The 134,854-nt window shown below is 42.2% G+C and overlaps 24 protein-coding genes and 2 long non-coding RNA genes across 37 annotated transcripts; 19 read left to right on the forward strand and 7 right to left on the reverse strand.

Annotated features, from left to right (window-relative positions):
- Positions 1–2,132: 2,132 nt before the first annotated feature.
- Positions 2,133–2,961, forward strand: LOC113564341. 3 transcript variants are annotated; one of them, XR_003407929.1, is made up of 3 exons: positions 2,150–2,214; positions 2,292–2,803; positions 2,879–2,958. It is a non-coding gene; the product is annotated as an uncharacterized LOC113564341 (long non-coding RNA). The 3 variants fall into 3 exon arrangements; XR_003407928.1 differs by having other exon boundaries at positions 2,151–2,214; positions 2,890–2,961; XR_003407927.1 differs by having other exon boundaries at positions 2,133–2,214; positions 2,292–2,958.
- Positions 2,962–5,866: 2,905 nt separating this feature from the next.
- On the forward strand, positions 5,867–6,449 carry LOC113564342. Of its 2 annotated transcripts, XR_003407931.1 has the most exons (3): positions 5,867–6,105; positions 6,183–6,272; positions 6,336–6,449. It is a non-coding gene; the product is annotated as an uncharacterized LOC113564342 (long non-coding RNA). The 2 variants fall into 2 exon arrangements; XR_003407930.1 differs by having other exon boundaries at positions 5,867–6,272.
- A 794-nt stretch (positions 6,450–7,243) lies between these two features.
- On the forward strand, positions 7,244–10,940 carry LOC6548487 (integrator complex subunit 8). The gene is made up of 7 exons (XM_001975265.3): positions 7,244–7,471; positions 7,540–7,959; positions 8,018–8,135; positions 8,191–9,113; positions 9,177–10,041; positions 10,103–10,565; positions 10,642–10,940. Exons 1-7 carry the CDS (start codon positions 7,357–7,359, stop codon positions 10,759–10,761), a joined length of 3,024 nt encoding a protein of 1,007 aa, XP_001975301.1. The 5' UTR covers positions 7,244–7,356; the 3' UTR covers positions 10,762–10,940.
- On the reverse strand, positions 10,860–12,337 carry LOC6548486 (flap endonuclease 1). Its single transcript, XM_001975264.3, has 2 exons — positions 12,099–12,337; positions 10,860–12,037 (listed from the first exon to the last, which is right to left on the reverse strand). The coding sequence occupies exons 1-2, from the start codon at positions 12,178–12,180 to the stop codon at positions 10,956–10,958; spliced, it is 1,164 nt and encodes a 387-aa protein (XP_001975300.1). The 5' UTR covers positions 12,181–12,337; the 3' UTR covers positions 10,860–10,955.
- A 451-nt stretch (positions 12,338–12,788) lies between these two features.
- LOC6548485 (protein DEK) lies at positions 12,789–16,453 on the forward strand. Its single transcript, XM_026980219.1, has 11 exons — positions 12,789–12,902; positions 13,391–13,634; positions 14,231–14,703; positions 14,766–15,186; positions 15,249–15,349; positions 15,413–15,586; positions 15,646–15,834; positions 15,901–15,985; positions 16,045–16,166; positions 16,225–16,377; positions 16,439–16,453. The coding sequence occupies exons 1-11, from the start codon at positions 12,900–12,902 to the stop codon at positions 16,451–16,453; spliced, it is 1,980 nt and encodes a 659-aa protein (XP_026836020.1). The 5' UTR covers positions 12,789–12,899.
- Positions 16,454–19,245: 2,792 nt separating this feature from the next.
- LOC6548484 (far upstream element-binding protein 3) lies at positions 19,246–24,690 on the reverse strand. The gene is made up of 7 exons (XM_026980952.1): positions 23,878–24,690; positions 22,713–23,801; positions 22,502–22,654; positions 21,949–22,439; positions 21,646–21,886; positions 21,113–21,583; positions 19,246–20,692 (listed from the first exon to the last, which is right to left on the reverse strand). Exons 1-6 carry the CDS (start codon positions 23,950–23,952, stop codon positions 21,227–21,229), a joined length of 2,406 nt encoding a protein of 801 aa, XP_026836753.1. The 5' UTR covers positions 23,953–24,690; the 3' UTR covers positions 19,246–20,692; positions 21,113–21,226.
- Positions 24,691–24,768: 78 nt separating this feature from the next.
- On the forward strand, positions 24,769–25,700 carry LOC6548341 (probable elongation factor 1-beta). Its single transcript, XM_001975261.3, has 2 exons — positions 24,769–24,971; positions 25,059–25,700. Exons 1-2 carry the CDS (start codon positions 24,892–24,894, stop codon positions 25,645–25,647), a joined length of 669 nt encoding a protein of 222 aa, XP_001975297.1. The 5' UTR covers positions 24,769–24,891; the 3' UTR covers positions 25,648–25,700.
- Positions 25,701–25,881: 181 nt separating this feature from the next.
- LOC6548340 (lysozyme) lies at positions 25,882–28,464 on the forward strand. The gene is made up of 3 exons (XM_001975260.3): positions 25,882–26,091; positions 27,877–28,047; positions 28,120–28,464. The coding sequence occupies exons 1-3, from the start codon at positions 26,010–26,012 to the stop codon at positions 28,350–28,352; spliced, it is 486 nt and encodes a 161-aa protein (XP_001975296.1). The 5' UTR covers positions 25,882–26,009; the 3' UTR covers positions 28,353–28,464.
- Positions 28,465–29,019: 555 nt separating this feature from the next.
- On the forward strand, positions 29,020–29,657 carry LOC6548339 (lysozyme 2). Its single transcript, XM_001975259.3, has 2 exons — positions 29,020–29,165; positions 29,220–29,657. The coding sequence occupies exons 1-2, from the start codon at positions 29,096–29,098 to the stop codon at positions 29,633–29,635; spliced, it is 486 nt and encodes a 161-aa protein (XP_001975295.1). The 5' UTR covers positions 29,020–29,095; the 3' UTR covers positions 29,636–29,657.
- Positions 29,658–29,815: 158 nt separating this feature from the next.
- Positions 29,816–30,554, forward strand: LOC6548338 (lysozyme 2). The gene is made up of 2 exons (XM_001975258.3): positions 29,816–30,123; positions 30,189–30,554. Exons 1-2 carry the CDS (start codon positions 29,880–29,882, stop codon positions 30,422–30,424), a joined length of 480 nt encoding a protein of 159 aa, XP_001975294.1. The 5' UTR covers positions 29,816–29,879; the 3' UTR covers positions 30,425–30,554.
- A 21-nt stretch (positions 30,555–30,575) lies between these two features.
- LOC6548337 (lysozyme) lies at positions 30,576–36,304 on the forward strand. Its single transcript, XM_001975257.3, has 3 exons — positions 30,576–30,697; positions 35,486–35,662; positions 35,720–36,304. Exons 1-3 carry the CDS (start codon positions 30,640–30,642, stop codon positions 35,974–35,976), a joined length of 492 nt encoding a protein of 163 aa, XP_001975293.1. The 5' UTR covers positions 30,576–30,639; the 3' UTR covers positions 35,977–36,304.
- Positions 32,371–32,634, forward strand: LOC113564274. The gene has a single exon (XM_026980378.1). It carries the CDS (start codon positions 32,444–32,446, stop codon positions 32,591–32,593), a length of 150 nt encoding a protein of 49 aa, XP_026836179.1. The 5' UTR covers positions 32,371–32,443; the 3' UTR covers positions 32,594–32,634.
- Positions 36,305–36,841: 537 nt separating the features above from the next.
- LOC6548335 (mucin-5AC) lies at positions 36,842–56,595 on the reverse strand. 2 transcript variants are annotated; one of them, XM_001975255.3, is made up of 6 exons: positions 56,497–56,595; positions 55,061–55,546; positions 38,268–39,301; positions 37,773–38,194; positions 37,539–37,630; positions 36,842–37,198 (listed from the first exon to the last, which is right to left on the reverse strand). In XM_001975255.3, exons 2-6 carry the CDS (start codon positions 55,208–55,210, stop codon positions 37,073–37,075), a joined length of 1,824 nt encoding a protein of 607 aa, XP_001975291.1. In that variant the 5' UTR covers positions 55,211–55,546; positions 56,497–56,595; the 3' UTR covers positions 36,842–37,072. The 2 variants fall into 2 exon arrangements, with proteins under 2 accessions (XP_001975291.1, XP_026836178.1); XM_026980377.1 differs by having other exon boundaries at positions 55,061–55,661.
- LOC6548336 (pancreatic lipase-related protein 2) lies at positions 42,022–45,912 on the forward strand. Its single transcript, XM_015156254.2, has 6 exons — positions 42,022–42,305; positions 44,223–44,322; positions 44,404–44,558; positions 44,640–45,110; positions 45,262–45,418; positions 45,476–45,912. Exons 1-6 carry the CDS (start codon positions 42,254–42,256, stop codon positions 45,708–45,710), a joined length of 1,170 nt encoding a protein of 389 aa, XP_015011740.1. The 5' UTR covers positions 42,022–42,253; the 3' UTR covers positions 45,711–45,912.
- Positions 56,596–59,303: 2,708 nt separating the features above from the next.
- LOC6547962 (protein kinase C, eye isozyme) lies at positions 59,304–62,452 on the forward strand. The gene is made up of 11 exons (XM_001975254.3): positions 59,304–59,674; positions 59,836–59,867; positions 59,941–60,135; positions 60,196–60,324; positions 60,386–60,542; positions 60,613–60,841; positions 60,909–61,306; positions 61,359–61,560; positions 61,617–61,805; positions 61,863–62,003; positions 62,065–62,452. Exons 1-11 carry the CDS (start codon positions 59,397–59,399, stop codon positions 62,215–62,217), a joined length of 2,103 nt encoding a protein of 700 aa, XP_001975290.1. The 5' UTR covers positions 59,304–59,396; the 3' UTR covers positions 62,218–62,452.
- A 26,099-nt stretch (positions 62,453–88,551) lies between these two features.
- Positions 88,552–113,132, forward strand: LOC6547961 (protein kinase C, brain isozyme). Of its 7 annotated transcripts, none has more exons than XM_015156256.2 (15): positions 91,757–91,920; positions 92,576–92,653; positions 93,219–93,675; positions 97,663–97,694; positions 97,750–97,829; positions 98,942–99,056; positions 108,128–108,256; positions 108,899–109,055; positions 109,171–109,519; positions 109,584–109,757; positions 109,819–109,910; positions 109,970–110,171; positions 110,238–110,426; positions 110,489–110,629; positions 110,688–113,132. In XM_015156256.2, exons 3-15 carry the CDS (start codon positions 93,476–93,478, stop codon positions 110,838–110,840), a joined length of 2,013 nt encoding a protein of 670 aa, XP_015011742.1. In that variant the 5' UTR covers positions 91,757–91,920; positions 92,576–92,653; positions 93,219–93,475; the 3' UTR covers positions 110,841–113,132. The 7 variants fall into 7 exon arrangements, with proteins under 7 accessions (XP_026835938.1, XP_026835939.1, XP_026835937.1 ...); XM_026980139.1 differs by lacking the exon at positions 98,942–99,056 and adding an exon at positions 103,301–103,412 and having other exon boundaries at positions 91,759–91,979; XM_026980137.1 differs by lacking the exons at positions 91,757–91,920; positions 92,576–92,653 and adding an exon at positions 88,552–88,733.
- On the forward strand, positions 105,169–106,121 carry LOC26526049. Its single transcript, XM_015157241.2, has 2 exons — positions 105,169–105,896; positions 105,958–106,121. The coding sequence occupies exons 1-2, from the start codon at positions 105,812–105,814 to the stop codon at positions 106,059–106,061; spliced, it is 189 nt and encodes a 62-aa protein (XP_015012727.1). The 5' UTR covers positions 105,169–105,811; the 3' UTR covers positions 106,062–106,121.
- Positions 106,683–107,067, forward strand: LOC113564255. The gene is made up of 2 exons (XM_026980141.1): positions 106,683–106,793; positions 106,856–107,067. Exons 1-2 carry the CDS (start codon positions 106,718–106,720, stop codon positions 106,957–106,959), a joined length of 180 nt encoding a protein of 59 aa, XP_026835942.1. The 5' UTR covers positions 106,683–106,717; the 3' UTR covers positions 106,960–107,067.
- A 437-nt stretch (positions 113,133–113,569) lies between the features above and the next one.
- LOC6547960 lies at positions 113,570–115,299 on the forward strand. The gene is made up of 3 exons (XM_001975252.2): positions 113,570–114,200; positions 114,268–114,445; positions 114,583–115,299. Exons 1-3 carry the CDS (start codon positions 113,578–113,580, stop codon positions 115,222–115,224), a joined length of 1,443 nt encoding a protein of 480 aa, XP_001975288.1. The 5' UTR covers positions 113,570–113,577; the 3' UTR covers positions 115,225–115,299.
- Positions 115,188–115,647, reverse strand: LOC6547959. The gene has a single exon (XM_001975251.3). It carries the CDS (start codon positions 115,579–115,581, stop codon positions 115,273–115,275), a length of 309 nt encoding a protein of 102 aa, XP_001975287.1. The 5' UTR covers positions 115,582–115,647; the 3' UTR covers positions 115,188–115,272.
- A 90-nt stretch (positions 115,648–115,737) lies between these two features.
- Positions 115,738–116,338, reverse strand: LOC6547958 (V-type proton ATPase 16 kDa proteolipid subunit). The gene has a single exon (XM_001975250.3). The coding sequence runs from the start codon at positions 116,266–116,268 to the stop codon at positions 115,792–115,794; it is 477 nt and encodes a 158-aa protein (XP_001975286.1). The 5' UTR covers positions 116,269–116,338; the 3' UTR covers positions 115,738–115,791.
- Positions 116,339–116,382: 44 nt separating this feature from the next.
- On the reverse strand, positions 116,383–123,367 carry LOC6547956. The gene is made up of 8 exons (XM_001975248.3): positions 122,746–123,367; positions 122,360–122,690; positions 121,222–122,305; positions 120,690–121,161; positions 118,818–119,826; positions 118,624–118,757; positions 118,233–118,561; positions 116,383–118,170 (listed from the first exon to the last, which is right to left on the reverse strand). The coding sequence occupies exons 1-8, from the start codon at positions 123,244–123,246 to the stop codon at positions 116,787–116,789; spliced, it is 5,244 nt and encodes a 1,747-aa protein (XP_001975284.2). The 5' UTR covers positions 123,247–123,367; the 3' UTR covers positions 116,383–116,786.
- Positions 120,059–120,672, forward strand: LOC26526783 (ubiquitin-fold modifier 1). The gene is made up of 2 exons (XM_015157367.2): positions 120,059–120,145; positions 120,239–120,672. The coding sequence occupies exons 1-2, from the start codon at positions 120,079–120,081 to the stop codon at positions 120,586–120,588; spliced, it is 417 nt and encodes a 138-aa protein (XP_015012853.2). The 5' UTR covers positions 120,059–120,078; the 3' UTR covers positions 120,589–120,672.
- Positions 123,368–123,555: 188 nt separating the features above from the next.
- On the forward strand, positions 123,556–125,410 carry LOC6547955 (GPI mannosyltransferase 2). The gene is made up of 2 exons (XM_015156258.2): positions 123,556–123,772; positions 123,832–125,410. The coding sequence occupies exon 2, from the start codon at positions 123,847–123,849 to the stop codon at positions 125,191–125,193; it is 1,347 nt and encodes a 448-aa protein (XP_015011744.1). The 5' UTR covers positions 123,556–123,772; positions 123,832–123,846; the 3' UTR covers positions 125,194–125,410.
- Positions 125,411–125,552: 142 nt separating this feature from the next.
- Positions 125,553–126,986, forward strand: LOC6547954 (uncharacterized protein C1orf43 homolog). 2 transcript variants are annotated; one of them, XM_026980748.1, is made up of 3 exons: positions 125,553–126,284; positions 126,353–126,729; positions 126,830–126,986. In XM_026980748.1, exons 1-3 carry the CDS (start codon positions 125,659–125,661, stop codon positions 126,862–126,864), a joined length of 1,038 nt encoding a protein of 345 aa, XP_026836549.1. In that variant the 5' UTR covers positions 125,553–125,658; the 3' UTR covers positions 126,865–126,986. The 2 variants fall into 2 exon arrangements, with proteins under 2 accessions (XP_026836549.1, XP_001975282.1); XM_001975246.3 differs by lacking the exon at positions 126,830–126,986 and having other exon boundaries at positions 126,353–126,782.
- Positions 126,987–126,995: 9 nt separating this feature from the next.
- Positions 126,996–128,249, reverse strand: LOC6548002 (glyceraldehyde-3-phosphate dehydrogenase). The gene has a single exon (XM_001975245.3). The coding sequence runs from the start codon at positions 128,113–128,115 to the stop codon at positions 127,060–127,062; it is 1,056 nt and encodes a 351-aa protein (XP_001975281.1). The 5' UTR covers positions 128,116–128,249; the 3' UTR covers positions 126,996–127,059.
- Between the last annotated feature and the right edge of the window lie 6,605 nt (positions 128,250–134,854).

The following is a 134,854-nucleotide window of genomic DNA, read 5'->3' on the forward strand; positions in this document are numbered from 1 at the left end:
TTGGAGAATCGGATGAAAGAAGAGCATTGGCCCGCAACGAAGTCGATATACTATCATCGATGATCGGGGGACTGGTCCTGTGGCATTACTTATTTACGAGTCGCTTGGTAAGTCCCAACATTCTACTTCTGGCTATTTGAATATATAATTCCGTGACACTCGTGCGGGCCTCCTTCAAGCCAACAACATAGAGAATGCTATTACTCGACTAACAGATACCCGTGTTTCAGCGGGGGAACAGACTTAACATGTCTAGGATCGGCACGGCTAGTAAATAGAATCAAGAATAAATTTGCGCTATAAAGTCGGACACTCATTTTTCTACCTGTTACATACTTTTGTAGGAATCTAGTATACCCTTTAGTCTACGAGTAACGCGCATAAATACCCCCAACTCCTGCTAAGATATTCGTTTTTGGCTGCTCCGGGCATAATTAAAATTTATGGCCACTGCGCTTCGAGTCAATTCATTAGTTGCCCTCTAGACGGAGCCTAATTAAAAAGTTTCATAAATTCGAAAAACTCCAACCACCTGTCGATCGTCTATTAAGCGTTAGTGTGTGTGACCAATTCTTTGAACTATAAAGTGTTTTGAGTAGGGTCAAAGTTGATCAAGCCGGCCAAATTGCAGGTCGAATGGGGTTAATGGTTTATAGATACACAGAGATTAGCGTTAGTGTAAGCTAAGTGAAAACTCTAGCAGCGAGTGATTAGGGTGGATGGATCAAGTTTCATGCTAGATTACAATTAAATTGAACGATGATTTTCGTTTTTACCAGGGTAAACTTATTATATCACTAATAAGATTCAATATTTTGATGTATTTCAGATAATAACAAAACAAAACAAAAAAAAAACACTTCTTAGAAACAGGATCAAAGAGAGAACTGGTTATTTATTAGCCATCCTCAAAATCCTGTTTCCCCTCACCCAAACACGATGCCCATTCGTTATTGGATTTTAATGAGGAATATACAAATTATGATGGGATAGCCGGCGAAAGAAGCCAAGAAAAGAAGCGGAGACAGGGCGAGGAATGTCAAGTGGCAAGTGCAACATGCCCCCCAAACATACCCCTCCACGATGCCGTGGTCATTAGCATGCGAAAGGCAACCACGAAAGGCAGCCAGATCCACCGAGGAGACACCACTAACCACCAGCCACCAGCCACCACCAACCAGTTGACAGTTGTCAAATCCACTTACGCTCTTCATGGTAAACAGTTTCTGACGAGCCTGCTGAAGGATTTATTTAAGTGCAGACAGACTAACAGACTAATAAGTGCGGCACGGCGGCTCCCCCTGCAAACATATTCATATAGTATACATATGTGTAGTACATATGACGACAGTCACGGAGGGGGAGGGGCTGCTTTTACTACCTGTTTTTACCTGCTCTTTTCTCAGCCCGAGCTTTATTTCAATTTTTAACGGACAGCGCCTGACTGGGAAAGTCTCCGTTTGATTTCTATTTAATGCCACGAACGGGAAATTAAACTTCGGCTTTAACAGCTTTGCTGGACTGCCGAAACATAATTTGGCATTTTAACTAAATTCAAAAGGAAATTACTTTTGAGCAGCCCAGCAAAGCGGGCGCGCGAAATGATAGAAAAACTATTGGGCTTTCCTGGGAATTCCAGTTTTTATTTCGTTACTTCATTTTCCATTTCAGATTTGAGGTAGTTAGTACTGTATGCATAGTCTAAAACATTTACATTTGGCTCATCCTTTCACTAGATATTGTTAACACGTAATATAGCTATACTTGACAATCAATCACTCATTTTTCGAGTAGTTGATGTCTGCAATCTGCATTTCGTGTACATTTTTAAGGGTACTCATGTTTATTATTTCTTTTTTCAGCAGATCAGCCTTTGTTGGAAGATGCCACTGCGAGAAGCCATAAAACTGATCCGACATTTAATATATTCTTATTAACTATTCAGAATAACATTAATTCATTACACTGAACACTAGTTTGCAAAGAAGAACACTCAGGTTACCTCTGAATTAGAATTATTGATTTTTAATCCAGATTGGGTGCCTAACTAAGAACTTTACTGACATTTTAATAAAATTATAGTTTTCTTAGACAGCATATGCAAAAATGGTTAAATTGCAAGCTAGTGTATTATTGTAAAGATGAGCAAAAGAATATCAGTTAGCCGAACAGCATATACTCTGGCTTAAAACATTCGAATTTAACAATTCGTAGGTAATTAAGATAAACTCTGCACTTGGCCCTTATGAATGAGTGCATTTCTCTCCAATGTGTTTTATATTCAAAAATAGGTGCTTTGCCGTGAATAGGAAGTCAAGTCAGCTCTGCATGATGGAGGAAACACGCTCGACAAATAGAGATAACTTCATGAAGTTGGGGAAGAAAGCTGGAAGAGCAGGTTGATCGAACAGGTTCATTCGCAGTGGAGTTGAGTCTATGAAACAGTGGAGGACAGGTCCCAAACCAACTGTTTCAATAGCGATTAAACAAATGAGTTGGCTCCTTCGTTTGTTCGGTTCCAGATGTTTTCGGGTGGCTTGTCGATCGGCAGCGGGTTAAATGGATTGTAGTTGGTACCCTGTCTCAGGGTCTAGCGTAATATTTGCTAGCAAACAAAAAGGCGAACAGAACAATCGAAATACTTGAAGGCTCCCCAAAAAAAAAGAAAGAAAACCTAAACTCGTGACTTAACAAGGCCAAGAAGCTAAAATGGAGGGGAATGACGATGGATTTGTATGGATGATGAATGGCGAGAGCAGCAATTGTGCAACCATTTCCACACCATCAGCGGGAAATCCATCAGGTTGGATTAGAATAGTATTTCTACCATGACAAAAATTTGCCACCCTTTTACAGCGCAAAAAGGAATAAATAACAGTTCTTTTACAGATAATGAACATGAGGACTAAGTTTGAAGGATATTTTAAATGAAATAAAGATTACAACTTGTTATGAGAATATTTGGTTTACATGGTATTTTGAAAAAGATATATTCAAAATTTTCTAGTAATATATTATGCCAAGCTTATCAATGTTTTGGAAATTTTGAAATTTTTTCTGTGTGTACTCAGAAATGTTCAATACGATCACCTCCTGTTTGCCATTTGACAATTGATGGGCCGCACATTTGTCTTTCACTTGTCGCCTTGCCGTCTTGTCTTGCACCTTCACCAGCCATCTCTTTCATTGTGCGACTACCCATCTCTCTCTGCAGCTCGATTTCTTTCCCTTTCTCGCGGGATCTTTTGAAGTGAACCCGTTTTGACAAATGTGTGTCATTGCTGGGCCATCAAAAGACACGATCGTTGGAGTCTTTTGCTCTCCGAATTCGATTTTGTTTGGCAAGGTAAGGTGTATTTTTGGGCTATTAATGCTGCCGCAAACGGTAAAACCGAATCAAGTGACTGGCAATCTGAAGATGATCGTCATCATCGTCGAGATCAACAAAAAGCATTCGATGCCGCAGAAACTTTCAATGAATGGAAATTCATTGAGTGTGAGTGGTTTTCAGTACAAAAGGTCTTTGCAATCCACTTCGATTTATTTTAAAGTTTTTTTTTTCTAAATTAGTGCATACGGGAATTTGTAAAAATGGCTTTGATCTGCTTTATCCAAGACTCGCTGACAGTTTCTCTTTTGGTCAATTGATCCACATTTCCGCGTAAATTCCTAAGAATTCTTTGGGACACTTCTTGGTGACACATTTGTCATTTCGTCTATTGAAGCCATTACATGGTAAATGATTCCAATAAACAGACCAGGACAATCCGGTGCATCACACTTTGGACACCAAAAAGCGACAGCCAAGAAGCTCCGAATGTGTGCGTGGGGATATTTAACAGCTCCCATTGTGGCGACAGCGATGAAATTCGAAAATAATGCCATCACATTTTGAAATTCTTTTCCAAAAAACATCCACGAAGGAACCATGGCGGCGACAAAGATATCTTATTTATACTCAATGGCCAGTGGGGCGATGTTACTTTAGCAAAGCACTTGCAATGAAATCAATCAATCAGATCAAATATGATTGCTGTATAGATGAATTTATGAATGCAAAAATATAGTATTATTTATAAAGCAAGTTAGCACTCGTTCTGTAAGGCAGGGTATTGCTCATTCGACTGGATGGCTAATGGCTCGAAATTAGGAGGAGAATTGCCCAACATTCGGTTTTGCATTATTTCAGAAGCCATCAGCGGCGACACGGCGGCCGAAAAGCTCGCCACAATTTTCATTTAATTTTCTCCTTCAGCCGGGGAGCCATTCTCCGGACCACAGCCCCCCGTAGAACATCAGCCCCACCCCATCCCCGACTTTCCGAAGAAGTTGCGTAGGTGTCCGGGGTGCTCGTCCGGGTGTGTCAACTGCTGCTGAAAGATTTTCGTGTCGTCGTTTCCATTCCGCCTGCCCACAGACGACAGACACGAATTCTTTCGACAAGAAAACACATTTCAAAACTTTTCCCCGTGCCTCAAACATTTCTTTTTTTCGTTTTTTTTCATTTATTTCTTTTTTTTCATTTTTTTCGTTGATGTTTTCTTGACGGTGTCGCAGTGCGTAAGTAAAAAAGATTTAGCAATAGCAATGAATTTAGTTAATTTATGGCATTATTAATAACATCAAGAAGAAAAGGAATATAAAGCGAAGAACTCACAAAAATATTTTAGAAAATATACAGAACTCTCACAAATTACGAATGGTACATACGCTAAGTTATAACAATTTAAATGTTAATCCGAAAACAATCCTGTAACTGAAAACTAATATGTATGGAAATATAGGTGAAATAAATAGATTTAAGAAATATTTAGCTCGCATACCCTTTAGAAAGTGTATTACTGGCAAACCATGCACTGGTCATATGACCATTTAACAAATGGTAACCTATGATACATTTTCGTTTGTGTGACAATTTGGCTTAGCAGAGGGATCTAATTAGACTACATTCATTTCAGAGTCATCACGCAATTTCAAAGATCTCGTCCGAACAATGGAGAAATTCAGTGGGTCAGCTTAGTTATGCGGAGATTATTGAATGATAGCTAGGCCAAAGCCATAAATACTCGGGCCAGTGTGGTATCGATGTTTGTGAATGGCACGAGCTCAACATCAACCTGCATAAAATGCAAATAAGCCCGACAAAAGACGCGCCAGAAACCCCCAAAACCAAACAAATTTACGACCTAATCAATAGACTTCGAAAAGCTGTTTTCGGCCTTTGTTTCCCCTTTTTTCGGTTTGTTTGAGCCTCACTAACTTAACTTTGAGAGGTTTCTGGTTTTCTACGACCAAAGGTGTTCCACTTGCCCCAAACGAAATTTACATTAATTTGTGAGCAAAGTATGGCATATTATGCAAATATTTAACAGGCTCCAGCCTCTGGCATTTCCCTTAGCAACTGAATGAGAACTGTTTTCGGAGATACTTTCAAACATTCGTAAACTTGTTTCATTAAATTCCTTCTAATACCCTGTACTTGCTTTAGTGTTAAACGCCAAACGCCACTAGTCCGCATCTGTCCGAATGATTTTTCAACGAAACGATAACCTGGCTGACTCGCTTTCGAAATCAGGCACCTAATCAGTGTTATTTAGCAATGACTTAGCAGACATTCAAATTTAAATAGTCCCAAGTCGAATCGTCAAAACAGGCGCATTCCTTGAGTGCTACTTTGAACCCGAAGGAGATAAGTAATTTCGCTGATTCGGAACTATTGAAAGTGCTAAATAGATCAGATCATTCCCTAGGAATTTGGGTTGCGTCAAAAAAGCATGAATGAATAGCTAATGCCATGCATATACAGAAAATTCCCCAAAGACTTCAAGGCGAAATCTAATTTTAGCCAAAGGTTTATTCTTTTTCGATGTCAATTTATTATTAAAATTTATGACGATATTAACACGAATTTCGGCATAATACTTTTACGCATTTGACGTTTTTATAGGCCACCCCCTTAACACCTTTCCCGACCTAAATTTTCACCCGAGAGAAGACAACTAAAAAAGATTTGTACCAATTCTTATGCGAAGAAGCGTTTGAAAATTAAGTCTCTTTGCCGCGTTATTTATTGCATAATTATAGGAAAACTGGCGACACAACAAAGTAAAAAGATTATCGCACATTTTGACCCCAGAAATAAAATATATTTCTTCTTGAAATTGTATTTTGTTGGCTTCTAGAAAAGAAGCCTTGACGAGCCCAGCATCCCGTCCAACAAAAACCAGTGCTCATAAGCAGATGAAAAATGCCATAAACATAGATATCCATATGTATTAAGTGGAAACGTGTAATTTGCATAAAATCGCCTGATTGAACGTTAAATATTTTTTAAGATTCAGATTATGGAGTCGAGAAATGCTCATAAAGATCACCATTCAACGGCTCTAAGAAAAAAGGGGCACAATAAAATTGGAGGCACACACCGTGGAAAAAAAAACGAGGAACATTCCCAAATCATCAACTATAAACTAAACCATTTTGTAATATATTTCTTTAAGTGTCACCAACGACATCAAACTGAAGAAGAGAGATAACCCAACTTTAGAGCACCTTACTCGTAGATATACAACAAACAGAATATTTGCATAAATTACCCAAAAAGTTTTTTGAAGCTGTTTTACATTTTTAATGAACAACAATAAAATAGTCTTAGGCATATTGAAATGATTAGTTTGATGATATTTGTTTTTTTTTCGAGGAATGTCCTAAGTTGTTGGAGCTAAAAAATTTTATGACAAACTTAAATGAAGGAAGGTAACAACTTTTTAATAAATTAAAACACCTGTTGAATTGCATTGAATTTGGGATTCAATTTAAAAGTTATATTGGCATTTCATTTCAATTGTGCGATTTTTTAATTTATTATTCTAAAAGTTTAGTTAAATAGAAGGTTAATCATTATAAAAAGTTGAGCCCTAATTATAAAGGATATAACATTTGTGTATAAACAATAAAATATAATTATTCATTTTTAATGTAAGCCATTTTCTTTTTGGGATTGAAAAAATGGGAACTTTAGTTCTGTGAAAAGGAAACGATGAATGCTGCCACCAAGAAGCGCCCGAAGATAGCCGCCATCTCATTAGACCCTCTACTTCTAGTTTATTTTAAACAGGGTTTGATTGCTTATTGTTAACAGCAAATGTACGCAAATTGAAAAAGCAACGGCCATCTTCCAATTGCGAAATCGAGTTGGCAGGGCAGTCGATAACATGGCGATTGACTGGCAAATATCGGCATCAGAAGCTGACGAAACATATCGCCAATCGATTCATCGATTGCAAAGCCACAGCCAGCTGGTCTCCCTTCGCCTCTAATTTTTGTTTTGATTGGTGAATTTTGGCAGGGATTAGCATGGACGATCCTCTCAAGCCCAAGCCAGTTCCACTGGCTGCCGAGACGGTTCTGTGGTTCGAATTCCTGCTCGATCCGCACAAGATTACGCAGCATCTGCAGCGCCCGCATCCCGGTATGTTTGATTCACTTGTGGAATCCGGCCGACAATTTGAGATTACAATGCATACCCACCATTTACAGAGCCCAGCGCCATGGAGCTGATCATGCAGTTCATCAGCATGACGCCGGACACGGCGATGGCATCGGTAGTGACTCCTGGCAGTGATTTGCAGAACCTTAACCAGACGCCCCCAAACTCGGGACCCATACCCGGCGTGGTTGGTGGTGCTGCTGCGCCGACAACACCCACTGCATCCGGCGGAGTGGGCATGCCCCATAGTCCACAGAGGCCCGCAGAGATGGGCCTGCAATTGACCCGCAAGCAGTTGGCACTTAAAATCCTCGAGCTGAAGGTGGCCACTTGGCTGAAGTGGGACCTGGATGCATTGGAAAAGAACCTGCCTGTGATTATGCAGCTGGCCCTGCTGCGCGATCTGTGCACCATAAGCTATGGCTGCCCGCTGGGTATTCCCCTGCCGAATGATTTTGACCTCAAGATTTGTAGGTTGATCCTTAGCTCCCACTTATACTCCGCTATAACCTATATGAATCCTTTCAGCCACTGCTGGAAACGAAAGAGCAGCAAGATTTGCCTTGACCATATACCACCGCCTGCTGCTGCGAATGCAACTCATCAAGGAGCAGGCGTTAAAGACGCCACGTCCTCAAAATACAATGTAAGATGTGGCTAACCTATCCATACTAACATACTCAAATGAGGCTGAATTATAGGTACCAAACTGTGGACCAGCTTCAGCAGTTTCTGGACGCACCCACTCAACCATCCATCGAGTATTTGCAACAGCTCTGCGCCTCGACAAAACCTTTCTACGTATTCCACTACGACAGCTTTGTCACCCTGCAGTGCGATGATCTGGGCACTGGCCAAAACTATGATCTTATGCACCTAATTACACCCCAGGAACTGAGAGCTCAACTGCACTACGAGCTCGCCCAATATTACCTGTACACCAAGCAATATGTTCTGGCCCGGGAAGCGGCCGCCGCGTGTAATACTAATCTGCAGGCTATCCCGCCACAAACAACTCTATATTTCTGCCACATACGACCGGTAGAACTGGAAGGCCTACTGCAGGCCTGTGGAATCAGCGCCCAGGAGCAAACACTCTTGGAAAAGTTCCAGCAATCGCTACTTAACAACTACACAGACATTGTGTCCATCCTGCGGTTAGACAACACAGCGCGAGAAATCCCTCTAATAAGCCGGCGGCAACTGGAACTGGACATTGAGGGTTCCATCTCCACGGGTATACTCAAGGAAACAGTTCAGCTGCAAATGCAAGTGGCTGCCTTGAATGTGGTGCGCAACATCTTCGAGTGGGGCAGCATCTTTGGCAGCGTGGAGTACTTTGAGAAGTACAGGGAACTGGACTGCCTACCACCGCTGGTGGAGGCTTTGCAGGAAATGCTGCCCCACTGTACATTCAAGGAACAGGCGGCTCTTAAGCATTTCCTTATCGACTGTTTACTTCATCAGGGCGGGCAGTCGCGACAGTTGCTACAAACGGTGCGAGGATTTGGACTGTTCTCGCCAGATGAACTGCAGGATATTGACGAACAGATGCTGCAGGCGACGCCGCCGGTGCCCACCAACTCGTTGGCCTCGCTTTCCGACTGGATGTGTCACTCCAAGAGTAAGAGACTCTTTAATTTATGTACCTACATTCATAAATAATATTTTAATATACCCCTTGTAGTGAGCAGAGTAGACGTGGGAGCTCTGGAGCGACAACTGATTAGCTGCACCAACGCCAACACAGTGAGAATCCTTCTAGTAAAATTATGCGCAACTGCTCCTGGAAAACCTCTGTGGGCCATTAATCCCAGTTGGGACGTTCCGCAGCCCCTGAAAACTCTTATAATGGCCATGCCTGTAAGCTTTTTGCAAGACTTCAGCTATGTCCTTCTCGGTAAGGCGCGAGAATTGGCCACAAGAGGTAACTACATCGATGCCGTTGCTATGCTGAGTGTACTGAAGTCGGAAAATCAGCGCCAAGAGATGGCGGCCAATGTCCAGTTGATGTGTAAGCTGCTCACCTGGGAAATCCTGCACATCCAGATAACACAGTGCCTGGAGGAGTGGCACCAGAAGCCACTAGATCTGCAATCACTGGGAGCAAGATGCAAGCAATGCCTGGGAGCCCTGCAGGCGGGAGATTCAATTATCCCACGGCCGGATATCCTAGAGAGCTGCGCCATCATGCTGCTTAACCTCACCGAGTTTCCGCCTCTCCTTTACCTGGATAAACGAGCGGGTCCCCTGGAACTCCCACTTGCCTTCGCCGCCACCTTTATCGAGATGGAGAAGATGAAGGGTCCCAAGAAGGTCTGCCGCGATGCCTGGGAACTGATGCTGAGCATGTTCCTCAACGTTCCGAAGCGTGGGTCCTCAGGAGTCGGCGGTATTAGTTCCCTGCAGGCCTTCCTACAGCGAGTCCGGCACCAAAGCGTTTTTGGACTCGCCATCTCCATGATAGGCAAAGTCCACAACATTCTTAAGGACGACCCCAACCATGATTTAAGCTGCGAGTACATGCAGCTGTGGCCCACCAGCATTAACAAGTGAGTAGATGGCAGTTTTCTAGTTTGCTTTCAAAATAATATTTTTTAATGCGCATTACAGCCCTATCAGCTACAGTTTGAGAAGCGTATGCGAGACCCTGCAATGGCTTCTGTCCGAGTCTCTGTCGTACTATCCGCAAACCATTTCTTGGCTGAAGATGAAAGGAGATCTAGATCTAGCCATCGGCAATAATGAGTCCGCAATGCGCTGCTATGTGAATGCCCTGGTAACTGGCACGGACTACTGCACCATGCCGCTGCAGAGAAATGTGGCCGACGACTATGTAATCCGCAAGATGATTCGATGTGCCGCCAATTTGGGCTGTCACATGCAGGCCACCGTTCTGTGTCAGTTCCTTGATGAGATCGACTACGGCATTGTGTTCAAGAATCTCAGCGAGAAATCATCTAATTTTACCGATGCAATGGATGCATATTACAGCTGCATTTGGGATACCACTCTACTGGAGTTTATCGTCAATCTGCATGCTAAGCGAGGCGAACACAGTCGGAAACTTGAAGCGGTAGGAATACTTTAGTCTGTGTTAATTCGCGGGTAATCAATAACTCCATATCTCCATATCTCCCTTTTCAAAACAGATTTCTATGATGGGCACTCTGGAGCTGAATGCAAACAACAATGAGGAGATCAAACGAGAATGCGCCATGGTTCGGAAATCAAGATTTCTGCGTGCCCTGGCCAAGCAGTATTTGCTGTAGTCGCAGCCCCCACAGTCCAAACTCTAATTCAAAATCCAATATTCATAATCCAACACCCCAACCTCACCCGCACCCACAAGCAGACCAACTAGCATTAAGCTCAAAGAAGTAGTTTTTATTGTAGGCATAGACTTTAAATACGGTTAGGTTAAAATTAAAGAATTGTACGTTTTTCCAGATGAGACCCGAATCAACTACTTGGGTCGTCTGCCTCGTCCACCGACGCCGCCGCTGGTCTTGGCCTTTTTGTTGTTGGCACTCTTCTTTGCTTCCTCGGCCTTCCGTTTGGCAGCGTTTGTGGCATTCGGAGTGCTGGGCAGGGTCTTAAAGAAGCTATCGAGTCTCACCTGAGTCTGGGCCTGTTTGGATTTCATTAGTTTTTTTGCACCGTTGCGAACGCGCTCTTCGCTGAACTGCCGGTCGCCGCAGAGAAACTTGACAAGACCCTCCTCATCCGGCTCGACCCACTTGAGGTCTATGGATTCGGCATTGGCTACCTCTGGTTCGATAAAGAGTTCCCGCGCCACTTTGTAGTTCCAGTTCTCGGGCACAGTGTACTTGCTGGAGTCCAGGTTATCCAGAATGGTCTCTATATCCCGGTAGTTGTTGATCAGTTCGATAGCTCTCTTGGGTCCAATACCCTTGATGCTCTCACAGTAATCGCAGCCCAGCAGAATGCAGAGGTCAATGAACTCCCGGCTGTTAATGGACAGACCTTCCAACAGCTTGTCGTAGCTAAACTCCTTGACGGGCATCTTCCGCGCCTCGCTGTAGGTAAGATATCTCAACAGTTTTGTAGATCCGAATGTGAGGGCGTCCATATCCTCTGTGGCGGTGGCATAGACCTTTCCTGCTTTAACCAGAGCGGCACACTGGGCCTCCGCTTCACAGGGTGCATCAACATAGGGCACACCCATTAGCGTGAGCAGCTCCTTGGCCTCTTTAGCGTGCTCCTTGGTCACCCGAACCAAACGGCGATTGAACTTTTCAATACCGGCGTCATCTCCCGCATCGGTGGCTGCTTTCAGTGCCTTTTCCGCTTCCTCCCGCCGTTCGGCACGCTTCGCCAACTCACCCGATTTTAGATCTGGGGGCTTTCCGTCGAAGACATATACCGGCTTGATTCCGTTGTCCAGCAATCGGATGGTGCGGTAGAACATGCCCATCAAGTGGGACGTGGGATCGCCATTTACGGTGGCCAACTGGGCACCTTCGGAGCGCACGGCGATGAGAAACTGGTACAGGCACATACTGGCATCGATTGCCACCTTGCGTCCTTTAAAATGAAAGCGTTCAACTTCAGCTGTGTTTATATATAACCATAGCACAGGACTCACCGAAAAAGTGCTTCATCTCACTTTCGCGAATCGCCTGTGGCGCCAGATCCGCAATGAGCTTAGACAAGCCAAGAATTCCCATGGCGGTTGTATGATGCCTTAACACTTGTATTTAATTAAATATGTAGTTATAGTAAAGTAAGGCCACGGGTTTATCAAATTGTTTTGTTTGTGAAAACACGCCGCGCGCTTTTTTTGGCAACAAGTGTGACCGCCTTATCTAATTTTCAAAATACCAGAACAGCATCACAATTTGTATGGTCCTAATTATTATTCGTTTTTTTGTTAGTTTTTTTAAGTTGTTTCAAATATTTTATTAAATTTATTACCCGCAAAATAATTGGTTTTCAGTTCTTAAAAACAAAACATTTTTAATATGAAAGTGTTTCTTTTGAATATTTTCAGTTTCGTTTACAAATATTTGTGGTCAGACCAGTGGGACTAGAATATGATTGCCGGTGAGCAAAATATACTTAAATTAGATGGCTTAGGTTAATAGCGCTGAATTTGTTTGGACACTATCTAGAACGAGTTTTGAATACAATTAGAACGAGTTTTGAATACAATTTAGAATATATAAATATTTTAAAATCATAAAATGGTAGTGGCAACTGAACATTTCTACCAATTTGATTCCGTTGTAAAAAGCCCGCCAAAACTGAGTAATGAAAAGAACACCCATTATATCGCTGGGTATTTTTTAGTGCTTGTCCACCGCGATACTATCGATTGTGACACCTCTTCTAGTGACCAGATTGAATGTGTGTCGGCTGACGGAAAAACAGAAAAGCCATTAGAAATATGGTATGTAAACAGGTGAAAATTGTGGGAAAAAGCGCCGGATAGTGTGTGCCAGCGAAGTGAAATGAAAACGGCTGAATTGCTAACGTATTTTGTGTGTAAATAGAGCGCAACAAATTATCCGCGAGGCGAAGTGCCCGACTATCGGTTCTCTCCCGCCGTTCGGTTGTGTGTATAAACATGGCGTCGTTGTGGCTCGAGATGCCGAACAGAGTGGGTGCGAGCGGGACGACCAGTGTGTGTGTGTGCGCCTCATAGATTTGCAATGTTGTTTTTTCTATCGCCTCTCTCGTTTCTCTCACTCGCTCGCTCGGCGAAGAAGACACGCATACACAAACTCGCAACTGCCGAAGACCTAACTCACACTCAAACTGCGATTCGATTAAAAAAGAAATAGGCGCACCGAAATCCATCGTATTGGCCGCCAAAAAATTAGCAAGTGTAATCCAATTGTGACTTTGTATCTTTCCATGCCATCGTCGCACGAAAAGGATGCTAACAAAGCGGCAGAAACGGCAGCCAAAGAAAATGCCGCCGATAAGGTAAGCGATGTGGAAAATGCATCGGTCGCCGCGGGGGTGGCGAAAGCCGAGGGGGCCCAGCCGGAACGGGGGCCCAAAGATGCAGCCGAATCCCCCGCCGCTGCCGACGCCTCTGCCGCCGCCGCTGATGACGTCGCTGATAAAAAAGCCAAAGGAGACTCAACGGCAGTTTCAAATCCCGAATCGGATGCAGGTAAATAAAAAAGCAAAAGCCACGCGCACACAATCATAATTGTGGCTAACTGTGTGTGTGTGTGTGAAGAACGAGAGAGAAAAACAAAAGTCACAAAGTGAATTTACCGCGCATTTCAAAAAACGCGCCGAACTTTTTAGCTCTCTTTTCGGGAAAGTTCTTTTCCTCTCTCGTTCTTTACGTTGGGCTACTTATTGGGAGAGTTCCGATGTGGCGCTGCGGTCTAAAGCGTCGTTCCTGTTTGTCTCTCTTGTTTACCGCGCTATGCTGATGCTGGCATGTGGTTCGATCCCGCTCCGTGGCGATGTTTACAAAAATATTATTTGAATTTTGATGTTGATGACGGTGGGCTTCTTTCTGCTCTCTTATACTTTACTTCCTTCCTAGGCTTTTGTTCATGCTAAATCCTTTAAATGGGTTCTGCGTAGTTAATGCCGAGGTACAGCAAAACTTCAATATTCATGTTCCCTTGCGCTCCCAAAACAAATTAGCATTGGACTTCCCAAGGTTGAAGATATTCTTTTTTATTTCATTATACTTATGTGTAAGCACTTAAGCTTTTACAAGTCATAACTAAATTTAACAATTATCTGCAGCGGACAAAAAGGAGAAATCCCCCTCGCCGGCATTAAAGAAGTCCAACAATAAGGATGCTAAAAAGGAGGACAACTCCGAGAAGGACGAGGAGAACACGGAAGACGGCGATGATCCAGAGGAGGAGGATGAAAAGGCTAGCGATGAAGAGATTGAGAAAAAGAAATCCAAATCAGATGCAGAGGACAAGAAAAAGGAAACCACTGATGAGTCCAAGCCAAAGTCCGGAGCCAATAAGCCCAAGAAACCCGAGCCCAAGGCCAAGAATGGTAAGGTGGCCAAGGAAGAGGACGATGACGAAGAGGACGAGGATGATGAGGATGCCGAAGATGATGATGGAGAGGAGAACGATGGCCTGGACAAGAACAACGAGGTGGCCGAGGATGATGAGAATGTCGTGGCTCTCGCCGAGATTGATCGGATCAATGAGAATATAAACAAGACTCGTGTAGATGGCCTGCAAACATTGCATGCAGTAAGTCAGCGGAAAAATATATTTCCCGAAAACTTGTTCATCATTTCACTCCTCATTTACAGATCTGCTTTGGTGCACATGGCAAGAACAATGTGGTCAAGAAGAACTTACGCTCCTTTGCCGGTTTCGAGTTTGCCAAGGATTCAGCGGAGTACAACAAAAAGCTAGATGCCATCAAAAAGGTGGATAATAAGGGGCTGCGCAGCATCTGCGAGATCCTTACCCTCGATCGCAAGGGCAGCAAGAACGAGACTGTCCTGCGCGTGCTCAAATTCCTAATGGAACCCGACGAGTCGCTTTGCTTGGAGCAGGGCGATGAGGAGGAGGAGGAAGATCCCGAGGACGAGGATCTGGATGAAGATGAGGAGGACCCGCCCAGTGAAGAGGACAAGAAGCGCAAGAGCGGAAAGTCTAGCGGCGGCGCTGGAAGAGGCTCTGCACGCAACTCCACCGGACGTCCGCGTCGTTCGACGGCAGGAAAGAGTATGCTCATCTAAATTAAAAGTAAATTATATATCTAAACATGTTTACGTTATAACTTTCAGAAATGTCCGCCTATGTAGATTTCTCAAGCTCTGAGGAGAGCGAGCAGAAAGTGGCACTTCCCAAAAGAAGACGAAATGATGACTCTGAATCAGGCTCAGATGTAAGTATCCTTCAACCAGAAACCATACACACAAATTTGGCTAATGTGCCGTTTTGCTTACAGTACAATCCTTCTGCCAATTCCGACTCCGATGGTGGTCGTGGTGGTGGTGCTGGTGCAGCGGGTCGCAAAGTCCCAAGCCGCGGCGGTCGCGGTCGTCCTGCGCGCAAAAGCCGCAGAAGAAACTCTGATTCCGAGGAGGAAGAGGAATCGGAAGTTTCCGATGCCGATAGTGATGTATGTATTACTATAAATGTATGACCAAGTGACCTGTATTGAAATATCCACATCACCAGGTCCCAAAACGCAAACGTGGTTCCGTGGGGAAACGTGGGCGACCGGCAGCTCCTGCGTCAGCTGGACGAAGGGGTAGAGGGCGAGGTGCAGCTTCCCGAAAGCGCAAAGATTCAGATAGCGAAGATGAGGAGGTATCTGAGGATGAAGAGGAGGAGGACGTCTCTGATTTTGCCAGCGACCAAAGCGAAGTATGTAAATTAATTTCCTTTTTATATACTTTCCCTTTATACTTTATACATTTGTCATCTTTATAGGAGGAACGTCCCAAAAAGAGTAAGAAGCCCATTACGCCTGCGAAAAATAGCAAAGCTAACAACAAGTCAAAACCAGCTGGAAAGGGTATGTTTCAAATAACGTGATAAATAATAATATGAAATAATAATTATTGTAATCCGTAGCCGATAGTCGATCGAAAAAATCAAAGAAGGAATCGTCCGAGGAAGATGATGATGTGGATGACAAAGATGAATCCGACGAGGATGAGCCACTAACCAAAAAGGGCAAACAGGCATTCCCAACGGTTGGTAGCACCTCATCGAAATCGTAATGTGTAATCCTCATCGAACATCTCATTGCAGGATGAACAAATACGCGGATATGTCAAAGAGATTCTGGATAAAGCAAATCTGGAGGAGATTACCATGAAAACTGTGTGCAAACAAGTGTATGCAAAATATCCAGACTTTGATCTAACAGACAAGAAAGACTTCATCAAGGCAACAGTGAAAGCGGTAAGTTACTACATATTTATAATTTGCGTTCCTTTAACTCAATTACTTTCCCTATTCTTAGTTAATTGCGACATAAAACGACGTGTACACAAAGCCACTTAGAAGTCGGAGAATGGTCCAGGCTCTGTAGACACACAAAACAAAACAAAACAGGCGTCAGCAAAGTCACGACGTTGTACGCCGATACAGAATGAAGTGGGGCATGGTTCGCGAAATGTAACTCCTAGTAGTTGTCCTATAAGTATATGATTTGTACTCCTATCCTAAAAGCTATCTGCAGTTCACCTTAATCCTAACGTCAGCGGCAGTAAACTATCCATTCTTATATATATTCATCTGTATATATAACTTTTTATTTGTCCAACCGTGCGCACGCATACACATTATTTTCTATTTTCTTGAAAGTATGTGCTCTCGACAGCTCTGCAATGTGTGTAAATTAAGCAAAGAGAAACTTGTAAAAATCCGATGAAAAAAAACACCTAAACTGTAGTGCATTTTGATTTGACGTTCAACAAAAAATGATGTATTTAACATTAAGGCACAAGAAATAATAAACAAAAAGCAAAATTAAAAATTTACAAAGGCGTGAAATATCTGAATTTCACACACTGTCAGCAGTACAAAAACAAACGAAAGTGGAAAAACTTTTTAAATTTACACGATTACAAAACTTTTTTGGCCAATGTAAAAAAAGAAATGTATCCTTTTGGGCGAGTAATTTTAAGGCACACTTGAGCGGAGCTCCTGATCCAAATGTTTAACTGCTGTTCCCATTTTCGTGTCTCCGTCGCATCCCAACTCCTGTTCAACCCAAATGCTTGGGCCCCAGTGTGATTGAAGATAGGAAGGTTTCTCGGCTAATTAACTAGAGACAAGCTCACAACAAATTGTGAGTAAAATAAAAAAACAAGATTGAAAATGGAATGAGGAAAAGAATAAAGTTAAATATTATAAATATTAGATATTTACAAGGTAATAATAGATGTATGTTAATTTTAAAAGAACAAACGAATAGAAAAACCGAATATTTAACGTTTAATTGCCTGCAAGACAAAAGTAAAAGAACAAAATCCGTTTGAATATTATCAAAGTCGTCGCCTCTCAATGGAAGTTTTCTTGTAGTAAACTCGTAAATCAATATATCAAAGACAACACTAATTAAACCCCACTAAATTAGTTTAGCCCCAGACATTGGCAACTAAGCTATATAATCTTGTGCATTCTGTTCTGTTTCAATTTTAAATGTTCGCTGAAAAATGCTAAAAGGAATGCAGTGTATCAGTAATAAAGTGCTACAAATTAAGAGAAACATCAATTTTCTGAATGGGTTGGAAAAATGGATACAAGTCCCAGTGGCGGATCTAATCTGGTTTTTCTGAAAACATCCTTTTTAAATAGTCCATATATTAAACCTAACTTAATTTGAAGGAAAAAATAGGCTTTATTTGGGTGTCAAATGGGAAGTTTATTTGGAATTTTTAATTGTTCAATTAGGACATTTTCTACAATTATCTACACGATTTAAGAAAAGAATTAAACTAATTTCTGTCGGGGATTTACCGGGTGGTAAGTGAAAGCTGTCGAGTGGACAAAACGCTGAAACATACAGATAGTCAGTTATGATTCAGATATAATATATTGTCAAAAATAGTTATTACATGTTAAAAAAAAAATGTAAATATCAATTTCGGGGCAAAAATACATATATCAATGAGAAGTGTGGATAATACAGGAGAAGGAATCAACTTTTCTCTCATAGTTCCTGCAAATAGATCAAAGCACGTAATTTAAATGAAACGAATGGAAATGTATGCACAAATGTAAATTTCAAAAATATCATTTGATTGCAAAATAAACGGCTTGACATTGGACCCAAATGAAATGCTCAACGAAATGGGTTATTGAACGTTCTACTTTTAATATGTGGTTGGGTCATACTTACCTTAGTCGAGTACTCAGGATACGCAGGATGTCCTTTAAAACTTTCGCTAGAATGAAAAGAAGAAAAACGACTTCCCACAACCGTTGAAAATTGGGATCTCTTTTTTCAAACTGCCATAGTAAAACCATTGAAAAGTTATTCGGATAGTTTCCTAATTCTAGACCTGAATCACTCTTATTATACGAAATATATTTTTATATATAGTACACAATATGGAATAGCATAAATTAAGCATTGGTTTGAGGGCCAATGTAAACCGCTTATAGAGCAAGCAAATGATACCTTCAAACGATATTTTACAAATATGTATACAGCACAGTATAGTAGGGAGCACTGTTCGGGAAATCAAATATCGTTCCTTTTGCTAGGCAATTATCGAGAAATACGTATATAAATATATGTATATAGGAATAGTATGTATTATAAAGAATATTCAGGATAATCAGTTATGGGTATAATATATGTGCAGTTTGATATTAAAATTGTACTCCAATGTGGTTCCAAGCATACCTAATGTGGCAATCAATCGACCATCATTGGGAAAAGTCAAAAGCCCGTCCCGATCCCCAAGATTTCTTCCACGAGCAAGTCCCAGAACCTCTGAAAATACGCTCAATAAACGATTTTCATATGTGGCATAAACAATCAGCTGGATATATAAATCAAGAGCGATACAGTCGAGTCCCGACTATTTGATACCCGTTACTATATACGAATTATTAAAGTTTTCATTTAAGTTGAGGGAACTAGAAACATGTATGCATAATCCTTAGGCTCAGCGGAAAATCAAGACAACCAGACCAACCTTAAAAAATAAATAGAACTGCCAAGACAAGTAACGGGTATAAATATAATTAATAGAAACGCAATAGGACACACAGCACCGAAGTGCTCTGTGCTGGCAATATGTATGTGGATATATATTATACGGTATATTAAATGTTTATTCAATGCTTTGCCGGCCGCAGGACGGAGATCAGGATTTGGATGGTACTGATCCCGAACTGATCCTGCGTGGCCGAACAACGGTTACAATATGGTTCATCTGCTGTTGCAACAATCAGATATTTGGGGACACGTAAAACTTAGATTATATGTCGATATTAAGACTAAATTATGGTAGACCTACATTCATTGGGTAAGTTTCATTGTTTGAATTGCAATATGTTTAATAGACAGTAATAACAACACACAATCTTACCAAGTTTGACACTTTTACAATATATGGTTCGTATTTCATCGTTTTTTTTTGTTCTTTTGTTATAGTGTGAAAAAGTTTTGGGGTTTGATTTCGTATTTCTGCTATTAACTGGTCTGAAGAGCGGCCTCTGAAAATAACATACTTTATGTTTGCATTTGGTGAAATAAATATTAAGATACAAGCATGATTATCTTGCGCGTTCTTTGAATGGTAGATATTGCAAGTGTATTGAAACCAGGTTTATAATTAAAAAAAATACAAATATAGAACAGGAAATAATTTAGAAGTCACCTTAGTGGTACAAAAATGATTTCATGGGTTCTCCAGAACTGAAAGATGAAAATATTGTTATGCAAAATGTTATATCAATTAAAGAAGAAAACCATTTTAACAGGCTTGGTACCTCACTTGAATCAAATTTAATAAAAGGTTCGATCAAATCTTTTTAAATCTTACCAGATCAGCAGACATATATGATAATTCGTAAATGTCGATCATATCTAGTTCAAATCGATTTTAGTACAACTAAGCTAAGCTAAGTACGTGAAAATGAGTTCATGTATATAAAACGTTCGATCTTTATTGCTGTAAATATATGCGTACGCTGCTATCTGTATAGTATAATTCAGTTATTGCAATTGAGAATTTTCACAAAGGGTGCCTTTCAATACTTAAACACCCACTGCAGATTAGTTGCCTGAATTGACGGTGAAAAATGTATATATATATGCAGATGTGTATAAAAAATGAACAAAACACCCAAAACGGATTCAATTAGCGTCTCTTTGTATGTGCAAGTGGTGATCATGAACAGCAAGAGCATTATGTTTCATTCGGTCGGAATTATGTATAATTATTAGGTAAAAGTAGACTTAGGATCTCGGGGGAATCTCTTACAAACTAGTAGGGAAATTGTAGGCAATATCCAAATAATAGACAATATTAATAATATTAATTTACATTTCTGCAAAATCAGAAATACGGGTCCTCGTCTGATGTCCGCCGCCTTCATTCCGCCGTGTGTTGTCTGTGTGGTGATGCTTCTGCTTCTGTTTCTGCTTTTGCTGTTGTTATTGCAATTAAAAATCATTTGCTTTTGCTCTTTATTTCTGATTTGCTAGTTTTGTGGGGGGATTAAAAGACATAGGACATAGTAGAACAATAGATCACTGCAAAGAGTTTTACGCATGGTAAACAAGATTTGGTTAGGCTATTATATGTCATTATGCAGGCAATGGATCACACCATCTTCCAATTTGGAGGTCAATGATTATCATCTGCAACATATAACTTATCCGATAAGGGCTACTACTATTGCAGATGATTATCATTGGCTAAACCCTTTGATCTCAGCCAAAATAGCAATTTGTACTGACTTAATTGGAAAATGTCGACCCAAAATTTTATTGTGTAAAAATATATGTAATGCAGACAGGGAGAGTACTGATTTTATAAAATAAAGCGATCATTTAAGGCAGATGGGCAAAGCAAAAATACGTAATGCACAATTTATGGGCGGCAATTTAAATAGATATACATAAACACACTCCTCTGACAACTAGTGGAAATGTTTCGGCATTAAAACTCACCCCATTCAAGGCACCTGCATCGTCCTCAGACCGCAGCATCTTCCACTTCGGCGTTCGCTTCCACTCCCACATACGCCTCCTCTCCGCCCCTGATTCCGATCCCACCGAACGTCCTCAGTGTTTGTCGTTTTTGTGCGATTTCTGTTGCTGCTGTTGTTGCCCCGGCGCACCGGGATAGCCGCCGTAGCCAGCGCCCGGATAATTGCCAGGATAGTTGGCCGGCGGACCGCCCTGCCCTCCGCCAGGCTGAGGCGCTCCCTGAGGCTGACCACCAGCTGCAGCCGCAGCTGCATAATACTGCGAATACTGTGCATACTGACTGGGCGTCATGCTCTGGCCATAACCGCCGGCCGCCGCTGCAGCAGCAGCAGCTGCAGCCGCCGCAGCGGGATTGGGCTGCTGCTGGCCGGGGTTAGGACCGCCCTGGTTGGGATTCGGCGCATTGCTCTGACCACCGGCTCCATTCTGTTGCTAATGTAATTGATTTTCATTATATAGGTTATTTTATATCGAAGGGAATGCATTCCACCCACCTTATTCTTTAATGTCTTTTCGATGGCCTCCGCTTCATCGATCTTGCCCACGCTGCGATAGTACTCCGCCCACTGAGCACTGTAGTCGGCTCCTCCGGGACCGGCGCCTCCTGGTTGCTGTTGGGACTGTTGGGCTTGTTGTTGCTGCTGTTGTGGCTGGACAGGACCTGAGGAGCCGCCCGATTGCTTGGCCTTCATTTGCTGCTCAATCATTTCAGCCTCACGATGGCATCCCATTTGTCTAAATAGGAAAGATAAAGATTTATATTAACATAGTTATATGTATTTTTTGTAAATGCTTACTTGTAGTACTCTATCCACTGCGCCGAGTAGTCTTGGCCACCGGTAGCTCCACCCGCAGCAGCGGCTCCTTGATTAGCCATGGCCATTTGCTGCTGGTGTTGACCGGAAGGGTCCCAACCCTGCTGACCGTATGGTCCACCCCAGGGCTGTTGTTGATAGCCAGCTCCCGAATTGGGATCTCCGCCCTGCATTTGATTCTGGCCGCCATAGCCGCCTTGCTGTTGATTGTGGTGGGAGTTGTTCTGGCCACCGCCCGAATTTCCGCCACCACCGCCGGGACCTGCACCGATGGGTTTGCGAGAAATGACATTGAGCTCGATATTGATCTTCTCGGAAATCATTTGGCGGGCTGCCTCCACCTGGTCGGTGGTGCCCTTCGATTTGAAGAGTTTCTCATTGGGGGGATTGCTGGCATTGCGATCCATTTCGGTGTGGGCTCCAGATTGCTGGTTGATCAGCTTGATGGTCTCACCGCCACGACCAATAACAATCTGCATGGGAAATTGTAGCATTTAGACATTTTGATACCATAGGGTCTTATTTCTGAACCTACTCCGCATTTGGAAGCGGGAACTAGGAATGTAATTTCCTCCCGTCCACCTTGGGCGTGATTAACGCCGTATCCATAGCCGTAGTTGGAGTTTCCGGAGTCTCCTCCTGGGCCACCGCCTCCTCCATTGCCATTTCGATTCATGCCGTTTCGTTGCTATAAAATCAGATATAAGTAATGTATTTGTATCTTTAAGAAAATAATTTCGACTCACCATCACGTTCTCGATTAGCCCATCAATGGTGCGTTTAGCATCCTCGACCTGCTGGCGAGTACCCTGGATGACGCACCTGCGGTCGCCCATTTCGTCGTTCTTTCCCTGGATGAACTGCAGTTTGCAGCCGCACTCGGTTTGTATTTTACGGATCATATCGCCGCCCTTGCCGATGACCACGCCAACTGCAATTTTAGGCACAAAGACTTCGACGCTTTCGCCGCCGTTGCCGTTGTTGAAGTTATTGAATCCCATGCCTGGACCGCCGCCACCTCCACCGCCGCCCCGACCGCCCTGCTGTTGAGCCTGGGCATCCTTCTGGGCAATCAGGTCGAGCACCATCTGCTTGGCGTGCTCTATCTTTTGCGCCTCGCCGGAAATGCGAAGTGGCTTGATTAGCTCTTGGTTTGGTCCGTCTTGGATGATGATCATTTTGGCTCCGGTCTTCTCCTGCAGCTGCTTAATGGTGTCGCCGCCCTTGCCAATGACCAAACCCACCTTGGCGCCCGGAATCATGATCTCCTGGTAAGGCGGATAACCGCTGGGGCCCGGTGGCGGCATGTTGATTGTCAACAGCACCTCCACCTGTCCACCGCCAGCCCGATTGGCCATGTTCTGAATCATTTCGCGGCCCTTGGTGACCGTATCCCTTTGCCCACGAAGCATAATTACGCGATCTTGATCTTGCATAACCTGCACTTTCGCACCGGACTCCGCCTGGATGTGGGTGATGGTGTCATTGCTGGCGCGGCCCATAAAAGCGCCGGCCACCGATTCGGGCAAGCGAATCTGCTCCTCACAGCTTGTTCCCGCCGAGGCGGCCAAACGAGCCGCTACCGCAGCTGCCTGGGCGATTGCCTGGGTAATGCTGGCACCGCCCTGGCCACCACCTCCGCCACCACCCCCGCTGCCGCTGCTCATGTTGGAGCTATTGTTGCCGTACTCTGGGCTGCCTAAGGAGCGTTTGCACTCCGGACCGCTGTCGCCGTCGTCGTTCATTCGCTTAAAAGCGGACGCTCCACCGCAAGACGGTGGCGATGGACCCGCTGTGGCTCCGCCCTGCTGGCTCGGCTGGATCTTGGCTGCGATCTGGAGGGGATTGGGGCAAGAGAAGCCGAATCAATACCCACTTCCGATTCTTCCTCTTTCCCGGGTGGGAACTCACCTGCTTGGCACGCTGGATTGCCTGGGCGAGTGCCTGTGATTGATTAATACCGCCTTGCTGCTGGAACTCGCTCATCGTTGTTCTATAAAATGCGATTCTTTGATTTACACACTTTTTTTTTTTTTTTTTAACCGCGTTGAAAATTCAATAGCCGAAAGGTACGTTTATTTTCACACTTGCCGAGACGTTATTATAAGCGATGAATTCGACTTTCTTTGACATTTATTTATGTGGTTTTCAAAGACCTTCTCTGCCTTATTGCTTAGCTCCGTTTTTCTCGTGTGTTACTTCGTTTTTTTTTAGTTTTCTTTCAGCTTGTCGGTGAAAATTATGCGTTTGCAAAAAAATTGTGTAGCATTATAGCTTGATTTTCACCCTCCGGATTTTCACGGCATTGGGTGAGCGGTAACACTGCGCACTAGTGATTCACGGCTTGTGTCTGCACTTCTGGTATATTTCTGTTTTATTCGAGTACATGTTAAAATTCAATTACTTATAGATATCGCACCTATACAAGTTGCACTGCAATTTATTTTACACTGAAGGGCCTATTTTACTGTGAAACATCCAAACTCTTTTCCTATTAAGCCTAATTTGTGTTATTTTGCTTACTGAAAAGCTGGAATACTGTAGGAAGCTAAATATTATAGGGTATTCAATTGCTATAGCATTTATTCCTTTTCAGACCACCAAATGAAAGTATTTGGCCTGACATTTACGTAGCCGTTAGGTAGCTCAATTATTAGGTATTTAATTATATAAATGTTTGTTTTATTCGTTCCTAAGCGGTTATTACGTCTGGTATATTTAATCCGTGTTTACTTACATTCCCGGGTCACCCTGTACTGGGTTTACTAGAAATCTGGAATTTCTTGTATTTCTCGGTATTTTTATCCCATCCCCGAAAACCTCTTCTCGCGAAGGTCACTCTGTTCTTCTTTCGTCGGCAACGTTGCGCAGAGCACGGCTCCAGATTTGTTAAACGCGAATTTACCCCACAAAAACGCATTTAAAATGGCTTTCGGTGATGTGACCACCCCGCAGGGACTGAAGGAATTGAACGCCTTCCTGGCCGACAACAGCTACATCAGCGGGTAAGCACGCGTCATAAAATGTGAGGTTATGAACGACCTCACCACGTCGGCAGACGAATTAATGGCATTTATTACCGATTTCTGTAGATATACTCCCAGCAAGGCCGATCTGTCCGTGTTCGATGCTCTGGGCAAGGCCCCCTCCGCCGACAATGTGAATGTGGCCCGTTGGTACCGTCACATTGCCTCCTTCGAGGCCGCTGAGCGCGCTGCCTGGTCGGGCACTCCTCTGCCCCAGTTGGCCGGTGGAAAGCCCACCGTGGCTGCTCCCGCCAAGCCCGCCGCCGACGATGACGACGATGTGGATCTATTCGGATCCGACGATGAGGAGGACGAGGAGGCCGAGCGCATCAAGCAGGAGCGCGTGGCCGCTTACGCCGCCAAGAAGTCCAAGAAGCCCGCCCTCATCGCCAAGTCATCGGTGCTCCTCGATGTCAAGCCCTGGGATGACGAGACCGACATGAAGGAGATGGAGAACAATGTCCGCACCATCGAGATGGACGGTCTGCTGTGGGGCGCCTCCAAACTGGTCCCAGTCGGCTATGGCATCAACAAGCTTCAGATCATGTGCGTCATCGAGGATGACAAGGTGTCCATCGATCTGCTGCAGGAGAAGATCGAGGAGTTCGAGGACTTTGTTCAGTCCGTCGACATTGCTGCCTTCAACAAAATCTAAACATCTGAGATTCTTATATTTTCAATAAACTTGAGCAAAGCGAACTAAGAAAATATAATTGTTTTCAGTTTTGAGAGAAATATGTTTTTGTATGTTCAGATACTTAAAGTTTACGCCTGAAAGTATACTTTTAAATTCAAGGAATCTTTTAATCTCTTAATCTCAAGTTCTCAGCTTAAGTCATCCGTTTTGGGCTTTCGGTGAGCTTTTGTCAACAAAAGAGCGAAACTCATAGCACTTCAGCTCAGTTGAACGGACAGCTCGATAGAGTTCGCTTCTATAGAGAAAGTGGAGATACTGTTGAGCGACTTTGAAAATTGCATTTGCAAACAAATCTTTTTCGTATAAAAGTATTGCTTATAATGGCTGCCAACAAATTGAGCTGCACTTTGGCTATTGGCGCTCTTTTGTGCCTGGGATTCGCGGCCCTCATTCAAGCTCAGGGTGAGTTAAATAAATTGAAAACCATATATTTACAATATATAGACGAACCGCAATGTCGGTTCTTGTTTTTGTTTGCGAGACGTTTTTGTTACGCATTTGCTGAGATGTGCTTTTAACACGAAAAATACAAATACCTGATCGTCTGCATTCATTAACATTAATTAGCAATTGTATAGATATTTGTGTCTTTTGTTCTGCGCCAAGACATGTTTCGTTCTTGAGCGTATTTCCCAGATATATTTATCCATCCATCGTGTTTGTCGCCATTTGCATACGACAAGTATCTGAAAGCTACAAACGTTCATTAAAACTCGGGGATTTCTGATCGGTTTCAGATTCCAAATTCGACCATCTATCATCTAAGACGCGGGCCGTTGACTGCGTTAGTTTTCAATAACTCATCATTGCCATTGAAATTACTTCCGATTCGTATACATTCATTACATTTGCGGAAATTAATTGGTATTAAGTTCGAAAAGTATCTATTAATCGTTGGCAGTAATTTGAAGTGAGCTCTTTGATTTCTGTTTAATAAACTAATTGTGTACACGGGTAATTAGCACAAATCAAGTTGTTATCTTGCATTATTCGTGAAAAGGATGTAGTTTTACTGGAGATTTCCCCGAATCCGGAATGGCATTTTGCAGTGCACTTCGGTGCTCCATTGTTTAGAGCTCAAAAATCCCACTTTCGTGACAATTTGCGTTGATGACGACTGCGTGTGTTTTATCTCTGGGTCAGGAAAAACCCGTAAAAGTTTATATAAATTAGATTATGATAGTGAACAAATTTAATTTGTATAGGAGAAAGGAGGGAATAGATAAAACGTTTTTAGTCTTGACCCAATTCATACACCTTTAAAGATTACTTTGCATAGGTCACTGAACTCAGAAGCCTCCGAGTTATGCTCGAGTGTGGGTGAGCCGTAAGGCTAGATGACATGGTGTGCTTCACGCTTCTTTCAATCGTTTCCCATTTGCAAAATGCCGATATTCGTTAAAAATACAAAATATAATTACAAGCACAAGGTCTTGATAACGCCGATTAATTGACTCATCCTCGCCTACGGCCTGCCGGATTTTATTCTACGGAGATGCTTCAATGTTTCCATTGAAACTTGCAAAACTAGTTCGGTATAAAATGAGATGGAACGTGAGGCCGACGCGTTTCAGGTTCATGGGCGTGCAGCCAACGGAATTGCTTTTCGTTTCTTGGATATATTTTATAATTTTGTTGAATTTTCAAAATTTAATGAAACTGCGCGCAGCGGGAAAACACAGATTAGATTTTAGGATTAGTTTTAGTGCCTGTAATAACAACTAAAAATGTTGTTTCATTAAAATCTTTATCGCGTTGGTTAACTAAAAATTTTTTTTTAGTTTGAAAATATTGATAATAGGGTTGTAAGGAAATCTCTTCGGTTGGAATTTGATTTACTGAACGTCAGAATTTTAAACGAATATCGTTGTTACGCCTTTACAATATACAAGTTCAAGATAAGACACCTGAACCAATTTGTTAACTGGAATTTTTTTGTAATTAGTTTCCTACAACCTTTTCTATGTGAGCTGCTTAAATTCCAAAGTCTTCAACTTAACTCTACATAACTCTCAAAAATTCAAAACATTACCAAACGCTCTGAATAAAGCGATGACATGATCTGGGAAAAAATGTGTGACACAATTCGAGTTTTGCTCTCGCATTGCTTACGTTCTGCTGAGGCTAATCTGAAAAATATAATGAACTGATTTGATTTGATTTGAATGATCTTTAAACCCGAAACAGATAAGCCGGTGACTGATGTGTGCCTGGGGTGCATCTGCGAGGCCATCAGTGGATGCAATCAGACTCGTTACTGTGGCGGCGGTGTCTGCGGCCTGTTTCGCATCACCTGGGCCTATTGGGCCGACGGCGGGAAGCTGACCTTGGGCAACGAGAGTCCCCAGTCGGAGGACGGTGAGTACACCCCATCCATTTCCTTTTCAATAAACATTATCTTACATCTGAGGCACATTAATCTCGCTACAGCCTATGCCAACTGCGTGAACGATCCCTACTGCGCGGCCAACACGATCCAGAATTACATGACCAAGTTTGGCCAGGACTGCAATGGGGATAACGCCATCGATTGCTACGACTTTGCCGCCATCCACAAGCTGGGCGGCTATGGGTGCAAGGGCGAGCTGAGCTACCAGTACCAGACGCAGCTGACCAACTGCCTCAATTCGTTCCAGCAGATCGATGTGCGCTCTAGCAAATAATCCCATTAAATTGCTACATTTATGTTCTAATTAAATTTAAATAATGTAATAACTAACTATTTATGGCAATGCATTTGAATTCGATACAGAATAAATGACAAGACAAGGAAATTTGTTTGGGTTTTTGAGAGCCCCACACTTTCTTCATATATTTAGTAAATCATTTAAAGTGGACAACAAATATGAACTTTTAATCTTTTGGTACGATAATTCGTGTAAAAATATTTAACATTTCGAGCTTACTTTCCTACATATTAAATATTTTCTACATCTTAGCTTGAGAGATAACAAAATTATACTAGCCTTCAACACACGCTTTAAAATATTATAAATTCACAATGTAGCATACTTTTTGTTAGAAGTTTTAAAATATTTAACACTTTAATTGTAAGTTAACAACACTAAAAACGATATTGTGTATCGAAGAACATGCAAATATAAATATTTTCTAAGTGCTTTATTCATCTCTTTGTTTTCAACTTACTAACTTAAAAACTAAATTCAATGCATAGATAAAAATATTGAATAATCGGCTTTGATTCTCATACTTATAACCAGAATGCAGGGAGTGAGGTATACGGAGAAGCTATTCCTAACACTTTGTGGGGATGCGCCCTATAAACCGGTATTACCGGCTGTATTGGCGTTTTTCCGGGTGCGTACTCAGCCCATCGGATTCGCCAGTACCAATCGCAGTTTCAGGGGCAGAGGTATTAGATGTTATTATATTAACCTGCCGGAAAATGCGATTTTTTCTGCGCTATTTTGTATATCTGCAGCTGGTGCTGTCGCCTTCATTGGTACAAGGCCAAGGTAAGTTCTTGGTAAAAATATGTTTGCTATATATTTAAAAATTTGCATAAATAGGTCATGTGCTGGATAAACCCGTAACGGAGCTGTGTCTCACCTGCATTTGTGAGGCCATCAGTGGCTGTAATGCCACGGCGATTTGCACTAGTCCGGAAAAGGGAACCTGCGGCATATTCCGCATCACCTGGGGATATTGGGTGGATGCTGGAAAACTGACAGTGAATGGAGAGAACCCCGATTCGGATAACGCCTTTATCAACTGCGCCAATGATCCGCATTGTGCCGCCGACTTGGTGCAAAACTACATGAAGAAGTTCAATCAGGACTGCAATGATGATGGCCAGATGGATTGCCATGATTATGCCCGAATCCATAAATTGGGCGCTTATGGCTGTCAAGCGGACATGCCCTACAAATTCCAAAGTGTGTTTGAGGAGTGCATCGAGAAGTACGAGGATAAGGGATTTCAGTAAATAAAAAACAAGAAAACATAAATTTAATACATTTTTAAACATATCTCATTAAACTTGTCATTTTTATTTCTTCGCGAATCAACCCTGATTGGAAACTAGATCGTTTCATTTCCCATTACTGAAGTGAGTAATTTCGATGGCGCTCATTGTCGATAATAAAAACCAGCAGTCACTGCGGAAATCGTTTCAGTGACTGAATAATCGCGAAACGAATCGAATCGCAGGTGAATACAGACCTCCAGCTATGCATAGTACACATATAGTATATTTTGTACTGGGCCTCACAGTTGGTGGCCTTTGGGTGCAAGCTGAGATCCAAAAACCCATCACAGAACAATGTCTGATCTGTATGTGTGAGGCTCTGAGTGGCTGCAACGCAACGGCTGTGTGCGTGAATGGGGCATGTGGCATTTTCAGGATCACCTGGGATCAGTGGGTGGATTCAGGCAGATTGACCATACCAGGCGACTCGCCTTTGACGGATAGTTGTAAGAACCGGGTGTATCTTTTGATAAAGTGCATTTATTTGTCATTGAATATTCAATATCTACAGCTTTTACCAACTGTGCCAACGATCCGTATTGTGCGGCCGACACTTTGCAGAGTTATATGGTGAAGTACGGACAGGATTGCAACGATGACGCGAAGGAGGACTGCTACGATTATGGAGCAATTCACTATATGGGTCCCTTCAACTGCAAGGCGGATATGCCCTATACCTACGAGAGCATTTTCAGACGATGTTTGAGGAACGCCATGCGAGATGACAAGCGTCAGAAATCCAGCTAGGCATAGAAAGGTTTCCTAGTATTTAGCTACTAACTGGTGAGAAAGAGTCCGTGTGATTTTTGTGCGAATTATTCATAGTTAATATAGGCGTTATGTTCGATTAATAAACTAGTGGCTTGGAGTCAACTGAGATCAGTTGTTTGATCAACACGGCACTTGCAGGTCTGGTTCTCGATTCTCGATTCTCGATTCTCCATCGGATTCAAAGCTCAGTTATGCTTCGATTGCTCGTTTGTTTGTGGCTACTGGTGCACAGGGGTTCCAGCTATGAGGGTAAGTGTTCCCCACCTATTTATAAGCAATATGTAGCTCTATTATTATGGTAATCAACCTCGGTTCGCTGTAAGCAAAGCCAGCTTATAGTAAACGCTTTATACTATAAAGGCGGCTGTTACATCCGCCCATTTCCACTTTTCTCGTACACTGAATATATAATATATTCAATAATATAAAACAAGGGAGAATGCTATAGTCGAGTTCCCCAACTATCAGATACCCGTTACTTATCTGGAATATATATATGGGATTTATACTAAAATCTGTCTGGTTCTAGACGATTCTTTGTACAAGGGCTTTCACTTTTCGTAATTAAAATCTAGCAGACTGCCGTCTATACTATCTGTTTCCATTCACAAGCCTCTTTTGAGTTCAACTTTACACCACCAAGGGCATTCGCCATGCACAGGAACAGGTGGTAATCACTTGGCGCTCTGTCCGGGCTATATGGTGGATGCGATAAAACCTCCCATCCGAGCTACCGTAGCTTCTGACGAGTCATCAACGAAGTGCGTGTTCTGCCGTTGTCAAGCGGTCCAGTTGTTCGCAGTAGATGGTAGAATTAAGCGTCTGGCCATATGGGAGCAGCTCATAGTGGATGATTCCCTTCCAATCCTACTAAACACACAGCAAAACCTTCCTGGCCATCAATCCCGGCTTGGCCACTGTTTGGGACCATTCACCGGCCTTCGACCACGACCGTTTTCGCTTGATATTGTCGTATGTGATCCATTTTTCGTCGCCAGTCACCATCCGCTTCAAGAATGGGTCGAGTTCGTTCCGTTTCAGCAGCATATCGCAGGCGTTGATTCGGTCCAGAAGGTTTTTTTGCGTCAAATCATGCGGCACCCAAACATCAAGCTTTTTTTTGTATCCAGCCTTCTGCAGATGGTTTAAAATGGCTTGGTGAATAACTCCCATCTCCTGGACGATGTCACGAGATGCCACATGCCGGTCTAACTCGATGTATTCCATGATTTGATCGGTATTTGTCGGCTAACTTCGGAAAACTTTAAAATAGCGCGAATTTCGGCGTTAGTGAACTCCATGTTTACACGTCTATAACTGTTGAACGCAATATCCAAACTAATCATGCATCGTTTTGTAGGTTTTTTCAAGACCTTTCAAATTATGTATAGTATTGCCAGATACGAGTTTTGCCAGATTGTACATAGCCGCGAAATTCAAAAGACAAAAAGGCGGAAGGGAGATAATTGCCAAGCTAATATATTCAATAATATAAAACAAGGGAGAATGCTATAGTCGAGTTACTTACTTATCTGGAATATATATATGGGATTTATACTAAAATCTTAATAATCTTGATAATCGTAAGCTGTTAAATATATTCCCTACTGTCTGGTTCCAGACGATTCTTTGTACATAGGCTTTCACTTTTCGTAATTAAAATCTAGCAGACTGCCGTCTATATTAGCAATGGAATTAAATTGATATAACTTATGCATAGAAGGATTTTGACAATAAGAACAAATTTTTTTCTAAATATAACTAGACACGACAAAGACATTAATTAAGATATGTTATTAAGATAAAAAACAGCTAAAAAAGACTTAAGTAATATTTAATAGCTTGTGCGACGGGAGGAATATATTTGTGTTTAATAATTGCGCCAAGCTCACTGTTTCAAATTTAGAAACTGCTATAAATTGTAAAAAATGAGACTCGGCGATTTAGTGCTTAGTACTTCAGCTTCCTTTCAACACTATCAAATCAAACTTTACAATGCTGATCAACCCACAATCCTTGTTGACGGTAATATTTGCGGTGATGTTCCTGGGTATGGCATCCTCGTATGAAATTGTCAGAAAATGTCCTTATCATTATGAATGGAAAGACAACTATTGCCAATACTATGATCATTACCCAGGGTAATTACACCAAATAAATAATTTCTGAACATTCCAAAAACTTGATTTTTTTAACAAAAGCATGATTCTTTATTGGGTTTCTTCGTTCCCCACTTTTCGGGGATTTATCTTTGTCTGTTTTTAAAACAATCCTTGGTAACACATATACACGTACATACATCGAAACATTGCTTATGTTTGTGTTTGAACAGTTTCCAATATAGGTATGGATTCTATAGATTTATATATATTTATACAGATATATACTGTATAATATATATAGAGGGGTATATGAAAACTACTTTAATATGCTCTCTCTTTTTGTAATTTGTTAGTCAACATGTTAACATACTGGTAGTACATAGTTATTAATATATTCAGATTCTGGCTTACGTTTGCTAAAGCTAGGCTCTAACATTGGTTTGCCTTTCAGTGGTCATGGTTCTATATCTCGAGATGAGGTTCTCTCTATTAAGGGGTATTCGGTTTAGTATTTAGTATTTAGTATTCGGGAACTTGAAAGTAAAAAGAACTATTTTGGACATTTTCATCAAAATCTGTTCAAATTGAAATTGTTTCAACAACCTTTTAGTTGGTAATGATTCATATGAGCTGATACTGGAGGCAATGTCAAACGAAAGGCAGCCATATCATCCTATTCTTATCATAATATGTTGTCAAATATCTCCCTTCCGCTTTCTTGCTCTTTATTCAATGCTTTATAAAAAGTGTTACTGTGATCGGATTTAGTTCAAATATGCGCCGTTTTGTTCGATAATCTGTTTCCATTCACAAGCCTCTTTTGAGTTCAACTTTACACCACCAAGGGCATTCGCCATGCACAGGAACAGGTGGTAATCACTTGGCGCTCTGTCCGGGCTATATGGTGGATGCGATAAAACCTCCCATCCGAGCTACCGTAGCTTCTGACGAGTCATCAACGAAGTGCGTGTTCTGCCGTTGTCAAGCGGTCCAGTTGTTCGCAGTAGATGGTAGAATTAAGCGTCTGGCCATATGGGAGCAGCTCATAGTGGATGATTCCCTTCCAATCCTACTAAACACACAGCAAAACCTTCCTGGCCATCAATCCCGGCTTGGCCACTGTTTGGGACCATTCACCGGCCTTCGACCACGACCGTTTTCGCTTGATATTGTCGTATGTGATCCATTTTTCGTCGCCAGTCACCATCCGCTTCAAGAATGGGTCGAGTTCGTTCCGTTTCAGCAGCATATCGCAGGCGTTGATTCGGTCCAGAAGGTTTTTTTGCGTCAAATCATGCGGCACCCAAACATCAAGCTTTTTTTTGTATCCAGCCTTCTGCAGATGGTTTAAAATGGCTTGGTGAATAACTCCCATCTCCTGGACGATGTCACGAGATGCCACATGCCGGTCTAACTCGATGTATTCCATGATTTGATCGGTATTTGTCGGCTAACTTCGGAAAACTTTAAAATAGCGCGAATTTCGGCGTTAGTGAACTCCATGTTTACACGTCTATAACTGTTGAACGCAATATCCAAACTAATCATGCATCGTTTTGTAGGTTTTTTCAAGACCTTTCAAATTATGTATAGTATTGCCAGATACGAGTTTTGCCAGATTGTACATAGCCGCGAAATTCAAAAGACAAAAAGGCGGAAGGGAGATAATTGCCAAGCTAATATATTCAATAATATAAAACAAGGGAGAATGCTATAGTCGAGTTACTTACTTATCTGGAATATATATATGGGATTTATACTAAAATCTTAATAATCTTGATAATCGTAAGCTGTTAAATATATTCCCTACTGTCTGGTTCCAGACGATTCTTTGTACATAGGCTTTCACATTTCGTAATTAAAATCTAGCAGACTGCCGTCTATATTAGCAATGGAATTAAATTATATTGATATTGATTATTATGATATTACTTATGCATAGAAGGATTTTGACAATAAGAACAAATTTTTTTCTAAATATAACTAGACACGACAAAGACATTAATTAAGATATGTTATGTAGATAAAAAACAGCTAAAAAAAGACTTAAGTAATATTTAATAGCTTGTGCGACGGGAGGAATATATTTGTGTTTAATAATTGCGCCAAGCTCACTGTTTCAAATTTAGAAACTGCTATAAATTGTAAAAATTGAGACTCGGCGATTTAGTGCTTAGCTTCCTTTCAACACTATCAAATCAAACTTTACAATGCTGATCAACCCACAATCCTTGTTGATGGTAATAGTTGCGGTGCTGTTCCTGGGTATGGCACCCTCGCCTACAAATGCCAGACAATGTCCTCCTAATTATATTTTCAAAGGCAAATGGTGCTATAAGAAAATAGGTATTTAAGGTTAATTACACCAAATAAATAATTTCTGAACATTCCATAAACTTGATTTTTTTAACAAAAGGATGGAAACTAAGAAAACTATTTCTCGAAAAAGTTTTTCAAATCAGTTTGTATGGGAGATAACATTCGAGTATGAACTTAGAGTATAATTGTACAGTCATGATAACTGGAATGCGTTGCGGTTATTCGACCGATTCGCTGACTATTTACTTAATTATGTAAGCGGCTTCCAATTGGGTGCAAATATACTCGCCCATTTGCCAGCAGGTTGTGGACCTGCTCTCTCGATGCCCCTCGAAGTGGATCTGAAACTGAAACTTCACGTCTCTGGAATCTGCATGCTTAATCTCAACTTTCTAGCTTGTATAGTTCCTGAGATCTCGACGTTCATACGGACGGACAGACGGACATGGCCAGATCGACTCGGCTATTGATCCTGATCAAGAATATATATACTATATATGCTTCCTTCTGCCTGTTACATAGTATTTAACGAATCTAGTATCCCGAATTAATTTATCTTTCGCGTTATTTTTTGAAATAAGTAAGAATTGTTTCTTATTTCTTTCTGTGTATTTAGTGCAAAATAAACCCGTCACCGAAGATTGCCTAGACTGTCTGTGCGAAACAATGAGTGGCTGCAATGCATCCGCAATTTGCGTAAATGGGGCCTGCGGTATATTCCGGATCACTTGGGGCTACTGGGTGGAGGCGGGCAAACTAACTTTGCCCACAGATACAGCTCTTTCCGAAGACGGTAGGTTGACGATATCCGATGTATATATCCATTCGAAAGCCAATGTCCATTGTTTAGCCTTTACGAACTGCGTGAATCAGCCCCACTGTGCAGCCAACACGGTTCAGAATTATATGTTCAAGCATGGTCAGGATTGCAACCGAGATGACCACATCGATTGCCTGGATTTTGGAGCACTCCACAAACTGGGCAATTTGAAGTGCCAGGAAGAGTTGCCCTACATCTACGCCAAGGTCTTCAATCGATGTCTGAAATCCAAGGACCGATTGGTCGAGGAAAATATCATCAAAGAGCAGGAAAGGGTTTCAACATAATTGATTCTTTATTGGGTTTCTTCGTTCCCCACTTTTCGGGGATTTATCTTTGTCTGTTTTTAAAACAATCCTTGGTAACACATATACACGTACATACATCGAAACATTGCTTATGTTTGCGTCTGAACAGTTTCCAATATAGGTATGGATTCTATAGATTTAGTTACAGATACAGATATATATAATATATATAGAGGGGTATATGAAAACTACTTTAATATGCTCTCGCTTTTTGTAATTTGTTAGTCAACATGTTAACATACTGGTAGTACATAGTTATTAATATATTCAGATTCTGGCTTACGTTTGCTAAAGCTTGGCTCTAACATTGGTTTGCCTTTCAGTGGTCATGGTTCTATATCTCGAGATGAGGTTCTCTCTATTAAGGGGTATTCGGTTTAGTAGTATAGTATTCGGGAACTTGAAAGTAAAAAGAACTATTATGGATATTTTCATCAAAATCTGTTCAAATTGAAATTGTTTCAACAACCTTTTAGTTGGTAATGATTCATATGAGCTGATACTGGAGGCAATGTCAAACGAAAGGCAGCCATATCATCCTATTCTTATCATATCTCTAGACGGTGAAGAGTTATGAAAGTGGGCAGTGAACATAATGAAAACTATGTGGAAGTTTCTGCTTAAAAGAACGAAATGAATGCAAAATATTAGTGGAAAAATCAGTGCTTGCCAAAGGTTTATCATTCATACAAATGTTTGGCATAGTTTTTCTTCTGAACTAAAAGCATTAAATGCCAAAAACGCCCACACAAAAGTAAATATGCAGACACAAGTACAATAAACGTGTTTTTAATTGTAGGCTTCTACAGTGTATTTAGTTTTGAAGAAACTATTTTGAAATATTTGGCTTTTCTATGTTCTATTTAGAGTACAAAATGATGGAAAATGTTGGGGTGTGGAGGTGTTGATGGGGGTGTTGAGGTGTGTGAGATGAGGTGTTGAGGTCTGATTCCATCCGATCCTATCTGGTTTGATATACTTGTAGTACGGTTACACGGGTACTTGGTGATGGTCTTATATGGCTAGAATTGCAACTGGAAATATGCGTTTTTGCTGGCTAATTGGGTGCCCTCCCTCACTTCTTGCTGTTCCCATCATTGGCCAACAGCAGCTCCTTGGCCTCCTTCTTGCCCCGTTTCTTCTCCTCCTTGGCGTGCAGCTTGGCCAGACGCTCCTCCTCCTTGGCCAGTCGCTTTTCCTCCTGCAAAATTGAGAGTGAATGACTTTGCTTGCATTTGCATGCAGTGGAAATCATAAACAAGAAAATCGAAATTGCTGGCGTTTTATGAGCCAGCCGTTCTCATAACTTTGGAAGTTTATGCTTCGCCGGTACAAAAGATTCAGCACTACCCCGCCAATTTCCCTAAGCCCTTTCGCCCGCGATTAATGAAAAACTTTTCCAAAACAGTTGGTAAAAAGAAAAAGGGGAACGAGGACAATTACAAACAATGCAAGTATGAACAGCCTGGTTCTCAAACTCTAAGTGGGGGTAAAACAATGCATCCTGCCAACAAAAAAGGATTCTCTGCAATTTCACCCACCTTTCTGGCTTCCTTCTCAGCCTTCAGCTTGAGCTTTTCCTCCTTTTTCTTGCGCTCAACGGACTCGTTCTTCTTATTGTCAGCCTTCTCTCCTGGAATTTAATAAATTTTGATGATATGATAACGAATAACGAACATAAAAGAGTATTTTCATAAAATCGTAATCAATAAGATATAAAAACCTCCTTTTTAAAGGTGTTTTTCTACTCTACATGTAATCCAAATAAAACTCACTCTGATTGCTGGCGGCGGAGAAAAGCGGAAAACTGCGACTGGAAGAGCTTGACGAGGGCTTGGGATTACTAGCCGATCCAGCTCCAGTTGATCCTGAATTGGTGGCAGAGCATCCGGCTGAGGCCCTCGAGCAGCCTGCTCCTTGTGGAGTCGACTTGGAGGCAGTACCAGTGGTTTTTCCCTGCGGAACAGAAGCTGGCGGCTTCTTGTCCTTGGGCATCACGTAAGCGTTTTTCGGCAGCGAGTTCTTTGAGGTCAGTGGGCAGATCTTTGCCCCGCCCGCCTTTAAAGGGGGCGGGGCCAGTGCGGAGCAGCTCAGCTGAATGTTCATTGGACTGGGGCGACGTGGTGGAGGCGACGATCCGGATTCACGCAGCAATGGAGCCAGTTCATGGGCACTGGACTTTGTATAAGTGGAGTAACTGCAAAAATACATGGGCATCCATTTATATCATAGGAGTATACTTTCATATTTGATCTTGGTGTTTCACTCACCGAAATCTTGGATTGCTAACGTGCACGGGCGAAGGATGCGGCACTTTGGCCGGACTGCGGAACTCCTTGATCGGCGGCAGGCGGTTCTGGATGTCCATCAGTCGGTTCTTCACATGCCTTCGACCAGGATACGTGTGCGTAGGCGTCATCATTCCACTGGCTACACTTCCGTTTCCGACCACTCGTCCTCCCCCACTTCCGCTCGAGGATGAACCGGAGATGGGCGTGGAGGAGCTGTTGGTGAGCGTGTGAAGCGGTTTCCTGGGCACGGCACCGGAGCAACCAATGGGACAACCACCATGATGCGAATGCGAAGCTCCGTTTTCCCGCGGTGAGAGGGAACTGCCCGAGGATCCCGATGGAGTGGGTGAGGCCAGGCTGTGTGTGTGATGGTGGGTGGTGGGCGATGGCGGAGCCAGGTGATTGGAACTGGAAGCCACGGCTGGCGAGGCCGGTGAGCACGGACCGTTGCTCGATATGGAAGACGTCTTGGAGTAGTGCGAATAGCCGGAGGCCGATGAAGCCGCCGATCCCGTCGAGCTCATCGAGTACAGGCTGTCCGACTGGGAGACTCGGGCATGTGCTGATCCTCGGGCGGCGTAATGATGCGGGTGATGCCGCCCCACCGCCGACTTGTGCAGCGTGGGCTGGTGGAACGAGTGGTGCCCGCTATGCGCATCGTTCATCGAGTAGGAGCTGGCCGAGGGTACCACCCCGCCGGCGGCCACTCCGGCGGAGGCCCAACTCTTGGCGCCCATCGAGTAGCTGCTGGCCGACTCCTGGATCCGCCAAGTGCCAGAGGACGAGGTCAGACGATTAACCCGGGCTCGGCAAATGACGCAGCGCAGGGGCAACAGGCGCTGGGCCACCGCACTCTGGATGGTCTTCACAAAGCAGCGGCGGCAGACGACGCGGTGGCCACATGGAGAGGTCTGCATGGTGGCCCGGGCATTGATGCAGATCACACATTCGTCCTCTTGAGAGGTTGGAGGATCCGGTTCGCTCTCCTCCTCCAGTTTGCTCAGTAGTTTGTCCTGGAAGAGAAAATTATATTGGTAAGTAGTAAATTATATTCACTAAGCCCTTAAGTAGTCATTTAAATAGCATCTCACTATTGGTTATATTTTTAGCCAAAAAGTATGCAAGTTATTCCATTACAAGCAGTACAGACATATTGCAAGTGCTGACTTCTGATGTCCCCATTTTGAATACCAAGTATTAAAAAGTATTATAAAGTTTGTCAATAAAGTATGTAGTCCAAAGAAATACCGTAGATTTGAAATGTTACGTTTTTATGTACTTAAAGCTTCAAAAAGAATATTTTGTTATATATTGGTCTTTGGTTTAGAGTAGTGAAAGAAGCCACTAGCAGCGGGTAGTTAAGTTAGTGATCATAGCAAATTTCTTAAACTTAATGACGCTGCAATATTAAAGGAACATTCAATTTTTGTTTTAATTGTCTGTTCTAAGTCGTCCCAAACGTCATGAATTTTAATAATAAAAACTGCTCAAATTCGGCATTCTTTTAAGTTGACTGAAGTAAAATTGTGACCAGAACATATTGCATGCATAAGCCTCATAAACACTTAACTCTAAATTCATTTGGACTTTAAAGTTTGGCAGTAACCGTAATATTTTACGATATCATAAAAAGCAATCAAGAAACTTTCAATAACTCAAAAATTTGTATTTAAAAAATCATCTTTTTTTCCAAATTAGTTGGCATTAGTGATTAGTTGATTAGGTGTAAATTATGGCAGCTTATTCTCAAGAATTTTTTCCAGAAGCCGTTTTACAAATCCATAAACATTAACCAAAGTATTACCTATCGAACAAGATCTTTTCATAGCCTTACGATCTGATTTCAAATTACTAAGTGATTATGCAAATTAATGATGAGCTTAGATCGCTGAGTTTGTATCTCCATATCATTATATCTGCATAGACGCCATCTGAGGTCAGTTTGGGTGCTCGACCTCAGATTGACAGGTCGTTAAACATATGATACTTGCTATTGATTTCGAATCTTTCCATTTATAAGAACTGTGCATTGTTGACCATCCTCTCGGGTAATTAATTTTGTGACTCAGCAGGTTTTTAAGCCCTGATTGAATGAACTGGTTGACGATCGCATTAAGCTATTAATAGTAACTGTAGCTATTTTGGGTACTGCTCCTTTTGTTCCAATCGAATTTATTATTTGCGAGCTTATGGCTCGGCAAGGCTTTAGGAAGTTGTAAAGTTATTCTCGTAGTTATATTTTTTGCACAACTTCGGGTGTAAGTACGACTAATGAGTTTGCTCTTGATGTAGAACCTAGAATACATGGCTAAGTGTATTTCCTTGAATGTGTGGCTTTGAGGCTTTGAGCCCTTGCACTTGATGGCTTTTCAATGTCACACCGAAAGCCGTGCAAATTGTTCGCCATCGAAGGTATCTGCGGTTTAATTGCATATATGCGAGGTATACACTTAATTGGAATTTTGTGGCTTCGCAAGCAATGGCAAATCAATCAAGTGTTCGATTGGCAACCACGAATGTCCAAAGAATCTTTTTGCAATTATCTCCTGCCATCTGTATCAACAGCTGAGGGATCTCTGGTTGACTGGTCATCGATTTTGCTACCATGACAAACTGCCATGCCAAAGATTTCAAGAGATTTTCACCTTTCGGATTTATGTTTAATATTCACGCTGTATGTAATGGAATAATATTTTAAAACATATTGCTAACATATTTTCATTATTTTAATTAGCATTGAATGCATAATTATATTTTAATTTTGTGATTTTGTTATGATATACCCCTTAAGGCACCAATGAATTCGAAGTATTTATCGACAGCTGAGACGTTGGCAAAAAAAGCCGTGAAATCGCACGCCTACAAATGATGTGGTCGAAGTTTGAATGCCCTGACTATATTAAGATAATCAAAATCTTCCGTTTTCTTTAAAACCTTGTATATATTTTGAGTGATTAATGAAGCCATACTAATTGACCTGCACAAACTACAGGGTTCCGTTTCACAAAGAATGGGTCAGATAAAATTGTATTAACTTAAAGGAGTGGCTTTCCTTCGTTAATGTTCATAATTTTTTTTTGAGACCTTACCTTAGCCCAAGCTGGAAATAAAAAAAGGGGTCACAGTAGGGAAAAAAAGAGGTGGTAAGTTTGAAAATTGTTGCAATGTTAGCACAAAAATGTAATGGCATGTTCTTGACTGCTTACACTAACAACTGAAACGATTTGTCTTAATTCAAGATGTATCTGCCCCTTTATGGCTGTCGGCTGTCGGACGTCGGATGTCGGAGGTTGGATCCGATCGAGAGGCGATAAGTGAATTGAAACGGAAAGTCTTATCTGGTCAAGGTGAGCTGCCTGTCAGATGGATCCGGCTGAACTTTTGGATTGCCTTTTTCCCGGCAAAAATCACTTGGGTGGGCTGCTCATTCCGAATGCCCGGCATGAAATGGGTGGCGGTGGGTGGCTGTTGGACGCACGACGATCAGGAAACCGAAAACTATTTTACGATCTCGGCCGGCTTTCGCATGCCTGATTAACTCATTTAAATACGGAACGCATTATTGCTTACAGGCGTGCTAAAGTTTGTTGCCTGAGTCTTTCGTTTTAGGGCCTCGCAAATTGTGTTTATCAGATCGACGGCGAAGGAAGCAGCGACGTCAGCAGTGAAGTCGACAGAGACAGTGAGTCTCGACAGAGAGTCTAGCTCGACAGATCGGGAGTTCCGATCGTTCAGTCAGTATTGGCAGCTCGTTGAGAACAGAGCGTTTTCCTTATCGATCGTAGTCGTGATTTGCTTTAGCTAAGCCAAGCTAAGAAATACATAAACAAATGCGGAAACCGATTTGAATGTTAATTTTCGCGTTCGAAAGTGAATTGGAATTGCACGCCCAAATTCGGCGGTTCATTGAACGCAAATCGCCGCAGAACTTGAGCCAATATTTAAACTAATTTATTGTATTTGCCATGGTGTTACCAGCTGCCTCGACATTATGCAATGTATTTACATTTCTGCTGGGTAAGCTGAGACATCTCGAGTGGAAACTTAGGCTGAAACCGAAAGTGGCATCTATTAGCATTGATTCTGCCTCAATGTCAGCTGGAAAATCGTGCCCCAAGTGGGCGGTTGGGGCGTAACTATGCACATAAGTTCAAGGCGGAACGGCTTGTAAGCCAAACAAGTAAACGTCTTTGTTGATACGCGCATTCAAAAGATTCAATTGTTGACCATCGTTCATATTTGACTTGGGGTAGGTCAGCTTGGATGGCCACTGAGCTGTGAAAGAAGGTTGTCCCAAAAATGAAGGGGTGGGAACGAAAGAGATAGTTACTATCCAAACAAATCATCAATATATCGCATATCACTGGTGTAGTCTTTAGATCATTAAAGTCTTGTACAGTTCTTTATGCCATTCTTAATGGCGTGAACCACACCAATTTCAATGTCAGCCGGGGAATCACTTGGCTAGAATCATAAAGCCGGTACCCGTAAAGTTCTTAGTGCAACCATAACGAACACCACGGCTTAAAGCTGCGAGCTGCGTATGAAGTGCCAGCCACACGTACATTTAAATTAAAGCCAGCAGTGCGATAATTAAAAAAAAGAAATACAAATTAAATGCACGGCATGACGTCGCGAAACAACGTGGAAACAAAGCCAATCCAAGCAAAACAAAGAAGACGAAAAGTATTTTTAAGTGGCTATATCAGCAACAACTATGAAACATTCCTCATAAATAAGCGCGACGAACTCTTCCGCTCCGTACAAAAAAATATTAATGTGAATGCAGACCCCATATTTACATATATAAAAGATATTTAAGCTACATTCATAATATTTGGAGTACGATTAAAGTCACTAAAGGAACTACAAACGCGAATTGGAAACACTCTAACTTGTAATTAATTATTAACTGCTGGCGCTAATTTTTTCTGATGTTGAAATCATTATTGAAATAACCATACATGTTTAGATTGCAGAAAATTTTAGTTAATCGGTATTTTTCTAACAATTTATCATGTTTAGAAATATTGTCAACTACTTGATATCCCCCAAAGAGAAGACCATTCCAAAGTTGATATAGTATTTTATTGAGCAAAACGGAAGGTGATAAGTGGACGGAATCGCAAATGAGTCCGGCAGTGGCTAAGGTCAACGTCATTGTTAGTTGGCATCTAATCAAGTCTATGAGCCGTATGCATTCGCAGCTCACGATAAAAATGTGTAGCAAAACATGGAGTGCGAAAAAATCCGTCATTGACATCCCAATGTGGTTGACCCACTGACGGTGGTGCTGCCCGTTTAAGAACCCACCCACTCAGCAATCGATCTGATTAAGCACTTGGCCGTGTGAACATCGAGAACCTGATGGAAATGAAAACTTGTTTTCATTTTGCCCACGGTGCTACGTAACACGCGGCGTATGCGTCACGTGCTGCCTTGTGGCTACTGCTACTGCTACTTGTATTTTTGTTGGCCCCACAAAACATGCCATTCCACTCGATTTCATTTACTCCCCCCAAGTTCACGGCCAAGTTGGTCTTCGTTAGGCCAGTTTCGATTTCTTTGCTACTGTTTTTGTTTGGCTTTTGGTTTTCATCTTTGTTATTACTGTTTTTGGTTGTTATGTTATGGTTTTGGCTACCTGGCACTTGGACGCGTTGCCAGTTGGTTAATGAAGCTAATGAATCAATTAGTTTTGTATTCCAAGCTCTAAGCAAATTGGCTCGTGCTTGCCACTTGACAAATTCGATTGCCGCCTTCATTTTGTGGCAATGTTGTAGGAAGTTACAAAACAATTTGTGTACAAACCTTTTGTTAATAGGTTTCCGCTGAGACTCTTATAAAAATGAAATGAAATATGAATTGGCTATATTATCCGTACGAAATAACTTCTTATTTCTTATTTTGATTGTATATTCTGGTATATCCCAGCCGGTTCGCCAATTTTCTACAGCGCCGCTCCGCGTGGATCCTGCTCCACTTGCTGTGCCATTAAGGAGCGCGAGGACATAAAGTTCATGCTGTACACCAGGTAAGCAATCGGCCACCCATCTTCATTTCATCCCAGCTCATGCATATTGAGGGGCCATCAAAAATGGGTCCACCTTTGCAGCCGGAACCGCAATTCCGCACAACTGCTCCACCTGAGCGACGATGCCCGGCTGGCACAGAGCAATTTCAATTTCAATTACCCGCTGGCCATCTATCTGCACGGCTTCTCGGAATCGGCCACCGGCGAACGGCAAAGCAGCCAGGAGCTAAAGGACGGTGAGTGGGGACGGGGACTTCCTGCCACCTTGCCCAAAAAAATATACCCTGTCCAACCCTGATTTCGATTTCCCCCGGCAGCGTTTCTCCGGAGGGGCAACTACAATGTCATCCTCATCGACTGGAGCGCGATGACAGCGGTGCCCTGGTACTCGAATGCCGTGGAGAATCTGCCGGTGTCGGGACGCTATTTGGCCAGGTTCCTGCGATTCCTGGTGGACAAGGGTTACCCAGCGAAGTACATCCACTTGATTGGCTTTAGTCTGGGCGCCGAGGTGGCCGGTTTCGCCGGCAAGCAGTTGCAGGAGTGGGGCATCAAACTGACCAGGATAACGGCCCTCGATCCAGCTCTACCTCTTTTCGAGGGCAACAGCTCCAATCGCCGCTTGAGTCCCCGCGACGCTAGGTTCGTGGATGTCATCCACACCGACGGGGGCCTTCTGGGCAACCCAGCGCCCATGGGTCACGCGGACTTCTATCCGAATGGGGGACGACCCTTGCAGCCGGGTTGCGCCAAACAGAATATTGCCAATAACTGGCTGGGAATCATTGGTAAGCATAAGAGGTCCTTGCCTACATACTTGTTTCCGGTACAAGCATATTCAGTAGTTCAATTAATATTCAAGTAGCAGTATATGCATATTTTCTTTGTTACACCGTTTTAAATGCGCCCAACAGCTAAATGCTCCATTTTCCTTTGCAGTCGGCTGCAGTCACCAGCGTGCCTGGGAATACTTCGTGGAGAGTATAGCCCAGCCCCGAGGTTTTCCCGCCCAGCGTTGTGAGCCCTCCGAAATGTTCGGCATCTGCCGGGAACCAGGAGGCGGTCCCGCCTTTATGGGCTTGGGGGCGGATCCCAGGTGAGTAGTTGAAAGTCGCTCAATCTCTGCAAATCCATCTGATAACGCTGCTTACAGAATTCGTGGCAAATTCTATCTGGATACGAACGATGCCAAGCCGTTTGGTAGGAGCAGCCGGCCGAGGGCAATTGTCTCGCTGGCTCCTCGGCTGCCTATTGCCTACAAATTGCCACCTAATGCCGCCAGACAGCCATCTGTCAGTCGGTGGGCCAGTGGCCAGAAGGAGCAGGACGTCGAGGACGAGGACAACAACGCGCTGAGCAACAACATTGACAGGCTCTCACTGACGTGATGGAATTTGCACGGAATTTCCTTCTCTCGAAGGATACGGGGCAGGGTGATTTCCCACACCCAAGAGTGTCCTTCAGCATCGGATGAGATTTATGTGGGCGGCTATGTTGCATTCGTGGGCAACAGTTCTTGTGATCTTTCTTTTAAGTATTTGTAGCACGTAATCAGGGCATTTGTAAGCCGTTTAAATAAATATCCTTAAGTATAAATAGTTGAAACGCGGGAGGTTTTGTGATAAAAAGGAAATTGGAAAAGATACTCAACGGGGCTTTTCATCATGACTTTGCTATACGACAAAATTGAACTAAGAGTTGCTATAAAAAGTGGTTAACAAACGATTCGAAAAGTCCCGAGTATTGCTGATATAAAAAAAGTTCAAAGACGATGATTGAGCACATTAATTGCCTTTTTCTATTGAGTTTTTTAAGCTACATCTCAGTAATTTGAACAGCTCCACACTCCTCCCTCTTAATACATCTTTCAAAATTCAGGTAGCAACACGGCAGTCCTCAGAGCCTTCGTCATTCTGAAAAAAAAATCTAAAAAAAGGCAAAGGTGGCTCAATTTGCACACTTTCGGCCGTGACTCATCATGACAATCGCTCTAAAAGGCAAGTAATTTAATTTAGTTGGCCCAGACCCACAGTAAAATACCCCCCTGCCGAGCCGAGGGACATGCAAAGTGGATACGCCTATGACGCAAGGGGAAACCTTAGAAAGAAACACCCGAAATACAAGTATACCAAGCCATATATCAAATATACGCACCGAGGACCGAGGACCGAGGACCGAGCGAAAAAGAAGCGAAACAAAATTGGGCTCGAAGTTGAGCTATTGCCCGTGCAATTAAAAAGTAATTAATGAATAATGCGCGGCCATGGAGTGAAAATTGTTTATTAACTTGCCTTGCAGCCGCCGCCTGTAATTATGCAAGAGCCTGGTACAAAAAACAACAAGCCAATATAAAACAGGACTGAAAAGGAGCAACAGAAGCCATACAGGACGTGGGCCATAATGTGCAATGAATGTCGGAGCTCATTTCACGAACCATCGCCTAACGAGCAGCGGAAGTCGCGGTTGTTGTTGAAGTTCGGGAAGTGGAAGTTGGTGTGGCCAGCCGGAAGGGTAAATGGGGCTCCACTTGGTTCGTTCGGGAAAATGCAGCCCCATATGGCCGGCTGCATTAATAATGAGCCAGACTTTGGGCCAACTGAATGCAGATGCAATTTCCCCATCACTCATCGCCGATACCGGCTGCATGCCCCGCTCAATGATTTGTGAGTTTTAGGTTTTGGACCCCTGGCTCAGGTCCCCAGTCGACTGGGTTTTTGGGTCAACTGCAGATGGCCGAGTGCCTGTCGAATTTATATTTAATGGCCAGCAGGCCTTGATGAGCGGACACATCTAAATGGTTTTGCTCGAATCGATAAAGAGTTGCACAATCCCTGGGGCACGGTAGCGGAAAACGCCCCGTTGAAAGTCCTTGTTATTCTGATGTTTAGGTTTGAGTAATTGCCTGTAAAACTTAATCTTTTTTTATGACCCTATTACTGCCATTCAATTGAAATTTCTAGTTTGGATTAGTGCTTCCAATGGGCCGTGAAAATATTCCAAATTAATTGGCTTAACGGATAGCATTTACAGCGGATTCATTTCTGATTTTACTGTCCAGAGCTAAAATGACATAAAATGGATTTAATTGATATAATCGTACACCGAACCTATTCAGAAAATAATCTTCAAGAAGAGTATGACATAAAGGTCTGGAAAATTTATATAAATACCATTCAATTTGCCTATTGAGCAATCAAATAAATTCACTGTGATTGTGCATTCACTTATTTCCCATCGTAATTTCCAGCGTATTCCTCTCGGACTGTCAATTATGGACATTTTCGCGGCGGGTGGCCAGGTAAAGTAGGTAAAGTAGGCCAATAATAAAAACACTCCTTAGCCCGGCTTAACCCCCGGCTGCCCCTGTCCTGCAATTCGCCCCTCTATATGGCGGCTAGGCATGCCATGGAAAACCAGGCGACAACTGCGCGAGACACGTGCGAACAACTCGCTGCTGACTCACAAAAATGTGGTGGCTAATGAGGTTCAGCAAGGAGCAAATAGGAGGCACAAGGATAAGGGGATTACTTTGGGGTCGAGGGGAAATTCCTGGAGCTGTCAATGAGCGTTTGCTGATTGATTGAGGTTGGAATTGATTATAAATACCGTGACTGGTCTCTATTCTTGTTTACCTTAACTTGAACACACGTGTGGATATGAGTGAGTAAAAGTGGCTTTCTTTTTCGGTCAACTAAGCCAGGTGGGGTCAGGATAAGGGTCTAGTTTCTAATCTTACACTGATCTAAAATAGCTATAAACATGCCACTTATAAAGGAGACAGCAATGGGTGAAATAAAAGAATGGCGCAGTTTAAACATATCAGAATTTTGAAATGCTTTATAGACAATGTTGTCTACCTCCATACGACACCAACATTCGATGTTGGGAAATACTTTCCCCCTCTTACTATTACTAGCAATATTAATTCTCTACTACTTGTATTTTATAGGGATTGAACCCGAGCGGGCCCACACTTGTTTTAACCACTTCAGGCGTTTTGACACCTGAAAGTAGGTGACCTCATGCACCATAGCTGCCTACAAAAACTTCGATAGCAACAACAATCAGGCAGTCAAGCAGTCATTCTTGCAGTTTTCGGCACCTGCAGGTTTTTAAGTAAAGGAAAATAAATTAAATCGATACAGGACTTTCCCACTCTCGCCCACTTTTCACAGCGATTCTGTGGGAAAGTGCTGGCGTATGACTTTCCTGATGTCGATGTTTCTGTTGTTCTTCATTACTGCCCCGCTGCACTCCCCTTTCCATGCATCGATAATTGCGAAGTGGAGGAGGCACAACAGTTCCATTAGGGCCTGCACACGACCTACCCCACTTTCCACTTCTCACTTTTCACTTTCCACACCCCCAACCAGCCATTTTCATCCCATTCCGCAGCTCTTGACTGCTTTATTTGAAGCACGCTCGCTGGGAAAACATTGTCATGAGGAGAAATTGCATTTGTATCGGGCGTCGTTTAAGTGTCAGTGAGTTTTTCCGAGTGTATGTCTGTGTTTCTTTTCATTTGCCCGTGCCGCCCGCTAAGTGAATTTATTGCATTTAATATGTTTTTCGTGTCACTCCTCAATGGCGGAGCATAAATCAAGCGCTTTTTATGGGAAAAACTTTATGGCTGCCACCTAAGAATGCTGTATGGGAGACAGGAATCTCTAAGATGTCCCACTTCTCGCCGCTGGCTGCTAATTTCCGGCCACATTAAAAACCAATTATAAACCATAAAAGTCAAATCAAACAATATGTGTGTGCGTGTGGGAGGGGGAATGGCTTGTCGACAACTAATTGAGGACAGGCAATCTGCGTCGGGGCTTCTATGGGTTTCCAGGGAGCAGCATGGTGCTCATCCTCCGAATGCCATCAATTGTCAGGCTCTGGGCTAATTGCGAAACTCTGGCCAACACAAACAGGCAAAACACAGCCATGATTGCAGCTTCTGTGTCCGGGCCGCAATAGCAACAAAAGCCACAGGAGGACAGGACTCACACAGCAGAGGTACACCGAAAAAAAGGGAAGCAATGCAGATAACTTTTGTTGAATACAAGCTTACAGGATCGACAGGAAAGTATATATTTATTCAATTTAATATACCCAAAGATGAATATTAAGTGCTGAAAAATGAAAGGCACACAAAGCTATCAGTTTTTGTTCCTGTGCATCATAGTTGTGTGCCAGCCATACTGAATTATGAGAAAAGTGTCAAATTGGCCAACTAGACTCATGTGCGCCAGGATTTGTGGGTGGTGAGGTGGCCAGCTGCTGAGAGTGTAATTAGGGCTTTTAACACAAAAGTGCAAAGTGAAACCGAAGCGATGCCATTTTCGGATGAAAACTCATTGAAATCAGAATGACGGCAACCAGGAGGGGAGCCATGCAGTTGGAGACAGGTGTGGCTGTGTGGGGGCCAGGCCTTTGAAAGTTTCCCTTTGGTTATTTATATTTCCAGGCGGCTTTCAGGGCAGCTCATGTGTGGAACAAGTTGTTTTCGTTTTTCCTCCTGGTGTTCGTTGTTTTTTGTAAGTGTTCATTGGCCGTGTTTGGATGCCCCTTCACTCTGTGCACGTTATTGAGAAGAGTTCCCAGATGAAGTGTTGGCCTGTAAAGCGATTTTTCCCACGATTGTGTGTGTGCTCATATATCGCAAGGGATCCATTGAGTGGCGAGTATTTAGTAACTGTTGAAAGACCATTCTTTCTGAGGAGGACGGCGCCCACTGAAGCTAATGCGCTGGGCGCCATTTAAAAATAAATCTCGCATTTCAATTTATTATTTTTCAATTTATTTCGCTTTCCTTTTGGCACAAACAATAAATTTTAATTGAAATCTGGCCTTCAGCCGAAACCAAAACGCATTGCCAGGGGCTGGAGTTTTCTGTGTGTGTGTTGGTGGGTGGGTGTGGTCGGTTGTGCGAGTGTGTGTGCGTGTAGTGGCAACTGTGTTGGTGCTGTTGGGCCCAGTTCCAATTTCGCATCCGCCTTCTGTGTTCCCCTTTTTGCAATATATTGTACTTTTTTGTTCAGCCACATTTTTTCGCTGTGCCTGCCATTTTTTATTATCTTCTCTGAATTTTTATTTATTCTTTGTAGCACAGAACCCACACGGCCACTCGGCAGGGGATAAAACTTTTTGCGGGCTTATCTCGACTGCCGCGTAATGAAATGTGACAATGGTCAGAGCAAAGAGTTGGCTAAATCTATGAAAGTGGGCTTGTGTAAGCTGCATGGAATATTGAATAAAGTGCCCTGGCCTTAACCCATTTAGTTTGTCTAAGCTTAGCATTTTGATGTGCAAAGTAGCTGTACGCAGTACTTATATACTCTTTATGAAATTGATTATCATTTTTATGACATTTTCTATTTTTCGCTCCGTGAGTAATTACAATCCTAATGTGTGACTTGAAAAGCCTTCGGAAATAATTGCATATACTCGTACATATCGCGTTCCACATCGACTGGCCACTCTAAATGCTCCAATCAATGCAATTAAGGTAAACGTCTGCGTTGGAAAATAACCCCCTTATAAATATACCATATACCCTGATTCCAGCTCGTCTCTTATGCACGTGTGTGTGTGTGTGTGTGTGTGTACAGACTATATAGTATAGTGGTGCAGACATCGCGTGACCTGCGCTAATGCATGGCCGCGCCCCAAGAGACCGAGGATGGTTGGAAAATATTGTGGGGGGTTAGGAGACTTGGCACAACCCTTTTTCGGTGCAGCACGTGATGGCCCAAGAAAATCTGGCAGCAACAAAGGAAAGAACAGCGCAACCCATGCGTAAACACTAAAGTTTAATGCACTCTAATTGAGAGCGGGGAAACGGAAGTGGAAAGGCGGAAGTTCGCAGACGACAAAGGAGCACACGCTGACATTTTCGCATGTAAAGTTAAATATGGCGGGGAGACGACTGCGTCGTTTGCCATTATCCTGCAGAAAGTTGCGTGTCTGCTGCGACACAAGAGTTCAATTACTTCTTGGAAAGTGGGAGTTGAATAAACACCCAGCGGATATCCGGCTTCTGCATTGCGTGCCCAATTCAGGGACCTCAACGGACCTCTTTAATGACCATTTCCCGCTAAATGGCAGTGGCTCAGCGACCATCAAATTGACTAATGCCCGATCTTAATGATTTATTTCAAAGGTCCAGCCATGGCGACCGCCGGCTTGCAGCGGGCCAACTGGCCAGGTGGCACAAACTGGCCCCGGTGCAAGGTAAACCGATCCGAAACGACACCCAAGGCGCTATGTCGAGCACACCGAAAGCGGGCACTCAAAATGGAATTACTTTCAAATGCTTTTTGTGTCTGATTTATGGTCAAGCGATGCCGCTTCCGATTCCGATTCCGATTCCGGTCGGGTGGTAAAATGCAATGGCAAATATTTGCGCTGACCACAAAAGAACGGCTACGGGGTGGAATAAAAGGATTATATGTGATACTCGGCAACACTCTTCTAGTTGCTTGGCTATCACAGCTAAGTATGGTGCCATTTGAAATTATTTTGCAATATCTCAAGCAGCGCGTAAGAATTATTTACGAGGTTTGTGTACTTAACGTTTATGCAATAATTTTGATATCAAATACATGAGCAAAGTATCCTTCAATTGCATTTTACATAGCACTTATTAAATTCTGTAAACTCTTTTCGCTTTTACTGTTTGATTTAAAGAATTAGGGCAATATTATTTTTGTCACTCCTTACACTGTGCACTGCAAGCTATCATATCCATTCAAAAGCTACAGGCAATGCCAAGGCAACTTGAAAGGATCTCAAAGGAAAGCCGTAGACCAAAGACCAGGCCAAAACCAGTGTTGGCCAAACCAACTGTTTTGGCATTTGGATGACTAAGCTGGATTCTTTTTTACCAATTCTTTTTTGTGTGCACGTTGCAAGTGCCAAGTCAAATTGTGCGGTCATTTATTGCTAAAGACCCACAAAGGGGCGTAGAAAGAGACGGCTGCCGGGAGGTCAAGCGGCAGCTGGGCAAGAGACAGACAGAGAGAGGGAGAGAAAGGGAGGGCGGCAAATGCAAAGGACATTCGACTGCAGGAACTGCAGCAGCTAATAATCATGTATCAGCATGCCTACATTTCAATTTAGTTTCAAACACAGAAATGGGGGAAAATAGAAAATATAGCAGGCAAAGGGCAGAGTTTGACCTTTGCGGCAGACTGAGGATTCATTAATTTGCACCTATTTCCAATGCCACGCCAGGTGACAACTTCCGCCCCCTTACCTTTCTGCAAAGTAAATTATAAATTTCACTTCCCATTGCCTGACCGAAAATGTCCAGTTGGAGGTCCTGCCTGGAGGTCTCGTTTTGGGTTCACCAGTTTCTGTGTTTTTCGCCCTGATGTTGGATAGTCACGCGACTTCCTTCTGCGGGACGGGGCTAGTTTTGACAGCATTTCCCTTTTAACCGCAAAAAGGATTGTCTGCCTGGGCCCAAACCCATTACTCTATGGCTCTATTCCCCTTGCGCTCAGCTAATCAACTTGTTATATATTATGCGTATTTGCATTAATAACATATCGCGAAAGACCCGCTTCTGCGCCGCGTTTTTAGGCCCGCTTCTTGCCGGTCCTCTCAGCACGGAGTAAATGACAATTTTGTCGCTGCATACTTTTGGGGATTACGAAACGACACCGTGTACATGTGTGCGTGTCTCGCCCGTTTGTGTGTGTGAGTTTGCATGGGTGTGTGAGTGCGGGAACCTCTCCTCTGCGGGATTACATCGGCTTAGCCTGGCTCAGCTGGAATTCTGGCGTGGTGTGCGTGAGGTTCTTTTGAGACATATTTATGGCCAGGATCTGTAGCTTATTTGGCATAACCCGTCGAGTTTCGATACAGATTCATTCACTTTGTAATACATATTTGGTTTTTTTGGATTCACTACCTAACTGCTTATCTGTCATGGCATTCTTTATCATTAGGTGTGTATTAGCATACTTTTATTTATTATAAACAAGTTATACCATTAGTTTAATGGGACTTTTAGTATAATTAGCCCTAATTCGCTATGCAACCTGAAGTAGAATTTTCCAGCCAAGGGCCATTTAATTGTGAAAGCATTTTTCGAAGGCAGTCTGGTCAGGCTTTTGTGAATTTTAATGTGGCATAAAAGCATTTTTTGTGTATTTGCCCATTTTTGCTAATGTATCGGGGTGCTGGTGTGCGTGTGTGTTCTGGTGTGTGCTATGGTGTGTGAGCTGCTTTTCAAGGTCGGCGCAGAGAAATTACAGTCACGCGTCAGATTTTATGCAAAACAGTTGAGCCTAGCTTAGTGCTGCCAGGACTTTTTCCTGTTTGTGCACTTGGCAATTGTTGTTGCTGCTGCTCTCCTTATATAAGTGCCCAAGTGCGAACAAGAGAGTGCTGATGTGTCTGTGTGTGTGTGTAAGAGACTGAGTGTGCTTGCAAGTGGTGTGTGCAAGTGGGCGTGGCAGTCTATGGCTTTGAAAGTCATAAATTTCAAAAGCAAGTCTACTAAAATCCCAAGTGAACTTAGCCTTTTGCAGTTGGCCGCGTTGCACATTTGGTCCTGTGGCAAATGCAAATGAGTTGTGCTTTATAACTTAATGTTTTCATGCGACGGGTATATATTTAATGATGCTAACTAGTTTGCGTAAATTGGGTTATTAATGCCATTATTGGCTATTTATGGCTTCCCCAATTAATGAGGTTCAATTATTTTATACAATGAACAAGCCATAGTAGACATACATATTTACTTTTTCATGGCCAAGATCAAAGCATGTATTCCATAAAAAAGCCAAATGTTACGTCAAATGGCCAGAGAAATCTGGTATCTAAAACTTTTCTTGGACTCCGCCTGCTTTCTTGCTTGTACATTTTTTATTGACCCTTAAAATGCAAATAAGTTTAGGAGGACACACACATGTGAACTATCGCACAAGTTATGGCGTTTTTTATTGCCTACTTTTGCGGGCCATGACAAACCGAGCTTAGTCGAGCCGAGCCAAGCCTCACCTTGTTTTGATGTGTTTGATGCGTTGTGTGTGCCTTTTATTTTTATAACTATTTGCCAGCTGTAAGTGTGAGAGTGAGGCCGGAGCCAAAACAAACAGAAAAGCAGGAAGAGCGCCACTTTAAAAAGGCCCAAGAGCTGGGGCGTTTTTTTTTTGTCGAGCTTCTCCATCGAACCACGCCGCTAATGATGCCTGACTTTCGTCCGCCTTTCGCCTGCTTTTGATAAACAGCCACCTCTGTTTTCCCGTTTCGCTTCTTTTATTGCGTTATTTTTTTATGGGTGGCAGGGAAAAGCCAAAAGGACCAAACCGGTACATAAACAAGAAGCCAAGCACAACTTCGGAGGATAATGGGTCAAGTACCCTGCACCGCAATATGTTCAAAGTTTTGAAGTTTCTCATAGCATGGTAGTTTAATGGTTTTGATGGCAGTTTTACAGATTGACGGATAAACTTTTTTCGGCGCCCCTTCATTTTTATATCGCGCTTACTACATTATTTTATAAAATAAAAAAGGAAAGCTCGTCTCGTTCAAAATCATTAAAAACGTTGTATAGTCTTTTAATCATAACCTTCCTGGCTAGCTTTGTGGTTAAACCTAACTTTTTGTTAAACTTTCTGGCTTTTCGAAAGTCTTTTCATATTCCGCGGAAGTGCTTCCGTGTTTCTGATACCCAGCACAACCCGTTGACGTGTAGCAATGACTTTGTTTTCCGAAGCTCGCCAATTGTACTCACGATTTTATGGTGCAGCGCCGAGAGTTCGCGCTCGGTGACCCGTCGGCTGGCGGCCTCCCGGCGGCGCTGGCGGAACTGGCTGTACTTGTAGGCGAGCATGACGCCGGGAAGGGCCAGTGCCTCCAGCGGGGACTTGCGGCCGAAGGGCATCCTCGCTCCTCGGAGTCCTGCAGATGGAGATGGGCTGGTCCTTTTGCCTCGCCTTCTACTTCGGCTGAGTTAGTTGCGGCGAGTTGAGATATGGCTGCCGCCTGGCTTTCATACACTTGGGACTTCTACTTGGACTTTGACTTTCAGCAGCGTCCCATTATGTAATCACAACATGGACACGAACAACAACGCGGCACTAACAGCATTTCGCACGGCACAATTGGCACTAAAGTCGGATTGGGTTCCTTGGTGCTATCATTACACTTTTCTTTTTCCTTCGCATGCTGTTATCTGTTTGCTAAATTGCTGCTGATGCGCTGCAATCAATTTTGCATTCTGAAAAGGGAGTTCGATGATTGCAAACCTTGGTGCAAATGGCTTTTCCGATAAAGTTGTATTTTATTAAGTCCCTAAGGAATATTGTAGGGGTATGGGAAAGCAGGAGGAAGAACTAAAAATGACAAACAATTACATTTTTATTGAGCAGGCAAAAGCTAAGGGAGTATATATTGTATATTTTTGAACCCCATCCTCAGTTGTTTCACTTTCTAACATGTAAACATGTATAAATAAATTAAGCAGTGCCTTGACTCCCAAAGGTGGTTCCTACTTTCCCTGGACAATATTTCACACCTAGCTGTCACATATCAATTTGTGAGATTAATTTCGCCAAACTTTGAGTGATATTTGTCCCTGGGGAGACACTTTAATAAAGCAAAGTGCCGCGATTTCTTCAAGATTAAATGCGGGGCATTGGCGTTGTTTTGGACCAGCGAAACCGGAATTACAGAGCCACCCCGCACAATGATCATTAATTTCAATTACACGGTGAAAAGTTGCACAAAAGCCGAATCACAGGGCTCGCCAAATTCGCGCACTGAAGGATGGGAAAATTGGCTGGCTGATTACAGAGGCTGCCTTTGGATTTATTTATGGTAAATTCTATAGTCGGTGCTCTTGGTGCTGGGGGTGAAATGGCACCGAAACTGAAAGCTGGCCCACGTGCACTTGGGGCCAACTCAGAACGGTGAATGTCGCAGAGCAGACTCGCCAGTTACCCACGAAACCGTCTTGGAAGCTGCGTGAGTCTGACGCAACTTCCAGGCAGAGCGATAGATGACTGTTCCAGTGCTTTGGACACGTTTTGTTTACGCCAACGGCCCTTTGCACGAAATCAAATAAATTTTGGGCACGCGAGACAGGTTAGTCAGTCGGTCAGCGGGGGGCTTTAATTGATGAGGAACACGTTTGGGACTGTGGCACAATGTTAAAAGACAGCCGTGCACCTTCACTCGATGCACGAGAAAATCCTGTCCTTTTCCACGTTACGTATACGCCGCGTATGCTGCCGTATCAAGCGACCTGCCCCGTAGCGCCTGCGAGTGCGACTGGCTGCAAGGATTTTCCAGAGTCATTTTTGGGATAGTTTTCCCACTGGCTGGATGGCGCAGGCGCTTTTCATCACTTGCCGGCGACTTTTTGGTATAACAGATTGCGTATACGACCCGTGCTCCGCCTCCTTCAGCATGTTGGCAATTTGTTGTTTAGCCCGCCACTCTGTCTATTTTATTTCCTTACTGTCTATCTCTCTTTCCTTTGGAGGGCCAAACGTCATGACTTTGCCGAGAGCCGTATAAACAAATCACAAGGTTTGAGGCAGTTTTCCCAGCTCATACCCACTGGCAAACGGATAATGTCCAGTTTGCCGTTTTGTTGCGGTTTTGTCAGCTCGCACAATTGTGTTCGTTCAACTTTATGGGCCACTGTTAATTATGGTTGGCCATTTGCCTCTTGTTCGCCTAATTGTTGTGGTTTTTACAACCATATTGGTGTACGTGCGATATGTTGCTCCGACGAATATATTTGCATTTTAAAAAGACAACAATTGTCAATTGTCAGCTGGCCATTAAAATGTTTTCGATCTATATCTAAAAGTGCTAATTGCGGTGCCAACTTTACACAATTTATGTGGAACCAACTGCTTCTACTTCAAATTAAAAATAATTTCCCTTTCAAATTTACAATTATTCAATTGATTTTTAGCGGATCAAACCGTTTACATCTGTAAAGACATGTTATCCAAATCCCAAAACTTGATCTTAAAGGCTTTCGGCTGGCAACGATCTTAAGTGCTATGGTCTAAAGGTCGTTATAAGCCAGTAACCCACGACAGGTGCGCTGCAGATCAATAGGTGTTAAGGGCGCAGGTCAAAAACAAGACGGTCGGCTAACAAGTAGCCAAGCGGAATTGCCAAATGTTGAAATGGCGAACAACAGAAAAAGGAAAACACAGCCTGGGCCAAAAGCAAACGAAGGCAGGGGAGAGTAAAGTAAAGTAAAGTAAGGCAAAGTCAAAGTAAATAACTGGAAGTAAAGCTAAACAAAAGGTGTTATACGCAGAGAGGCGGCTCTCTGGCTCTTTGCGGCTTGGCCTGCTTTTGTGAAATGGCCAAGAGGGAAAAATGGAGGGGAAAATTGTTTGGCGACGCCATGGAAATGATGACGTAAATTGAAAGCCAAAGCTGCCACGGCAACGAAATCTATTTGCAATTCCCCCCGCTCGCCGAAACCCCCTTGTCAATGCCTTTCAACCGACAGGTGTGCAGTTCTGTAGTTCTGGGCAATCTGCGAGTGCATATTTGTCGACTCACTGAGTGCACTTCTGAGATACAGATACGCGTGCCACTGCAGATACTTAGATACTTTGACTTGGACCTGCTCTAATGGCATTTTTCCCTGACAAAGATCCTACATTTCCGCTTTAATGCATTTTCCAACCCATTTCATCGCTGCTTTCGGTAGCGTTTTTAGTTGTTTCAGCTTGGATTTCATCTAACCGCCTTTACTTTGTTTGCCTTGCCAGCGTGTGTCCTTCTGTGTCCTGTGTGCACTTTGTGCTCAATTCTGCGTTTTCTATTTCTATTTTTAGCCATGCACTGAAAGCCAGCTGGCATGCAGGGGCGGCGGATAAATGGGGGCTCCTTTTACGGAAAACGTGCCCTGCCAGCAATTGCATAAATTAATCAAAACTGCCACACAGTATAAATACTCAATCGACAATAGTGCCACACACATGCACCACTCCCCATTTTCCCAACGCCCAACGCCCTTCGCCCACTTTTCCACTTTTATTGCATTGACGTCACAACTGCAGTTGTCCGGAGCAATGCCTCCGATGATGATTATGTTTGTCTTCTGGCCAGGTAAGCACCTTCTTGACCTTTCCCAAGCTGTTTACACTTATCGCTGGTAAGGGCCCAAAGACGAGAGTTCTTGGCACTCAGCTTTCACTCTTGGGTCCTCCGTTCGATTGACGGGCTGCCGTCGAGTGGTTTGCCCGGGGAGACAATTGCGAGGGGCTAACTAAACTGAACTAACTGAATCAGCGAGGAGCACAGGACGATAAGTGCTGATTACTCAGGAAGTGGAAATGGCTGCGTAGCAATATAGCTAAGACCAATGGGGACCAGTTAGGCGCTAAGGATGCTGGATACATCGCTTTCAGCGTTGTGGACAACCCAGAACGAACTTTTAAAATGTGGACGATACCTAGGATTTTGCAAAAATAAATCATACGCCAGTTAAGGCACACTTTAATTTTGTTTAATTGTTCCACAAATATTCAGAGGTACTTTTGAAATGGTTGAAAAAATAACTAATAAAGGGACTATTAAATATAATTCAATTCGTTGTGTGCATTATTAACATTTTATGCAAAATTACCATTTAGCAAGTTCGCTTGTTCAATCATTAATATTTTATTTCCACTTACGTTTTTTACCTGTGCAGAAATAGTTTTAAATTAAAAAGGCATTTCTCTCAAACCTTTGCAGATTTTTTAATGACATGTATTTTGTTGTATTTATAATTAATTTTTTCTTCGGTCTACAAAAATTTATTGGGATATTGGCGGTGGCTATAAGCTAGGAAAAAAATGAATAAATTTCTGGGAAATTAATGAGTAAAATCACTTTTTTGTGCACTATTGCATTAGAGGGTAGTATTTCAAAATGTCGCCCGTTCGCCTGACTCTTTGTCATTTGCTCGCCTTCAACTTTGTGTGCACTTTGTTGGCTTCCAAGTTGCTTCTTTTAGGGTCTCCACCTGACCGACCGGGTCAGTTTCTAGACGGGCTTGAAGCCGTGCGGTCTGAGTCAGCTATCCAATTCCCTGATACTATCTCCTGATGGCTGCGGCTGCTGTTGCCACACCGGGGGCCACTGTGCTCCCTCCCTCGGCGCCCAGTGCTGCTCCAGGGGCCAAGGCTCCACCGGCTGGAGCTGGCAAGGGTCCAGGAAATCTACTGGAGATCGCTGGCGAGGCAAACATCGTCAACTATATGAAGAATCGGCTGAGGAAGGGTGCGATGAAGCGAAAGGGTCTCGAAATGGTCAATGGCCATCGCTTCGGAGTGAGGTTCTTTAAGAATCCAACCTACTGTGGTCATTGCAAGGACTTCATTTGGTGAGGAATTCTGTTTTCGATTTTTTGCTCGCATTGCAGCGTACCCATCGTTAATTTAATTAGTGCCTTCGTTGCTGACACACTTTTCGTTGTTTTTTCTATATTTTTTCGCCGCTCTTCCGTTTCGCATTGTTGCATTCACGGATTCGTGCCGGGATTAGGGGCTTTGGCAAGCAAGGTTTTCAATGCGAGGGTAGGCAGCAAAGTTTTCATTTAATTTCATTTCAAATTACATATGATCATTTTATTTTAACTTGTTTACGCAGAGTGCCGCTTCAACATTCACCAGAAGTGCTGTAAGTTCGTGGTGTTCAAGTGTCCTGGCAAGGACACGGACTTCGATGCCGACTGCGCCAAAGTGAAGCACGGCTGGATCTCCACCACCTACACCACACCGACATTCTGCGACGAGTGCGGACTTCTGCTCCATGGAGTCGCCCATCAGGGCGTCAAGTGCGAGAGTAAATTCCGGAATAAACTCAAGTTCTATTCCTTTCAAGCTATTAACCCAAATATTTCAGATTGCAACCTCAATGTGCATCACGCCTGCCAGGAGACAGTGCCACCGATGTGTGGTGCGGACATCAGCGAGGTGAGGGGCAAACTACTGCTCTACGTGGAGCTTAAGGGCAATAACTTGAAAGTTGATAGTAAGTTATCACTCAAAGTTTATACGCCCACATAAAGATGAATGTTTCTTGCATGTCGCAGTTAAGGAGGCGGCTAACCTCATTCCCATGGATACCAACGGCTTTAGCGATCCCTATATTGCGGTGCAGATGCATCCGGACCGTTCGGGCCGCACCAAGAAGAAGACCAAGACCATTCAGAAAAACCTCAATCCAGTCTTCAACGAGACTTTGACATTGTAATATTCTAAAATGCCCTTTAATTATCCGCCTACTAGACCTACACATCTTTATTTTCCTTTATCCTAGTGAGTTGCAGCCTCAGGATCGGGACAAGCGTTTGCTGATCGAGGTCTGGGACTGGGATCGTACTTCTCGCAATGACTTCATGGGATCCTTCTCGTTCAGCCTGGAGGAACTGCAAAAGGAGCCAGTTGATGGCTGGTACAAGTTCCTCTCGCAAGTGGAGGGTGAACACTATAATATACCCTGTGTGGATGCCTTTAATGATATAGCTCGCCTACGGGATGAAGTTAGGGTAAGCAATCGGCACCATCTAATCCGCCACGTAAATAATATTATAAAATTATTTATTATTTTTTCAGCACGATCGTCGGCCGAATGATAAGCGTCGCATGGACAACAAGGATATGCCGCATAACATGAGCAAACGCGATATGATACGAGCTGCTGATTTCAACTTTGTTAAAGTTATTGGCAAGGGCTCCTTTGGCAAGGTCCTGCTGGCCGAGCGTCGTGGCACTGATGAGCTGTATGCCGTGAAGGTCCTGCGAAAGGATGTCATTATCCAAACGGACGACATGGAGCTGCCCATGAATGAGAAGAGAATTCTGGCCTTATCCGGACGACCACCTTTCCTCGTCTCCATGCACTCCTGTTTCCAGACTATGGACCGATTATTCTTCGTAATGGAGTACTGTAAGGGTGGAGATCTTATGTATCATATGCAGCAGTATGGAAGGTTCAAGGAGTCTGTGGCTATGTGAGTTAACATATTAATATTAAAGGACAATATTTGAAAGTCATTTGCTTAGTTTCTACGCTGTGGAAGTGGCCATTGCCCTATTTTTCCTCCACGAGCGTGACATTATCTATAGAGATCTGAAGCTGGATAACATTTTACTGGATGGCGAGGGGCACGTAAAGCTGGTGGACTTTGGGTTGAGCAAAGAGGGCGTTACCGAGCGTCAGACTACACGAACTTTTTGTGGCACCCCCAATTATATGGCTCCCGAAGTAAGTAATCAGCTGTAAAAACGTCCAAAAAGTTGCCAACTACAAAATAATTGAAGATTGTTAGCTACGATCCGTACTCCATCGCCGCTGACTGGTGGTCTTTTGGCGTATTACTTTTCGAATTCATGGCAGGCCAGGCTCCATTCGAAGGAGATGATGAAAATACTGTGTTTAGGAACATCAAGGACAAGAAGGCCGTGTTTCCAAAGCATTTCAGCGTGGAGGCCATGGATATAATAACGAGCGTAAGTTTTGCATTTGGGACACAAAAGAATCTAATGGTATAGATTTTGCATCCAAAGTTCCTGACCAAGAAGCCCAACAATAGATTGGGTGCAGGGCGCTATGCCAAACAGGAGATTACCACGCATCCCTTCTTTCGGAATGTGGACTGGGATAAGGCAGAGGCATGCGAAATGGAGCCACCCATTAAGCCGATGATTGTAAGCGAAATCAGAACCCGTACTGGGCAATTATTTCATTGTAATCTTGGGAACATTTCAGAAACATCGCAAGGATATAAGCAACTTTGACGATGCCTTTACCAAGGAGAAGACGGACTTAACTCCCACGGACAAGCTTTTCATGATGAATCTGGACCAGAACGATTTTATCGGATTCTCTTTCATGAATCCCGAGTTTATAACCATTATTTGAAATGGTCTAAAAAAGCTTTGAGCAAAGTTTATAGGCTTCGTCGAAAAAGTAGGCTTTTGCAAGTTAATTTACTGAAATTTATTTATTGTATCCTTCGCTAAAAGCCTCCTGAATGTTCATTAAAGCTTTGAAGTTTAAAGCTCCTGGCTTCCTCTCTTTTAGGAAAAAGCTGTTCCACCTAACATTAACATTTCCTGTGAAGCCCAGATAGTAAAAGAAAACAGAGAAAGTTCAATTGCTTCTCTTTCTCCGTTTTAGGGAGGGGAAATCCTTTTGGGAAACTCACCACTAGAGAGCACCTGAATTAGTTACGCATACGCCGCGTGTGCTCCACTCAAGGAAACCCTGACAGGAAGTTTCAAGATTGCCAGTGGGCTAACTAGCCAACTTTGGTTAAAATCTAAACTCATCAACAGGCTTGAAGTTTTCAGTTATGTATGTCGAATGCCAAAGTTGCTTACAGGGCCAAAACTTGTTGCCGTTCATGTGGGTATGATGAAAATTCTTCGAACATTTTTGCGCAAATCCATCTTGTGGATCGAGCGTAAAATTTGCTCGAAATGCGTTCAACGGGGTGAAAAGGCGGTTTAACCGGTCGCCAAATAGTTTTCCTGTGACAGGGAAAATATGTCTTATGACACATTTTAATAAGAAATTTCGCTAGCGGGAAATTCCCCGGATATTTTTAATTTGGGGCGCTCATCTAATCGACTGTCAAAAGCATTTCACGGCGAATGCTATTTTCCGCTGCCCTGGCTCTAAATGAATTTTCACGATTTGCAGCTTCCCTTTTCGAAGGCAACATCCTGCTCAAAACTGTTTGCACTCTATTAGCGGCAATTTGCGGGTTTACGTGCACTTTTCACGGCTTTTAGACACGTTCCACTGTCTCTGGCCGCGCCGCTTGCAGAGTGCAGTCGACGATGTCCTTGTGAGGCGTTTTCTCTATCCATCCCCAATCAGCGCTTTCCACTTCCTGTCGCCGTCACCGCAACATGTGCCTTTGGGCGGCTCCCTTTGGCCCATGGTTCGTTTCGTGTTGGCCCCGTTTGGAGTTTGGCTTAGGTATTAGTATGAACCAAAGTGCTTAGCACAATATAAATAATGGCCCAAGCGGGTGGGGAAGTGATAAAACGCAGCGGAATCTCATCGGCTCACATAGTTCGCCATGTCCTTGCGATCTTACTCTCCACCCCTATCTATGTGGCATAATGGAGCCATGAACGGTGTCCTTGAAGAAGAGGTTGTCGTTGAGTGGCTAAATTGTCAGCTTATAAATCAGCCGTCTGGGATCTCGATAAGCATGAAAGGAAAGCTCTAAAAATGAGCCATTCAATGCGGGGAAGTGGGTGGCGATGCGAAAGTTTGTGGTTCAACTGCTCGGAACACACATTCTTTTTGATTTTAAATATCTTCAAATGGGTTAATAATGTAGTGTGAACTCTCTACTGAATATTTAAATTGGAAACGTGGCCGGCCTTGGGCTAGGAATAGAATGCATATAGCTATAATTGAGTGGCACTCCAGCCACAATAGCCCTTTGAAAACCAAACTATTAACTATTTTGATTTAAACTTATCTTTGACAAAACATTCTGTTGAGCTCTGTACATCGACCAGCATGGTTGCCATCAAATGGGCTTGGCTTACAAATTGGCCAGCATTAAAGACTCAAAGACAACCGCAATTTCTCCCCCAAAACAATCAACTCCTTGAGCTAAGTTATTTATGCCGGGTCTATGCCAATCTGTTTGCCACACTTCGTTGGCCGTCTTCTTGCCTCAATTTCAATGCAAATTTATATATGTAATAGATACATGTACATATATAGGGCTGTGCGTTGAAAGTCCTAACACGATAACGATGAAATCGTTACGCTTTAGCAAGAGCGTTTCTTATTCATGTCTATTTTGTGTGGCTCTTGTGCACCTAATACCTGTGGTTGCCTGGTGTCCCTGCTCCTGCTTCTTACCATCCCCATCCCCGTATCCTTGCCAGGACCCTCTCGCATTCCTTCGCTATCTGTCTGTTTCATACACTGTCACTTCCGCTTCCGAACGAGCACCCATTCTGAATGAGCCCCCTCCACTCCTCGTTGGCCACATTTTTTACTGCCACTAACTGCTCTGGTACTTGGCCACTCCCCGCCCGGAATACCTCGGTCTTATGAGCTGCTGATGGCCATTTGGGGCAGCAGGACGGACGGCAATGACATGCATATGGTTTGGGCCGTTGGCTAGGCTCATAAAAGCCACAAAAGCCGCTGAATATTGTCATGAATTAGCTGCAAGCTGCTAACGGGGCGTGCACTGGGCGAAATTTATATCCTATTGGACATATACATACATATTGAACTCAAGTTTGAGAACTAAGTGTTACACAGTCCAACTAACTATCTTTTTAAGAAGAAGTTAATTATTTTGTTCCTCACACAACTGGATAAATATGACTTGAAATTCAAACGAAGCGTATATAGTGAATTCTTCGAGTGTAGTATGTACGCCTATAAGCTGATGAATTCCGCTTACGCCTAATTTCATTGTTGTCCGGATGGCGGCGTGGATTTATCAGCTAAGTGAGTCTCTCGGCCGGACTAAATATTTAACCTGCCTCCCAGTTGGCCAGGAGGCCAGGTGGACTCCTCCTGTTGCACTTCCCCGGACGGCGGACTCGTACTCATTCAAAATGCAAACATGGCCCGTGGAGCTGTTGGCAGCTGCACGTGGCGCCAGTTTCGAGCACTTAAACAAACAAACTGTTGCCCCCCGTTCCTGTGTGTGTGTGTGTGTGTGCAAGTGTGTGAGTGTGGCAGTCATTGTCCGTGCTTTCACGTATCCTTTCCGAGTGTTGCGTTTTCACAGCTGTGTGCCATTTGGCAGTCGCCCAGATGCAAAGTGCAGGCAACAATTTAAGCCATTTTCTGGCTTCAATGATTTGGAGTGCGAGCTGGGGAGACTTAGTTTCCTTCTCCACATTCCCCAGCTGGCATTTCATTCCCATTTTCGTCCATAATCAAATAAATTCCGGACCAAGTCAAGCGCACAGCTAAAATGAGCGAAATAGCAAAGACCCAGCACTGAAATAAATGTATATTTACATAATCCAGGGAAACCGCAATAAAGAGTACAGTACCCGAAATAAAAGCAAATTTCAATGAGCCAACATAAAAGTAGAGCAGCATACAAAATAGCAATGTGTAAGATTTTTACAACCACATATTCAACCCATAAAGAGCAGTTTGGGTACGCAGTTTTTCCAAAAGTGAACAAATCTGTTTAAAGACTTTTCCCAACACCGAGAAGGTGGATTTCCACTTAAAGCGAATCCGCACAGAATGTTCTTTGGCACATGCCATCAATCTCTAGACACATAGGCGACTAATAAACACAAACAAAATACACAAATAGAAGGAAGAAAAACGTGTGCATATATGAATGTTTATGTATATCTGTATACACAAGCACACGGTGAAAGCTGCTTTTATGGACCAAACGTGATGGCTGAGTGAAAGCCAGAGATCCAGGGGCGTAGTGGCCATGGGGACGAACTCTAAATTTAACTTGTATTAGAAGAACTTTATGGAACAACTTGCCGTTTCTGAAAAAGTATAAACTTTAAGTTTACAACTTTGCAACCCCCAGCAAAAAGATTCTGCGGCAACACCACAAAACTTTTACACACACCAGTGAAAACATACTGGCCGGGCTTGAATCCCTCCGCATTTCCATCCTCTTTCCATTTGGCCCACTGGAGTTGGGCTATTCCCAATGCAAACAGCGCGCATGAAATAATTATTGCGGCCTTCGTCCTTCAAATGGATGCTAGGCGGTCGGGATTCAGGTGAGGGACTTCGATGGACATCTAGTAGGGCCATATGCAATATATGTATATTTTCGGTTCAGCTTTTCCCTTCGCATAACATGCACAAGTTTTACATTTTATTTTTATACCCGTTACTCGTAGAGTAAAAGGGTATACTACATCCATTGAAAAGTATGTAACAGGCAGAAGGAAGCGTTTCCGACCATATAAAGTATATGTATTCTTGATCTGGATCAATAGCCGAGTCGATCAGGCCATGTCCCTCTGTCCATCCGTCTGTCCGTATGAACGCTTCGATCTCAGGACTACTAAGGCTGAATTTCTAAACTCCATAACTCAACTTATCTTAATCGGATTTTGAAGTGGCATACCTCTAAATGTTTCTGGCGCAATTCTCTACAAATCTGCATTCAAATTTAGAAATTTATTTTTTTTTAATATTTTTGTAATTTTTTTGATGTGATGTTGTAGGAATTCAACAAAATTAAGAAATGTCCTAATGCTGAAGTTCTGAACTCCATAACTCAACTTATCTTAATCGGATTTTGAAGTGGCATACCTCTAAATGTTTCTGGCGCAATTCTCTACAAATCTGCATTCAAATTTAGAAATTTATTTTTTTTTAATATTTTTGTAATTTTTTTGATGTGATGTTGTAGGAATTCAACAAAATTAAGAAATGTCCTAATGCTGAAGTTCTGAACTCCATAACTCAACTTATCTTAATCGGATTTTGAAGTGGCATACCTCTAAATGTTTCTGGCGCAATTCTCTACAAATCTGCATTCAAATTTAGAAATTTATTTTTTTTTAATATTTTTGTAATTTTTTTGATGTGATGTTGTAGGAATTCAACAAAATTAAGAAATGTCCTAATGCTGAAGTTCTGAACTCCATAACTCAACTAATCTTAATCGGATTTTGAAGTGGCATACCTCTAAATGTTTCTGGCGCAATTCTCTACAAATCTGCATTCAAATTTAGAAATTTTTTTTTTTTTAATATTTTTGTAATTTTTTTGATGTGATGTTGTAGGAATTCAACAAAATTAAGAAATGTCCTAATGCTGAAGTTCTGAACTCCATAACTCAACTTATCTTAATCGGATTTTGAAGTGGCATACCTCTAAATGTTTCTGGCGTAATTCTCTACAAATCTGCATTCAAATTTAAAAATTTATTTTTTTTTAATATTTTTGTAATTTTTTTGATGTGATGTTGTAGGAATTCAACAAAATTAAGAAATGTCCTAATGCTGAAGTTCTGAACTCCATAACTCAACTAATCTTAATCGGATTTTGAAGTGGCATACCTCTAAATGTTTCTGGCGCAATTCTCTACAAATCTGCATTCAAATTTAGAAATTTATTTTTTTTTAATATTTTTGTAATTTTTTTGATGTAGAAATTCAACAAAATTAAGAAATGTCCTAATGCTGAAGTTCTGAACTCCATAACTCAACTTATCTTAATCGGATTTTGAAGTGGCATACCTCTAAATGTTTCTGGCGCAATTCTCTACAAATCTGCATTCAAATTTAGAAATTTATTTTTTTTAAATATTTTTGTAATTTTTTTGATGTAGAAATTCAACAAAATTAAGAAATGTCCTAATGCTGAAGTTCTGAACTCCATAACTCAACTTATCTTAATCGGATTTTGAAGTGGCATACCTCTAAATGTTTCTGGCGCAATTATCTAAAAATCTGCATTCAAATTTAGAAATTTATTTTTTTTTAATATTTTTGTAATTTTTTTGATGTGATGTTGTAGGAATTCAACAAAATTAAGAAATGTCCTAATGCTGAAGTTCTGAACTCCATAACTCAACTAATCTTAATCGGATTTTGAAGTGGCATACCTCTAAATGTTTCTGGCGCAATTCTCTACAAATCTGCATTCAAATTTAGAAATTTTTTTTTTTTTAATATTTTTGTAATTTTTTTGATGTGATGTTGTAGGAATTCAACAAAATTAAGAAATGTCCTAATGCTGAAGTTCTGAACTCCATAACTCAACTTATCTTAATCGGATTTTGAAGTGGCATACCTCTAAATGTTTCTGGCGTAATTCTCTACAAATCTGCATTCAAATTTAAAAATTTATTTTTTTTTAATATTTTTGTAATTTTTTTGATGTGATGTTGTAGGAATTCAACAAAATTAAGAAATGTCCTAATGCTGAAGTTCTGAACTCCATAACTCAACTAATCTTAATCGGATTTTGAAGTGGCATACCTCTAAATGTTTCTGGCGCAATTCTCTACAAATCTGCATTCAAATTTAGAAATTTATTTTTTTTTAATATTTTTGTAATTTTTTTGATGTAGAAATTCAACAAAATTAAGAAATGTCCTAATGCTGAAGTTCTGAACTCCATAACTCAACTTATCTTAATCGGATTTTGAAGTGGCATACCTCTAAATGTTTCTGGCGCAATTCTCTACAAATCTGCATTCAAATTTAGAAATTTATTTTTTTTAAATATTTTTGTAATTTTTTTGATGTAGAAATTCAACAAAATTAAGAAATGTCCTAATGCTGAAGTTCTGAACTCCATAACTCAACTAATCTTAATCGGATTTTGAAGTGGCATACCTCTAAATGTTTCTGGCGCAATTCTCTACAAATCTGCATTCAAATTTAGAAATTTTTTTTTTTTTAATATTTTTGTAATTTTTTTGATGTGATGTTGTAGGAATTCAACAAAATTAAGAAATGTCCTAATGCTGAAGTTCTGAACTCCATAACTCAACTTATCTTAATCGGATTTTGAAGTGGCATACCTCTAAATGTTTCTGGCGTAATTCTCTACAAATCTGCATTCAAATTTAAAAATTTATTTTTTTTTAATATTTTTGTAATTTTTTTGATGTGATGTTGTAGGAATTCAACAAAATTAAGAAATGTCCTAATGCTGAAGTTCTGAACTCCATAACTCAACTAATCTTAATCGGATTTTGAAGTGGCATACCTCTAAATGTTTCTGGCGCAATTCTCTACAAATCTGCATTCAAATTTAGAAATTTATTTTTTTTTAATATTTTTGTAATTTTTTTGATGTAGAAATTCAACAAAATTAAGAAATGTCCTAATGCTGAAGTTCTGAACTCCATAACTCAACTTATCTTAATCGGATTTTGAAGTGGCATACCTCTAAATGTTTCTGGCGCAATTCTCTACAAATCTGCATTCAAATTTAGAAATTTATTTTTTTTAAATATTTTTGTAATTTTTTTGATGTAGAAATTCAACAAAATTAAGAAATGTCCTAATGCTGAAGTTCTGAACTCCATAACTCAACTTATCTTAATCGGATTTTGAAGTGGCATACCTCTAAATGTTTCTGGCGCAATTATCTAAAAATCTGCATTCAAATTTAGAAATTTATTTTTTTTTAATATTTTTGTAATTTTTTTGATGTGATGTTGTAGGAATTCAACAAAATTAAGAAATGTCCTAATGCTGAAGTTCTGAACTCCATAACTCAACTAATCTTAATCGGATTTTGAAGTGGCATACCTCTAAATGTTTCTGGCGCAATTCTCTACAAATCTGCATTCAAATTTAGAAATTTTTTTTTTTTTAATATTTTTGTAATTTTTTTGATGTGATGTTGTAGGAATTCAACAAAATTAAGAAATGTCCTAATGCTGAAGTTCTGAACTCCATAACTCAACTTATCTTAATCGGATTTTGAAGTGGCATACCTCTAAATGTTTCTGGCGTAATTCTCTACAAATCTGCATTCAAATTTAAAAATTTATTTTTTTTTAATATTTTTGTAATTTTTTTGATGTGATGTTGTAGGAATTCAACAAAATTAAGAAATGTCCTAATGCTGAAGTTCTGAACTCCATAACTCAACTAATCTTAATCGGATTTTGAAGTGGCATACCTCTAAATGTTTCTGGCGCAATTCTCTACAAATCTGCATTCAAATTTAGAAATTTATTTTTTTTTAATATTTTTGTAATTTTTTTGATGTAGAAATTCAACAAAATTAAGAAATGTCCTAATGCTGAAGTTCTGAACTCCATAACTCAACTTATCTTAATCGGATTTTGAAGTGGCATACCTCTAAATGTTTCTGGCGCAATTCTCTACAAATCTGCATTCAAATTTAGAAATTTATTTTTTTTAAATATTTTTGTAATTTTTTTGATGTAGAAATTCAACAAAATTAAGAAATGTCCTAATGCTGAAGTTCTGAACTCCATAACTCAACTTATCTTAATCGGATTTTGAAGTGGCATACCTCTAAATGTTTCTGGCGCAATTATCTAAAAATCTGCATTCAAATTTAGAAATTTATTTTTTTTTAATATTTTTGTAATTTTTTTGATGTGATGTTGTAGGAATTCAACAAAATTAAGAAATGTCCTAATGCTGAAGTTCTGAACTCCATAACTTAACTTATCTTAATCGGATTTTGAAGTGGCATACCTCTAAATGTTTCTGGCGCAATTCTCTACAAATCTGCATTCAAATTTAGAAATTTATTTTTTTTAAATATTTTTGTAATTTTTTTGATGTGATGTTGTAGGAATTCAACAAAATTAAGAAATGTCCTAATGCTGAAGTTCTGAACTCCATAACTCAACTTATCTTAATCGGATTTTGAAGTGGCATACCTCTAAATGTTTCTGGCGCAATTCTCTACAAATCTGCATTCCAATTTAGAAATTTATTTTTTTTTAATATTTTTGTAATTTTTTTGATGTGATGTTGTAGGAATTCAACAAAATTAAGAAATGTCCTAATGCTGAAGTTCTGAATTCCATAACTCAACTTATCTTAATCGGATTTTGAAGTGGCATACCTCTAAATGTTTCTGGCGCAATTCTCTACAAATCTGCATTCAAATTTAGAAATTTATTTTTTTTTAATATTTTTGTAATTTTTTTGATGTAGAAATTCAACAAAATTAAGAAATGTCCTAATGCTGAAGTTCTGAACTCCATAACTCAACTTATCTTAATCGGATTTTGAAGTGGCATACCTCTAAATGTTTCTGGCGCAATTCTCTACAAACCTGCATTCAAATTTAGAAATTTATTTTTTTTTAATATTTTTGTAATTTTTTTGATGTGATGTTGTAGGAATTCAACAAAATTAAGAAATGTCCTAATGCTGAAGTTCTGAACTCCATAACTCAACTTATCTTAATCGGATTTTGAAGTGGCATACCTCTAAATGTTTCTGGCGCAATTCTCTACAAATCTGCATTCAAATTTAGAAATTTATTTTTTTTTAATATTTTTGTAATTTTTTTGATGTGATGTTGTAGGAATTCAACAAAATTAAGAAATGTCCTAATGCTGAAGTTCTAAACTCCATAACTCAACTTATCTTAATCGGATTTTGAAGTGGCATACCTCTAAATGTTTCTGGCGCAATTCTCTACAAATCTGCATTCAAATTTAGAAATTTATTTTTTTTTAATATTTTTGTAATTTTTTTGATGTGATGTTGTAGGAATTCAACAAAATTAAGAAATGTCCTAATGCTGAAGTTCTGAACTCCATAACTCAACTAATCTTAATCGGATTTTGAAGTGGCATACCTCTAAATGTTTCTGGCGCAATTCTCTACAAATCTGCATTCAAATTTAGAAATTTATTTTTTTTTAATATTTTTGTAATTTTTTTGATGTGATGTTGTAGGAATTCAACAAAATTAAGAAATGTCCTAATGCTGAAGTTCTGAACTCCATAACTCAACTTATCTTAATCGGATTTTGAAGTGGCATACCTCTAAATGTTTCTGGCGCAATTCTCTACAAATCTGCATTCAAATTTAGAAATTTATTTTTTTTTAATATTTTTGTAATTTTTTTGATGTGATGTTGTAGGAATTCAACAAAATTAAGAATTGTCCTAATGCTGAAGTTCTGAACTCCATAACTCAACTTATCTTAATCGGATTTTGAAGTGGCATACCTCTAAATGTTTCTGGAGCAATTCTCTACAAATCTGCATTCAAATTTAGAAATTTATTTTTTTTTAATATTTTTGTAATTTTTTTGATGTGATGTTGTAGGAATTCAACAAAATTAAGAAATGTCCTAATGCTGAAGTTCTGAACTCCATAACTCAACTTATCTTAATCGGATTTTGAAGTGGCATACCTCTAAATGTTTCTGGCGCAATTCTCTACAAATCTGCATTCAAATTTAGAAATTTATTTTTTTTTAATATTTTTGTAATTTTTTTGATGTGATGTTGTAGGAATTCAACAAAATTAAGAAATGTCCAAATGCTGAAGTTCTGAACTCCATAACTCAACTTATCTTAATCGGATTGTGAAGTGGCATACCTCTAAATGTTTCTGGCGCAATTCTCTACAAATCTGCATTCAAATTTAGAAATTTATTTTTTTTTAATATTTTTGTAATTTTTTTGATGTGATGTTGTAGGAATTCAACAAAATTAAGAAATGTCCTATGGCTGAAGTTCAAAACTCCATAACTCAACTTATATTATTCGGATTTTGAAGTGGCATACCTCTAAATGTTTCTGGCGCAATTCTCTAAAAATCTGCATTCAAATTTAGACAATTTTATTTAATTTTATTTTTATACCCGTTACTTGTAGAGTAGAGGGATTACTTAGAAATGCGAATATGTTTTCCTTTATTTGTTTCTTAGAGCAGGAAGATGTCGAATATGTACTTTAGCCTCATAGCTAGGGTATGCGATATCAGGGCAATGAGTTATACGGAAAGGAAAGTAGACCTACGATTGCCGCGCTCGTGCTCCAATTAATAAGCGATGGAGCGAGGTCCTGGCGGCGAATGGCGCTTTTACGGCACAGTCCGCTGCCTCGCATCGTAAACTACAATGAAAATGAAAATAAAAATAAAGATGGGGATAAAACTGTTGCGCGCCAACGCAGCCTTTTGTCCAATGAAATAGACAAAGTAAGTCGCTTAAGTCGGTCGCTTCCTCTACTTTCACCCAGTTCCAGCTCCCCTCCTCCTCCTCCTCCACTCAAGGGTCCTTTCCCTTTTCCCTGCCGCTTCGGCTTTTACTTTCTCTGCCGGTCGTTGCGCTCGTTCCGCTTCAGTGCAATTCAAAAGCGCAGTACGCGTGTGCCCGTGACTGTATTTGTGTGTTTGTGTGTGTATGTGTCGTGATGGTCCTGGTGTCCTGGCCCAGGCACTAGTGTGTGTGGCTGAGTGTGTCCTCCTGATTGTCTTCCACCTAACGGTTAAAGTGTGATGCTCCGCTTCGCTCTACATCTTCTCCGTTATGGCATGCATCAAAGCGAATTTTCATTCCATTTTGATTTCCAGGGCGCCAGGATTCCCGGGTTGTTAGGTCTTGAAAAAACAATAACAAAAAGGTCTGAAAACTAAGGTAATTTAGAGAGTTTGTGTAAGACACTTGCGAAGTCCTTGCTTTATCTTACAAAAATGGAGAAAATAATGCTACTCGATGGGCACATTTTTATGATTCCTTAGGTCACAAAATGAAACTAAATATGGATAAGCCTAAGCATTAAACTCAAATTTAGAGACCGTGACTTTAATCACTTTGTAATCATTTATTACAAAAACGAAGGCTTATAGGTAACTTTATTGTTCCATCAGGCTATCCAGCACAACATCGTTTGTTTTTAAATTCCCCGGAAAAGCCTAATCAAGCGCAAAAAGAAGGATATTTTTGGTTTGCCAGAGACCTTCAGCTGGGTCCGAAAATGTGGATACGCCGGAGCTAAACAGTTTAATCAAAATGCACATAAATTGTGGAGCTGTGCAGGAGTGGGGCTTTCGTTTGGGAACCAAAAGAACAAGGCCACAGACATTGTACGGGTATACGGGAATCCTGGGCAGATTTTTGTTTGCCATTCCCGGCCACTTAAGTGGCCAATTGTTTGGCGTTTATTGCCGCAGCGCTGATGATGCCACATTATGCATTGCTGGCCATAAATTTCACGGACCCGTTCGCGGAAATCGTTTATTCGCATTATTTGCAAATTGACAGGAACAAGGACACCTAATTACTCCCTGCCGAGCACTTGAGCTCGCATCCCTCCATCCCCACTCCATCGAGCACTTCATTTAAGCCCGGCTGCCAATTTGCCGTTGACAAAAATGCCACGCAGCTAGACAATTTTTTTCAATTTCGCGTACGTTTTCCCTCGGGCAGCGAAGAATCTCTTCTGGGAGAGTCCCACTTACGTGCGGTGCATACAAATGAGCGGAGGGTAAATAAATTGTTCTGGTTTTCTTCACTCGAGAAGATTTGGGTCCGGATTAAGTGATAATAGTAATATAAATCATTTTGCACATGGACCAAGGGCTAGTTTGGCACAGAATCCATGAAGTTGGACACTCTAAAGTATAAGTAAATGAAGTCGATTCGTAAGGAATTTGTGGGACATATTTGAATATCGTAAATATACTTACTATTGCAAGTCTGACTTTGAAATCGTCTTTGGGAGATATACAGATAAAGTCGAAAACAGGAACATCTCTTACACATTTTTGCGACACACTCAAATAGACATGCGAATCCCACACGAGTAATTTGGCAGAGGTGTTGGGGGAAATAATAGGAAATGTGGGCGTAGTAAGTGAGTGGAGCATGCGACTCCTTCGAATAAGCCACATAACTCTCGTACTAATAATCCCAACTACTGCAGATACACGTGCCACATGTGCTGATGCCGATTGCGTTCCGTTTGATTAAAAATTCATGTCATACAACGAAAGTTGTGCCGGAACTAAGTATACTGGCATTTCCTGGGAATTGTGTGCCCAAGTGAATGCCGCACGGAATTAGCCGAAGAGCGAATACAGATTCACATAATTATCCCTGACTCTGGGCAAATGTGGCGTGCAAATACTGTAAAGGCTCGAACCCAAAAATCGAGAAGTCACAAAAAGGTCAAGTGTAAAAACAAACACAAATACGCGGCAGAAAGGGGAAAGGGGAACTCACCGGGAAAATCGCTCTATTTGTCTGGCATAATTGCAAAAGGCAGAGATGAAAAGAGTGCCAAAGTAAATATTTAAATATTAGCAGGCGTTGGCAGAGAGATACCATAAAAAAGGACCTTTATTGACCCAAGCCAAAGGTATGCCAAAGGCAATTTGCCCTCAATTCCCATAGAATGAAAATCTTCTGGTATGAGGTGTTTATGCTGGAATTTCCCTTTCGGCCCCGTCCACACCATCAAAGTTTGCGTCCATCAAGGATAATCTGCAATTTTGCAATCGCTTAAAGAGCAATTGCCAAGTTTCCCCCAACAAATCGCTGCCAACAACTATAAAAACTTTCCAATGAAACCGGAATTGAATATGAATCCTGATCATCGTCGCTATCAAAGGGAAAAAGTGAGGAAAAACTGGGTCTGCTGCATCAGCTGCCGCCTCTGTGATTGAAGCTGAAATTCGGCATTTTGGTTGTCTTTTTTTTGCGTCCTCTTTTCACTTGGCTTTTATAAGCAGAAATTGCTCAATTGAAAGCGAGAACGGCAGCAGCCACCAACGACGACCTTTCACTGAAGGAACGTAAAACTTTTCCTTTCGAAAATAGGAAAGTTTTCGTTTTTTGCCAAAGCGAGTTGGGTTGTATAAAATAGAGGAGGCACGTGTGGGAATTTTTCGCGAAATAGAAATTCCCAGTTGAAATCTGGCATCGCAGTCAGGAATTAATTAACATTGGTAACCATATACATGCGGCATGCTTGCTTTATAATTTGATTCACTAACTAAAATATTTCAGCATTATTATCATTATTTTCCAAAAACACATTGTGAATTTTTCGCGAAATAAAAATTCCTGGTTGAAATCTAGCATCGTAGTCAGGAATTAATTAGCATATACACGCGGTTTGTATTTTGATTCATTGAACTAAAATATTCAAGCATTATTTTCATTATTTTCCACAAGCCCATCGTGATCAACGCTAGTCACGTTTCTCGCACCCAAGGCGAATATATAGTATGTGAATCCTCGGCGGGGAAAAGCAACAATTGAAGTGTATGAAAACGTGCTGGGGTCCAAAATGAAAACACGCGAAACAAATAAAAAACTGAATAAATTTAACTTTCACCCCGAAAAAATCAATAAGAATCTTTGCAATCCGTGGGTAACGTGCGCCTCAAACAGTGAAAATATTTATATGACCGTAGAAGAGGGTGCAGTATTGCAATAAATAATTGCAAGACGGGACGAAATTAAATGACTTTCGAGTTAATTGAGGGAGAGGGCGGCAGTTGAAGGGGCAGGCGGACGGAGCAGGTGGCAGCTACCGCACGAGATACGATTCGGGGTAAGGAGGCAACAAAAACAGTTGCCAACAGCACGGCCGGGCGGAAACGGAAATGAGTAGGGAATAACTGGAAGGCAGGGCGAAAAAGAAAGCGGAAACGGCGCAGAAACTGAGAGGGGCATTTCACGAAGCAACAGTTCAACTGAAAAGCATTAAATGAAAATGAGCCTCAGTGCAGAAAGGAAAAGTGGGGGAGTAGGGGAGTGGCAGGCTCAAGGACGAGCATCCGTAACAAGGACGCAAGTCTCTACCCCACGTTATTTGTGTGTAGCTGTGGGCAAACAACGGCCAACAACGTACAAGCCCAGTTAGTAAGCAAAACATGTTAGCTTGTGTCAAGTCAGAGACGTAGCTGGAAAGAAAAAAATGGGAAAATGGATGCGAAAAACAAAAACCGAAAACCGAACGCTTCAATGCCGAATGAGTATTGAGGGCGGAAAACCAGGAAAACCAAACCTGAAAAAACTGGAGAGACAGCAGCTGCCGAGGGGAAACACTTCAATGAAAGCCTGTCAGCCTGCATGACTGTAATCCAAATAGTTCGCAGCCGGAAAAACTACTAAATCATTAACAACAACTGAGAAAAGGTAAAATTTTGCCCAGTGTAAATATTATACCAAACATTGTCGGTGGAAAATAAGCCTGTAAGGAAATTTGATAAGCGCAAAACCAATTTTAGTTATACACATTTACCGCCGTTCGAAACGTTCGTTACTTATTTATTGATCATTTAATATTGATGGGTGTTAGTTCTGCCTTTCTAAAGTTGCAGGTTAAGAGCTTTGCGTTGTAGTTACAAGCTGCAGCAAACTGTTATAAATACTGTTATGAAATATAAATAAAGATTTATTAAGCAAACAAAGCTAATAATTCTCCTTTTCGTGAAGTTCCCGATGTAGAACTATAAAAGCAGCTATATTAGCTCATAACTTCATCTGAGGATAATACATATATACGTATATTTAAGATATTTGGGCACACACCAAGTTTTGGTTACTCAACATCCAGGATGTGCCTTAAGTGCACACCAAAGTCGAAACAATTGCTTTGGCAGCTGCAGGAGAAGCGTCCAGAGGCGTTGCCCGTGCCAACTATTGGACGGCTGCCAGCATGATGTTCATTTGCGGTGCACCACATGTGGCATCATCTTCCTCGGACAGGCCCGATTGCTGCCCTCCAGTGGCTCTGCTTTCTGGCGGAAAGAATCAGACCAATCAAGGCCCAAAGGCGTTGTGACAATGAATGGCCGCCTTGATTTTCGGCCCGTGGCGAGGAGAGACCATCAGCACACATTAGGATCCCGAGGAGCACGTGGTTAGGATGGTGACTCGGAGCGTGTTGCTCCACGGAAGCGCTGCAGGATTGTAAGTGCTTCCGCTCTCAGCAGGCAACATACGAAATCAATAACCGAAATAATAAGCTGGGAGGGACTCGACCATGCCACAAGGTGTGCATGTGCGAGTGTGTGTGACAGGTCAAGGAAGTGGAGGAAACCGAGCGAGCGAAGATTGTTGGCAGGCTGTCAATATCCAGATCCTTATCCCGATTTGGCCCCATTTCCACCGGATGTTCTCGCAAATTTTACACATAATTTCAGCAGGAAAACAGAAAGCGAAAATATTTGGCAAGAAAATCAATAATTTCATATGGGCCACTGTGTGGCAGCACAATGGATTAACCGAAACAGTTTTCATGTTGCTGGTAAACGGAGCTGAGATGAAAATGCAACGCATTTAACTCACGTTTTTTTAACCGCTAATCTTGAATACAAGCGAAACTGCATAGGAAACAAAATTTATTTTCCTTAGAAGAGAAGAACTGTATAAAAATGCAGCACTAAAAATGCATACAAAAAGTACTTACAAAAATTGTTAGGAAATATATACAGGTACAACAAAATTAGATTAAAATATTTGCAATAAAAATTTGTTATTCTTTTAAATGCGTGATTATTTTCTGTGGGAAAAAGTTAACATTTCTCTTAGTGTTGAACTAAATGAGTTCTGCTCGTTGCCAGCGGAGTCGCCTTGGCCTGCCACATTTGTTAATTACTTTTTGGCCATAGACAGTTTCGTGCTGACCTCAGCGCAAACTTGCTGAGTGAGGCAGTAGAGCTCCAGGGTCTGGCCCCACCCCCCCAGCTTATCTTATAAATGAACAATTAAATAACGCCCAGGGCGAGGGAAAACTGGTGGGGATGTAATCAGATATGCGGCAACCTGTACGTGGAGCGAGATGAATGTGAGTGTGGAGTGGTGTGGAGTGGAATGCGCCGTGAATCAGCTCCGTCACAGGCAATAAGTTAACCGATGTGGCGCAGGACATTGCTCAGCGAGTCCATGCTCCATGCTCCATGCTCAGCATGCGTAATTATGGGCTCGTAATCAATACCAGACTGGCGAGGAATGGACGAGGGCAAGGCCATCCCAGCAGGCATCTGTTGAGCCTGGGGGTCGGGCCACGAAAAGAAAGCAATAAGCGGCAATCGTAAATTCAAATCAAGTGCCTGAAATTGCTAGATAAAAGCAAAGTCTGGCCCAGCGCACACACATATGCCCGCTAGAATGACAGGGTATCAGGGGGAATGCCCACTTTGTAAATTGCTTATGCTAAAGCTTACTGAAAAGCGGTCAGTAAAAATCATGGGCGACGTCGTTAGCTATGATAAAAGCACTCTAAGCGATTTACTGGCTAAACATAGGAGAACAGCCAGTCGACTCCACAGCTCTGTTCATACTTATCCCTATCTATGCAGAGCTGGCAGTTGAGTTGCCAGCACATCGCACAATTTATAATGTTAATGCGGCTGCTCTGTAGTGTTCTTTGTTGCTGGCCAGAGATTCCTCCAAGTTCTCCGGCTCCTGCTCCGCTCGCCGCCATAACACTTTTAGCACATAATAATAGTCCGGGCCATGCAATTACTGAGGGTCAGGAGCGAGCGACCGAGAGGGCAGGATAACGAGCAGGACAACGACAACGACGGTCCTTAAGCAGCGGAATGGGCGGACACTTAAAGTCGGCAAAGTGTAAAAAGGACCGATCGATAGATGTTTGACCCCAAAGCAAAGTTTGCTTTAACTCGGACATCGGAGCGCAATCTGTTGCTGATGGGTTCAATGGGCGTGGTTGTGGAAATAGTTTCATCTGGCGCATCAATGAACAGGAGCCTCCTCGAGGAGCCGTTTAGATGAGGATTCGGATACGGATTCGGATACGGATTCGGATGGATTCCCATTCATTAGCCGCTGCTTCTCGCTACAGCGGCGGGCAATTTGATTACGAAGCGAATGCAATCAGGCGTCTAAGCAAATCCCCAGTGCTCAACGCTCTGCCGATGACAGCGGTTCGATGTCGAGTAAAGAACTTGAAATGAAATACGCGTCTAATGGCTGGCAAATTCAAATTCAATTTCGATTCCAATTCCGTCATAATGAGCCACGCAGGGAAATGAGATGTCGACATCACTCATACGCCGGGAAGGCCCACGATTGAGTCCTTTCGGGCCAATTACATGGTCATTTGGCAATCTATGCTTAGTCTCAGAAAGTTTGCTGAATGGATGGATGTTGGGCAAACACTTTAAATGATTTGCCCGACTCTTGTTGGCTGCATCTGGCCTCGGGCCAGTTGTAAATGGCCCTCTGCCGGAGGGTTCAAGTGATGGACAGGTCAAAGTTATGTCGGCAGTGCGAAAACAGGGCAGATGGACAGGTGACAGGCTGGCAGGCTGGCAGGCTCCTAAGCCCATCCTTCTGCCCAGCATCCTGCAAACTCATTTGTCTTATTGAGCGCTCTCACCTCAGTGCATGAGCACTTATTTGCGGCTTGAGGATGCTTAAGCGACACTCAAGATACACTTATGTTGCAGTGCCAAATTAAGCAATATTGAATGGGTGGTCAATTGAAATAGTTTGCAAAAGCACAGGATACTCCGCTTTCAACAAAATGACCAAACCTCTCGAACATTCTGGTTTCTAATTAGCAAATGGCTACGGCCGAGCAGAAAAACATCCTTAAGGGATTTGAATAAATCAAAATGAGAAAAGCAGGTAACTGGAATCTCGGGAAGCGTTTACATTTCAATTCAATATGTTTGAGCAAGATTTGCTTGGCCCATCCTTGACTGGAAAAAGTTTTCCTCGCTTTCACTTCAATATTTATTTAGCTCGGAACTTTCTCACTTCTCGAAATGGGTAAAGCTCAAGTTTCTGCTTTCCTTTGTGCGAATCTGGAAAAAAATAAATTTGATTTATGCCAACAGCAAAGGCAAACCCATTGTCGTCCCATCAGATTGCATTGACTTTTGTTTGCCTTTCGAGTTGCATATGCAGCTGCAGCTTTTTTCTTGCTTTTTTAGTTAACAATAAAAACAGAGGTATAACGATTTCAGTTTGGTTTTTCGGGTTTTATCGGCAAACATTTGGTTTCCAATTTCCAATGTGTTTCGGTGGCTGCTGGCGGGCATCTTTCAGTCCTGTTTATGTGATTAATTTTTTCGTTACTTCCTGCTTTTTGTTGAGCTTTAAATTGGCCCACAGACAGGCAAGACACCATATCGAATTTTCCACCAAATCAAATTTGGTTACGAACAGTTTGCTGCCGCTTTCCCTGGCTTTTCCCGGCTTGCTCAGCTTGTTGCGTCCCAGCCAAATTGGCAAAATAAACAATGACAATGGAGCCGCAGCCGAGTGACTGATTTTCCCATCTGGTTTCATTTTATCCGTACTTTTTTATATATTTGTATCGCGCTTTGTGTTGCACGGAGAGTGTGTTAGCAGCACAAGTGGATGCACGAGTCCGGGGATTTGGATATGTTTGGGAAGTGGGTGCCACACTTGGCACAGCAATGTGTTTTTGGGGCTTATTAGGGAGGCAGCTCGTTATACTTGTATGCTGCCAGGAGATTGAGTAATTCCAAAGAATATCTTATTAAGTGTGTGCCTTATTTAGATCAGCTAAATGAATTCTCCAAATTAGGAATAAAACCGTCGAGCTCCTCGACTAACAGATACCCGTTACTGGCTGCGGGCTTTTGCAGGAGCTTTTATAGTTTCTGATAGCTCGACTTTTATACGGACGGACAGGCGAATGGACGGACGAACGTGGTCAGATGGACTCGGCTATTGATCTTGATCAAGAATGATCGGAATCGCTTTCTTCTAACGGTTGCATACTTATAAATACTTAGTATACCCCTTTACTCGACGAGTAACGGGTATGATGAATCGTAAGGCTGTCGTACCTCAAGCCAATTATTGAAAAAACACACTGATTTTTTGCAAGCACACAAAAGGGAGCGCAACGCCTGAAGAGGTAAAATAATAGTCCCCGCCCTTGCCCGCCGCTATCAATTTTCCCCGCACCCCAAAGGAGTTTTCAAAGAATACGAATTCCGCATCTTTCATGAGGTTGTTGCTCAGGGCCATTCGTCCTTGTAGGGCTTGCATCTGCTACATCTTCAAACATATTAAACATCAACCACTACAACATCAACAGGTTCCCCGTTGATGATGGCTGACCTAATGATGTTCCAGCGGGGTCACAGTGGGCGCCACAAGTTAGGGGTCCATCCCATGATTGATGGGGGACACAAATTAATAGCTTTAATTAAGCGAATATTGGAGAGACGTGCATGTCTACGCCATTCATCATCAGAAGTCGCAGAGAAGGATTACAGGGCTTTCCTCAATGGAAATGTCCTTGCAGCGAGCTGAAGAATAATAAATGGCTTAACACACTCGCCTGTACAAATACTTATGGAGTTTTCCAGCATTTTGATGTATTTTGAATGCTGTCTTTGTTGGGAGTATATGATTAATGGTTTATGCTTTTAAATACGTTTGTGTGCCGCTGTCGCCAAGTGTTGGACTGTATTGGTATTTATAAGTCATTGGGTTCGTTATTTGTCCTTTAACGATTCAATGAGCTCTAAAACGGTTTTATTGATTTTGTGTTAATACTGCAGGGCAATCCATGGACTTGATGGAGTGAGTGGAAAATGGGCGCATTGGCGGGCTGGCGACTATAAATATTGATATGCACAATTTGGACCGCGGCGGAAATGCGATACGTGCCACTTATCCATCTGTTTTGCAGTTTAATGAACTGCCCCAGTTTGGAAGCAGCATTTGAAATGCACGAGCTGCAGATTTAGGCACTTAACCAATCAATTTTGTATTCAAACATATTTTAAGGTCTTTATCACATAGGCGCACTGAGTCCCTAATGAATACTCAGTAACTCCCCAATTGCATAGTGCTGAATGTTTTCAAGTCAATAGTCAGAACTTGCTGTGCAACTAAATTTACATGTGAAAACCGCAACGCAACTTGCATTCCCGGTAACCACATAACCGTCGGGACAACGAGTTTGAGAGCAATTTTCGGCCTGTTGATATTGATTTGTCAGGCAGCAGCGCCACCCAGCCGCTGAATCCGGAGCCACTGTGACCAGCCAACCAACCAATCCACCCACCCACTTACGCACAGGTAACGACGTGATAAACGTGCTGCGCAACAAATATGCCGCAGCCACGCACAGCGCCACCCAACCGCCACCCCACTGCCACCCAATTACCACCCACGAACCCCCCAGCATACACATCCTGTCGCAAGGACCCACCGAAATTCCACGTCAGTCAGCTGCTAAACGAAATGGGCCATAGAGGTCACGGTGGGTGGTGGGTGGCGGGAGGTGAACGGATGAGTGGGCATCATCATAATCATAATTAGTCTGCTGAGAATGGCAACCACAGCGATGTTCGTCTCGGTCTGTTAAGTGCAAAATATTGTAAAAAAAGAAGAACAATTTTCGTAACTAAGTATGTAAGAGCGTTTCAGGGCCAGGGAGCGCACTTAATTACTTTGCCATTTTCTTGTTGTAGTCCTGTCTTTTGCTTGATTTGAGCTGGATTTTTATTTATCTTAAATGTTACCGCTTTGGGCCTTTTTCGCCCTACTCATTTTGGCTTAAATTACGGTGCTCAAGCGTTGGTGGTAAAGAAAATACGGAACTGCTGCTGAGATAGGAAGCTAACAAGACTGATTACACTGTGCATTTTAGTATGCACTTTACTTTCATTATCAGGGAAATACAGAAGCCCCTTTTAGCAGCCTCTATGTTAAGCTTATTATTATTACTATAACGAGAACTCATCAGTTTCGTTTTCATTTCTTGACCTTAAAATGCCATTGTTAGTGGCAGTTTTTCTCAGTGCATGAGCGAGCTGATGGACAGACAAAGCGGCATGCAAACAAGGATAAGCACACAGAGCAACACGAACATCCACACAGCTGTGCTGGCTGCTTTTGGGGCATTAGGCATTTGTTTCAGCCTCCATCGGTCCGCCGATACCCCTCGTTTTGCAGCCCGGAAAAGCGTCGAATGCCGTTTAACTGCCGCTTGACACAGGCCGAAAAGGAAAAGTGAAAACAACAAAGGCGAGAGCCGAAAAACAACAGCGCGAAGAAAGGAAAATGCCAGCGACAGACGGAGCGTCGTTGTCGAAGGTGAAATTTGCCATGAAAACAATTCAAGAAAGCGCGCTTGTTACGCCTCTGCTTAGCCTTCATTTTGGCGCTTTTGACTTTTGTTTTTTGGTCAGAACCGCGCCAGCTGTGTAAGCAGAGGAAAACATTTAATTATTCATTGGCAGCACAACCAAATGAGTGGAAAGAACACTGGAATTAAAGGAATTGGGAACTTTGCTGTGAAGGAAATTACATTTTTTATGTCCCTATAAATTTCGATTTAGTTCAGCAGTAGCTCGGGCTAAAAGTAACTCAATAGCACTACTTACACTGAAGAGTTGAATGCCTAACCTAACCCGACGTTTGCGCACGTATGCAATTAACGCACCTGACTGATTCAAGGCCACAATATCTTGGGCAGCGCGTTCAGCTGGAATTCATTGCAAACAGGGCCCACGACTTGCAATTACCATCGGTTGGAATGACCAGGAATCGACCACAACTAGGACAGTAATTAATTGCGCTTTGGCTTTAAGGTAGGACAGTGCGCAAATGTTAACATTGAAAAAGAAGGTAAAAGAAGGCCTTATGAAATTCAAAACGCTATTTCATAGATAGTCTTAAATTCCTTAAATGAAAGCAAGGTACAAAAAAAAGCCTTCACAAAGCTGGTTACATGTATCACACATAATCACATCGAAAGGGAAATACATAAATAAGCAATGGCATAGTTACAACTTTTCAACTCGCTTAATTCCCATGCGATTCGTTTGGTAGTTGAAGGATTCAATTATTTCACTGGCAATTCGGCTGCAAACTTTCGGTTGGCGTATTTAGCTCTGAAGCTTCAGCTTCTATATTTACTCTATCAAATGTAATTGAAAGCCATTAAAACTTTTGAACACTGTTGGGAAACGGCAATGGAATTGGTGCACCATTTTTCCTGACCAGAGGGCAAAGCACATTCAATCGAAGCAGCTTAGCTGAATTTAATGGAGCACTGCAGATGTCATTGGGTCCCTTTGAAATTTATGCGTGTTTACGCGGCGTATACGTGATGGACCCAGCATTTCGGCATTACGTATTCGCCCGGTGGCCCAGTAAGGTCTCGGCATTTCTCATTTGTCTCGTTCCGTCTCCAGTTAGTGCGTCTTGGCACGCATCACAATTCCATTTTAATTACACGACCGCAGTCGCCTACTGCTCTGCCCATTTCGAGTGCTTTGAGTGTAAATTAGTAGCTGGCAAGCGATAAATGAGGACTTGGCTCCTTCGGCCCCCGCCAGTGGGCCATTTGGCAACTTAGGTGCTGGGCTGCCACGTGTTGAATCCTTTACGACTGCCAGGAGACAGAGGTGGCCATAAACATGCCTAGCGATCCTTTCTCAACTCAATTCGGATATGGGAAGTCGTAGTCCGGGGCACTTTAACATTCCCCGGCACTTTCTACCAGGCCAAATGAAAATTATTTTACGTTAATTTGTTGAGCAAATCTCCGGCTTTGCGCAGAAAACTTTGCATACAAATTGGTATTTAAAGGGCGCATCCGAATCCTCACAGACTGTCCAAAAACCAATCTGTCAGGGTAAATATGCAGTAAACATTCGGTTTTGGGGCTCGAATAATTAATGAGAGGGCGTAGCCCTGCCAAATTGGCAAATTGGCAAATTGGGGGTACTTTGCATCATTTAATTGGCCATGGAATGCAATAAGAACGTTAATGGCCGATTGTGCAGTCAGCCAACCGATTGTCAATAGTATTGATTGTGTGTTCATTGTGTGTTTATTGTAATCCGCTTGTTGATTGTGTTCGAGCATATGTGGGCGCACTTATTGCAGTCACTGTTCTGCCCTTCAGTAATGACAGCGAGGATATTATCCTCAAGGCTACTGAATGTGGACTCATTGAGACGTAATCGGGCAAAAGGACAATTGACGGGGAATTAAGATTGATGGCACTCAATTAGCGGACGACAGGTAAGCCTGCGATAAAGCTCCGATTTACTTTGCAGGCTTTTAGTAATTATGAATGAAAAAGTTGTTGATCCTAATCGGAATTAGCTCTACGAATCCGATACCATTAAGCCACCGAATTAACTGGAAATAATACTTACTTAAACCTTTTTCCAAGATGATTGATGCCAGTTAATTAGTAGACCAACTGATAAACTTGAGTTTTCAGGACATGATTCCCTGGAATGGCGTAATTGAAGCGCTCCTTCTTACTTCCAATTATGTTTTGCACTCATTGTTTCTGGCTCAAAGTTGACCCACATCCAGTTGATTATGCTTCACTCCAGCAACACTCAGCTGTCCTTTTGCCCACTCCACATTCCTCATTATCAGCGGCAGCAGCATCTTCTTGGGCATTTGCAGCTGCCACATACAGGAGTCCAAAGTGTCATCCGCATGGCAACAAAAGCGGCGGCGGCGGCAGCGGCCTTTGCTTGCCCGCAGTTCGATTGTTGCTGCTCCATCTCTGTTCCCACAGAGCCCAGCCCCTCTTTAACCATTCATGCCAATGAGGGAGCCGCAGTCCATTGTTCTAGCCAGTTTCTGGCCGGGGCAAGTGGCTTCAACGCTTGCCCTTTGTGCCCCTGCCCCCGCCCCTGCCCCTGCCACAGCGGATTGTGCGAACTGGGCGTCGGTTGGAGGACGTAAGTGGGTGGAGGACACGCGCGTTGACGGCGGGGACACATGCCAAACTCAACCAGGAAATCATGAATGGATCCATGCTGAACTTTGTCCAGCAGCAGCCTTCAGTTATAGCTGTTATTCTGTGAAATGCAAGTAATGCCTTCTGCAAAATAAAATGTTTTCTGCTTGTACTTTAAATATAGATAAAAAATACTCTTTTTCAAATAATGCTTTGGCACATCAAACAATTGAGTTTTAATTAAATGGCAGCAAGCTGTATGTTTCATAGAATTTAAGAATATTTCAGTATTAAGGTCACTAACAAGTGTCCAACCATATTTACACCCTTAGATGCCTTTTAATTAAAAAAGAACCCGAAAGTCGTGCCTGCCAGCGATGCAAAAGTTCAGAAAACTTTCTGAAAACTGACAAGTTTAGACATACAAAAAAAAGCAACTTCGTAAGGCGGTAGCATTTTTCATTAAATTGCTTTATCTTTAAGTTTTGACTTCAGACTTGGTGGGACAATTTCAAAATGAAGCATTTAATTAATGACATCAATATGCTGCCCAAGCAAAACTTGTGTTTACTAACTTACAGTTTGTTGCTGAGCAATTTCCATGTAAATATTTGCCACCATTTGTAAAATGTCCACTTGCTGCCACAACATTTTTCGCCCAGCCCCGAAAGTATGTCTCACAAAAAAGGCGCACACAAAATGACGTGAAAAATCAAAGAACTCATTGAAACCAATTCCCCAGATCCCCAATTCGAAACACACCAATCCCATCGAATATGTACGAAAATGTCCCAAGGCGAATTGGGCACGCTGAATGAATACCGTTGAATTATTTATAGCCAATACTTTTTATTTACATGAAGCTGCTTTTTTAGCTGATGACTCCGCACGCGAACTCGGCAATCTGTATACTCCATCAAAAAACAAAAAACGGCAGCAACATTTGCCCGATTCAGTGGCATTAATGTGCGCAGGGAGATAAAGATACAGTGAGTAAAAAGATTTTATTTGCATGTATAACGCTTGGAGCCCCTTTTTTATTTAGGCGCAAGACCTTGACAATCACCATATGATGACGCGCCAGTGTCAAATTGGGGCTGTTATTTTTTGTAACCCCAAACCACTTCATGGATTGCGGATTTTGGCACTCGGCCAGCGGCAAAAAGAGGTGAGTGGGAACACATGCAGATGCTGAGATACATTTACATTTGCACATCTGTGCGAGGCCAGCAACCGAAAGGAAAACAGCTAAGCCAACGCACCAAAATAGATATGCATGCATTTAAAATCGCTTTATTGTTATCCAGGTGGGGAGCGGGCCAAGATGCAATTAGCCGCGCATTCGAGAGATCCGCCGAAAAGTTCCCAAAACCACCGCACCACTGAACCACTGAACCACTGTGGCGGCAGCGGTGCAGCCGCGGTCCAAATTGAACGTAATAAGAAAATGCAATAAATTCTCGCAAAGGCAGACGAAAACGGGGCGTAGCCAATGGAGAGCAAGTCGATTGCCAAATGCCCTTTATTAGTCAAACAAAGTTATATCAATGAAAAGGTGTTAGAACCAACATTCACTTCAGTTCAAGTTTCATCATTAAAAGGCGTTTATTTTAGTTTCCAACTGACATGATTCTATACATATATTTTTGTTTATATTATGCAATTATTAGTATTTAATTGCTTGCTAGGAATATACATCTTATAAGACGTTAATGAGAAAAATATATTCTTCCTTCACCTCATTTACAAGAATGTTTAATTACAGACCATTATTCATTTGCAATATGCAAAAGCGAAAGACGTATAATTATAAGTGTTGACATACGGTAAAGAAAATCCATAAAAATATTATTTAAATAAGCAAGATTATAAACGACGGCCAGCCGTAATTAAAAGTAATGATTGCAATTAAAGTAGCATTTTCGCGAATTTTTTCCTTGTGCACCAAATGGATCAGCTTTTCCATTGGACCACCTTCCCAGCATCGCGATCAATTAAGACGCAAACAAAAACCGATCGTTGCCGGCAGCACAGTGGGCCAGATCGGTAGAAAAGGCCGTAATTTGCGACAGCTAAAAGCAAAAAGCAGCGCGACTGCGATCGCATTTGTGGGGCAGACAGACGCGAATTGTATCTGAGAGATACGAGTACGCGGCCAGTCCAAAAGTTCGGCTGAACGGGTCGTCGGGAGTGTTTTTGTTTTTTTTCAGCGGCCATCGGATTTTCGCTACCGATTGAAAAGTGCCGAAAAATATAACCAAAGCGGGAAACCAGATAAATAAAAACGCATGTAAACTCTCAGTGGCAGTTTAATTGCTTGGAGAACAGCTGGAAATTTTAAATTTAAAATCGCATCGCAATCAATTGGTTGTTCCGCAATTCAACAAAGTGATATATATACATTTAAATGTGTTTAGGTCGCCGAGCATGAAACTTGTTCATAAATGGTGCACAGACATAAACAAACAATAAATTATCCAAAAAGAAGCAATTGTTTTAATTAATATTTTCTAATAACAATTAAATTTCCCATTAATCAGATAGTCGTTATGTTTACTGGGCAATTAGAAAAAATAGTTCACCCAATGCAATAATTTAAATGATGTGCTGAATAACCCATTGAAATACAACAAATGCGATATGAAATTTCTATTAAAATACCAACATACATTTGCATAACTTAAAATAAACAAATCGTTAATCACAATCAGTGGTGAAATGTGCGATAAGGTTGGCTTTGTAACTTTGATTGTCTGCTTGATTGCCACAATTTGCGTCAATTATGCGTGAGTGACACGCCCTTTGTGCCGCCGCCCACGCTTTTAATTGAAATTTGTCTGTTTTTTGTCGTTTATGCGGCTTTTCCGTGTTTTGTGTGCGTGTGAAAAATGCTCAGCTTGTGCTGATAAAGAAAATTAAGGCTGCACACAGCTCTCGAAAGCGGCAAAAGCACCGCCCTGAGGCAAATAAAATATATAAAATAAAAAATGAGAAGACAAAGTGGAGCTAAGTGAAAGCATAGCATTCTGATTGGAAATTACCATTCAAAAACTCGAATCGATTAAAGATGAGTTCGCAGGTTTAAGTTTACAGCAGCCACCGCACATGAGACTCTTACAAAGTGTTCAGATGTGGGCTAAGTGCACTTGAAAAGATTCCCAGAAATTAGCAGAGTGTCGATTTATTGGCAGCCAACAACGCTGCACTCGCACCTACAGCTACCCTGTAATATTATTTTTACTTTATTTGTTAAATATACCAATGCGTGAGTGAAGTTCATGTCTACTCGTACCTATTAAGAAATACTAAGTACTGTCTAAAAAATTGAGGAACAGCATTTCCAGTTTAGCAGAATTCAAGCAAAGTGTCGAGCGAGTACCGACTGTTGAATACCCTTGCACTTTATGCAAGTCCCTTATTTCGCCATACCAACACAACAAGCCTATTCACAACTATCATACCCAAAATGTCGTATGTTTTTTAATATGGTTTCGCGCCGAGAAAACATTTCAATGGGCTTTAATTACCCCGCTTCCAATTGAAATTTATGGCCCAGTGTTTTGTGATATTCAAAGCGAATTATTCATAAATTACTATCTACTTGGCCGAGTGCCGCCAACACTATCAGCTATCTATCGTACAATATTTCGTGTTCTATCTATGCAACCGAATTCCGATGGCTTTCAACATGCCCATTTACATGTCGACTGGCAAATGGTTTTCGCAGCGATTGGCAATGGGACTTTACCACAATATTTTATCTCCAATTTGGGCTAGCGCATGTGTGCAGTGGTTATTTATTTGACCGCCCAAATATTTGGTATTTCTATTAGAGCCAAACCGCTCGACTAACCGAAAGCGAAAATGTTGTGATAGTTTATGGTCTGTCCGTGTCTCTAAAGCAGATAAATAATTATTGCATTAGCTGCGTTCTCGATTCGTTTCGTAGCAACGCCCCAGCTTGATTTTTAGCCGGGCCGCGAAACGTGACACTTGGCTATCAGATGTGGCACCAAGCAAGTGGCTAGCGGTGGGGGCATGTGGCACGTAACTGGTAATGGTAACAGGTAACAGGTAACCGCGGCGAAGGTTGCGGTTGGGCAGATGTAAGCGAAGATCCGCCCCATCGCGAATTAATCTGTTGTCCTCCACCTTGGGCGCATTGGAACAATAAATAATGAAGTGGTAAATTAGGGCTATTAGTTGCGAAGTGAAATAATGCTTGACGAGATAAGAAACAAGTCATTAGAAACAAGTCATTTGTAGATTCCTATTTCGAATTCTAAAGGTGTTTTATTCACTCCATTAATAACATGATAGCGCAACATTAATAAACAACCTTACTTCTTGATACCCGAGCAAAATTAGCAAATTCCATATAAAATGGAGCATTAAATATTTCCAGGGAATTTTTCATGTTTTTGATACGAGAATTTCATGTATTGAGCTGCCTTTTTAGGGCTTGGATAATTATCTTCTTTTTATGAGTCGCAACGTATTTATAAGGCGCGTCAATCAGTGTTACACAATAATGCGATGAATGCGTCAAGGCAATTAAAGCTTAATATGAAATTATTATGGTAAATGGAATCTTAATATCTTATCTTATCAACTACACTATTTTATTTTGCAAAATAAGCGCTGTTACCTTTAAGAAAGCCCGAATAATAACTTCAGTTCATTAATAAATTCCTTTTTTTTATTCACTGCTAATTACTATTCAATATCATGAAGAAGTATTGTTAAATTTTATAGAGATGCTTTAGGGCTTGACAAAATGAATATTTTCCATAAGGTTCAATATGCTATTCAACTCAATGCGGTTGCTGCACGTTGGAGTTGGTAAGAAGTTGAAAGCCATTCAAATTGATTAGTAGATACTAATTTTCCTATCTCGCAGACCGATCAGACACGACGGGGGTTCCATTTACAGATCAAATCACTTCTGGCCAAGCTCGGCCATTTAACAAGTTTCGTTCAGTCGGATCAATTAACGTATCGCTATGGGTTTACTTATGTTAATCAGTTGGCCGCGATGCAAATGAGCGTTAACAGCGCTGTTGCTGTTGGCTAACAGCGCGCCCAAAAGCTCGCTACGGCTAATTCGCTCCAGAAAACACGGGCAGTGGCAGTTGGTCAGAACGCGTTTGTGTCTCGAGCGAAGCGCACGTGCCGGGAAAGCTAGAAAACTCGCAGTGCCAGGAGGCCGAGGGAAAGCTGGGGAAAAGCAGCCCCTACATTTTCCACCACTAACAACAGCAACAATAACAACAGATTTGTGAGTGCGTGCGTGTGTGTGCGAGTGGAAATCTTGTGTAACCCGGAGAGCGAGAAAGAGGGAGACGGCTACAGCTGGGAAATTCACCACAGCCCATGGACATGGATTTTCCGCTCGTGTGAAAATACTCGCACACTCACTACGTTTCGGTTCGCCAGCAAAGGCAGTTGTTCCTCGCATTTTCGCATTTTCGCAGCTCGTGCGTGTAGTGTAGTGTAGTCCAAATAAGACCAATCAGAATAAGTCAACGGTCAAAGAGTAAACAAAATAAACGCCACATGTCGATGTGCACAAGTGCTTGAAGCTGGAAAAGTTACTGCCCAATTCTAGGCACTATTAAGCAAACGGAATTCCAATAATACCCCTCGGGATAATAACGGAAAAGCAGTCATAGCCATTATGGCCATTAAGCACAAAAAAGTGACATGAATACGTGAAGGGAAATGTGTTCCAAATGGAGGCACAAAAAAAAAGAAAACACGCCAACGCAAGTCGTTTGGAAATGATAGTAACTGTTGCATTTCGCTCACCAAGACTATCGTAGTTACAGTCGAGTCCTTTTTGTGGTTCAGTTTGCGGTTTCAATCAATGCTGCATATGTTGTTTGCAGGGTAGCAAAAGAGTTGCACTTACTGCTGATTAGATAATTAAATGTTTACATTGGAGGCATGGAAATATGCGGGCCTTTAAATGATGCAATTAGCACGATACTAGAGCTCAGCCAATTATGTTAAAATTTTGCCAAATATAATTATAAAATAATTCGTTGATTCAATTTAAGGCTCAACGCAGCGCTAAGCGAATTATCAGCGTGCTATTGAGTTACAGCTGAATTAAATAAAAGCAATTTTCAGGTTAGCTATAGGAACTTGTCGGGCGCATATGTTTACAGGGTATGGCCCCATCGAGTCCAAGTGGGCCCACCTGCACAGGTGAGAGCAGTGGCCAGCAAGAACGTGTCTGTTAGCGAGGCACACAAAAATTGGCGTTGCAAAAATTTCAATAAAGCTGAAAAACAAAAGCAAAACATTGAAATAAAAATTATTTCGTTTGCACATCGCTTTTTTTTTTTTTTTTTTATATTTGCACGCGCGCTCAATCCTCGTCACTTTTTTTTCGCTTTTTTTCTGCGCCGCTCATTCAACAAGCTGGGAAAAATTATATTATTTGCCAGTTATTATTTGGCCCATGTTTCGGCGAAACCCCTTCAGAAATTCTTTTGTATAATTCAACCGTCGGGGCATTAATATTAATGCTAATTATGAGCTTGTTTGTCCCCGGTGACATGTGCTTGAGTTTTTGTTTAATTGCTGCACTTGTTTTGAGAAAAATCAATCGAAATCGATGCGAGACGCGAGTGAAAAATAATTAAGTAAACGGCGAACGTGCGGCCAGTGATAAATTTAATTATGCAAATCGCCTTTGGGCAAATTAAAGCGAGATTCTAAAGTCCAGTTTGGTTTTATTATGTTCTCTCTCGCCCATTATTAACGTTAGATGGCATTTAAGGCCTAATAAAAACACGCCGACAACAAAAACTGAAAATCAATAAACACAAAGCCAGCAAAAAGTACGTAACCAGCAACAACACCAACAACACACAAATGCGGCAACAACAAGTGAGCAAGTTAAAGAACCTTTGCGATTTGTAAACGCTGCGAAATACCCGTCGTGCTAAAAATCAACCAACAAGTCGACAAAAAATCAACAAGAACAAAAAACAACAAAGAGCGGCAAAAGAACATTTAGCAACAATGTCGGAGGGCAGCGATAACAACGGGGATCCCCAGCAGCAGGGGGCGGAGGGGGAGGCGGTGGGCGAGAACAAAATGAAGTCCCGCCTCCGCAAAGGAGCCCTCAAGAAGAAGAACGTCTTCAATGTCAAGGATCACTGCTTCATCGCCCGGTTCTTCAAGCAGCCCACGTTCTGCTCCCACTGCAAGGACTTTATCTGGTGAGTGACTCGCAGCCCCCAACTGGCATCCATTGCGACACCCAGGGAAAACTGGTCTACTAAAGGCCAAATGACGCTGGCCTAACTGAATGGGCTTATTGGAAAAATAGCAGTGCTCATATGGCACATACGTTCAGCTCGTCCAATTTTAGGAAAGCGTTATTTGGCCAAATGGAATATTGATCTCATCATGACCCAATCCAGCTGACCCGAGATCATATAGCCGCCGGGCAGGTCATGGTAAGGTGATTATTCGGAAGAACCAATGGTTTTTCCGGGTGTACAAGCACATAGAGCCAATGCAGCCCACTCCTCGACGGCACTTGTGGGTCTACCAAGCATGGCCAGCAATGCGTCCACATAACATCAGAGGCGGGAATCGATAAATGTATATTGACAGGCGAAAGCAGCGAGGAAACAATGGGGGAATAAGGCAAATAATAGGAACAGACTGCAGCAAATACAAACACACAACGGAGGGGACTCCCAAAGCTCAATTTTCAAAAATGAATAACATATTAAGTTGGTGGTCAACGATAAAGACTTGTTTAATCTGAGATTTCAGTGGTGTGCTAACCAAAGCCATCAATGTAGACCATGGTTTAATAGTAAGCGTAATAAAATATAGCAAGTGTGTAGGTATTTAATTTGAATGAAAAGCAGCTATTCCTGTTTGAGCATTTTAGCAAAATGCAAAAGTACTTCCGAGAAAATCTAATGAATATAAATAGCATTGCTATGAAAAACCAATAAAGCCGTTTGAAAGGAGACATTAAATTAGAACAACGAAATTCAAACCTCGATACATGCAACAAGCTGTGTCACTCAAGACAAGTTAATACGCTGATATACTTGTTGTGTTTGCTTGGCCCTAAATTCCTACCAAAAAACGAAAAACAAAAGCCAACCTGTGTAATATTTAATGCAGGTGAGGCTGCCGCAATCTTTTTTAATCCATTGTTGCTCCCAAAGCAAACACAAACAGAAGGGCAGGGTAGAAATGAGCTGAAATTGGTGTACAGGTCGAGGTGGGAGTGGAGTAGCCTGTTTGCTCTCGGAAGTCCTGGCAGCGGGTCCCAGTAGTCACTTCCTGGCCTGCCAGCCTTCCCACGGCTTATAAATCAATTTCACGAGCATTAAATTCACCACCGAAAATGTCGGATTCGTGCTTTTGCGCTGAATCTTACTTGTTGACATGAGTTCTGAACAGTGTTTTGGTTTTTACAGCGGCTATCAGTCGGGATATGCGTGGATGTAGGTATTTTAAAGGATATACCTGTATACTCACATCCAATCCATTTGTGTAGTGCTAGAACATCATGCCATTGAGGAAAGTAGTGTCTTTCGCCCACACAAAACTAATTAATTCGCCACTCAGCACTCACAGCCGAAATTGGCCGCCAACCACAGACACTTTGAGCAGCAATTCCAGTGATATTAATGCATATTTAATAAACAAACACATTCTATCTCCGCACAAAGTGTCATAATGCCAGGCGTTTTCGTTGACAATTTAAAGCCACAGACTAATGAATGGATATGGAAGTCAAGTCGCCAATTATTACGCTTGTTTTGTGACTCGTCGCAAGCGCTGCGGGCTCTTAAGCTAATTGCCGGCCAAGACATTTGGCAATAATTAAATTAATTGCTGTTTAAAATGCTCCGCCAGCCGCCAGCATCATCGATCTGTGCCCATAATCGGGGTGGGGCCAAGAGCGACATTTTTGGCTACCCGTCGTCCAAAAAGCGAAGCGAGCGGAAAACAAACAAAAACCTCCGCGCACTGCATCATTATTACACGTAATTAACGCGCTTTGACAGCACTGCCAGCGAACAGGTTGAGCGCCACGCCCCCCGCCGCAAGCGCCCACTTTTTTTGGGGGGCTGCAGCTAATTAACAACTCCAGTGGCTGTTAGACTTGGTTTCGACTTTTAATTAATAGTGCGGGGACTTTGGGGGCACGCAAACACACACACACACAGCGCTCGGTGTTGCAAAAAGGCGTTGCAAGCACGTATCTGAGCCACTGGGGGGCGTGGAGTGGGTGGTGCTGGGGGTGGGTGGAGCGCGGTGGGTGGTGCGCCCGTGGCAGCAAAGTGTCAGCCGCCTTCTTTTGCGGGTAGCAGGTGAAACATTGGCCATGTTTACGGCACGTCATTTGCATAATAGGGCGGAAACCAAAAAGGTCACGATGGAAATTCCAGATAGCACCTCCGAATACCCTGAACATATCAATTTGCATTTTTCATGTGATAAGGCTGATGCTCAGAGGGATTTCTCGATAAGTGCACTTACTTGGAATCACATTTCGAACAGTTTTAAATGGAAATTCGGTTTGAATTTCAAGTTAAAAGCACTTGCAAAGGTTGCATTAGAACTCGAGAACTTATACTGAACTGAAAAGTTAGGATGCCACATTTAATTGGGGCATCTGATGATGCTGGTTGATTGCATTACTATTGCATTAACTCATTGCCTATTTGTTTGGCCAAATTGGGCTATTTGGACATTATTTGAGAACAAGTCGCTGGATTAATTAACTTAAATATCAAACACCCTTAACCCCGTGTCTCTGTGCCGGTTTTTCAGCGTTGTCGGAAAATATGCGCGTAATTAAAAATGGAAATGCAACAAAAACAGATGCCGTGAAAAAATAATTGTGAGTGGACAAAGGGGGGAAAACAGAACCATAGTATAACTGCAGGCGCGGGAAAATTGCGTTTTCACTTCATTTGACGGGCAAACAAAAACGGGTCACAACCAAAGTGGGGAAACAGAACGCAGCGAAAAGCCAGAAACAGACAACCTGGCCAGACAAAGGAATTAAAATTAAATGAAATATAAAAGTGAAAGTTGGTAAATGAAAAATGAAAATTGCGGTCTGCAACCAGAATTATGAAACGAGCCACAATTTCGCACTCGTTAGCAGCGATAACAAATCGGCCGATTTGACCGATTTGCGTGAATTGTCCAAGTGGCTACGGCCTAATCGGATCAACTTGGCCACGGCTTAACGGAGCGAACTTTAACCGGGTTTCGGGTCCATTCGTGCCGAAACTTATTCAACTGCAGTTGCAAAGTTGGCCAAACTTGCTCCTCCTATTATTTATATATACTTGTACTTGTGCGTTCTCCGCCGTGCATGTGAATAATTTGCCTTGTCCCAAATTGCACACCGGACTCAGCTGGGCTCGGGGTTGGCAAAGCGGTTTGTGGTCAAGTCATTTATGGTCTAGGGCTGGGACTCGCCTGGAAGCCTCGCACGTGAGCCGCAGCCTTTTGGCCCACAACGGGTTCCGCCCATTAACCGGTAGCCCAGAAATGAAATGGCTCTCTGAATGGCTTTAAGTTTTCAGTTCAAGCTGGCAAGTATTCGGAATGGGCAGGTCACGTTCCACTGTTTAAATGCTTAGTCTTAAATGTTTGGCTCATGCACCAAAGCAGCTAGTAACCAGAACAAATCATTGAACAATTTCAGATCATTCCCTTACACTAGAAAACACTTGTATTCCTAAGCCAAGGTGTATATTTATTTTGAAAGCCCTTCAGTTACCTTATATATAACGCATACGTAATAAAAATGTTCCATGGTCAAATATCAGGACTTACTTATGACATATATTTACAATACTTGTACGATTCATCGATTTTATTCCCTTGATGTATAGTTGTATGAGAAGTAGTCTAATAGTCAAACTGTAAAACCAAACCATTTAAACTAAATTAATTACGTTGATTATCACCGCTGAAACCTAACTTGATGACATGCCATGCACGTAAATAATTAAAGAGCTAGGGGTAAAGGGTTTTATTTTGAGTTGAAACCATTCATTTTCCGAGCTCTTTTTATATCGATCATTTTAAACGGCCCAGTGGGGCATATTGATTAATGGGGAATTAAATATTTATGCTAATTGGTGCGATGGCAGTGCCATAACGATTCGTCGACGAATATGAATTGACCCACTGGTTTCGATGTCTTTCAGGGGCTTCGGGAAGCAAGGATTTCAGTGCCAAGGTAAGGGTTCATCTCGTGAACTTTGAGCTCCGAATAACCCGTTCTCCGGTTGCAGTTTGCTCCTATGTGGTGCACAAGCGGTGCCACGAATACGTCACCTTCATCTGCCCGGGCAAGGATAAGGGCATCGATTCGGTAAGTGCGCACCAACACATATGCTAAACAGGATAACCACATACATACATATCTATGTACGCAGGATACGGCACCCGACTGCATTTCCATGTGCGCATAAAGGGGGGGTCCTATTTGCATTGCTTTTAGTCTTTGTGGGCTATGTCAAATTAAACTGTCATTTGGATTTTCGGTTATGCCGGGCTCCGTCCATCTGTCCCAAAAAGTCCCAGCTGTCATGTCCTTTTTCCTCGACTCGCCTGTCAACTTTGCTTTGCCTGCTAAGCAGACTCGGGCTAAAAATGCCAGTTTTCCCCTGTCCGATCGGGGTTTTCCTTCGCCCCTGGGTTATGGAAAATGTCATTTGGATTTTTCCGCATACAACACGCTCTCCACGCTGTATATTTATTCAGGCAAACCGCAACACGCAAAGAAATGGGCAACTTTTGACTTTCAACTCAAAGCAGTCGTAATAGTCCTTAAAGTTCCAGAACATATCTTAGCCATAGAATCCTGCTTTGCAAAGTAAATTAGGCGTTCCCCTTTGAAAAACAAATAAATAGAGACTTATCTTTGCTTAAAATTTCTTGAAGTGTAAAGCTGTGTGCCCAATAAAAATGTTGTGATAGGGAGACGGCAAAATATGGCAGGAATATATAGAGAAAAGAGTCTCAGATGGATTGGCTTTTAGGGTAGCTATGAAATAAACTATTTTTTCGAGCTTAAATTTCGCCTCGGCTTCCTTAAACCACGCACATGGAAATGCAGAAAGGGCGTATTTTAGTTAGAAGCAAAAAACAGTTGCAAACTTACACTGAACTTATGTAGAGTCTGTCATTTGTTATGATTTCAATGCGAAAGTTTGCAGCGAACTTGTTAATTTGTCATTGTGCTCTGTTGATTTACCAAGAACCAAATTTGTGTTTTGTATTCTTTTCCATGTGTGCATCCACCAAAATCAAACCAAAAACTCAATTCGCTGTCCAACTCACGCTGTCACGAAACCACGCACCAAATATATTTAAAAACCACAACAAAACAAAATGAATCCGCAATCGAAATCGAAATTGTTGCAACAAACAATCAAATAAAAAAAAAAACATTATAAAATATAATCGAATATACAATCAAAGGACTCACCAAAAACTCAACACAATTTCGAGCCATTCACATACGCAGGACCCACCTTCTGCGATCATTGTGGGTCCCTGCTGTATGGCATTTACCACCAGGGTCTCAAATGCTCAGGTAACCCTTGACCCCTTAAAGCTAGAACCCTTTCTTTGTAACCCAAATAAGTGTTTTCCCCTCCGGCTTCTAACTTCTATCTCCCTAACCACACAAAAGTTTTCGCTTCTCTCTTTCACTTAACTTATAATCCTTTTCCAAAAAAACCCGACTGTCAGTGTAAATAATGATGATAATGTGTGCGTGAGACTGTGTGAGTGTGTGTGTGTGTGTGTGTGGCTGCGTGGGAATTAAATTTTAAACGCAATTTGACCTGGTCAACAGCACGGAGAAAGAAACTTTTGCAGGCCCTAAAAGTTAATTATTTAAATTGTTTTCCCTACAAACACACAGATACACTTGTATGTACATGTAAGCAGGCCGCACCTTTGTAAATATGTCGTTACACCCAGCAAATACTTCCTTTTTTCCGTATTTTGTTTGCTTGCTCTTCACTTTCCCGCTTCCGAACCGCACTGAAAGTTTCCACGTGTAACCCACTTTTCCGGCCACCTCTCCGCCCACCCGCGCCCCGCCCTCTGCAACCAATTCATTTGCATAATTATGCACATGCCAGGGATACTCGGAGAATCCTAGTGGACGGGGCCAAACTTTGTTGCCAAACAATGCTTGTCATTTGCTTAGAAATTTGTGTGCAGCTGCCTAGCTGCCTAGTGATATAAATATAATTTTAATGTGTTTTTTCGGCCCACTAGCCCACTGAAACGCTTTTCAGGTCCTGGCCCAAAGTTCTTGCCATTGAGGAAAGCATAAATGTTCTGAATTCTTTGTGCATTTGCTAGCGTATATGTTTTTATCCGCCTCTACAGCAAACCCTAATGTTTTAAAATCTTTCAATTTCAATAGGAAATTAAGTTAGAGATTCGACGCCAGACTGAAAAAGTAAAGCTTCCAATTAGCAGCTTAGTCTTGGCCTTCGTAAAGGTAATGAGTGACCAGCTTTCTAATAACACCAACTATAGTTAAATTGAAGTACTCAGCTCTGTATTGACTGCAACTCCTCTAAACGGTCTTCCATGTGGCTTGTCACTGGAGCTGGCACTTAATTGGGAGCCATGGCAACTGGCTTAATTAGAACGAGTGAAGTGTAAACACCAATTGCAGAGACAATAAGAATTGGCAACTCGAATGGCAGATTCATGGCAGGTGTGATGCTGCTGCCATGGGAAACTCCAATTGAATTTTCGCATGGAAAATAGCTGAGCATTTTCACTTCACGCACAACTCAAAATGTGGCTTTTCCTCCTGTCATGTGTACGTGGAATACAATCCGGTCCAATGAACCTAGACGTTGCCATTTCCGATTGTGCTTTTCGACTCCTTATTGCCTCCTTGCTGCCTCAAATCGGATTAAATTTATTGCGACAGGTGTAGGCAAATCAATTTTGCGACAAGCCGAGCTGTGCGCCTCAGATTGGCAGTTCGCCAAACATGATTGTGATTCGTACTTGGAGCGGAAATTGAAAACAAATGCAGTTAGGCCCATTAAAAGCTATCAGATGGCCGTCTGGCTCCACGCCGATATGACCACACTTACTACTGCTAGTAGCCCATACGATCGCTCAACTTGCCTTATCTGGCCTGTCGGAATAAATGACATGGCAATTTATATTTGCCAACACCCCCAACCAGTTCCCCATTCGTTATCGGCGGGCATCAGTTGTTAATATGCTGGCAGTTATAGTATATACACAGCCATGTACGATGGCCTTTTATGTACCAAAAATTACGTTAAATGGAGTGATGGAAGCTGCCATTCCGCTAGAGGACGATGATGAGGACGATGATAGCGATATGGAAAAGTGGGGCTCCAGGATTTCCCGATGGCGTGGGTACAAATTTGTTAGGTGACAGCGAGGAATGCTGTGATAAATTTGCGCTGCAAATATTTTTTACAAATTTTTGCTCTGGCACGTGGCAGTACATAAGCAGGCGGCAAATGGGGGCGTGTTAGCCAAATGAAATTCTAGCTGCGTGTGTGTGCGTGGGCCATCAGATTTATTGGGAAATGTCTGACGGGGCGTTTGTTTACGATGCTTTCATGTGGCAGATACTGTGACGTAATGATAAGAATAAAGCCCACCATTTCATACAGTCGAGCTTCATTGGCTTGAACTTTAATGCCGCTGAAATAAATTGGTTCACAGCATACATATTTCATTTCAATTGGCTTACAAAGTTGAAGAGATTTTCTTTTAAGACACTTTTGTACACTGAAAATTGCTTATAAACATTTCTCATTGAAACAAAGGATCGCTAGAAAAAAACAAAAACAACGCTCCAATTTTTAATGTAGATGGAAAATATTAACTATATTTATTACCTTGAAACATAACACTATTTGCAATTTTGCCGCCTTAAATATAGTGAAATACTAAGCGTTTCCTTGCTGCACTGAATTGGTAAGTTCTTTTCTGAGAAAAATTAGCAGAAAACAAGTTTCCCTCACATATTTTCAAGCAGTAGAAAAATAACAAAATCCTTGTTTGTTCTGACTTTCCAAAATTAACTAGGAGCTTCCGCCCACTGGGCACGTATTGTATATATACATAGTCTTGAATGCCACTGGGGTTCCACTTTAGTTACCCCAAATTCCGCAGTGTCCGGGTCTCGATTCGGATGTCAGCACCTGTGGCTATCCAGGGCCCCTCAAAGGCGAGTCCAATTGGAGGCCGAGTACACACACGTGTTTACCTTCAATGCGATTGCATTTTGTCCAAACAAATGCCCGCCACACCACCGCCCACAACGCCCACCATCGCGGCCTTGAGCATGCCCGCCAAAGTATGCAACAACTTTTTCGCTGCGCCGCTGCCAAGGACGTTTGTGTGTGTGTGTGTGTGTGTGTGAGTGTATGTTTGCTGTTCGCTGGTGTTTGTCTTTTGGTAGCGAAAGGATATTAATGGCTGAGCAGCTGTTGAACCTTGGCAGAGACAAACAACAAATTGCCAAGGCGCCCCCGAAAAAAAGATGGGGCGTGGAACGCCGAGTATATGGGGGAACCACTCGGTGGATGCTCATGGAGGCACATAATGCTATCAAATGTCCTTGCCGGGGGGCAGCACCCACCACAAACTGACACAACAATCGACTCGGTTGTGTGGGTGCAAGACTCGCCACCCACAAGAGGAAATAGCCTTAAAGTTTTCCGCCAATGTCACGTGTGAGAGAATCCTTTTTTGTGTGTGTGCACGAGGTCCTTGAAAAGGATTAGGCAGCATTTGTCTCTGCAACCTTCGCCGGTTACTTATGTTCTACTGTGCAATGTACATATCTGTGTTTATGTAACATATATACCCACTCATCACACTGCCTCCATAGCCCTCTTCCATTTTCATTTGATTTCGCTGTTTGCGACATGTGACGGCCAACTTGCAACTCAATTAACGTCGCGTTTATTTCATTAGCACGAAAGCAAAACTGCTGCAGTGCAAAAAAAAGAAAGCAGTATAAAAACGAGAAGTGGGTGGAGTTTTGGGGGGTAGGCACTCTGTTGAGAATGCATATGCAAGTCTTTAATTATAGGTCTCAAAGCTCCATTGCCGAGATTTTCAAATTTATTCAATATAATCTTTTATTAAAAGCCATTTTCATTCGTCTCTACTAAAGGTGCTCCTAAATGCATTTCCACCTACGTAAATGTTATTTATACTTTTAGTATGTGCGTCATGTGCGTCAACCAAAAAGAATAACTCGAATTTCTGTGTGATTTTCGCCAGATCTAATTTGCTTTATAATGAACTACAGTATACAAAAGACTAATCTAATCTATACAAAAGCTCAATAATGTGACAATAAATTCCAAAACAAGTGCAGATTCCTATTCTATATATTTTTTACAATAAAACCATATTAACATTAACAAATGCATTTCAGGCTGTATTCACGCGAATTGAAACTGCGGGTATTATTATTTTCTTAAATTAACATAACGTACATGATCTCATTTTATCCACTTTTTAATCTGATAATGAAACAAACAATATTTAGATACATCTCCAGTTTTATGTGTAATTACATCATTCTGCATACCAAACAATAAGTATATAGTTGTCTTAGCTTCTTGCTCATTTTGTGTGCCCATACCCCAACTTGTTTTATATTCCTTTGTGTTGATTTGCAACTACACCTATGTACATATTCGATATATAGCTATATCGAACACCTATTGCTATGCCCCGCGTTAATTTTCCATTAGTTTTCTCTTCCAATTCGAATTCCAAACCGAAATCGAAATCGGGCAGGCGCATCAAATGCCCCACAAATGGCAGAATGTCACCTTCCTGTCGCCGACGTTCTGCGATCATTGTGGGTCCCTTTTGCACGGCATCACGCACAAGGGTCTCAAGTGTCGAGGTAAAGTTCCCCAAATGGACCCCATATAACATATATACTATATACTCGTAGTATAACCTGCTTGGCGCCGAAAGTGTCTCAGCTCATTTGCATTTTTGGTGGCGCTGCCGCAGAGTTTTTAGATTGTTGCAATTTACAATTAGCAGTGCTTTGTTTCCGCTCAAGTGTGCACTTGTATTTGTGTTTGTTTTCGCCACGGCGTGTGTGTGTGCGTGTGTGTGTGCGTGCGTGTGTTTGTGTGGGTGAGTGTTTTGCACACTTGGGCGAATTGTTTGTTGTTGCTGTAGTGAGTGTCGCTGACAAGTTTCCACCAGCTTTTCCCGCATTTCCCCCATTTTATTTGCCTTGCCAGTTGCCTGCACTTGGCTTTCTTTTCATTTTACGTTGACATTCTTAAAAACTTGTTAATTTTCACGTTATTGCAAGTGCATGTCAAGTTTGCAAAGCCACTTAATATATGTTTACTAATTTTAAAGGCCCCACAAAAGTTTGCGACTTTTAGATTCCATGGTAGCATACACTTGTTCCATTTAGCGTAGAATTCTATAAAAATAAAAATGAAACGAGGTGTTGCCTTCTTTTTAATCGAATGATTAAAATGACTTGCAAATGTACATGTGTGAGTGGAGTGGCAAGGAGATTCCCATTGGGGTTTATAACTGAATTCTTAGGCTTCTTCTATTAGTGTCATTACAAATAAATGGTAAGAACATTTTGGGAATCATTTAAAATGGTACAATTCTGAGTTGATTCGTTTTTTAATCAACAAATTAATTTAAATAGTAATTCCTAATCTTACCTTAAAAATTGGCAAATTTATTGAAATTAAATAAGTTTATGGCTAAGCGTCCCCACTTTAACCTTTAAACTTTAAAGAGCAATAATTAATATAAATGTTTGGAACGGATCTGATGGAATTTCTATACTTGCCCTGTCGAATGAGTTAAGCTAATCCCAAATCAGAAAATTAATTTTTCACACCACTTGCTATAAAATACGCCTGGAATTTCAAAGTCATATCAGTTACACTAACTTTGCACAATGAATTGCATTTTGAACCTCCTTGTGCTAGCAGCCATCTTCTTCCTTAGCGTCGGAGCTGACAAGATCCACTTTACGAGTCAGTATTACGGCATTATCCCTTATCTCCTAACAGGATCTGCTAATATGGACTTGTAAATATTCCAGATTGTGGCAATGGGAACGGGTACTGTGCACCAAGTACCAAGAACTGCAGGGTCATACAATCCAATGAATGCGGCCCAACTCAAAAGTGCTGCAAGAAAAATTGAGCATAAAAATTGAAATAAAAGGCTCGTACTTTCCCCTTTCAATATTAGTCTTGCTATTCTTATTCTTGAGCAGGATATATTGGCATTGTCGTTTGGAAACCCAAACGACAAATGGTGTTTAGTTAAGTTTCAGAACTTAAAACTTACAGTTTCTCGAAGCATAATCGCAAAGCGAAGCACGTATGATAGGAAACAGATATTTTGCTAATTAGTACTTAACTTAAAAAGTCCGATCCTTAGTCCTGCGCATTAGCAGATGAAAAGAAGGATATAGTTTATATGATGTGCCTAAAACATTTAGGTTGCGGCCAGGGACAAGATACTTTTCAAAATGTTGTTCGAACCGAAATGAAAAATGTTGCATATTTTACAGATGGCGAAAATTGTAATAATAGGCTGAATTGTTACTAAAAGCCCAATACAGTGAACTTTAAAAACAAATAGCTTTAGAATTAAGCTTTAATTTATTTGCCTTCCATATCCAAAATTTCCTATTCAGACGAGGCAATTTAACGTAGCACCTTATACCCAATGCAAATATGAAAAATGTTGCAAATTTCCTGAGTAGTCTCAGCTTACAAGGACAGGACAACTAAAACAAATACTTTAAAAATTATCCCATTCTCCACATTTTAAACTGTAACTGTACTCGTTAAAGAGTATATAAATACATAAAAGCGCTACTGAATATTCTTGAGCAGAATAATAGGACACGTGGATCCGGCGTATACGTGGCAAACGTACATGCCAGCCAATTAAATCGATACTGCATATTTAATATCAACTAATTAGTTAATGTTTAAAATTGAAATATGAAGTGTTTCGATACGCCAAATATTACTCAATCTAATGAATAAAGTGTGCCGCAAGTGTGTTTGCAAGTCTTGATAAAGCTAGTGGTTAGATTATGCAAGATATCAGCTCTGGCTTTTACTTCAATCCCTTATATTGCATACGATTTTACCTTAAAGTTGGCCAGAAGTAAGAGCCATAGATGTTTACATTTAGATGCATGTATAGTTGAATCAGAAAATTAATTTTTCACACCACATGCTATAAAATGCGTCTGGAATTTCAAATTCAACTCAGTTATATTAACTTAGCACAATGAATTGCATTTTTAACCTCCTCGTGCTGGCAGCCATCCTCTTCCTTAGCATCGGATCCGGCTGGTCCCAGAAACCCTTTAGGAGTCAGTACTCCGCTATTATCCCTTAACAGCATCTTCTAATATGGTCTTGTAAATATTCCAGAGTGTGCCAATGGACTAGGGTACTGTACTTCAGTTCGCAACACCTGCAGGGCCATAGCACCTCCCACTGAATGCGGCCCAAAAGAAAAGTGCTGCAAGAGATAGTTAAACACCTGATTTAAAATGCGCTGTGTTTTCGTGAAATAAAAATATATCCTTTCAATATATGCAAGTCCCAAGAGTTATTCTTGAACAGGATATGTTAGCATGGTCGATTGGAAACCCAAATATAGAATGGTGTTTAGTTAAGTCAAAAATACTTTTCAAAATATGGTTCGAACCGAAATGAAAAATGTTGCACATCCACTAGATGGCGAAAATTAATAATAGGTAGACTAAAAGCCCAAAATAATTGCAAATTCCCTGGGTGATATCCAGTTACAAGCAGGGAATAACAAATACTTGAAAAATTATGCCTAAGTTCTTAAATATCTTTCTCCACATTTTCAACTGTAAATGAGTACATAAAGATGATGAACTTTAGTGACGATGATAACCTTCCAGCCTTGTAAAATCTTGTAAAACAATTATCGATTGGAGTATGCTAGGCTAATTTATTGCCACTTTAACTCTTTTGGTTTAGGGCCTCAGAAAGGGGATAGAATGGTATGCAAATACATTTATCTGAAACAACACAAATCAATTTTATGGTGTAATTGCATCTTGCATAACATTGCGCTTACTGGCAATTGCAATTATCATGCTACAATTCATGCAACACAAAGCAATCAGATTCATTTTATTTGTGGTACAGGACAAAGATGGATCACCTTGCGATGTTTTTTCTAATAATATCTTTGCTGTCCGCAGTATATTATTCCACCGCTGCCAAACACTGTGAGTGCATTACCAATTACAACAATAGACGCCTTAACACATTAGCCATTTAAATATTTTAGCTGAATGCGGTCCAGCGGGTCGCTGCTACACTGTAAATACACACTTTGGAAGTTTTAAACAGACAAGATGTGTTCCTTGCAAACAGCGCCCTAAAAGTCACTAATTTACTGAATTTGCAGTGTATTCAAATTCTAAATTGCAAAAAATAAAAAATACAAATAATAAGTACACCAAAATGAAGTACATAAACAAAATAGATTTCATGCAACGACTAATAGATACATAAAATAAAAGTAAAATAACTTTAAAGAAAGCCAAAAAAGGGGAGCAGCACTAAAATATCAGTAAATCCAACTTACTGATTCACAAAACTACAAAAACTGCAAACGGCAAGGGAATACGAATACGAATGTATACCATCAAAATGGAGGCCACATTATGAATACACACTCATATCAGTGTGTTTGTTTTGTACTGTGAATTTTGGGAACCCTTTTTTTGCGTTTGTGTACACATTTTTGCACATTCCGTGCTGACCAACATGCCACAGGGCCGCCCAGTAAAACGTATCTTAAATATCACGCATACGCAGCGGGGACTCGAATGAAATTAAGACCCTTTCAAGGGTGGCGGGCGGTAAGCAAAAGTAATTTTACACTTCACCAAAGCGGAATGTTGCCAAGTGAAAAGAAGCAAAGGGAAAAGTCGAGAAAAGCGGATATGTGAGAGGAAACTGAAGCAATCGGCAAAAACAGAATGATGCCCTGGGATGACCGATGATGTGGCAAGTGCTTTAATTGAAAACAAAACGTATTTCATGAAAATGAATAGCAACTCGATTAAAGCGAATAATTTCCAATTCAACGCTTGCCACTTGTCAGAGTCAGAAGTGTAGCTTCCATCGGCGAGAAGCAACAGTTTGTCAATTTCCGCTGGCAGTGAAATGGGGAAAAACAAGCTCTAATGGGACCGATGGGTGGAAAATTGGTTTGGGTTTTTTTTACTGATTGGGTCGGCCAGAGTGCCTCTACATGACAGATTACGCGACAGAACGTCCACAGGTAAACTTTGGTTGCCACCGACAGACGCGGTAAGTACTACACTTTAGCTCTGTGTGCGCGACTGTACCTCACTTTGCAGCGTGCACTTTGCGACTGTACCTCTGTGCGTGTGTGTGTGTGTGTGTGTGTGCGCTATGTACCACTTCAACATCCAAGTCATGCCTATCAATCCCACTAACCAAACTCTATGAGCAAACTCCCACTCCTGCGCCCTTTGACTCCACAGAGACCAACAGTTAAGATTTAAAACCATTTTCTCCACGCCCCCAGCATGTGACATGAACGTGCATGCCCGCTGCAAGGAGAACGTGCCCAGCCTTTGCGGATGCGATCACACGGAGCGGCGGGGTCGCATTTATCTGGAGATCAATGTCAAGGAAAATCTGCTAACTGTCCAGAGTAAGTGGGCCTCAAGCCAGGGGAATACACATTTAAGCCGCTTAAGCATTGTTACCAATTATGGCCGCACGGTCTAAGTTTTTTATTTGGTTTCTGCCTGCGCCCGTCTTTGCGGCAAGCAGGCGAAAAGTTTACGGAATATAAGTATGCAGGGGCAAGTGAAAAAAAATGTATGCCCGGGGAAGCCGCAAAGTTTCCCAAGCAACGCGCTTAAAATGTTACATCTTCTCCACAGTCTTTGCGTCTTTTGAATTCATCCATTGCTCTGCGTTTCCCGCTGGAAGCAGAAGTCTGCTTCACGGCCGAAAGTTGCAAGTCCTCTGGGCTACTGGGAAAATTGCTTACGATTTGCATTAATTCATTATGCGCGCTTAAGGAAATTCTCCGTATTCGTTCTCCTTCGTTAGCCGCAAATGCCACATAATGAATACTAAGCTAGACTGCAGTTGCAGAACAAAAGAGTGGAACGAGCTGCTCTGCGGGTGTCCTCCAGGACACAATGCTTTGTCCTGTGCCCAGGAGCATGTTTCACGTAATTTCCGTAGCTGCTTTGTGCGAGGAGTTTTCACTCAACAGACTCAACCGGGATGGGTCTTAATTGACTGATTATGCCACAGCTCATTCCATTGTCCTGCTTTTCAGTCAAGGAGGGTCGCAATCTCATACCCATGGACCCAAACGGACTGAGCGATCCCTATGTGAAGGTGAAGCTAATTCCGGATGACAAGGATCAGTCCAAGAAGAAGACTCGCACCATTAAGGCTTGCCTAAATCCTGTCTGGAATGAAACACTCACTTAGTAAGTACCTAAGCCCAATGCATTACATAAACGAAAATGGACACCAATACGATGTGGTTTTAAAGTGAATATTTCGATAGAGAATTTATAGCAAGAACATGTTGTGTTCTTTTAGTGATCTGAAACCCGAAGACAAGGATCGCCGCATCCTGATCGAGGTGTGGGACTGGGATCGCACTTCGCGCAATGACTTTATGGGCGCTCTGTCCTTCGGCATCTCGGAGATCATCAAGAACCCCACCAATGGCTGGTTCAAGCTGCTCACCCAGGACGAGGGCGAGTACTACAATGTGCCATGTGCGGATGATGAGCAGGACCTGCTGAAGCTCAAGCAGAAACCATCCCAGAAGAAGCCGATGGTTATGCGCAGCGATACGAACACACATACTTCTTCCAAAAAGGACATGATCCGTGCCACGGACTTTAATTTCATCAAAGTTCTCGGCAAGGGCTCATTTGGAAAGGTGGGTAGCTGCCCTTGGCCATAAGATTTATTCTTGGAATGTTAGCTAATAACCAAGTCCTTAGGTTTTGCTGGCTGAGCGCAAAGGAAGCGAGGAGCTGTATGCCATTAAGATACTCAAGAAGGATGTGATCATTCAGGACGACGACGTCGAGTGCACTATGATCGAAAAGCGTGTCCTGGCGCTAGGCGAAAAGCCGCCCTTCCTGGTCCAATTACACTCCTGCTTTCAGACTATGGTGAGTTTATCTTGGGATAGAGTATCCAACATTTCAACAAAAATGTATATATTTTCGTCAGGACCGTTTGTTCTTTGTAATGGAGTACGTGAATGGCGGCGATTTGATGTTCCAAATCCAACAGTTTGGCAAGTTCAAGGAGCCCGTGGCTGTGTAGGTGTCCACAAAATCCGACACCTGTTACCTATAATTACTTATCGTGGTGCTTGCAGATTTTATGCCGCTGAAATAGCAGCAGGACTCTTCTTCCTTCATACCAAGGGTATACTGTATCGGGATCTGAAGCTGGATAACGTGCTCCTGGATGCGGATGGACACGTGAAGATTGCGGACTTTGGCATGTGCAAGGAGAACATAGTGGGTGACAAGACCACAAAGACTTTCTGCGGTACCCCTGATTATATTGCTCCAGAGGTATGTTTTCGTCAAATAACGATGTTATAAACTATATAATATATAATTTGTTCAATTTCTGTTAAGATAATACTGTATCAGCCCTATGGCAAGTCGGTGGACTGGTGGGCCTATGGAGTACTGCTTTATGAGATGTTAGTGGGCCAGCCACCTTTCGATGGCGAGGATGAGGAGGAGCTCTTCGCCGCCATAACTGATCATAATGTGTCCTATCCAAAGAGCCTGAGCAAGGAGGCCAAAGAGGCCTGCAAGGGCGTAAGTATTCAAGCTCATACACAACCGGTTATCCCTCGTTTACTTATAAATATTTTCCTTAGTTCCTAACCAAGCAGCCAAATAAGCGTTTGGGTTGTGGTTCCTCCGGCGAGGAGGATGTGCGTCTGCATCCGTTTTTCAGACGCATCGATTGGGAGAAAATAGAAAATCGCGAAGTGCAGCCGCCATTCAAGCCGAAAATTGTAAGCCGAATGCATAATTAACTTCTTCCCAACCTAATGTAATCCGAATATGCTACAGAAACACCGCAAGGATGTGTCCAACTTTGACAAGCAGTTCACATCAGAGAAAACAGACTTGACGCCCACGGACAAGGTGTTTATGATGAATCTGGATCAGTCGGAGTTCGTTGGCTTCTCCTACATGAATCCTGAATACGTTTTTAGCCCATAGATCCGATCTGATCCGATCTAATTTCCATGCTTCGCGTTGTGTCCTCTAAGTCTATTTTGATATTGATTACTAAAAAGACATCTTGTTAATCTTTGTTAAGTTTTCTGTTTGATTTTCAACCATTATATTATAACTGTATCTATATTTATTGAATTGTTAAGTTTTTAGTTAATTTTAAGATCTAGAAACTGTGAAAAAGAGCTTTAGTTATGCAATATTCGAATACTGTTCAAAGGCGCGTCCTTACCTCAAGCCAACAAAAAAGCAATAAAAGCAACATGTCAAATACTTGGTAACCTATCACTCTGCATAGAACTTTGATCAATTCTGTCAGATTTCCAAAAAATACATTTCAAAATAAGTATTTCAACGAGCTTTTAGCATGTGAATTTTCCATTTAGCCAATATCTAAGTGTTTTTGTAGCCAATTAATCGATTTTAATAGTAAATACCGTGGAAAGGTCCCATACGTTCCTCGATGTAGCCAGGAAATGAGAGACTTAGGAGTTTTGGGCCATATTCAAACGTCATTCGATTGTAGTGCTAGCCCCGGCATTATAATCAAATCGAAAACGCGTTTAGGTGAGTTCGCCAAAGAGGGAAAAATCGAGGAGAACATTCAACATTCCCAAGATATTAAATACTTAAGCCGTAATATCAAAATTAACAAAAATTCGGTTCTTTTTAATTCCATTATAATATCAATGTGCGTGTAAATTATTTTACGTTTTATTTAACGAAAAAAAAAAAGAAAAAACATTGCAAACACACGTATATATAGCTCGTCTATATATATGGCTGGCATAGAGTCTCAATGTACCATAACTAACAAATTGCATAGCAATAAGTTAAGCTTAGACGATACTTAACACTAAAGCTGTAAAACCTAAGCTAAAAACTAAAACTGTTTGCTCCTAGTCAAGGGAAAACTATGTTAGATTGCTCTTGAGTCGGAAACTTTAGTACCTTCGCAGGAATCTAGCAGCTAGCAACTACTGTTTAACTATGGGAAAAGACAATCTACTATAAGCATGTAAAACTATAGTCATCGTATATAGCCTAGACCGATTTCCAAATTAGCGCCAGCCGAGCTAAGCTTTTGTGCCTCTCGTAGCTATCTTTCTCTCATAGAAGAAACCTAAAAAGAATTCATGCCAAACGAGGCTATGCGTATTACGTATCTGTATCTATAGGATTATTATAAAATGATCGGTGTCTGTTGAAGGGGAATTTGTAGCCAAGCTAATTGCGTAGGGCACAACACAGTAACTTAAATGAGAATTAACATTTAACCAGAATCGGTAAAGCTTAACAGTAGTTTAAACTAGTGAATTCGAGACGTAATAAGAATTAATATTTATTAACTTAAATATATTGAATTGTGTAACTCCGAACTTGAAGCATTTAAAACGTTTAATTTAACTATCCAGTTTGAAATCAAAATGTAATCTAAGCCAACAGGTAGATCAAAGATATACTCGATCCCAAGCACGATGAATGAGTATGATTCGCAGCCACGATGAGTACACTTAACGTTCAACGCGGGGAAAAAGAAATTTGCTCGTATTTTAAAAACTAATTGTAATGCATAATTAGCATATATCTATAGATGTATATGTGTGTCTGAATTACTTTAATGACTTTCATGGCAAATAAATGAAGGAAGCGAAAACACTTTTCAAGTCTGTTCAAATATTGAAAATATTACAATTTAATGACTATTAATTTTTATTATCGAACTATATACATATTGAAAAGCATATTTGTAGGACTTTAACTGCATACAGTTTTATTTAGAGTCGACATTTTTACAAAACATATTTATGTAATTTTGATCATTTTCACGGTCGTTTTTTAAACCTAAGTCTCATACGTATGTATTTGAATTGCATATTAACTTAGTACAAACTAAATAGTTATATACACATATACATTAATATAATTATATCTATGAAATATCGATGTGAATTACTTAAATGATATAATACCATAAGATGACACGCGCGAGAGAGCGAAAACTTCCAGACAAAACTCTCGACCGAAACCCAAACTAAACTAATGAAAACTATTTTTACGTCTGAATAATTCACCCACCCAGCCCCGATCAGTCAGTCAGAACTACATATATGCCTGTGCATATATGTATCCACTATATATACACAGTCCCAGGCTGGATGTAATCTATAATTTATTGAGCCAAGCCAAATAAATCTAACAAACTGCTTTGGGCACACCACACACATACAGTACGAGTACCCGAAAGTAAATAAAAGTACTACTAAATGCATCTGAATCTCGTAAATTGAAAATGTTTATCTGGGTTGGTAATTCGCTGATCATTTGAGGAGCTCTTAATAATTCGTTTCTCAACAAATCGCCAATTCGCAACTATACTTTTAACAGCAATCCAGGTATGGGTATCCAGAATTCGATTTATATCCCAACCAGTAGATCGTAAATTCACGCAGCTCAGCTAGGTATGCAACAAAAACATCAGGATATCGGGCCATATATAAGATACCAGGAGAGGGGAATCGGCCTAGACAGAGGTCGATGTTGAGGTGGGTTTGCGTGGCGGCGCGGCGTTATCATTGATTGCGTACAAATTAACATTTATGCGTCCGTTAGCGCTAGATAATCTTATCGTGAATTTGCAACAATTAGATAGACGTGTCCAGCAGTCGCTGCCAAATCCTCCTCTTCACCCAGTCAGTCAGTCACTCAGTCAGTGAACAACATGGCCAGTCATCGAATCATCCAATCTGTCATGTACGCCGAAAATTTCACCAGCTCAGAATCCAGCTGGATAATCGGCCAGGAGCACGGAATAGAGCACAGCGATGAATGCATCTTCCAGAGGCGGAAGCCCACGCTGACGCTCTTTGTGCTCTACGGACTGGCCGTTCCCACCTTGTCGGCCTTTGGACTGTGCACGAACTTCATCAACGCCGTCGTCTTCATGCGCCCCAAGATGACGCCATCGGCCTTCAGCTACTTGGCGGCCCTGTCCTGGATGGACTGCATCTCGTGCCTGCTCATCACAATGACTGCGCTGTCCAGGAGCTATTTCTACAGCAGCCCCACTTGGATAACCTACGACTACCAGTGGCAAACCCCACTCTTTGGCATCAGTACTGGCGGAGCGAACCTGATCCTAGCGTGCCTGAGCCTGGATCGATTCATCTATCTGTCCAGTTTTAAAAGGAACAACGGGGCTCCTCGGTTTTGTCGCCGAAAGGTGGCTCGCTGTATCATCGTTGTGGCATTGTGCATATCCATATTGGTCAATATGCCGTACTTCTTCGTCTTCTACGTGAGTGACTCGGGCACTTGTCATGTCACAGATTTCTACTACACAAGGTGAGTCTAACTGGAATGGAAGTAGGTGGGCATAGTGGAGTTTTCATGGAGTTTCTTTTTGCCGCAGTTTTTATAAAGTGCAAAACTGGTTCACCTTTGCCTTGTTGGCCCTTTTGCCAGCCATTTTCCTGCTCATCGGCAACGGGGCCATAATTATAGCCTTCCGGAAATGGACAAAACAAAGTCGTATATGCCAGGCCAACAACCCCGCTGCTAATAGCCGCACCACTGCCAAGCGATATAAGGTATTTCAGTGAATATGAGTACGTGTTCCATGCATTGACCTTTCAACAGACTGAAAGTGTTTCATATTTTATACCTTTTGTATATAATGTGTCGTATTTACTTTTATTCGCATAAACAATAAGGGATCTCTTTGCAGCACCAAATGAAGTTGACCATCAGCATAGTGATTGTGATTACATTGTACCTCTTTGGCGAACTTCCCGCCCACATGACGTCCAGAAAGAGCTCCCTAAATCTACTATTTGGTGGTGATACCAACAAGGTGGATGACTCCTTCATTGAGCAGCTGGAGGTGATCTGCATAACATTGAATGCGCTGCAGCTGTCCCTGAACATAGTTGTCTATGCCGTGATCAATCCATCGTTTATGCCGGAGTTTTTCCTGTGCCTCAAGGGAACCTCTGATGTGTGCTTCGGATTGTGTTGTTTCCGGGCTCTGCGCAGGACGTGGACGCGCTGCCAGGACAAGAGAAAGCAGAAGGCTAACGCGGCGGAGCGGGTGGTCAGCAGTGTGAGTCCACAGCATCTGCCACCAGATGAGGCATTGCCCTGCGGCTGCGAGAGTTGGGCCAGTGACTCCCACTGCAGGCTCAATGCCCATTGCAAAACGGCAGTTGGTATCTTCACCATGAAGGATTCCGAGCAGGATGAGCAAGAGAATCATGGCCACCACGAGCCGGAAGTTTTTTGCACCAGATCCAGCGCCTGCCTGCACTCAAAAGACTCCGCTCCCGACGAGGATTCCATATTCAGTTCTAGCTTTATAATTATCACTTAAGCTAACTTATTCCCAAACGTATTAATTAATAGAATTAAGACTACTAATTTATATGCGCATTGTGCTGTAGCGATTAAACAAACGATTCCATATCTTATTGGTGAATCCTCGCGCTGCCTCCTCATCGCCATTAAACACCTTGTAGTAGGTATGTCCGGGTTCAATCTTGTGTATCACTATGTGCACCATTCCTTTGCCCTGCTTCTCATCAGCGTGCAACTTCCGCACCATTATGTGTCTTCCAGTATTATTCCCATTGATATTAGTTGTGTTGCGTGTGGCGTTCTGCTGGCTCTGAGGTTGGGCCAGAACCATACAGCCGACTAAGAAGAATCCAACAACGTAATGGAGGTGCATCTTCAGCGTGACGTTCACTCTGTGAATTCCAAATTCTAACTAGCCTGCTGGAAGAGAATGCAGCTGACTCCAAAAAAGGGTCGTTCAGCTGAACAAATAGTTTGAAGTTTGACAAATGATTAACCATTAACAGGCAGAACAGACTGCTTAAAACCAGTTCTTCTTTAATAACAGAAAAGTTAGGGATAACAATTTGTTTTCCAACTCACACTACTTGGAAAACAAGTAAATGGCCACTATGAGACCATACAGACCCAACACCTCGGCAAATATCAATATTAGAATGATGGCCACGAAGAGTTTTGGCTGCTGGGCAGATGCACGGACTCCAGCCTCACCCACCACGCCAATTGCAATTCCAGCCCCCATCCCAGAGACACCCACCGCCAGTCCAGCACTGAGGTTTAGGAAACCCTTGTAGGCGCTATAGCGCTTGCCAAGTGTTCCAGCAAGCAGGACCGCAATCACCAGTCCATAAATGGCTATAATGCCAGCCATTACCACTGGAACAATCGCCTTCATGATCAGCCGCGGATGCTTGATTGACATCGAACAGATTCCCACAGAAGCCTTTGCGGTTCCGTAAGCGGCTCCCAACGTTGAAAAGACAATGGCGCACACGGCGCCCAGGATGCAAAAGAAGGATGCGAAATGCGGTTCATCCAGCGAGAGCTCCGGAATATGCATAATTCAGTCTTACGTTGTACTTCTCAAAGTAGGAATAATTCCAGGTTTGTTTATATTTTCAAATGCGAATACGTTTGAAGTTCTTGAACAAGGTTGAGTGATAATATCAGGCACTTTTTAGGGATTTTTAAAACATTTAATAGTTTTATATTCACAGTCTTCAAGGAAATTGGAAACAGCGTGTTCTCGTTGATCAAAACTATATCATAGAATAACGCAATTTAAACATTTTATCATCTAATAGTGTACCAACATATTGAATTCCTGATTTCAGTATACTTAATAATAGTCATTGTCAACCTAAAGTACATTTAAAAGAATATTCAAATTTGTAATAAAACTATACATTCTGAAGAGAAATTATGCATGTTAAACCAGGTAATACGTACAAGAAAGAATTGCCTTCAATAATTGTTCCTTGTAAGTAATGACATAAACCATTTCGTTTATATACAGTTAACATTAGTATCCTATTTCAGCTTGGAATATAATACATTCGCGAACATACTAGATTAACCTCACTTTCCCTGCAATTTGGATAGAAAATCCATAAGAAACTGATGCCTACTACGTAGTTCTTCTATACTGCGATTCTTAAGCTTGGCACGCATACGTCGGATTAGCTGCTCTCGATCCCGCGCCCCTATTTTCATTTCGATAAGGATTACTTTGTCCTCTTCACGAGTCCAAGGAGCCGAGTGGGTGCTACCAGACTCAGAGCGCGATGTGCTGGCAGTTAATGCAGATGCTTCATCTGTTCGACCTTCGGTGGTGGTGCAGTTCGCCAGCGTGGCCACAACATCCAGCTTGCAGTCCTCGTCGCTGTCAAATTGTGTTGTGATCACGTGCTGTGGTGTGTTGCCAGCACTTAATTGCAGTGGCTCCAGCTCCTCCTCCGATTGATCCATATCCATTTTGAGGTTTGTACAGAAAGCCATATTCTCGGTACTTTCCTCCAGGCTCTCAACCTCAATTTTCGTAAATTCTTCAGTGGTGCATTGGTTCGTGGGTGTTGGAGTTTGCTGCTTGGCCTGCGCAATAATTCGAATGCCCGCTTTTGTATCCGCTGCATCCCGGACACTCTCCTGATCGATCAGCGTGCGCAAGCGCTTTGCACACTCAATGGCTGGCGAAGATGATGGCTGAGACTCATGGATAACGACCATTGGGTGATTATTGGCACGTTGTCTACTCTGCGTTTGATTAAGAGGAGATCGGATCTTCTTAGTAGGTGACTTTCGTTTGTCGACGTGGGGAGAACTATTGGTATTTGCCGATAAGGGACTCAATCCCGAGTTGTTAAATGCTGATTGCTTGCGAGGGGATATTTCACCAAAGTTGATGGCGGTTTTTTTAGCGTGCGGATGATGGGGTCCATTTGAGTTGCCCACATTAGGTGTACTGGTTGCTGCATTAGTAAAGCTTGAGTTGGTATACAAACTAGCGTTCAATCTGATTGCATGCGCTCTTAAGCCTGCCTCATCGCACATCTCAATAGATGAACAGCTGTTCTGCTCATCACCCGTGGTATCAATAATCAAAGCACGGCTGGCATCATCTTCCTCACTCCGATCCGCACCATCGTCGCTATCTGTATTGGCAGCCATGCTAAGAAGCTTTTCTCCCTGGGCACGAATACCATGGGCGCAGTTTGGCGAATCACTGGAGACTGGTGACACGTCATGAGATTGTTCATTGTAAATACTAGCAGCCATAAAAGACAGTTTGGCAGGCAATAGGATCTTGGCCCCATAAAATATGCGACCATTAATATACTTTAAGTGACATCCCGGTTTACTTGGTGTAGGTACATCTGTAAACTCTTGAATCGTTTCCGTGTATTCTCCCGTAGTATTGTTCCGCACATCATGCAGATTTATGGTCTCTACAGGAGAAAGGATTCTGGAAATAAGAAATAAATGTTACACTAAAACAATACCGAGTACTTTATTCACTATTCTCACCTTTTTGGGGGTTTGCCCTGAGGGAACTGTTGTACAAACCAATCGATCAGAAATTGATTGCCCTTGAGCAAGGGTATTATTTTATTCTCAACTTTTTTCATGCTGACATTAGGCATTTCCGCCAACTCGCTAAGGCAGGCATAAATCTTTCTGATTTGAGCTGGCTGCTTACTAAAGTAAATGTTTAGTTTGTTGATAAAGTTTGTAGCATTGCATATCATAAAGTGCTCAAAGAATTTTCCCATCTCAGCGGCCTCGGCAGGTAACAAAAAGTTGAGGAATACTTCAGCTAGTTCGGGATGATTGGGTAGCAAAATTTCTTCCACTTTCTAAGAAAAACCCAGCAGTTTTAGAATACAATAAGATCAAGATCCACTTAAGTGATACATACCAGATACAAAGATGATACTTTCTCCTGCCTGGGGTCGAAGTTTTGCAAAAGACTGTTAAATTTTTTGCAATCATCTAGGCGATTGGCACTCAGCAAGGCCTCCTCTACCTTTTCATAAAAATTTAGGGCAAAAACTGAACATGCAAAATAAATAAATTATTCAAGTCATTTAATGGAAGTTATCTAAAACTCACTGGCATCTTTGCGATTGCGCTCTTCTAAAGAATCCGGCTGGAGCATGTGGCGAAGCATCTCCTCCTGTCGATTGGCTTTTCTCAGCTTCGCTGCCTCATCATCACTCCTGGATCTCTTGGGCTGCGTTGCCGTTTTAGCAGTGGTATTGCTGCAAAACATTCTTAGATCGACCAGCAGTTGAGTGTACAGTTCGAGGGCGAAAAAACGATTGTGCACGACCTGTACCAACTCGCAGTCTTTATATTGCTCGCTGCGACGACGCAGGTAGGATTCGTAGCTGGTGATTAGGGAATGGCAGCGCTTGCTTAGTTTTTGGCGCAAACGTTCGCGCAATTTATGGTATCGACTGCGGGATGGTGTTGATCCCCTTCGCGATTTGTTGGCGGATTGAACCTTTGGCTTAAAGATTTGATAACGCGCCCTTTTGGCGTTTCTGCCTGCGACGGAAGGTGTATCCTGCGCAGGCAACAGATCCTGCTGTACGGCCTCGCTGGAGTCCCCCAATTCGCAGATCTGCAGTGTGTGAGTGAACTCGTCTACTTTGAAATTGATGGCTGGCGGAGCATTTTCATCCAATGGCGGAGGAGCTGGCGGCAAGGCCAGTAGACTACCGCACTCGGCGGCGGTGTATAAGCTGCGATTTATGTTCAGTACATTCTCGGCCAGATTCCCGCCGGACACCAAGGGCACCGAGACCCCAGATACTCCGGGTATGTTTCCCGCGCTCGTATTCCCGCCAAAAACATAGTTCACATTGATGGTGAGCTGTGGGGCATTTTCCGCTGGGCGGGACTTCCTCTGCGCTGGCCTTTTCTTCGGTCTGCTATCCTTGGGCGGTTCCGAACCAGCAGCACTGCCATTGGGGACGGCCGCCTGACCAAAACTCTCCGGCAGCAGCAGATCCTCGCCGACCGCCTCGCGTACAAACTCCAAATACGAAGCACTGGCTACCGACGATGCTTTCGATAATTTAAAGTTGCGGCGGGTGCGCTTTTGCTCCCAAGTTTTCTGCAAAATATTAGATTGAAAATTGTCCGCAATTTATAAAACAGCGATGGCACAAGCTATGTATATTGTTATCGATAACTCCGATGGAAGGTACCTGATCCGCCGATACGCAGTGATTGAGTTAATAAAACCTTTTTTTAACATTGCATGTCAATTGGTAGAAAACTATATTGTAAGTTATTTACAACTTAATATAACAAACAATATAGTTGTAATTATGTGTACTTATTAGGTGCAGGCAAAGGTACATATATGCAAATTATACACATCACAGCCGATAACTTGCTGCCTGCCTATCGTAATTTTGACCGCACTAAAAGTAAGAGCGACATATTTTTGTTTTTAAATCAAATACCCCTAAAAACAGTTTTCAAACCAACTAATTTATAATTGTTTAAACTATCCGCACCAGGGCTCAAAGATTCTGCACGTGGAAAACATCGGAAACCCGTTTATTCCCACAGAAAATCAAAACTGACCACGTCTGCACATTCCACAATGAGCAAAGTAACCTTCAAAATCACGTTAACTTCGGACCCCAAGCTGCCCTTTAAGGTGCTCAGTGTTCCGGAAGGAACTCCCTTTACGGCTGTGCTGAAATTCGCCTCTGAGGAGTTCAAGGTTCCGGCGGAGACGAGTGCCATCATCACGGACGATGGAATTGGCATCAGCCCACAGCAGACTGCTGGCAATGTGTTCCTAAAGCACGGATCCGAGTTGCGGCTCATTCCCAGAGATCGTGTGGGTCACCAACTAAGCTAGTTTCCCTAAACCTTTTCTGAATACCCTTTGAGATTTCCCCCATTTTGATGCATATTAAATGTTAACCAATGTACCCGATAGTAATCCATTGTATTCCTTACCTCAATGTAGTATTGCCAGCCACTGGGAAGCTCCATGTGGCGTTCTCGGGGAGTTCTCACCAGCCCACCCTCGAAACCCCAAAGGATGTCGTTTGCGGGCGGTGCTCGATGACGTTCAAGGAAATACTTCACTGGATTATACTGTTTTGAGTCGCGAAGCTCGGAGATTTTCATGAAGATTCGCCGCGCAGTCTTTCCACAAATCGTATCCTTAGTCATTCGCTTACAGGCAACGCGAATGGGATCTGCACCTTTGCGTAGTTGTCTTCTTGCTTTTCCCATTAATGCCAAGTGCTTCTCCAGGCCAATGGCAATAAGCTGATACTCGGAGGGTGCGTAAGCACTGGTTTGAGTCAGTTTGGGTCGAAAAGCCATCCGGGGTAGGTACTGAGGATACATAAACACCCGGCTATCAAGCATGAGATCCATAATACGAGGCGCTAGCCTAGGAACCTGACGCGTGTGGCCATCACTATAAATATTAAAATAAGTTATGTAGCTGTATATATTGTCGAAACTACAATTAACTTACGTCAAATCCGTTTCCTTATTGATGAAGTCCATCATCTTCTCGTTCTCCTCCTTAAACTCATCACTGCATAGATCATGTTCCCACTTTCTAACCAGTTGCACAGCCTCCTGCAGATTCCAGCAATTAAAACTAGGATCTTTAGTTGCCTTTTTGTGCAAGTCTTCCAACATTTCCCTGGGCTTCTGGGCCATGGAATACAACGTAGGATGGGAGTAGGTTTGCAGGTAGCTTTGACTGAGCAACTGCGTGTGAATGCGAAGCTGCTGCTGAAGCATATCATGCTGAGACTGGGTTAATCCCCTGCTCCTGGCGAGGTGATTGAAATTCGCTGGCTCTACGTTTCGTAGGTTCTCAAACTTATCCTCATACTCCGAATAAATATGTTTCCTTACCGAGATGTATTCCCAGGTGAAGTTCGTATCAAATGGTTTCTTATAACGATCTGCATTACTGGCAGCTACAATGGGGGGTTGCATCGGATGCACGCTAGAAAAATTCTGGGGTGACTCTTCAGTCAATGGAAGACCAACAGTTGAATCATTGGCTACAACTTTAGCGATTTGGAAGCAATTAGGTTGTCCAGGTATTGGAACTGCTATTAGTTCGGGGGGAACAGTTAAGGCATCAGAAGGAATGTTTACCACATTGCAAGGCGATCCATCGGCAACACTATTCACGTTTTCCTCCTGTAGCATAGCCACAGGGATAGGCATTACCATGCCAATATCGTTGCCTTGGCAAGGGGGTGCCATTAGATTTGGTTGAAAAACATGCAGATCCTGCTGATTAGCATTTATCTGCTGGCAATCAAAGTCGATGTTTCGGGACACTTGATCAATGGGAATCATCGAAACGTTAGAACTATCAATGAATTTTTGAGGTGTTTCCAATTCAATAGATTCCAGAGATACTCCCTCTTGTATCAAACCAGCAAACAGCTCAGAGACCAGGTCAGTTAACTCTTTTTTGGATATATTCACATCGCGGAGCTCCTCGGCGTTCTCATATTCTGACTCTAAATGATCAGCGGCCACATATTCCGGATCGTTAATGGGATCATCATCGTCGCCCTGGACCGTGTTGTCTGTAAGATATTCAAGTTAGGAAACCATAACAAACATCCATCGATACTACCTACTTAAAGGTTTTGTAAAGTCATTGAGGAACTGCATCCAATCCGCATCGTTGGCGGTCATTTCGTTCTCCACCACATCGCTAGGCTCAACGTCCGGCGGGACAAATTCCGATTGCAAATCCTCAATGGTAGTCTGCTGCAAACAAAATTTGGAGCGCGTTCTGGTTGCAATCCTAAGGTCCTCTTTATCCTGCGCATTTTTGTCGAACGGCACTTTAAAACAACCGTCGTCAGAGAATTTTATAGGCGATTCCTCATTGGCAGTGAGCGGAGTTTGAGGCGTGCAGGGATTGGAGTCGAAATCCGATGCTGTGGTGTTGGGATCATCATCGGACTGTGGATTAAACAATTATATGGCATCGATCAAGGTGATTTAATGTTAAACCCACATGAAAGTCCTCCTCCTTGAACGTGTACTCCTCGTCCTCCTCATCAGAGTGCAAATCCTCCCGTATTAGAGCCTCTATGCCATTATTGTCAGTGGGAGTTTCGTTGAGCTGGGACAGCGAAATCCCAGGAGTGCAGTTCAGTTCCCGTGCTTTGGCTCGCGTGAGCTTGGGCACAGACGGAGTGTCCGTAATGATGATGGCACCCCGCTTTTGCTGCTCCGCCGACTCCAACTTCTCCCGCGCCAGCTCGTCCTCCGCCTTTAAAGTCACTAATGCTAGGACATGATCGTTGCGCACCACCTTTCGGACCACTTTTTGCATGTCCTCGGCGCTGATGGAGTTCTTCTTGGCCACTTTCCGCAGCCGGCGATCGATCTCCTTGGCATCTTCATCGACCTGCGAGTCCAGGCTTTGGCGTTCCACTCGTTTGCGCTTCCGCGGTCTCCGCGGAGTCGAGCTAGTGCTCCTTGTGGAGTCCGACTTCTTTGCACTATTAGGCATTCCGACACTTCATTTATGGGTGAAATTTCAGCTTAAATTCAACGAAACTGCAAAACAAAAGCGGCAGTGTTTTTAGGAAATGCCGCCACTAAAATGTGCCATATCGATTAGAGCTGGAACAATCAACGATGTTAGTTCGATAGTATCGATTGGAATTAGGTATGTGGGTGAACTGCTGAACGCCTTTTGAAATTTCCCTAAATATACTTATTAAGCTGTATCTTACAGCAAAATATTTCGAATCAAATCAAATGAAATGTACATATTCATTTATTTATATGATACATTTTTTTGTATCGATATGGTATCGACATTGTCTCCTGCTTCTACGAAACCTCTGGTCACACCATGCTCTGCTTTTCCGGGCTTCTGCCAAAAAATAATATATAATAATAAAACCGGTCCACAAAATAAATGTCGCCAAAAGAGAGGGACGTTTAGGAAGCAACCGAAGTGCTGAACCTCCTTTTTCCCGCCGCAGAAGTGTCCAGACCAGAATATCCGTCCACACCGTTTTAGCTGAAAGGTATGCTCTCGATTTATTATGAATCACATGCCCGCCGAATGATATTGACTCCACCCAAGCCCTAGAAATCGGAAATGACGGAAAAGGTGACTAAACTGGCACTGGCTAGTCGAGTCATTATCCTTCTGGTACAATTGGCCGCCCACGGAGTCTTGCCAGAGCACAGACCGGATGTATTCCGGATGCCGGTCTTGGAGGAGGAGAAGTCCTGGATAGACAAGATGATTAAACGCTGCTTGGGCGGATTAAGGCACTGGGATGGAGAATACTTTCTGCATATAGCTGGGAATCTGTACAGCTACGAGAACACGTTGGCCTTCTATCCACTGTATCCGGTTGTTGTGCGTCATGTGGCACAGGCCCTGGAAGCATTCGGGATCTCCTTATCTCAGGAATCTATCCTGCTGTTGGTGGCTGTCGTTCTGAACCTCTGGCTCTTCTGCGAGTCGGCAAATCTACTGTTTCAGCTGACCCAAGTATTGTTCAACGACCTAAACAAGAGCTGGAATGCGGCTTTGATATACTGCTTTAATCCGGCAAACATTTTCTTCACCGCCGCCTACTCAGAGACCTTCTTCGCCTACTACAGCTTTTACGTGATGTTGGAGTGCATGAAGCCGACGGGTAGTTTCCGATACGTGCGTTTGGGATGCGCTTTAGCATCCTGTTTGGTGTGCCGTTCAAATGGATTACTCACCTTGGGATACCCACTCTACTTCTTCGCACGCCACCTGCTACTCAAGATCAAGGAGTCCAACTCCTGCTTGCAGCTGGCACAAATGACGCTCACAATTCTGGGACCAATTGGGTTACTGCACACCTACTATTTCTACATATACAGGCTCTACTGTCTGCCCTCCACAATTACGAACCATCCGCAGCACGTTGTGAACTACGCAGAGGAGCGGAAGTACCTATTGTCTGGTCAGGGCTCTGAAGGATCTCCCTGGTGCCAGTACACGTTTCCGTTCCCCTACTCTTACGTGCAATCGCACTACTGGGATGTGGGCTTCCTACGCTATTACCAGTGGAAACAGCTACCCAACTTCTTGCTGGCCCTGCCCATGCTGAGTTTTATGCACTGGCACTGCTACGATTACATGCAGCACTTGATCAAAGCGGTCTGGTCAAGACTAACGCCATCTGGATACAAGGAGCTGATAAGGGACCACACCACATTCCCTTTCGTGCTGCACGCTGCGCTTCTAACCCTCGTCTGCACTGTTTACGTACACATCCAAGTGTCCACCCGCCTCTTGGCCTCGGCCACACCTGTTTTCTACTGGTTTGCCGCTGATCACATGCCCAAGACACTGGCCCAACTCAAGCTGCGTTCAAAGGCAGGAGCTCTCTTTATATGGTGTGCTACTTATAGTTTGGTGGGCACGGTGTTATTCAGCAACAATTACCCGTGGACGTGAGCTCGATAAATTATTGTAGTAGAAGGCCCAAAAGTAGATGGTTGCCAAAGAGACTGTTCATCCGCATGGATTTCTTTATTAGTTTGTAAATAATCGTCCAAGTTCTCAAAATTGAATTGGTAATGTTGAGGCGCTCAAAAGTATTGGTTTCCCATTTAAATTTCTATCACATACAAAAAATGAAAAATAAAAATTGTTGACGATTTTAGAAAATATAAACGCTTGTCGTACCTTACTGTTACATAAGTTTGTAGTTTCCTAACCATTACAAAATTATATGTTTAAAATTGGCGCTTCGCTTTTGAAACTTGGTATTACATGGAATAATTAGGTATTTCTAGTATTTTAAAACGCTAAGTGGTCACACTCAAAGTCAGCTGTTTTGGGTGGCTGACCAAAACAACAAAGAAATTATCTGAGAAAATTGTTTATTATTTCATATCCTCGAAGAAAAGAGTATTCGCCATGGATGGGCATCTGCGCCTGCACAAGGTAGGCGACTACGCGGCACCGAGTCTCCAGGAGAAGGCCAGCAAGGCGAGCGGCAACATGGAACAGCTTTCGGGCGTGATGATAATCATCATAATCAGCGGAGGTGTCCTAACTTGCCTGATGCTTTTCATCTTTGCCAAGCGGCAGATTATGCGATTCCAGTTGCGGGGACGTCGAGGCCCTCACGTTCCAGTAGGCAATGATGCCAAGAAGGCGCTAAGGAGAGAGATTGAGCGGCGCCTGGACTGCATCCAGAAAATCACGCAGGAACCGAAGCTGCTGTGGGACGAAGACGACAAGTACATAGTTCAGCCGGAGCAGGAGGCACCATTGCCACCCTACTACTACCGCATGAAGGCAGTTGATGACGTGAAACTGCTGGAGTCTGAGATAGCCCGAGCGGACGGTAGCTCTCGGCATGCTCCTGAGAGCTTGAGGGCTTTCCTGCTGACCACTTTATCGGTTACGCTTAACGGAGCCGGGCAGCGGATGATTCACCAGTACTGCGATATGTATGAGCATGCTCGGCACGATCCCAATGAGTTCGGAAAGGATGAGTACGAGGCGTATCACCATTTGCTGCTTAAGTTGATGGAGGCGTATGTCAACTAGACTAGACTATTTGTTCAACTTTTCAATGACAATTAACTTTTCTTTTAATTTTCAGCTCCAAACAGCTGAAAAACTACAATTCTCGTAAGGCATCGCCTGCACGAACGCCCAGGAAACAGACGAAAATGCATTCCCTGCTGGATCCTGCGCGCCTGCGTCCTCCCACGACATTAGAAAATGTACAACCCAGCAGCGAACTAACGACTGGACAGCACGCCAAGGTTAATTTGACCTTGGGTCTGCAGGGCGGCGGTGGTGGTGGCGATGGTCCTGCCGAGCTAGCCACAAATCCTCTCCACCTTCAAGCACCCTCCGACAGAGATCTCATCATACGCAATAGAATTAAGACACCCACACTAGATGACATTATCGTAGAGGCGGACCACCATCAGAGCAGTGATGGAGGTGTCATGGAGGACAACGAGATTAAGAGTATATCATCAATGCAGTTCCAGCGGAACTCTAGCAATGTCTAAAACAGTCACTCATTTCATTAGCCTTATATTATTCTTCGTTTTCTTTTTATTTGTAGAAAAAATTCGGCCTGATGAGAATAAATTGCAATGAGGCATATTCGAGTGCCGTTGCATGCCTCCTATAGATTTGTATTTAAGTTATGCGCTTACCGAGTGTGGTACAATGGATTACATTACTTTTACTTATAGGTAAATAAAGATTGCTAAAAGAAATTTAAATCTAGTTTGTTAGCTGGTAAAAAAAATTGGTAATTGTTTCCTATTTATTGTTCTTAATGGAAGGATCCTACTTTTTCTTGCAGGGATCTTCCTTCTCCTTACAAGCAGCCTTTTCCTCGCACTGGTCGACCATTTGGGCATAGAGAACCAGGTCAAGAAGACGGCAGGAATATCCAGTCTCGTTATCGTACCAACTGATCAACTTGACAAAGCTATCGTTCAGGGCAATACAGGCCTTGGCATCGAAGACCGAGGCAAAACGGGAGCCGTTGAAGTCGGTGGACACCACCTCCTCCTCCACATAGGCGAGGATTCCCTTCATTTCACCCTCGGCTGCCGCCTTGATGCACTTCTTGATGTCGTCCATTTTGGCGGGCTTAGAGAGCCTACAGGTTAGGTCCACCACCGAGACATTGGGTACCGGCACACGGAAAGCCATACCAGTGAGCTTTCCGTTTAGATCCGGAATCACCTTTCCGACGGCTTTAGCGGCTCCCGTGGCTGCAGGAATTATGTTGCTCATGCCACTGCGTCCATCCCGCCAAAGCTTGCTGCTGGGTCCGTCGATGATCTTTTGGGTGGCTGTAGCCGCATGAACGGTGGTCATAAGGCCCTCACATATTTCAAAGTTATCGTGCACCACCTTGGCCAGCGGCGCCAGGCAATTGGTTGTGCACGAGGCATTCGAGATGATTGCCGTGCCTGGTTTGTATTTATGAAGATTCACTCCGCACACAAACATCGGAGCATCGGCGGATGGAGCCGATATGACCACCTTTTGGGCCCCCCCATCCAGGTGCGCTTGACAGGCTTTAAGGGTGGTAAACCTACCGGAGCACTCCACCACCGTATGCACGCCCATTTCGCACCACTTGACCTTCTTGAGGTCCGGCTCCTTAAGCAGCTGGATCTTCTTGCCATTTACAACGAGGTTGTTGCCATCAATGGAGATCTTCTGATTGAACTGGCCATGAGTGGAGTCGTAACGCAGCATGTAGGCCAGGTACTTGGGATCCAGCGAGGGATCGTTGATGGCCACGATCTTGACATCCTTGCGAACTAGAGCCTGGCGGGCGAACATCCGGCCGATTCTGCCAAAGCCATTGATTCCGATTGCGGGCATAGTTGAATTCGAATTTCAATGTTTACAATTTTGAAGAATTTTAATATGTATTGCTATAACATATTGTCAGACGAATCCAACTATGTGAACGTGAAGTAATCGAAAACGGCTTGTATACATATCAAAATGATTTCCGGCTACCAGCTGTCCTAGATCTTTGCAGCTTATGACTCCCAGATGAATGGTATACATACATACATAATTACGCAGCCGGGTATAAATCAATCGAACTCGACCACCTGCCAAAGCTTCTCACGGAACAAAATTACAATAACCTTCGGGAACGCCCTATCCCAATTGTCTGGAGCCATAAGGAAGTGGGTGTGGCTGCCAAATTGGTGCCCACACACATGCACGTCCATAGAAAATCCAGCTTCAAGGGTCATTACTCACCTTTGTGTGGAATGCCTCGCTCCTTCGGGACACCACCCTTCTATACACTGTCAGAAACTAACATAGGAGTTTACATGATAAAACCAAAAGAAATCGATCGTACATATGTAGGGTTTTATGATACATCCACTTTGTTCAACACCTTAAAAGTCGAGACCACATCGTGGTCCCTTAACTTTTACCTACTTGTCTTACTTCATCTGATTGAAACATTTGGATTCCGACACTTGAACATAAAAAGTATAGTCCCTTTGAAAGTACCAATGTAACTATCAACCCTAAGCCTTTATTTCCGTGTGCTTTTCCTTTTTTTTTTGGGCATACCAGATGACGTCCATCAGCCGTAGAAATTTCCATGCCCATCTGCCCCTTGGCCCATGACTTGGCTGGAAATATATTGAATTGAAGTTTTATTCGTTCGGCTTTTAGCAGAGACCCCACTCTGCTGTGGGCCGTCCCGGGGGTGTGGGAAATCGGTCTTCAACTAGCTATGACAACTTAACTTTCTTGAATATTTATGATGCTGAAGCAACAGCAGGTCGGCTGGCAACATGTTGCTGCAACATTAGGACGCCCCCGCAGAAAGTTCCGACAGAGCGCAAGGACCCTCCTCTCTCTCTCTCTCACTGTCTCTGTCTCGCTCGCTTTGGCACGGAAAACTGGGCTCTCCGGGTCCTGTGTGGTGGGTTTTCTATTTTTGGGCCGCCGCTGATTACGAAATTGTTGCAGTAATCACAGGAGCCGCAGTTGCAAGCCCTGGATAGCGGCAACTCCAATTCAATGTATCATTTATGTTTGAACTGGAGATTGGCGGGATTCGTAAATGTTAAATGCCCCCACACATCAAATCCCATCAAATTGAAGTTTATTTTATGTACCTTGGTCGAGCAGTGGGGGATTCTAAGTTGGGGGTCCGGAACCCTTGCAACTTTGTTGTGAGCCAGCTTGTTTGCTGTGGAGTCTCCGCTTTCATTCCAGTTTGCTTGTCCGGCGAGTGCTACTTGAAATTTATGCGAAAAACTTTCAAATTTGAAACTTGCCCGCTGAGAAATGGGCCACATAAGCAAAGGATGCAAATCCCATTTTAAGAGTGGCTTAAGCAAAGTTCAACAAAGTGATGAAAAAAGGAGTATATGGAATTATTTTAAACACGAAACGTTCAGGCTAGAGTTAGGTTACGTTATTCAAAGCTTAGGTTATTCACAAAGGTAAGCCATAAATTATTTAAAGGGGTGACATTTAATCGAGGCGAAAAGATGTGGAAGTACTATCTTAATTTGTGCCTTGGATTTCGTGTTATTACTACAATCTTAATCTTAATCACAGTTTTTCAACACTCCACATTAAGAGAAATGATAGCCGTTTAATATTAACTACTTTCCATCACGGTAAAAAATATTGGTGTACTTTATCCTTTAATTATATTTGAACTGCACAGTGGTTGATGATAATAATACTCCGTGGAAAAGAAACCGCCTACAGGGCCGCTGCACTGGGCATTACACCAGAATAAATAATAACACTATTTTTCTTCGTGTACTGGCGCACATAAAGGATCCGTGGTAAATGTTCCTCCAGGGCCTCTTTAACTTGTTGGCCGGAACAGGGGCTGCACCAAAGTTGGTCTACGAACGGGATAAATGTAGTTAAGACCGTGGCCGGCATTAAAGCAGAGCTGGCTTAAGCCGACTGAACAGAAAAACAAATCGATTGCGAAATGTTGCGGAAGTGCCAATTGTTTTATTATATGTTGTTCAGCTGCGAAGGACAAAGTGCCTCCATAATTTCCACAGCTGTCAGTGCGTTGTGGACCAGCTTAGCATTGGGAATGGAGATTCCCCAGCTCCTTGGCGCAGCTCCTCAGCTCCTCAGCTCCTTAGCTGCTTAGCTCCTCCTCGCTTCCTAATCGCATTGAGCTTATACATTTTCCATCATTGCCCCCGCTGTGCGGCAAGTACTGTTCTACTTTCCGGTTGTGAATAAGTGCAAAAATGTTATTTGCCTGCTTAGCGATTATCCGGGGGATCAATATTCAGCAGCCAGCTGCAGGACCCTTTCGGCAATAGTTTCCAGGATCCGAGTGGTACATCATCTCCAAATTGAATTGTCAGGCACAAGTGCGCTGCTCGGCTGCAAATTTTCGGGTGAACAAAGAGCCATTTGGTGAACAAAAGGATAAGCCACTATGGCCAGATCCAGCCAGACTGCTCTATACACTCGCATTCAAACTGACAGCTAATTGTGCGCTCAAGTGCCTAAAGGGGCGTGGCTGGGATTTGAGTTCCGAACTCCCCACAACTTGTCCTTGCCAGAACTCGGTATTAAATCAAAGGGCCAATGCGGCAGATGGAAATCGTTGTTTGCCCTCCCTTTGCCTTGAAAAACTTTGCATTTTTGGCAGGTCATGAAATCGCAACCTACGCGAATCGTATCTGGCAAAAAAAAAAATAAGCGGTATCTTGCCAAACAAATCAATTGCAACAGAAATCCAGAATGAGAACATTCTCTGACATGAAAGTCAACCCATTCAATGGCTTAGATATAATTCAATTTGCATTTTTGCGGATGCGGTATGACATTTTCCGTTCGTGTGTGTTGGTGCAGCATTGAAAGTTCTCGTTGAACTTTCCTGGTAACTTAGTAAATGAGTTTTCAATAAATATACTGTTGCCATTTGTGGGGAAAAGAGATTGAAAATGTGATTTCAGCAAAACAACGTGCCACTGAAAACATTTTTAGCATTTGCTAATTTGCTAAATAATCCTAAGTAGTATTTTTATGTTTTATTGTAATTTGAGTTGTTAAAGTTGTAATTTGTTTGGCTAATACTATGATTTTAAGTCTTTATAATTTAAATATTGATACTCCCTCCAATTTACTATAATTTTTGTCGAATATGTATATTTTTCTATTTTATTTTATTATTTTTCTATTTATTTTTAAAAATTGCCTTACATTTCCATGTATCTTAATCGATATTCTGAATATCTAAACATATCTGAACAAATTAGGAAATATTCAACTTCTAAAAAATCCACTTAATAGATTTTCCTTATACACTGATATTCCTTAAATTCCTATATATACTCAGTTCCCATTTATAGTACAACCCCCCATCTGCAACTTCAGCCGCATTTTGACCCCTTTTGCTTGCACCAACTTTGTGTAAACTCTCAACTTTCAGCTCTACGTGGCTGGTGGCCTTTGACTAATTGACCCAACTGACCATGTGAGGAATGGCCCTAAATTGAAATTCAATGGAATAACAATTAATTGGGTATACGGATTCAGGTGCAGTAATTACGTTGATATATGCCTCTTCGCCCACGCTGGTCACAACATAAATAAAGCACCATTACGTATACGCAAGGGATGCCAGCCGGCCATGTGTGGCTATAGCCAGGACATAGCCTGGCCGGAACTGAGAAGGCAAGTCAAATGCCATGAAATTTCATTACCTTCGAGAGCAGCGGCAAATAGCATAAAAGTTAAGCTGCTAGCTAAACCAATTACACTAGACTCGCGATGTTTCAGCTACCAAGGGAGCAAGCTAACAAAAGCAGCAACAACCACTGGTCTAACTACAACAATAATGTCAACAGTGAAACCAGCAACAAAAACGAATGTGTTGTATTGAGCAGAGCCGGAAAAACGCGGGGAAATTCTGGGAAGGGGCGGCGAAAAGCAGCAACTGTTGCCCACTAAAACATCGAGGAAAACAGAAGCTTCCGGCACAGTGCTGCCGAAATGCAGATTTCGAAAACAGGACCTTTAGCGGGAAAATTTTACCAAAGTGTGCCTTGGTAGGATTGCTTGATTGATAATTAGCTACATGATATAGTATATGAAGTATTTTCAGTACCATTAATATAGGAGTACTCGTTTTATGCGTTTTGTAAGAGTAAATCAAAACAGAGAGTGATACATTTTTTCCGGATAACTTCGTTTGGCGAATCTGTCCGAAAAAAGGATAAAGTGCCACAACCTTTCGGCGGGGACATTAAAGAGATTTATTTATTTCTGGCAACATCGTGTTGTGAGCGAGTATCTGAAGCGAATAAACGAAACGGAACGGAACAGGAGCAATTCCTTCACTTGTCAGCTAGAAGCTCACCCCCAAAAACAGGCGAAAATAAGCCCCAACCAAGAAAGCAGCCAGTTCACTTTCTCACTGCGACTGTCAAAAACTCATTTATTATTTAAATAATATGCAGAGGAGGCGGGCCGAAGGAAACACGAATAAAATTCAGCCTGTTGTTCATTTTTATTTGCAGGAGCCAGTGCGGAAAGAAAAAGCAACAAAACTTTTGTGTCAAAGTTCGAGCTTCTTTTTTATGATGATGATGATGAGGCCCGACAAGTTCAATTTCCCTCGATCCAAGGATGTTGCTTGTCAGTCCGCAGACATTCGTTGTCAGTCGGTGTGGCGAGAAAAGATACAACATTTGGCAAGGCAAGTTTCGCAATTCGAACAAGACAATACAAATCAAATAGTTGATTGCACATGCATACAATTCATCAGTTCATTTATGACCAATGCAATTCGTTTCAGCTTTGTTGTAAATCTGCCTAAATTGATATACTTTTCGTTGGCTCAAATTAAATTAAGACAATTGGCGTAAATGGAAACTTTCGTTGATCACCATCAATCACAGCGAAAGACACGAATATGACGGAAATGAGCCCAAGTGAATTTATTTCATGACATTCACCACTTACACTTATCATTGTCACGACCCAGAAGTTAATATTTTGCTCAGTTTACTTTCAGCATAAATTATTGTTTAGAAGCACGTGCACGTGACTTTATTGCCTTTAAAGGGGTCTTATCATTCGGAACAAAAGTTTGCGACATTGGGGCGCTATAAAGTTGGTCTATATTCGGTTTGATGGCCATTTAGCAGTTAATTTGATGTTCTTTGGCTGTCGTTCTAAGATAGGTGGTGAATTAAACAGCAGTTAGGCGAATTATTATGGAGTTGTATTGCATTTATTCGAAATATTTTAAATTCGGACTTCCGAGAGGGCTTTAGATGGTGAACCATGAGCATGATGCTATTAAGGGCAAGGGTATTCTAGACGACGTACTCCCCATATCCATAATATTCGGTAGCTCACTTTTTGCATAGCCCCACTGCCTGTTCTTTCCGCCTGATTTCCCTTCATTTCGGCCAGCAACATGCAAGCCGAAGGAAGTGAGCGGAAAATGCCTGGGAAATGGGAAACTCGGGAGCTTGCGTGACCCGAGTGTAAGAGGTGATAAATAACTGCAAAATGTAGACATCAGAGCCAGTTGGGCTCCGTTCAGCAGCTCTCCTATTCATGGGTGGGACAAACAAAGTGGTTGGACAAACACGGTAAGGGCTTTATGAAGTTGGCCCGGCAGCTAATAGGCCGACAATTGGCCAAGTTAGCGGGCCAAACGAGTTTTCGGACTATGGACCACCCGAGATGAATGAAATGCAATTTTCTGATTGCGCCCAGAGCACCCCAAGGACCTTGGCTCGCTTTCCCCCAACCCATACCCATTTCGTCCTTGGCAGTCATATGGAAGTGGAGATGTACATGTGCAGATACTGGGGGCAATAACAGAGCAGAACAGAACAGTACAGAACGTCATGAATGCGAAATGCGCTGGATTGAGATATATTTTAGAATGCAACCGGGCTATTGTCCTTGCCTCGTCCTTGGCTAAAAATAAACACAAATGTAAATATGCTGCGGGTAAGACAAAGCCAGCCACACAATCGCAATGACAATCACTATAATAATAACAGTGCAGACACAAAGTGCTTGTTAAACAATTCCACAGTAGCTGTAGAACATGAATGAGTGAGTGCGCAAGTGAATGCGTGAGTGAATAAGGCAGAGCTAACGAGCTATGCATAAGAAAAATAACTCAAAATGGCCAGGTAATAACAGTTCTTAACACTAAGTCCCAAAACACCCAATTTCATTTGTGTCGAATGGGCTTAAGGAGATAGTTTCCTTCGTTTCGGTTCTGACCAATAAATTGTTTCGCGGTCATTTCACATTATTGCTCCAAATTTGACAGCTTAATTGAGCACCGGTTTACTTGACATCTGGGTATTTGTGGACACAGCAATAAATTACTAACGACCTGTGACACGTGGTCTGCTATAACTATCGTAATGAATTGGAGAACTACAATTAAATTTGGCAACACCGAAAGCGCTAATACTATTTCATTTCACTCAAAAATTGCTACGAAAATAGCAGAGTTCAAAAGACTATATGTCGTTTGAGAGTCTGGACAAAAAGACTATTAAAAAAATGACAAGAAAACAAATTTCTAAATTTGAATGCAGATTTTTAGAGAATTGCG

This window comes from Drosophila erecta, unplaced genomic scaffold, assembly GCF_003286155.1.
Source record: "Drosophila erecta strain 14021-0224.00,06,07 unplaced genomic scaffold, DereRS2 tig00000092-arrow-pilon, whole genome shotgun sequence".
NCBI classification, from domain to species: domain Eukaryota; kingdom Metazoa; phylum Arthropoda; class Insecta; order Diptera; family Drosophilidae; genus Drosophila; species Drosophila erecta.

What these genes read in the sequence shown, in the direction of transcription:
- LOC6547959 (XM_001975251.3), bottom strand. Translation starts at nt 115,581, where the DNA reads ATGCACCTCCATTACGTTGTTGGATTCTTCTTAGTCGGCTGTATGGTT.
- LOC6547955 (XM_015156258.2), top strand. Translation starts at nt 123,847, where the DNA reads ATGACGGAAAAGGTGACTAAACTGGCACTGGCTAGTCGAGTCATTATC.
- LOC6548340 (XM_001975260.3), top strand. Translation starts at nt 26,010, where the DNA reads ATGGCTGCCAACAAATTGAGCTGCACTTTGGCTATTGGCGCTCTTTTG. An exon ending in GGCCCTCATTCAAGCTCAGG is followed by an intron (nt 26,092 to 27,876) that starts GTGAGTTAAATA and finishes AACCCGAAACAG; the next exon opens with ATAAGCCGGTGACTGATGTG. An exon ending in GAGTCCCCAGTCGGAGGACG is followed by an intron (nt 28,048 to 28,119) that starts GTGAGTACACCC and finishes ATCTCGCTACAG; the next exon opens with CCTATGCCAACTGCGTGAAC.
- LOC26526783 (XM_015157367.2), top strand. Translation starts at nt 120,079, where the DNA reads ATGCAAATTATACACATCACAGCCGATAACTTGCTGCCTGCCTATCGT. An exon ending in TAATTTTGACCGCACTAAAA is followed by an intron (nt 120,146 to 120,238) that starts GTAAGAGCGACA and finishes TATCCGCACCAG; the next exon opens with GGCTCAAAGATTCTGCACGT.
- LOC6547960 (XM_001975252.2), top strand. Translation starts at nt 113,578, where the DNA reads ATGGCCAGTCATCGAATCATCCAATCTGTCATGTACGCCGAAAATTTC. An exon ending in ACAGATTTCTACTACACAAG is followed by an intron (nt 114,201 to 114,267) that starts GTGAGTCTAACT and finishes TTTTTGCCGCAG; the next exon opens with TTTTTATAAAGTGCAAAACT. An exon ending in CCACTGCCAAGCGATATAAG is followed by an intron (nt 114,446 to 114,582) that starts GTATTTCAGTGA and finishes ATCTCTTTGCAG; the next exon opens with CACCAAATGAAGTTGACCAT.
- LOC6547962 (XM_001975254.3), top strand. Translation starts at nt 59,397, where the DNA reads ATGGCTGCGGCTGCTGTTGCCACACCGGGGGCCACTGTGCTCCCTCCC. An exon ending in CATTGCAAGGACTTCATTTG is followed by an intron (nt 59,675 to 59,835) that starts GTGAGGAATTCT and finishes TGCCGGGATTAG; the next exon opens with GGGCTTTGGCAAGCAAGGTT. An exon ending in TTCAAGGAGTCTGTGGCTAT is followed by an intron (nt 61,307 to 61,358) that starts GTGAGTTAACAT and finishes TCATTTGCTTAG; the next exon opens with TTTCTACGCTGTGGAAGTGG.
- LOC6548336 (XM_015156254.2), top strand. Translation starts at nt 42,254, where the DNA reads ATGGTGTTACCAGCTGCCTCGACATTATGCAATGTATTTACATTTCTG. An exon ending in CAGCCAGGAGCTAAAGGACG is followed by an intron (nt 44,559 to 44,639) that starts GTGAGTGGGGAC and finishes TTCCCCCGGCAG; the next exon opens with CGTTTCTCCGGAGGGGCAAC. An exon ending in GGCTTGGGGGCGGATCCCAG is followed by an intron (nt 45,419 to 45,475) that starts GTGAGTAGTTGA and finishes CGCTGCTTACAG; the next exon opens with AATTCGTGGCAAATTCTATC.
- LOC6548337 (XM_001975257.3), top strand. Translation starts at nt 30,640, where the DNA reads ATGCTTCGATTGCTCGTTTGTTTGTGGCTACTGGTGCACAGGGGTTCC. An exon ending in CAGGGGTTCCAGCTATGAGG is followed by an intron (nt 30,698 to 35,485) that starts GTAAGTGTTCCC and finishes CTGTGTATTTAG; the next exon opens with TGCAAAATAAACCCGTCACC. An exon ending in TACAGCTCTTTCCGAAGACG is followed by an intron (nt 35,663 to 35,719) that starts GTAGGTTGACGA and finishes TCCATTGTTTAG; the next exon opens with CCTTTACGAACTGCGTGAAT.
- LOC6548341 (XM_001975261.3), top strand. Translation starts at nt 24,892, where the DNA reads ATGGCTTTCGGTGATGTGACCACCCCGCAGGGACTGAAGGAATTGAAC. An exon ending in GACAACAGCTACATCAGCGG is followed by an intron (nt 24,972 to 25,058) that starts GTAAGCACGCGT and finishes CGATTTCTGTAG; the next exon opens with ATATACTCCCAGCAAGGCCG.
- LOC6548002 (XM_001975245.3), bottom strand. Translation starts at nt 128,115, where the DNA reads ATGCCCGCAATCGGAATCAATGGCTTTGGCAGAATCGGCCGGATGTTC.
- LOC6547958 (XM_001975250.3), bottom strand. Translation starts at nt 116,268, where the DNA reads ATGCATATTCCGGAGCTCTCGCTGGATGAACCGCATTTCGCATCCTTC.
- LOC113564274 (XM_026980378.1), top strand. Translation starts at nt 32,444, where the DNA reads ATGCTGATCAACCCACAATCCTTGTTGACGGTAATATTTGCGGTGATG.
- LOC6548339 (XM_001975259.3), top strand. Translation starts at nt 29,096, where the DNA reads ATGCGATTTTTTCTGCGCTATTTTGTATATCTGCAGCTGGTGCTGTCG. An exon ending in TTCATTGGTACAAGGCCAAG is followed by an intron (nt 29,166 to 29,219) that starts GTAAGTTCTTGG and finishes TTGCATAAATAG; the next exon opens with GTCATGTGCTGGATAAACCC.
- LOC6547961 (XM_026980137.1), top strand. Translation starts at nt 93,476, where the DNA reads ATGTCGGAGGGCAGCGATAACAACGGGGATCCCCAGCAGCAGGGGGCG. An exon ending in CCAAAGAGGCCTGCAAGGGC is followed by an intron (nt 110,427 to 110,488) that starts GTAAGTATTCAA and finishes TATTTTCCTTAG; the next exon opens with TTCCTAACCAAGCAGCCAAA. An exon ending in CGCCATTCAAGCCGAAAATT is followed by an intron (nt 110,630 to 110,687) that starts GTAAGCCGAATG and finishes AATATGCTACAG; the next exon opens with AAACACCGCAAGGATGTGTC.
- LOC113564255 (XM_026980141.1), top strand. Translation starts at nt 106,718, where the DNA reads ATGGATCACCTTGCGATGTTTTTTCTAATAATATCTTTGCTGTCCGCA. An exon ending in TTCCACCGCTGCCAAACACT is followed by an intron (nt 106,794 to 106,855) that starts GTGAGTGCATTA and finishes TAAATATTTTAG; the next exon opens with CTGAATGCGGTCCAGCGGGT.
- LOC6548484 (XM_026980952.1), bottom strand. Translation starts at nt 23,952, where the DNA reads ATGAGCGAGTTCCAGCAGCAAGGCGGTATTAATCAATCACAGGCACTC. An exon ending in GGCTAATCGAGAACGTGATG is followed by an intron (nt 22,655 to 22,712) that starts GTGAGTCGAAAT and finishes CTGATTTTATAG; the next exon opens with CAACGAAACGGCATGAATCG. An exon ending in CAGTGGATAGAGTACTACAA is followed by an intron (nt 21,887 to 21,948) that starts GTAAGCATTTAC and finishes TTTCCTATTTAG; the next exon opens with ACAAATGGGATGCCATCGTG.
- LOC6548485 (XM_026980219.1), top strand. An exon ending in ACTCTGAATCAGGCTCAGAT is followed by an intron (nt 15,350 to 15,412) that starts GTAAGTATCCTT and finishes TTTTGCTTACAG; the next exon opens with TACAATCCTTCTGCCAATTC. An exon ending in TTTCCGATGCCGATAGTGAT is followed by an intron (nt 15,587 to 15,645) that starts GTATGTATTACT and finishes CCACATCACCAG; the next exon opens with GTCCCAAAACGCAAACGTGG.
- LOC6547954 (XM_001975246.3), top strand. Translation starts at nt 125,659, where the DNA reads ATGGATGGGCATCTGCGCCTGCACAAGGTAGGCGACTACGCGGCACCG. An exon ending in CTGCTTAAGTTGATGGAGGC is followed by an intron (nt 126,285 to 126,352) that starts GTATGTCAACTA and finishes TTTAATTTTCAG; the next exon opens with CTCCAAACAGCTGAAAAACT.
- LOC26526049 (XM_015157241.2), top strand. Translation starts at nt 105,812, where the DNA reads ATGAATTGCATTTTTAACCTCCTCGTGCTGGCAGCCATCCTCTTCCTT. An exon ending in GTCCCAGAAACCCTTTAGGA is followed by an intron (nt 105,897 to 105,957) that starts GTCAGTACTCCG and finishes TAAATATTCCAG; the next exon opens with AGTGTGCCAATGGACTAGGG.
- LOC6548338 (XM_001975258.3), top strand. Translation starts at nt 29,880, where the DNA reads ATGCATAGTACACATATAGTATATTTTGTACTGGGCCTCACAGTTGGT. An exon ending in CTCGCCTTTGACGGATAGTT is followed by an intron (nt 30,124 to 30,188) that starts GTAAGAACCGGG and finishes CAATATCTACAG; the next exon opens with CTTTTACCAACTGTGCCAAC.
- LOC6547956 (XM_001975248.3), bottom strand. Translation starts at nt 123,246, where the DNA reads ATGCCTAATAGTGCAAAGAAGTCGGACTCCACAAGGAGCACTAGCTCG. An exon ending in AATAAGGAAACGGATTTGAC is followed by an intron (nt 121,162 to 121,221) that starts GTAAGTTAATTG and finishes TAATATTTATAG; the next exon opens with TGATGGCCACACGCGTCAGG. An exon ending in AAGTATCATCTTTGTATCTG is followed by an intron (nt 118,562 to 118,623) that starts GTATGTATCACT and finishes GGTTTTTCTTAG; the next exon opens with AAAGTGGAAGAAATTTTGCT.
- LOC6548335 (XM_001975255.3), bottom strand. Translation starts at nt 55,210, where the DNA reads ATGCCCTTCGGCCGCAAGTCCCCGCTGGAGGCACTGGCCCTTCCCGGC. An exon ending in CTCCGCCGCCAGCAATCAGA is followed by an intron (nt 37,631 to 37,772) that starts GTGAGTTTTATT and finishes ATTAAATTCCAG; the next exon opens with GAGAGAAGGCTGACAATAAG. An exon ending in CTGAGAAGGAAGCCAGAAAG is followed by an intron (nt 37,199 to 37,538) that starts GTGGGTGAAATT and finishes TCAATTTTGCAG; the next exon opens with GAGGAAAAGCGACTGGCCAA.
- LOC6548487 (XM_001975265.3), top strand. Translation starts at nt 7,357, where the DNA reads ATGGACGATCCTCTCAAGCCCAAGCCAGTTCCACTGGCTGCCGAGACG. An exon ending in CCACGTCCTCAAAATACAAT is followed by an intron (nt 8,136 to 8,190) that starts GTAAGATGTGGC and finishes GCTGAATTATAG; the next exon opens with GTACCAAACTGTGGACCAGC. An exon ending in ACAGTCGGAAACTTGAAGCG is followed by an intron (nt 10,566 to 10,641) that starts GTAGGAATACTT and finishes TTTTCAAAACAG; the next exon opens with ATTTCTATGATGGGCACTCT.
- LOC6548486 (XM_001975264.3), bottom strand. Translation starts at nt 12,180, where the DNA reads ATGGGAATTCTTGGCTTGTCTAAGCTCATTGCGGATCTGGCGCCACAG. An exon ending in TGAGATGAAGCACTTTTTCG is followed by an intron (nt 12,038 to 12,098) that starts GTGAGTCCTGTG and finishes TTCATTTTAAAG; the next exon opens with GACGCAAGGTGGCAATCGAT.